This window comes from Oculina patagonica, chromosome 2, assembly GCF_052425735.1.
Source record: "Oculina patagonica isolate OP01 chromosome 2, crgOcupat, whole genome shotgun sequence".
In the NCBI taxonomy this organism is placed as follows: domain Eukaryota; kingdom Metazoa; phylum Cnidaria; class Anthozoa; order Scleractinia; family Oculinidae; genus Oculina; species Oculina patagonica.
In genome coordinates this window covers 11,467,729-11,591,146 of record NC_135759.1, presented here as the reverse complement: position 1 = coordinate 11,591,146, position 123,418 = coordinate 11,467,729, and the positions used below count along the sequence as shown (strand labels likewise).

Below are 123,418 nucleotides of genomic sequence, written 5' to 3'. Positions count from 1 at the left end.
TAAGGTTTGCTACTAGTAAGGTGCTCGGGGAGATTAGAAGTAACTCCCTGAGCAGAAGGAGAAGGAAATCTGTCTCGCAGGGTAAGTTGAGAACCTCATTAAGACCTCGTCTGCTAGTTGAAAATTGCGTTTTGCTAGTTTCTAAGTCTAAGTTGTTTGCTTTCGCTTTTGTAAAAGACGAATCATTTGCAGTCTCATCAGTATCTCCTCGAGAAGTCATAAATGGAAAAAATTACATTAACTATTATTACGCTAGGATTCGCCAGATCTATTCGCTGAAAAACAGCTCGAATGCAATTTAGTTATTCTACAAACTTGCTTCATAAATGCCGAAAAACCATGACGATTATTTTACTTCCAAACTATTGGAACGGCTTAGAAAAATATGGTTTAAGATAAATAATTCATCTGACTATAAAATCTATCCTTTTTTCCAAACTGAATAGAGCGCGTTTGCCAATTTTTTATGCGTTCATTGACACCGCACAACTCATAGGTTAGACGAGTCTAAGTTTATTAAGGACATTTCAACTGTTTGAATTCCTTAGTTCATCAAAGAGCTCAATCATCCTGCAATAGAACTTTGCCTAGCAGTTGGCCGTTCAAACCAAAAGCGTTTGGCCAAAACTGTTCTATTTGAAATCAACCGCAAAAACCAGCTGCGGTTAAAGTGACAGGTCACAACAGAAAACAACCAGAGTGTTCATGAATTTTGTTTAACAATTGGTAAATTTAAATAACAAAAATAACTTGACTGGCATGGTAAAAGGAGAAAAACCAATAACAAAAATTTAATTCGGGAGACGATGTCAATCATTTCCAACAGATATTTCAGAAGAAGTAAACACAGAACGGCAGTGGACAGATTTCTCTCTATAATTTGGATACCCCATTTTAGGCCCTAAATGATTGATAGCACAGACTAAGGAGTAATCTAGCTATGCAGACTTTTACTGTTGTTGAAAACCTTTCGCCTTCGCCCCCAAATCTGGCCACCTTGTTACTCAAACTTAAAATGGGGAATTTGAAGTTATTTTCTGGACTGATGTTTTACATATTTCTATTTTGCTCATACATGCCGAGTTTCCAGGCAATTTAAATTTAAATAAACCAGTTAAGTCAATAGTATTTACGATAAAAAATCTTCTTAGCGCTGATCTTCTCAAAACCCTCGCACAACAAACTTGAACACTACCTTTGCACTTTACTTCAGTAGTGGAAACTTGGCTGCAATTCAAAAGGTGTAATCATCTACAAGAGGTAACGAGTTCATTGCTTTTTGTTTAACTTCTCAGTTAGTTCAAATTTTACCAAAAACTCAGATAAGCTTACCTGACAGTAGTAATCCTGTTTGAACATACAAATAGCTCTTGTTCTGATGCGACTCGCCGAATCTATTTGCTGGAACCAGCTGCATTGATGATATTTTCCAATCATAAAGACATTGTCAAAACATTATCGCTTTTTAATTTGTAACTTGCAAATACGCCGGCACATTGCAAAAACGCCGATTTACATTACACGTTTTCTTTTTAAAATAGAAAACTGCCGGTTGTTTATTTATAATGGTCATTACGTACATAATCATTACCATTAAAGCTGTTCGCGTATTGAGGTGAAATATTTTAATTCATTAGTCCACGAGGTTTCAATTTTTCTCTTTTGATTCTCTTTTCGGCTCCATAACAATTAACTATTTATTTTGCTGGGACAAACATTTATTATTCCTCCATATGAAAACCGAAAATGTTCAACTTAATTAAAAAAGGAACATTGGATTATGTTTTCCAGAGTTTTTATTGAATTACAGGCTAATGGATATCGGCTGTTACCCCGACAAACCTGTTCAACAAAATCGTCAACAAGCAACTTGGGCTGTACTGGGTTTGGACAAGCTGTAAAGTCATTTTCAACTTTACGGTGCGTTCACTTTATGCGCAAAGGTGATATGAAACGAGCTCTTAGTGATAACGACGGTCATATTGCAGTCAAACGACCAACCAAGTGCTGATGATCTTACTTTGTCGGCCATACGGTCGATAAACACAACAGTAATCGTGTTTTAGTACGTAAAAAAAGGATATATCCAAAAATATACGATAAACAGGAACTGAAGTTACCATGAAGCTAACGCAATCTTGAGAAACTAATAATAATTCTTGTAACCAATTAGTATATTGATAATAAAACAAAGCATGGTGATACAAACACACCACGACTGGTAAATAAAATTTGTATTCGTATGGAGCAGTAGCTGTTAAAAAAATCATTTTCCTTTTTGCAAGGTGTTTGAAATGCCTAGGCACTGTTCAAACCTACTTGAACCAAATTTGACAAAATACTACAGTTTACTGACATGCCACTTTCAATAGCACTGACCTACTTACAATGAGAACGTTGAGTCTGTCAGTGTCATCAAAATAAGCTCACATCAGTTGACCAACCCTCGTTTATGTTTTTAATCTACAATATATGAAGCAAATATTAGTGCAATCTCTTGAAGTTTATATGCGTTACATTTTTCTTAAAACCAAGTAAATAATATACACCTTCTTCGCACGTATGCTATAGAGGACGTATGTAAATTCTACTCATAAGTCATTTCTATCAAACGTAATCGCTCTTCTCGAAAGCAGTTTATACCTTCTTTTGACTTCATTATTACAAATATCACAATAAATTGCCAAAAAGTCCGAATTAAATTCATGTAAAAAGACTTCTTGTTGCCGCTACAAACTGCCAGCCGTTTATTAGTTCCCAAAAACTTTATTGCTTATACTTTCATTACAAATTTCAATAACAATTGAATCCGGTTAGAATTGTTAAAAAATTATTTCAATTTAGTTCTTGTGCTAAACGGGTCAATAAATAGGAATAACAAATAAAATATTTGACATTACAGTTTGAGAAAACAGTAATTATTGCTTACCCTGCTTGTTATTTTAGAAAAAAAAACTTGAGATGTGAATATAATTATTAATTCATTTTAAAATAGGGCAAGAGAATAATAATAATAATACAGTCACTTTTAATTACAGTGGGGCAGCGATGTTCTCATGTTGTTCAGGCGCATCATGCATGTCATTAATCAGAAATTCTAAAATACGAAAGTTGTTGCTTAATTTTGAAATTCAAAAATGTCTCAATGTGCCATCATGAACAAGGAAAGTGTCTGGAATGACATACTACTGTGTAAAATACACCACAAAATTATATCAAGTTGGAATTCTGAGTGATTATGCTGTAAGATAATTTTCCCGCCAAGCTGATATCATACCCAAAGGCTGGTGAAATTATTTTTATACTATTATCTGTAGCGCGGTGACTTAATCTTGATACATCCGTGTTAGAACGACAGGTAAAAGAATTAAAGAAAAAGACGGGTGCTAGTAGCCGGCTTGCGATTGCAGAGAAAATGTAAATAAAAATTGACAAGTAGATAAGAACTTACCTACGATTTTCTTGGACGCCAGACGAAGCTGAAAAAACACATCTAAGAGGTTTTTGGATCAGTTATCCGCGCTAACGAATTTCTTCTTCTCTTGAGTTAATGTTCAGGCCGTTGACGTTTTCGGCGGGAGGTCCTTTTTTGTCAGAAACCCTTGAAATACAAAAAAGTGGATAATAATATATATTTGGATATCAAAGCGTATGTTCTTTTTTTATTTTGTAGTTTTATTTAACGTTTGATACCGTTTGCTTGAATTTTCCACTTAGAAATTTCCTGAAAAGGGTCGCTCATCAGGCCGTGAATAGCCGGTACTGAATTTCCCTTAGAAAAGGAAAACGACGCGTCGATTTCGTTCAGGGAACTCAAGCTGCCCGCTTTCTTTATTACTTTTTTTTTATTCAACGTCATCAGGACGTGACATTTCAATATAATTTCTTATTAATAAATACGAGAAGTTGACTTCCATTCTTTTAAAACCATGTTTTTGTTCCGAATTTCTATGAAAGCGCTAATGTCCTGTCAGATCATTGCGGATTCAACAAGGTGTCAGTGGCAAGCCACAAAAATACCTATGACGTCATGATCTACAATAAAATGAACATGGCGGGCGGTTGCGACGGACGCCATTAATTGTGATCCCTGCTTAGTTTTCCTTTGTATTTCTGTAAATATAGAAACTCGTTAAATTTCTAGGAACTGAAGAATGATTTTGAATTGGTGACATCGGGAAGGAAAAGATAATCGAAGCAGAAGTGGCCACAATCTGCCAAGGTAAGTTGATATGTCCGCGTGCTTGCCTGTTGTGGATTTGTTCAAATCGTGCTTTTGAATGATTTAGCGATAAATAAACTCCTTTTATATTAGAAGTGTTTTACTCAAACAACGCGATCTCTTTACGTGCTAGGTTTCCCACGCAGTTTTAGATAAAGATCGTCGCGTTGTAATAGGTGTATTAATGTCTTTTCCAGATAATTTTATTTGACTTGAATTGTGATTGGAATGGATTCCCAGCTTTAAATCAAAGAAAACAACTAAACCTATGTTTCATTTTCTTTCCTTTTAACGAATTACTGGTGAGGTACTAAGTCAACAATAATATTTTAAGTAAATTAAGCACAAGTAATTAAGCACTTGAAAGTTTTGTTTCCAAACAATGTTAGAAGTAAAACAGTGACTGACTGGTAGAAGCACAAAATGATTATTAAAGTTCTACGCATAGCAAAAAGCCGAATTGAATAATTGAAGTGTATACTGTATTTCCACATAATTTTTGTAGATTTCTGCAAGGTACAAAGCATGTACATGTAGAATGTGTTGATTGTCACTTAAAGTTGAAGCTACATTAATTCTGATCATTTGGTCAGATCATCTGCCTTCTCAAAAGTTTAATGAAGACCTTAGTGACTACTGTGCTTAATACGGATTTGGAAGTCCAAGCTTTTTTGCATCAGACATTCTTCTCATTTTAAGAATAAATGGGTAGAGATGAATGAGATGCTAGGGGTGCAGTGTGCAACAAATGCAGACTGCAGACTGGCATTCTGGTTAGCCCAGTTAGTGCTCATGTTAGCCTGAATAACGTTACCATTAGCCTGAATATTTTCAGTTACTGTTAGCTCTCAATAATTGTAATGGTACTAAACAAGTACCAGTCTGCAGTCTGCATTTGTTGAACACCCCTAGAGGTGACCCTGTAATGGACAAGTATTCTATCTTGGAGAGTAGTAACACCCCTAGTAATTTCATTACTTACTAAAACTGGATAAGGGATACATGTAGTCTTATGGGCCAATGAACACTGAACACTGACTTTTAATCAAATATTATTTAAACATCACCTCTTGCAATTATGTAGCTTGCAAGCAGGCTCTCTATCGGGGGCAACGTGAATATTGAACTCTACGAGCACCGAAGGCGCGAGTCGGCGAGCGAAGGGAGCCCGCGGCCAAAACTCTCCCACTGGGGGCTCGCTTCGCCCACGCACTCGCGCCTTTGGCACTCCCGGGATCGCGCCTTCGGCACTCAAGGAGTTCAATGATAATATATTTACGTTTCTCCCGAATAGAGAGCAATTATGTAAAACGGACACATCAGGTCATCCTCATTTACGTAAAACTGTAAATTTACCTTGTTCTCCTTTTCTTTCACGTTTAGAAGCCATCATGGCTGGTCAACAGGTCGAAATGCTCCAAAAACTGGAGAAGATGGGTAACCTTGAGTCAGTGGTTACAGAGCAAAAGATAAGGATTGAGAAACTGAGAACTACATATGAAACATTAAAGGCTGAACATCTCCAGCTACAAGATGTGAGTTAATGGATAGAGTTTATAAGGAGGATACTTGAAATGCACATGTTATTTTCCTTTTTTGTAATTATTTATAGCTGTTCTCAGATTTGTGCTTCTTTCATTATGCTATGTAAACACCTGAACTGACCTTCCAAGTGGGTAATTTTCTGATTATTGGAAGAAGAAACCACAAATATGTGACCTCACACGGGAAAACGTACACTAGCGCTTATTCGTTAAACGGGTGAAAACGGACGGATAGAAAACGCACAGTAAACGGTTTTTTTAAGCGTTAAACGGTGACATGAAGCATTACAAACGGTAAACGAAACGCTGCGAACGGAAAGCTTAAAGCGTTTAACGATGAGGTTAAACTTGCGAACGCATAACTCGAAGCGTTTAACGGTGAAGCAAAATTTGCGAACGAGTAGCTCGTAGCGTTTAACGGTGAAGCAAAATTTGCGAACGGCAGACAAAAACGTTTAAATAAACAGAAAAACTTAAACTATGAAGCTAATAGAACCACAACAACAACAAACTTCAAAATGAAATGGTGATGTTTAATAGGCCATAAAACTTATGGTATGTTTTATCAACTCCGAGCCCTTTAATACAAGCATTCGGGAAAATCACTCATTGTCGTAAAACTAAACTAAGAAATACTTACCCAACGGTAAGCTTCATCTGGACTCAGTGTGGGAAACTAAACAACTGAATGCAGACATGCATCTTCGTCTAAAAAAGTTTGCTAGCGGCAACAAGTCCAACTTTCTTATCCTTTCCAGAACAAATGCAGCTACATTTACATTTCCGTCTCTCAAATTATTAAATGTAAATGAGGAAACATGAACATCCTTCTAAAAAGAAGATTTATAACTGTAGAAGAAAGAAGTTAGAGAGAAATATACGGCCGCTTCCCTGACAAAACATGTCTCGAGCGAACGACTGTCACGCGGAATTTGTCGGCGTATATATAGTCATCCTTTGTACCGTCGAGAACATTCGAAGTCCCGCATGTCTTGAACGATTTTCTCACAATCTCTCCCATAATTTCTGCCCAAGACTATTTCTGCTGCCTCACCTTTTAATCTTTTGCAGAATCAACGCTTTCGTGACTCAATCAACGCTTTCAGTGAGCTGACTAGACTTTAGTTTTACTTGTTTTGGCGACGTCAGAAACTGACCAATCAGAAGCGATTGTTCCCACGACTCAGAGTAAACACACCCTGCGAGCAGAGCCCCTTCTTTTTCCACTGATATGCTTGAGAAGAAGGGGCTCTGCAAGAATCGTGTAAAATCTTTGTTGAGCATGCGCGAGGTTTACGCGATGTTTGCGCGTTTAGCTTGCGCAAGGACCACTTAATCTTAGCGTGCGCGCGCGGAATGGCGTGTCGGAGGCCGTGTCGGATCGTACACGACATTGTGAACAAAGTGTTTGTTTTACAAGTTCTTTTCTTCGAAAAGCGTCTGAGTTCCCTCAGTAAAAACAAGTCAAGCACCGCTTGAGGTCGTATTAGTGACTTTATGGTAGAGATGTGCTATTTAAACCGTGAAATTTCTTCTTGGTTTGCGAAAAAACGAGATCTTAAATGATCCACAAGCTAAAAACGGTAGCAGATGGCGAGAGCAATCGTCAGCTCTAGTGCTTTCGAGAGCGTACTGTGGGCTCCGTCTTGGCCATTAGTTTTTCCAAAAATTAATGCCCGCGCAGCAAAAACCGGTTTAATCCGGACTGACCAGCCCAAACTTTGGGGCTGCGGCGACTTCAAAGAAATGACACGATTCACGCAGAGCCTTTTTCTACTTCCCAAATCTCAACCGTAGGGAAGTTAAAAGAGGCTCTGCTCGCAGGGTGGAGTAAACATTGCAACACGATCTGCTGATAGAAATCGGCTGCGTGTAATTTTAGTTCAAAACCAGTTCAAAAACCGAAAATTTATAATACAGTTGTCTTCTAAAAAACACACAGGAGCGTTTGATCGGATTCAGGATACGTTTTTCGTTTTGATGACATTTTAAGCTCACCACAGTTCAAGTGGGTCGCTTGATTTGTTCGCTGGCGGCTTCATCCGGAATTCACCGATTCCGTATTGTGTTGTTCTGAACTTGAAGGTCTTGAAGATTTTTAGGTGTTTGAAAAAACGACTAGATTTTGATGATGATCGATTACCGCTTAATTCTACGGAAGAACGTGTGATTGTTTGAGATAGGATTCTGAACTCAGGTAAATATTTATTCGTAAGTATCGTTTTGACTACAATAATATTATGCTTCCAGCATGTAAACGCCGATCACATTAAATTCATATTCTATTTGTGATTTGTTGTTGTTTTCAATGAGAGAAATGCGATGTAATAAAGATTTGCTGCGCTTGGTTAAAGTTTGAACAGAATATTGGGTCTCGACTTGTACTTGTAGCCGAATATGTAGGGTATTTTTCGTTAGACTCTACAGGGTTTGATAGCCAAAAGTTTAGCGTAGTTTAGCGTCTGGGCCTATAGCCTAATAAATACGACAGTGCTTGCTGTTTTAATAGGTTTAAAGAGCGTTGCTAAAAATGTTTGAACGGAAATGACTTGCCGTTTAACGAAAAGGTCTTGCCGAGAAAACGGATGCTAAAATTTTCGAACGGTTGAAGTTTTCCGTTTAGCGGATAGAAAACTTTTCTGAACGGTTTCGTTAAATGCTCGAACGGTCTTACTTTACCGTTAAACTCTTTGGCATACGCTTAAAACGGTTTTCATGAAGCATTTAAACGGATAAAAAACGGAGAACGAACGGTTTGTTCCGTTTAACATTTGAGGCTTAGTGTACGTTTTCCCGTGTGAGGTCACATATAATAAAATTAACTAATGACTTAAAATCATGGAAATGGTTGAAGAAAGTACACTGACCACATATGGCTCCCAATTTACACAGTACATGTATCTAAAACAATCTTGTGGGAAGCGCTGTGGCCTAATGGTTAGCGCGCTCGACTCCGAGTCGAACTGCCCGAGTTCGAGCCCTGGCCACGGCATTGCGTTGTTTTCTTGGGCAAGACACTTTTTTCACAGTGCCTCTCCACCCAGGTGTATAAATGGGTACTGGCGAATTTTACTGCTTGGGGTAACCCTGAGATGGACTAGCATCCCATCCAGGGGGAGTAGCAATACTCCTAGCCGCTTAATGTTACAGAAACCAGGATAAGCTCCGGCTGTATAGGCCACTTGGCTTGGACACAGACTTTACTTTTACCTTAAACAACTTAGTTACATAATACTGTACTTTTTATTGTGAACTGCACAACTGATTGGTATAACAAGACTGTTTTAATCATTAATACTTGTAATTTTCTCAGCTCAATGAGAGAAAAGAGAGAGAACTTGAAGAAGCAAGAGAGGAGATAAAGAAAATTCAGGAACAAAGTCAAGAAGCCGTGCAAAGGATGAGGGCTGAAAGAGATGTCAAGATACGAGAATGTGAAGAGATCAGAGCACAGGTCAGTTAACTAACCCTCAGTGGTGAGAATTTTCCAAAGATCTTTGTAAGGGTCTTCAAGGATCTCCATTTACAATCCCCAAAGATCTCATGGCTGTTACACATTAAAATTATTGGTAACTGTATGGTTCTGGCAACAATCCTCAAAGATCTTGAAAATTAAAAATTAAAATTAATTTTAAGATCAGAGTGACTGTCTGGTAAAACCATCATCAAATCGTTGAGGATCTTGCTGGATCCTGGCAAAGATCTTTACAGCAGGTCCTGGTGCAAAGCCTTTCAAGATTATGAAAAAAGAGTTTGATTCACTTAGAAAAAAAAACTTAGAAAAAAACCTAGTTTTTTGCATACGTAATTTCTCGGAAATGGAGCAAAAACCAGCCAAAAAAAAATACATCACAATGTTTAACTTTTGTAACTAAACACACACACAAATTTTAGAGTTGTTTTAGACAGTTCACAGTCCCCTTTTTCTCTGTGAAGCTGGAGAGATTGATCGTTGAGTTATACGGGCCGCTCTACTTGGTTCCTGGATGCGAGTGAAAACTGGGGATAGTGCAAAATCCCTGTGGGCACACCGCATCACTCTCCCCAGTTTTCACTCGCATTCAGGAACCAAGATGGCGACCTGTCAAACTTAACGATCGATCTCTATGCATCAGACCTCTCAACCTCAAAGAACCGGAAATCTGGAGATCAAGGTCAGAAAATCGGGAGATTTCAGTAAAAACCGGGAGATTGATCAACTGACTGGCAAAAATGACCAAAAATCAAGAGAAAGTGTTTGTTTCCTGTTTTAGCAACACAAAAACTGACATTATTTTCACGGCTTGTTTCTTCCACATAATATTATGGTCATGGATTGTGTGTCTAGCGAACAGACTAATGAAATACCTTACTGAATCCTTGCAGCTTGTGTCTCTGTTTATCGTGAGGTTTTTGTGTCTCATCGTGAGATCGTGAGATTGAACTAGAAATCGTGAGTCTCACGGCAAAATCGTGAGACTTGAGAGGTCTGATGCATTCAAGAAAAAATAGGGGACTGTGAACTGTCTAGAGTTGTTTTGGCAATGTTGATATTTAGCAAAAATGACTTACAGTGTACATGTATGCCCTTTTCCCACCGAGACTGTCAAATGTACATGCATGGCCATGCATAATTTGGAATTGTACAATAATGTTCTGCATTTTCAGTATACACATATATTATTAAAAAGAAAATCCTAGTCAAACAAATTCCTACATGTAGCTCTTAAAAAACTAGTTGAAATTAATGATTAACTGATATCAAAAATAATTATAAACTGCAACATTATTTTCTTAGTGAATTGTTAACTGAGGGTTTAACAGGACTGTACATTTACATGTACATGTACAGTAGCTCCAGCCACGTGCACAGTTAAGTGTAGAAAGACTGTGCATGTAGCTGGGGCTACTGTATATATTTTTACAGTCCTGTTAAATCCTCAGTGAACAATTTAATAATAATTTTCAAAGAAGTACAGTTATACAAATCATGTGATTATATATATTTATATAAATATTCAAGTTGCCATAACAATGTTTTCAAACAGAAAATTTTTGTAGTCTCTAAAATGGTAGCTGATTGTGACTGCAGTGTAATTTCCTGTAAATTGTGCAGGTAGTAACTCCACAGAGAATGGAGCTGTTAAGGGTGAAGTTACGGGAAGAAGTTGAAGGACCCTACAAAGAGGTACATTATATGTTGTGGTTTAAATTTATCATTGGTTTAAAATTTTTCAAACCTGTTTGATTCTATTTTTTATTGTTTTATTCATATTCACTATCATAAACTGAAACAAAAGGAAATAAAAATCAAACTGGGGTCAATTCAATAAAACATTTACAACTGTAATTTACAAGTGTAGCTTTTTGCTTTTTATTTGTGTCTGTAGGTAAAGTGTATTGTGACTGTATACAGTTTGGATTATACCTGGATATGAACCATTCCATCATATTAAATAGCGATCAACTTTATTTTCTTAAATAAATAATAAAATAGGGTTTTCTGTTACATTTTTGTAGAGATATGAAGCAATGGAAACTGAAATTGATAAGTATAGAAGGTACGTTGTAAGATAAAACACTGTCTTCGCAGCTTTTATGCTGTGTTGTCTGGTCATTTTGTGTGGTCTTTAATATTCAATTATAGTACATTATTTTATTTATTGGATATCACACATTTTAAAAATTCCAAAGACAATTGTTTCTGTGTAAAAATAGCATACCTAGTTGGGCCATTGGTATAACATACACTGTACATGTACAGTGCCAGTCTAAAAAGAATTTGGTGTCTTAAGTCTCTCTTGCAGTACCATACACTTGTATTAATTTACTTAGAAAAATACGAATGATAAATTTTCATTGTTTACTACACATTCATTAAATTGGCATATATATAATTATGTTTACTCGCTGATATTCATTATTTATCATGTAGGAAATAACTTTTATAGCAGATATTATATTGTTAATTAAAATTGTTTTCCAACAGTGACTTCAACAAGCTGCGATATGACTATTCCTTCCTGAAGTCTGAATATGAACATGAACAGGTTAGCATGTTAATTCTTATAGCCCACTTATTCACTTAAGGGAATGTCAACATGTTACCCAGTCTCATGACTTGTAAAGTGTAGAACAAAAATTTATTTATTGTTTCTGATTATATGCAGGATTTTTTATTTATAAAATTATTTAATATTTAATTTTACAGGCTCAACACAAACAGATTATTGAAGAGCTGCAAGCCCACCATGACATGGAGGTATGGTACAGTTATTGATCTGATACTGTGGAAAAGTACAGCTGTCTTGAGTGCGTCTGTAATTGTTAGTGGATTTGTTTTTGCTGCTGTTGTTGTTGTTTTTGTTTGTTTGTTTCTTGAATGCATCTGTCCCAAAAACATTGTGGTTTATGAAGACAAAGTGTGTATCTAATTAATAATTATTAGTCACTTTCAACACACGTGCACCAAAATATTTCTACGAGTTCTGTACGAGTTTAGAAGACAACACGGCAGGCTTATCCCGGCTTATTGAATTCTACCAACATCCAATTAACTGTTTCAACCTTTGATTTCCTTTTTCTAAGAATTGTGGTGGATTCCATCAATTAGAAGATAGCTATTTTTCGTGTTTTTAATTTATTACTTCTTTGGTTTATTATGTTGGGTTGGGTGATGTTACATTGTATGTCTTACATTAGGTTGTCCAGCGGTTTTATTCTCGGGTAACCAGGCCTTAAATTGTCTAAAAAACTGGTTGCCGGAACGCACTTTTAGTCGTCTCGGATGACCAGACAACCACTAATTTCAAGCACTGCGTCAACCCCTTCTATGTCAAGCACCACCCCCCCCCCCCAGGAGCTAATACAGTTTCATTGGTAGTTTATAAAGACACATACAAATATGTTTATGATAAAATAATCATTGTGCAGTTTGAATTGTTTGTTACATACACTGTTAACTTTTATTCACTGCGTACATTTGAATGTACTTGGTTTGAAGATTACATCACTTAAGAAAGAGAGAGATTCGTTAGTACAAAGACTGCAACAAGAAGGACCTACAGATGTTCAAAGAACAAGAACCTTACAAAGAGAAAATGCTCAGGTGTGTTAATTTTATACATTGGACATGTTGCTGTAGCTTAATTTGCTAACTTTACATGCCAGTATTTCCAATAAGAAGTTACATAAGTTTCTTTGAGCTCCAAATACATGTTTTTACTAGATGTACATTAATATCATCCTTACTTGCTTCAACTGGTTATTGATTTTCTAATGTGGTACCACAGCTTCACATGAAGATCAAAGGGCTTTTGAGTGAACTGGACGAAATCAGAGCACAACGGGAAACAGCTGGTTTACAGTCTGACCATGTAAGTGTAACACAGCTTGTACATTGCATCTCCATACCATTCATCTAGTGTGAACATCAATCAATTTTGTGGAATACATGTACATTATTGTCTGATTTTAATTAGCATCAAGTGATACATTCAAACTTCTCTGTACAGAAACCTCTCTAATACGGCCACTTCTCCATTTTCCCAACAAAATTCTCATATATTTTTTTTAGAAAAAACCTCTATAATACGGACCTTCTCGAATATTGACAATGGACAGCAAATTTCAGCCCCAGGGAACAGAATGATATTTTGTGTTCATAATGCAGTTTCCTATTTGTGGTAACTACAAAATTAACAACGTAACACTTTATTCATCTTTGAAGTTTTCAGTTTTGTGCTCAGTGTTATTCTTTACCTGCAGCATTGCGTTGCAGAACATTTTGAGACTGTTAAGAAATGATTTTAGGCGGCTGTCAATGATGAAGTCAAAAGTGATGTAAAATGATCTAATATGGACACCTCTCTAATACAGACACTTTGCTCTGTCCCTTTGGTGCCCATTATTAGAGAGGTTCAATTGTATTCTGCACAGTTTTGCATGATAATGTTCTTGTTAAATGAATGTACAGTTGAATCCCGATAACTCCAAACTTCAAGGGAAATCAGGAAAAGGTTCAAGATAAGGAGGTCAAGTTATCGAGGGTAAAATTTGTAAAAAAACGACAAGTAGGGGAATTGGAAGAGGTTTGAGTTAGTGACTTACTCCTTACTCATCCTCATCGGGCCCATGAGGACTCTTGAGGCTAAGTTACTAAGGGTTTGAGTTTTCGAGTGGCAGTTAGTTCAGTCTGTGGTTAGTTCAGTAATATTGTGAACCGGTATATCAATATTTCTTGTTGTTCATTTGTGTTCAGTAAGTGTTATGTTCAGGTTTCTACATAAGTTCCATCCTTGAATTCAGAGAATTTGTTCAGTGAGTTTATATAAGAATTATAAAATATGTAAATGATTATTTTGTTTATCATTTTTTTTTTCATTGGTATTCTAGGTATCCAGACTGCAAGCAAGACAGCTGACAGAAATGACTGCAAAGTGTAAATCTCTTGAGGTACAAATCATTCTGTTCATCTGATCATGACCAGCAAGATTAACATGTCCAACAAATGTAATGTACATGTGTTTTCTATTAATTTGCAGACTGAGCGAGATTCATTAAAGCTACAGTGTCAAACCTTACAGGCAGAATTTGAGAAGAACAATGAAACACAGGTCAGTTAGTTTTTGATTTCAGTTAATTAATTATTTTTTTAATTTCAACAAGTTAGTTTTTTAACTACATTGGAGTTGATTTTATTAACCTAAAAAACTAAGTTTTTAGGAGTGGAAAATTAAAATTAAGGCACCTCCCCTAAAATTAAGCTTACCAGTGCTGTCTACCCAGAATCTCATTCGGTCTTATATATCCTTCATACATGTAGTGATGCTTTTCACAGGGTCAACATTTCTTCAATTTGGTGTATAAACATGTAACCAAAATATTTAATAAGGACAGCTTTATAATTGTGATGTTATGTGTCTATGAATGTGTATCTGATTGTTTTGGTAATTTTAGGATGAGATGACAACAGAAATAAATAGACTGGAAAAAGAGGCTATGTCACAGAAAAGGTCGGATGTAGTTTTGTTACATTGTGACAACTTCTTGCACATAACACTTCGTAATTATTATACCACAGTAAAAATCAAACAACTCAAGCTTTAATGTGGAAAGAAAAGAAAAAGATATGTACATGTAGCATGTTTGTGCTCCAAAATGTACTTCAGTTTGTATATATCAGTGCTTATTATAGTTTATATTTCCTGATTCTCATGTAGCCAAATGGAAGAAATGTCACACAAACACAAAGTTGAACTGAGCAATTTAAAAATGAGGTTTGTGAATTTGTTATAAAATAATATATATGTATTTTTACTGTTACAGTTAATTAGCTTGAAGAATGCATGCACTAAAAGCCACATTGCTTTAACTAACTCTATAGAAACAACAAGTTGGTTGCTCAAGGAAAGAGAATTTACAATGTGATTAACAAATGTGTCATTTTCCTTTTTTTCCTATCGCAGTATTTTCTAAAATAAGTAGAAAACTATTTCTATCAAGTTATAGAAACACTGGACTGAGTGTCATCAGTCTCCAGCAACTTCACTGCATGTTCAGTGTGCACCAGGTGCAGCAGCAATACATAGTTGTTAAAGCTCTTATTAATCTTGGCAAGCAGAAAGCTAAGGTCCTTGTCATTATGGACCAGTTGGCGATTGTAATTTAAACAATGATATTACTGTCTAATACATGTAACATTACTTTTTCTTGATAATTTGCCCAATGCAAGTTTGCACTTATATTATTTAGGTCAGGAGATATAGTACATACATGTATAGTTATATGGTAAATGCTTTTATTATCACTAACACTTACTGCATTTCGTTTCTTAGCTTGATGAAGAACAAAGGAGACTTGGAAAGAGAGCGTGATGAACTGAAAGCGGAAATTGACAATAATAATAATAAAGTACAAGTTTTGGAAAGAACAATAGAACATCTCAAGAAAACAATTGATGAAAAGGTGATTAAAAATAGCATTTTACTCCAGCCTGACTTAAACTTTGGAAAAGCATAAAGACAAAATATAGGAACAACGTGCTTGGGTTTTTGGAACCAAACTCAGGCACATCGGTTTATTTTCTTCCTGTTCTTGAACATATTATATTTCACAGGTGTTGATTTGTACCTACCAATTTGCCATCCTTGGCTTGCATGTACATTTTGGTACGGAAGATCAAAATCCTGGACTCTGAATCATTTCTTTAAAGAGCTAACAAGAGGCACTGTACTGTAATAAGCATGTTTTTCTTCCAGCATTTAGACACAAAAGGTGTATTTCTTGATTCTAAAGTGTTAAATTGCTTGGAAAAAGATCTGCCAGAGTACAATATACCACTGATTCTGACAAGTCGAGATAATTTATTTTCAAGATCCCTGCAGATATTGTTCACCTGAATACAATGTAGTTGTAGCGTTGAAAATGTGTTCTGCTGTGTAACTATGTGCTGTTTCACCAGGAACATGAACTGAGTAAACGAGTACAGTCAGCAAGGGAAGCAGAATGGGAGAAAATCACTCAGCTGGAGCAAGCGAAACTTCAGGTCAGTTAAAGAAATAATGGCTTAACAGCCTTGAAAGAAAGAGGAAATACGAGCTCAGAAACCAGTTCATAGTACATGTATGGCAGCCTCTGGTGAAATGCCAAGTTTTGTAATATTAACTGAACCAGTGCTGCAAATATTTTTTTTTCACTTGAAAGGACATAATTATGTCCTACTAAGACACCATCATGGCCGGATAAAACAAAATTTTGGTCGGACATTACTAAAAACAAAAGGTTTAATTTTATTCATGATTGCCGTAAAATGATTTACGGTCAAAAAATTGTCCGGACATCATGTCCGACCACACTTGGGATTTTGTCGGGCATGAACAAATTTTGGTCGGCCAATGTCCGATGACCGACTGTTATTTGCAGCCCTGCTGAACGATAAAGAAATAAAACCACTGTTCAAAGCTTAGAGAAGGAGAAACGCTACAGTATGTAGACATGGACGTGTGTATATCACTCTTTTTTTTTCTTGTTATCCTTTAGCTTGAGGCTAGTGTGGGACACATGGAAAGGTATGGATATTACTTTTTACTTACTGAAAACCAAAAAAAGCAAGAACATTCACAGGGAAATGGAAGCATATTTGCAAATTGAAAGCTTTCATTGTTAGCAACTTGCCTTGTCTATTCAATTCTTATTACTAACCGTAATCTGTGTTGTTATTCGTTTAAATAATGTTTTGAAAAAGTGCTTAATTGTTCTTGGTTTTCAAGAACTATTAAGCACTTTTTCTACACATTATTTAGATACATGAACTGAAAGCCAAAGTGCTACACAGCAACACTTTATTTATCTGTGTTTTAATGCAGAGCAAAAGTGGATGCCGACGCTGCACATCGTGTTCAGATTGAGAAGCTTGAAGACCAGCTCAGATCAGCTGCAGAGTCCAAGGTTTCTATACATACACCTTATTCGATGGTTTAACACATGATATGTGCTGATATTTTGCGAGTTGCGTAGCAATGAGCAAAATGTTTGCTCTTATTTAATAATATTATACGTTAAACCATCGAATAAGGGATTAATTATTCCACTATTTTGGCCTCAAAGTTTGGGTACATATTCAGTAAGTTTGTCAGTCCGTATTTTTTGCCCTGTTCTACAGTGTGATAACGTGGCATAATTTGCGCCAAAAACATAGCAGGGATCGGCAAATTTGCGCACCCCTATTAACCCCCCTCACAAAGTGTTAGGATTTCAGGTAGTATAGATTCGTGATTTTATTTCACTGTTTATTGTACAGTCATTGTTAAGACTTAAAAGATATAAAAACACTTTAGACAGTGTTCAACCTGATTTATGCATAGTATTTTCTACTCTCTCCTTAGTGTTTGGAAATCTGATGAAACACTGTTTCTTGTGTTTGATATACAACATGTGCATGTTTTTTTTTTTTTGCACAAAATTAATTACTTACAGTAGCACCACATGTATTACATCGCAATAACAGAAACGTTAAACTTAATTTGATGCCAGAATAAATACATGGTTTTGAATTCTTATTGTTTTGATGGTCATAAATTACTGTTTTCTTTCAAACAGAACTTAGCAGAAAAGGAGTGCAATCAATTGAGGACACAGCTTCAAGAAACACGAAACATAGCAGATGAACTTGACAAGGTTTGTGTCGCTGTCAATCACAAAAGGCACTGAGTAGTATGAGTAGTAACTTAGTTTACATGTAATTACGCTGATAAACTATTAATAGTAAAGAAAAGCAGTCAGTTTACAAAAGGCATCGAGGTATTTGGTTTGTTGTAACATCACGAATTTTCCTGCCAGGTTTTATCGAAAATATGCTTTATTTTACTCTCTTCAGGAAAAATCTCGAACACAAGAGTTGAGACAAAAACAGCAGCAACTACAAAACCAGTGTCAAAGGTGAGGTTTGTAATTAATGTAATAGTATGTGGAACAAATTGTTCTTTATTGTGCAGGAAGTGTAGTAATCAGTACATTCGAATCAAGAGCTGCACGTTGTCCTTGTGATGTGTTCTAGGGCAAAACATTACCATTCACAGCAGGTGTACACTAATCACTAGCAAATTCCTGTTATTGTAGTTTTCAGTGGTTTGATATACAAACGAGTCATTCTGCATTGTGTTAACTGATGTGTTGACCGTTTACCTCGTTTGCATGCCTTCTCAACAAAATAATATATCATTGCATGCGCAAATGTAACAACAACCAATGTTAAAGGAGCTACGTCACGGACAACACATCTTGAAAAATCTGGCAAGTTTTTGCCAGTTTTTTTCAAGTTTGTCGATCGTAATCCGTTTAAATCTCCGCCAGTCGAAACCATCCTTGTTTATTTCTGCGTTTTTATTACTCCGTTGTTGTTTTTTTTATGTTAGACAACTATTATTTTGAGGTTTCCTTCAATTTGAAAGTAATCAGAAAAATGACTTGAAATATCGTGACATTGCTCCTTTAAGATTATCTGATTGAGTGCTTGATCATAAGGTGGGTTGGGATAGCAAAAGCCCAGGCAAAAGCGAAACCATTATGTGCATCGCTTGGACTGTCTACATTCTTTTGATTTTATAAGAATCTAGTTTATAAGAATATCGAGGCTGAAATTTGCGAATTTTTAAGAATATTTTAAGAATAAACCCGAGGCTGAGATTTTGAAAAGAATATAGAAAAAAAAATATAGTTTTTAGTTGAAACAAAATCAGGTATTTTCATTTGCGTCACTTTATCTCTATGATGAATGCGCTGTTTAAAGCCAAACGGCCAGGCTGCAACGAAAAGCAATGGTACATGTGCACAATGTAACACGATACAGATCTGGACACCAAGTACTTGTAATTGATTACCCAATACTTGCTAAAACGGAAATGTCAAACGGTATTTTCTAAGAATGTTCATAAGAATATTTTCAGCCTAAAATCGGCAGAAAAATAAGAATATTCAGCCCGGGTCGGAAAAACTGTATTCTTATAAAAAAAAAAAAAAGAGTGTAGTACTTGAGCACCCTTTTTGAACTTATCATTACACTGGAAGAAATTTTTGGACTTGTACAAGTAGAAAATTAATGTGTAAGTAGATAAGTAATGCTTTTAAGTTTTTCTCCTTCCAGTCTCTTGAGCAACGAACAGCAGCTACTGGCGGCAAATGAAAGACTTAAAACATCGCTGGAGTTACTCAATGATGAACTAAGTAAGACAAATATTTATAGTTTTTAAGTTGGCTACAATGATCTTGTGTTGCACTTATTAATTGTATGTATGTTGTGGTTCAATTTTTCTATTGGTAGAATCTGTTTTTTTTCCTTTGTTCTGGTGTATGGTAATATATGAAAATGAATATAAAATAAAGGATGGAACGGACTTCCCGAGAACATACGCTGCCTAGCTGGCACCAAAGATTTTATACGCAACATTCGAAATTTAACGTTTTAAATTGTAAGTTTTTATTTTTTTAGGACTTTTTATAGCGATATTAATCAATCAAGGGTGTTTTAATTTTTTATATTTTTAATCATGTTAATTATATTATCTATAGTAGCTAGCATTTTTATATTGTATATATTTTAATTAATTTAGATTTTAGTTTTTAATTTCGTGAAATAACTGTAAACTAGCCGTAAAGCTAAGATTATTTCACGTTAATAAAGTATCTATCTATCTATCTATCTATCTATCTATCTATCTATCTATCTATCTATCTATCTATCTATCTATCTATCTATCTATCTATCTATCTATCTATCTATCTATCTATCTATCTATCTATCTATCTATCTATCTATCTATCTATCTATCTATCTATCTATCTATCTATCTATCTATCTATCTATCTATCTATCTATCTATCTATCTATCTATCTATCTATCTATCTATCTATCTATCTATCTATCTTCTTCTATAAAGGAAAATACTAGATTGTACCAAGATAAAATTGAACCACGACATATACACGTACTGTTTTCCTTTCTTCCATTCATTGATTCAACCTCTACTCATTAACTTAATGCAAAATGTATACAAGTACTCCTTGCTGACACGGACTATCATATCACTATAAGTAACATTGTTGTGTGTAGCATTAATTGTAGTGTGGGTGTTTCTTTGTTTGCATAAGGTGTTGCAAGATCAGATCTGCAGAGACAGCAAGAAGAAAGTCGTAGCAGTCTAGAACAGAACAGGTAATCATATACGTTATAAATAAATATTTATTGAGACTCTTCAAGATAGATCACTTATGAAACTACAATTAACTGTTTTTTTTTCTTGACTAGCAGTGGTTTTGTCAACAGAAGGCAGGCGTATTTCGTGGTCGTTAGTTAGTGTTTTGGAATTGGTTATGGTGTTACGCTCGCAAGCAATAATCCCGGGAAAGTAGCAACTCCCCAAAAGTGTCATAAAATGTAGTAACGATCTCCAGTTTATAGATGTATTAGTTAAGAAAATTCCGTAAATGTGCGCCCCACATGTGGAGGGCAAAAACTTTTCTTTTTGTTAGAATGGTGCGTCTCGTAAAACACATTAATTTTTTAGTTTTAGTGTTTTAATGTTTGTCATGGCTACATTAACGTGGTTGAACCATTAAACGGTACGTGATAGGGTATGATATGTGTGCGAGATTGTTCGGCATCGTTATGGTTGTTTTTATGGCACGGTGCCGGGTGAAAAGCTGTTCCGTGCGATACGTGTAAGTAGCAACCTCCAAAAGTACAGTATCAATAATAGAAATTAGCTGTTAAAAAAAACTGAAAGTAATAACCCTTACTTTTGAAAATGTAATCTTGTTTGCTTTTTTGTGTCCAGGCATCAGTGGAGGGAAGAAAAGAATGGTTCGGAAAAACAAATATCTAACTTGGAGAAAAAGTTCAAAGGAAATGAAGAAAATTCAAGAAAACGTGAAAAGGAATATAAAAAGGTGTGGACGCGGAAAATGTCTTGTCTATAATCACGCGGTTTTTGCTGTTTGTTTGTGGTTTGCTGTCGTACTATTTTTTGATTATGTTATGATGTCACGCTTGCTGGTGTTCACTAATATAAACACGGGATTCACAGGTGAACAAGAAGTGATTTCTAGGTCACAGTAGATGAACAAATACATGTCTCGAACAAAATCAACACATGTTCCATGTTTATGACACCTATCGTACCCTGGTTATTTTACTGTTAACGGTATTCAATATATTGCTGAATGCGATTCCCTGAATTCGCTGTTTTCACCGTTCCCATAATACATCTTGTTTACCCCCCAAAATTTTTGCATAAGCATTGTTTTCAATTTCTCTTGGGATTTACAGTGACGTGCAATCGTCCCCAGAGAAATTGAAAACAATGCTTATGCAAAAATTTTGGGGGTTATTTAAATAAAACAAGATGTATTATGGGATCGTGAAAAAAGCGAATAACATCCTAAGACAGCTTCAGTGTAGTTGAATCTGTTTTCTGAACACAAGTTGCGTTTTCACAGAAATCCAAGAAACACAAAGAAGAAATAAGTCAACTTCAGGACAAGTTGCAAGTTATGGAAGCAAAAGAAGAACAACTGAAACTTGAAAGAGATTCGGTCAAGTAAGTGCTTGAACAAAAGATATAATTATTATGTAAATCGTGACGGTATACTTTTCTTCGTTAGAGAACTTGGCAAGTATTAGCGTCTTTCAAAAATTGTCAACGATTGCAGTTCAAATGCAAGTGCATTGCGTAATCCGTGTTTATCGTTGATTAAAAGTAGTTGACAAATGATGTGTTGTTTTTCTTGTTTTTTGTTTGTTTGTACAACTGATAAACAATCTCGAAAATGCTATATTGTCGTACTACTAAGTACACGTTACTTATCACACTAGCTTTAAAAGGTTGAATTTGCTAATTACTTCAACCCATCGGTCGTATACCCCTATTAATAAAAGATCGAAAAAGAGCTTTGTTTGTGTAACTTTGTAAATTACGCGATTAAATGGATCACTAAATATTGCTTGCAGGAAACATTTGGAGCTTGAAAATGAGAAGATAAAGAGGCAGTTTGAGAAGGTAAGCCAATGAAGTTTTTCAAGTTTTTTGGCTAAGGCTGGACCCGGAGAGATTATGTTAAAATACAAAATCATCACGTTTGGGGTAATGTGTTGCAACTTCGTTTCATTATCTTTCCGTTATAACCACACACTTCAGCTGGTTTGTTTTGCTTTCATTGTTTACCAATCACTTGGAGAGCATTTGCCAAGGGAATGCTTCTTTTTCAACGTGTTTCACAAGTTTTCTCGATAGCAACTGATCACCATAAGGCTGTAACGAACCAAAGGCTGCATGCATGAGATTGGTAAAAGGATTCTACTTCTCGCTCTTGCTTCCTGTTGACTTTAACAAGCCTAATGAATAGAAACTCAACTAAAGGGTAACTTCTAGAATGCAGTACAGTGGCAAAACTAAATTCAAGAAATGTTTTGTTTTTAAATAATAATAAAAAAACTCGTTTGTGTTTTATGGATCTAATTTTTTTACAATTTAACCCATTGTTTTCTTTGTAATCATTATTTTTTCTCTACTGATGAAGACTGGTTTCGTGTTCAAAAAAATCAATGCCAAAGATGGTTCAGATGTATAGTCTTTAATGTGGAATGTAGAATGGCCACTAAAATGAATAAGTGCCAAATAATGTTTTTAAGTCCTATTTATTATATCGATTTTTCCAATGTTTTATATTGTTTGGAGATACTACTGTTGTAGTAGCACTGAAGAATCCGAAGTGAAATAAAGTTTGTGTGGATATATATGAAGGTCGGGTTCAAAATTTCCCACGATCAGCCCTGTCATTTTTTTTATGGAGTCCCCTTCGGTCGGCCCCCTCCCTCCCCCCCAGGTACCTAGCCTGCCTGCTTATGTCTAATTTGTCTCTATGCAGCGTACCACGAGCTACTAAACACACGGCTCTTTTCTTTTTCTACAGTTCAGGAAAAGACAGAATCGTTTCAAGAGTGTTCTAGACAGCAGCCAGGGCATTGGGTTGGCGTTTATTCCTACTTCTAGCTCACCTGTGCCATTTAACGTCTCTTCAGATCAGGTAAACCTTACGTGTCATAGGCTTACACGCCCAGAGGTTCTGGTGTTAAGCTGAATTTCCTTGTGATGTCCTTCTGTTCAGTTTTGTCATTTATTGCGTCAAGGGATTGGCAATGGTCCCTTTTGTAACTAGCTCGTCCGTAAAAAAAATTACCTCTGCCCAAACGTGCCCTTCAAAAATGAATAAACAATAGTATAACTTGTTTAAAGAAAACACTGTACAGTTAAACATATCCTTGTAATTGTACCATTGCAAACACACCTGAGGAAAAATTCAACCGGATTTGAACCTATGATCTCGGCGATACCGGTGCAGTGCTTTACTAACTGAGCTGTGAAGTTCCACATTGAGTTGCGTGTTCATGTGTCTTGTGCTGTATATGAAAAAAATCATATACAAAAAGTGCCACTTCATTTTTTATTTCTTTTAGGATCGACAACAACGTGATATAATAACAGTACGGGAACGGCTTGAAGAGCTCGAGGAAAACCAGAAACATATCAGCGACTTATTGACGAACTCAGAGAGACCTACAGGAGACCTGAGCATTAGCTAGCATCCCGCCACAACACCATATGAAATGGCTCGTGTTGAGGACTTTAAAAAAGACCTGACGCAATAATAAAATACCTTATTTATTCCTTGCTTCCCAAAGGAGAATTTTTAGTTAAAGCTTAGAATGTGTTATTAATACATTCAGTGCTTCAGCTATTTTCAAGAATGTATAACCTTTTTACCAAAGTGTGTATGATAAAATTTTATAAAGTGTTTTAAATTGTTAAGTTGATTAACGCCAAGAGTATTAAATGTGTGATTTTGTACATACAAAATTCAGTTACAAATCAAACTTTTGTTTACATGTTAATTTTAGATCCGTGATTCAGGATGTCTCACATTTGTTGGCGAACTCTACCAAACAGGGTGTACAACACCTCTGCCTACATAATTTTCTACTAAGAACCTTGCTAAACACTTCTGTGATGATTGTGCTTCACGGAGTTTTCAACATTTCATAGCATCGGAAACTACCTTTTTCAACTTCTTCTTGAAAAACGTCATAATTAAGACGATACTTTTCTTTTATTGGTTTTAGCGGTGTCGCTAACACTACGGTTTCTATCCCAGCAACCTTCACAAGAGGGGTGCACTCGTGACATGGAGTTTTCGTGACAAAAATGATTCCCCCCGTGACATCTGTAGTGATACGCGAAAGAAGTGCATTTTGTTCCGCGTGAACGAAGAATGGATATTTTTTGTCTCTTTCTTGATCGGAAGCATGATGAAAATCTTCTCCGATTACTTTTGAAGGAAAATCATTCCACCCAACCGCCATTACTTCATTGTTTTTCATAATAACACACCCCACACCAGTTTTGGGCTCAACAGTCCGCTGTACAGTCATCATTGCCAACCCAAGCATATGCTTGGCAATCTGTTCTTCATAGAGATTATTTTCAGGATCAAAAATCCCAACTGTTTTCTCTCGAGAGCTGATACCGGCTTTCTCTCTGCGAGTGGACAACTTAAACTTCAAATGTTCTAAAGAGAGGTAAATTTGTGTAAACCATTGCACAAGGTTTTGAAAATCGTTGTACGTTTGTTCGATGGATTCGCCAGTCATACGCCTCGCGCTCTCCTCATTCCAAAATCTTCTAAAAATCATTTGACTGAACTCTCGAATATCATTCGATGATATCCCTTTTGCTCCCAACTCTTCTTCTGACGTTGTCACTAAATCCATCTTTATTTGAGGGAAGAAAATGTTTTGAGTAATTTTACCAGCATCAAACAAGACCCCAACTCGCTCTTCTTCTTTCCTTGTAATGTGATATTCCGGCTCAACTGGCGGAAAAGACACCGTAGTTATACCGGCCTGTACCAAAAGCTTAGCACAGTACGTACATGGCTTCCGTGACAAAAATGCCCTGCAACCCTTGGCTCTGTCGTGATGTGTCACAAGCAAGCGAGCTAATGCATGCACACCGTCGTGACTGCGGTCAACTGCGAGAACACGGCCGTTTTCTTGCACAAGAGCGCATCCAACTTTCTTGTAGAGCTCCTTATCTGCTGAAGTTACGCTGTCGTTCACTGATGCACAATGTTCCACAGTATGTTCTGGAAACATTTCCATCCACATTGCAAAACTTAAATAAAGTGATTCAGCATTGATTGCTGTATTTACACGTGTTGTTGACTGGTTCGACATCACGTGTTTCTCAGACATTCAAACGATATCAGAACCAAAATTCCACGGTAATTGACTGGGCCTCGTGCCTTTTTGCAAAGCCTTCACTCAGTGAACCGTGCGCTTTACTCCTAATTCACTGCGATCCGACCTTCATAGAGCCGCCATCTTGGCCAAGGCGAGGTGAAACAGCCGAACCTCGTCCCCAGGGCCATCTCCGCTTTCATGATGGCGGGTGCGGAGAAGACCAGCGCACGGAGAAGACCAGCAGGACGGGTGAAGCCTGGGAGATGAAACGCGCGGTCTGCGCTTTGTGTAGCCTGCGTGGCAGACGTAAAAAAGGGAGGGGACCTCCGAGTCCCTTTTCTTCTCTCTGAGGGATAATAATATTACTTCCATCCCTTGCTAGGATTAGTATACTAGAAACAGGGTAATGGGCTCCCGACTGAAAACCCTTATTGTAAAAAAGGGCCAGAGGGAACTTGGCGAGAATTAGGCAAACTTAACTCTAACGTAACCCTAACCTTAAACCTAACCTAACGTTAACCCTAAACTAACCCTAACTAAAAACCCTGTCATGCACTTTTTTTACATCTACATTCATCTACATTTTATTAAGTCGGTAAAAAGTCCATTCAGATATCACACCAACAACATCTTAACATAATTACAGTGATTAAAAATAGGTAAGATACAATATACTGATACATATATAATAAATGAAAAATTCTAAAATAGGAAAGTTAAATTGATAACTATGGGTAAACAACTAAATAAATAAAAATAAATGAGCAAACACGCCGCACGTACTTTCTAATCGCTACCTAGGCAATCGCGCAGTCCAGACTGGAAACACGCAAGAGAGTCAGACTCAACAATCGCCGCAGGGAGTGCGTTCCACTCTCTTATGGTCCTCGGAAAATACGAGTAAAAATACGCGTTTTTCGTCGCTCTGTATTGCGTATATTTGAAATTATGGCTGCCGCGAGTTTTGGATTCGTTATGTCTACTAAGATAGGAGTCAACATCTATATCTATCAGGTCGTGACTCATTTTTTATAGTAATGTAAGTCGGAAAGATTTTCTCCGTTGTTCCAATGTTTGCCAGCCCAACTCCTGGATCATATCAGTTACACTGGCGGTTGGGTGGTAGTCGTTTGTGCAAAACTGCGCCGCTTTCCTCTGTACTCTTTCGAGGGAGTTTATGTCCTTTTGGAGATAAGGATCCCAGGCCGCGCAAGCGTATTCGAGCTTTGGGCGAACAATAGCTGTGTATGCAGTTTCTTTCACATTCTTGGGGCAATTCCAGAGGTTTCTTAAATTGTTAATCAGTAGCCATGGCTTCCGTTGTAAATATATTTTTTATTCGGTTCCCTCTTTTCACAGCAAAAAGATCACAGCACTTCTGTACTAGTGGCAACTGGTTTTATTCACTGGGTTTCACTCCACTTTACAGTGCTGGATATACAACTGCCAACTCTACACTCTGCATACTCAAACATGCTCACACTGTCTTCATAGTGACCAGACTGGAGCCATCAATCAGCTGTCAAACTGTCAAATTAGAATTTTGAATTTTATGCTTACGTAAGGATTTGAACAGTTCGTTAAATAGAAGTACGCCGGCACGCTCGATACATTATATGCATATCCTCGGCGGTCCCCCCCGGTCCCCCCTGGATGTTTAGCATATATCCCTTTGACAGAACAACAGCGTCGAAATCGTTTTCTTTTGCGATTTTCACTGACATTTGGTCAAACAAAACAACGTGAGCAATATAAGAGTTGCAGAGATCAGTTGTACCGAATAAAATCAAACTTAAACTAACAAGAATGTACACGATAAACTAAAACTAAAGAATTATTGTACACATTTTTAAACAAAAACTCTACAAGGAAGTCGAAGTAGAAAGGGCGTGTTACTCAAACTGGCTCTAGCTCAACCCCATTCCATACTAATATTTCAACTTTTTAAGTTTTTAAAAGTTTGAACGTCTTACTAACGCTCTCTATAAAAACCAAATTCTAAAGAAGTACTTGAAATAAAGTGTTTAATCCGTTTAATTAAAGTGTACAATAGCTACAAAATTCTTGGGATGTTTAGCTCGTGGGAACGGGAATGATAAGGTTCTAAGAAAAATTACTGATCACTGACATCAACTGGTATTGCTTCAAACATATCGTCTATGACAACTTAAACAATTTAAGGTAAAAGTAAGCAAGTCCAGGAAGGCAACAGGGCCTGACCAATCTTGGGTCAAGGGGGTCAAAACCATATTAGCCTTACACAAGCAAGGTCTGCCGAAACAGTCGTTCATTGTATCTGAGACTTGTTGCCAAGAAACAGATTGGCTTGGAAAAATATTCTTAAATGTCAGTTTTGTACAGCACAGTCATATCAGTAAATATTCATTTCCAGTTAGTACTAATCCTCGAACAAGTACGTCAGCGTACAATGCAAAAGATTTATATTAGCGTACTCACGGTAGCCTGAATATCAGTAATCCTTCTCTGGTGGCTTGCTTCCGAGAAGCAAGGAGCAGGCGACCAAAGAGGGACCTCTGAAATTCAGGCTAAACTCACGGTTCTTAATTTTGAGTGTTTGATGATATACGTCGCATTAATAAAAACATATCACGACAAGCTGAGATTTATTACGCAAGACTTTAGTTCCAAAACATCGAATTTTTATGGTTTAACATTATGAATGAATATTGCAGGATGATGGTTCTACGACATGATGGTCGTTTTACTGGCAGATGACTGTTTATGCATGTTTATGGTGATAAAACGATTTTGTGTCCAAGTTTTCAGCTAAAATAGCGATCCAAATAAATGAATATATAACCTTATGATAAATCATAACCTCTCTTGTGTCACTGCAGAAGGAAAGTCTCGAATTCAAGAATTGCTAGAGAGTCAAAAAAGTGAAATCCAGACTTTGAAACGTTCAATCTTCTTTTTGAAAGGCTGTTTTGAAATTCCGTTCTATCGTGATGCAATACAATAGAGTACATTAAGTTTACGTTCCTCGTGACTCCTCAAATGCTATATTGAATGACTTGACAATTATGTGTTTCTAAAAACCACCGAAAATTGTGTTTGATTACAAAATAAACCATAAACAACAAAGAACCTGAGCTAATTATTTAGTTCCACACTCGTAAGATAATGATATGCTTTTTCTTAGTTTACAAACAAAATTTGTATACAAACAAAACTACTTCCGAATGCAAAAGATTATCATGCCAATTTAAAGGTGCGGCGATCTCTAATCTATTTTTGTTTGAGTTAGTGCTAGTGGTAGATAGCCCCGGACTCGAGCCCGCGTTTTCTTGGACCAAGCTATGTATGACACTCCCAAGAGACACATGACGCCCACCATGGAAGATGCGAAGATCAAAGGACTACTCTTCTGATCTGCAACAGTAAAGTACATTTAAATACGATTACATTATTTAGACACCATTTTTCAGTATAAAAATAACTCGAGAACCATAGAAAGAAAGGAGATGTATTGGGATGTCGCATAGTCCTCCTTTTCTCTCTGTACTAGAATCTTTGGTAGCTGCGCAGCCCCCCCCCCCCCCCCCCCCCCCCCCCCCCACGAAGATGGACACCCTTTGGACCAAAGGACGTCTGCATAAAAGGCTAATTGCTAAGATGCCTAAACCGTAGTCGTCAGAGCAGAATCGTAATATTTTTGTGGCTAGGTAGACACCCTTTCGCGAATGATACCATACGCCCTCTTCCACTTTTCAGTTCCGACAACGCAATTTTGCGCGCTGTATAAGTTGTTTTTGTTTAGGACTAGGTTTTTTGACGCAGTATCTCAGTTAGAATGTACAAGACGAAATCGGAATATGCAGAAAAATTGAGCTCATCGCTGCGTTTAAGACCCTGCAACAGCTTACCTTTGATATCCAGGCTGTGTAATTCTTCAGCAATCTCCTGAAGATTTGTTTCTTTATTATCTTCCTCCTTTCGCATGAATGGTCCCTGAGCCAAATTGTACTCCTCGTCATTTGCCTCTTGAGTATACAGCGACCTCTTACGTCGGTCAGCCAGACAGCCCTGCGCGCAGCGTGAGTTAGGATCCGTTGCGTTACATATCTTGACCTTACAGTGCATGTACACAAACTGATGATCACCAAGGAACTTGAACGCTTCCAGGCTAAACCGCTGAGTTCTTCTGTCAGCTGCTGGAATGAACTTCACGGTGTCATCTGTCGCACATCTGTAAAGGATAAAAAACGTAGTTGGTAATTGTGCTACACTGATTGCTTTGTGTCTAGGAAGCCAACCTAAATAAAGATGGGGCGGGGAAAGACAGATTCAACAAGTGCTCTTGCAGGAATATTGTAAACTGTGCCTGGAAATTTAGATATATGTAGACGTTGTCCGTAAGGCACAGACGGTATTGCTCATATAAGAGTTCCATATTACCATCCCCTGTATAGCTAATTTCTATTAACACTGAAAAACAAAAACAAATGTTTTATACCCATCTTCGATGAATGTGTATTTCAATCCAGCTTTATTGGGATCAGGGTCAGGTGTAGCAAAACACTCTTCTGCCAAAATCTTCAGCCTGCTATCTTCTGTATCCACGCTGACTTCTACGAACAGTATTTTCCTCAGAGGCACGTATACTGGGAAATCTTTCTTTTTGTAGTCGCCAATGAACTGGTTATTTGGGAAAATCTTCATTTCCAGTACAAATTCACCATATCCTTTCTTGGAGAAAATGATCTTCTTGCTTTTGACTTCGAGACCAACAGCGGACACGACTCCCATGTTTGAATAGTAACAGCTGAAGGGAATTTCTACTTCGCGCACTCGTGTGATTATCTGATGATGTTCCACGGGAATTTCCTCCACCTTGTTCATGTAGCAGACGAAATCCTTGGTGTGCCTGCTTGTTGTGTGGCATTCCGTCAGTCTTGTGTGGAGAATGAAGTGAGTTGAGGTTTCTGTGGCTCCACAGTTTACATCAGTAAGGCGAAGATGTTCTCTGTCCAGGCCGTGAAGAAGATTTTTTGGAATGCTGATGTTCATTTCGTCCTTACCACACGTGACTTTAACGCCTAGTAAAATTATAATGCCATGTTTGAGTAAATCTCATGATGCGTCTCAGTAGCAATGAAATCAAAATAATACAGAAGTTAAAGATAAAATGTAAGCCGCATTGACCGTCTATTTAAAAGGTCCCAGTTTTCCCGGTAGATACGATTTCGTCCTTTATCATTTATTCGCTAGTGTCATGAGTGGCCTTAAAGGTGCTGACACACGAAAGGACTTGTCGCAAGGACAAATCACAACATGTACATACACAACAAAATTTAAGGACGTTTTGCAGCAATACGTCCCATTGTGGCCATGTAACATTGCCACTTTTTGTATCTTTTAATCATGTGTCCCCAAATAATTATAAGTAAGGCAATCTTCCCTAGCTATGTGGTTTTGACACTCTTATTAAGTTTTTAATTCATTTCATTCATTCCTTCAACATGTTACTGCTTCCTTTTTTTTGCCGTGTGTGTGTGTACGTTGATTTGTCCCTGTTGCATTACTATGTACCTTAAGAGATACTTTTCTGTACGAGCGACAATAAATGTTTCTGATTGGTTACTTACATTGCCACGATTTTTAAAGGCATTAAAAATATATATAACTTATTTAACTTGTTTAAGTCCAGAAATCCTTTCTTTAACCTGATGAGACTGAGTAACAACCTAACTTAAATACATTTACGAATACGTGCACATGCATTGCTACTGAGATACAGTTCATTAGTTCACAGTTTGCACACTCAATCAAATATGACCGGTAAATATGCGACATAACTTAACATTATTGTACTAAAATGTTTTTTTCTTACCGGAAACTGGTGGGGTTATAATACCTGCATGAAAAACGAAAATACAAATAAATAAACAAACTTAATAAACTACTACCCACCCACCACCACCACTACACCAATCCCCCCCACCGACAGTAAAAAGACATACTTCGCTATATTACTGATAAAAGGATGCAGATGGACTAAAGTGTCGGAGACTAAAGTGGTAAAATATATTCTCATAGAGAGATCTTTATGCTTTTAGGTATTTTCAGTTCCCAACCTCAAATGTGAAACGAAAATCAAACATAATGTCAGGTCCTAGCAAACAGAGTCGCAAATCGACGCAAGATTTGAGGTGTGTGCCTCACAAAATAAACGTAATAGGTAGTTTCCCGTTGTTGTTTTGCAGAGCACGGATAAAAAGTCTAGATCTATTAAGATCTTGCATTGTAAGACGTTAAACGCACGTGCAGAGTCATTGCTCTGCTCAGGAAGTGTTTTGTTGACAATTTCTTGCTCGTCTTCACTGTTTGCGTTAACTCCTGTTACAAAGCGTTTTTGTCCTATTTTTAACAGCTACAGAATCTAGTGTCACGTACTAGGCTTGGTCGTTCCCGTTACTTCTGTTGACACTGAAAGAAATATTTAAAAATATCGAACGTTAGCTTAAGAAAGTCAATGACAAGGATGCCAGAAACACTGACAACTAATTCGCATTTTATAATCTCGATAAAATGTCTTTTGCATTTAATGTTCAACTTGTCTTGTTTTGTTAGCTTTTCTGTAGAAGAAGATTTTAAAAACATTGAAGAAACAAAAGTTAATTGAATATCACTTTCGCCGTTTTCCTGAAAGAGTTGGCAACCGATGTGTTTCCAGTGAAATTTCTCGTCCCATTTTTTCGACGTTTTTGCTTGTTTACAAGCAAAAATGGTAGAATAGGGGTTAGTAGACAAAATTTGGAACCACATATTTGTAAACTCTCAAGGGACTTTTTTAATTTCTCAAGGGACTGTTTTAATTTCTCAAGGGATTACTTTCCGCTGTGGGTGATCACTTGCGATTTCGTGGAAAAAACGTGACTTGTCACATTTACAAACGTTATATAACAATTTTAAAAGTGACATGTCAGCTTTCTTATCTCAACACACGTGTGTCTGAAAGGCGATCTATAAAAAGCGTCGCACAAACAATGGATTGCGTAACTAAAACACGAATAAATAATCACTAGCACTAATCGTTTAAAAATTACAAACGTCAAAAATAAACCATACCAAAAAACTCGCTCTTTTCAAAGATATTATTGAAGTTAAAACAAATGCAAGAGATGGGGGCTTCTTTTAGCTTTTAGAGACCTCGCGTTGAGCCGTTGACAGCAATGTTGCATGAATCGGCTTTACAACACGCGCTCGTATCTACGCAGTTCGAGTGGAATTTCAGTCAATGACAGCAAAATTCTTTCGTATTTCATCTTCAAATATAATCGAAAGCATTCACTGTATATATGGCTTTTGTTTAATCCTGGGTCTTGATATCCGACCCTCGCAGAGCCTAGACAAAACGCAGCTTGAGTGTAACGATTTGTTTACGCAATGTTTTCTCCGACAGTAGTCGGAAATATCCGTATTTTTTTTCGTGCTTTTTCATGGAGCAATCGTAACGATACGGCCTTGAACACATTGAACGGCGGTCTACCTATAACAATTCAAATATAGCGTTGCAAAAACAAAGCGTGGAACGCATATTTTGCTGTTTCATTTGCTAATTTCGCTGCCGTAATCGACTGCCTCGAAAGGTCCTTGCAGTTTTAAAGTAGAGAATTGTCAGATCTCGCTGAAATTTGCACTGTTTATTTGTGTAATGTTAAGGAATATGTGTATAAATACCCGGCGCGAACGAGCCATTTTTGACAAAATTATATGGCTGCATTTCCTCCGCGAAGATAGGAAATTGTTAAATTAAACTACAAAGAAACTGTAATGATAAGTTCGAAGAACAATGCACAGGATAAACCTTCGACTCATACTTCATGCAAAAACGTCGATATCTCGAAGAGACTTTGATTTATTAATTGTGCTGAAACATTACATCGGCTTTTTACTTTTGTTTCGCATTTCATGATCTCGATTAAATGTCTTCTGCATAAAAGATTTGAACTTGCCTTTTGTTGATGGTGTTACTGTAGGTGTAGGTCCTAAAAACATAATAAACAAAAATTAGTTAAAAAAGAGAGTTCAAAACCGGCACTTTTTAAGTATTTTATAGCTTACTTACCTTTGCCATTGCCACAGTAGCGATAGCTGCAGCCTCCCCACGGGTCTCGCTTCAGATAATAAAGGAAGAACTCGCCGCAGTAACGAACTTTTATTTGAGTCCTCCAATGGCAACAGTCGTTTTTCCAGTGAAAGCACACTGTTCTGTTGACCTCACCTTCCTTCTCATCTTGAGGGTGAGAGCCATTCAGCCAGCCTGGAGCATTTGTACCACAGCGTCTGACAGGAACACATTTATTAGCCATCAATGTACCTGCTTTACCAGTGAATCGATACCAGGCTTCTTCTTCATTTAAGTCTGTTCGGTCACACTCTCCAGGTCCCTTGGTTAGATATCCCGCCGCGCGGTCAGGCTCGGATAGTTTGATGTAGTCACCAGACAAACAGGGATTGTCTGCGAGGAAAAAGCAACATTGCAATTTACTCATTCGTGTTTCTTATTTCACACACAGAAATATCTTCAGTTCGCGCTTACAATCATGGTTTTACTCATCAATGGTGCACGAAAATATATTGTTATCTTTCCCTTTAATAAATATTTTTGCATAAAGGACAAAATGATTTTTTCCCGACGTTTAAGACATTGAATGAAAATTTCTTTAGGGTGAAAAGATCAGGTAAGCAAAGACAATTCTTTCGTGTAAATAATTTGTTGAAAAAGTGCTTAATTGTTCTTGACAAACAGAGAGACGTTTCGGGAAAACCCCTTCATCAGTCAGTTTTTTAGACTGATGAAGGGGTTTTCTCGAAACGTCTCTCTGTTTGTCAAGAACAATTAAGCACTTTTTCAACAAATTATTTACACAAAAGTTTAAGCCAAAGTGCTACACAGCAACACTTTATTTATCTTTTAAAAGATAATTCTTTGCCTTTTTTGTGTAAGCTTCGCCAATGTAGAATTTAAGCCGGTTATTTTCAAGCAACGATCATAATATATATATATTATTTTCCAATGGGATGTTTCTGTTATTAATGATCATCATCATCATCATCATCATCATTATCATCATCATCATCATAACAATACGGTGTTATGACATGAATAGTGTGAGCCTAATGATTGTTACAGTACAGAAATAAATCCGATATTATTCAACTGAGTTTACAAATACTCGTGTTTAGACTCTAAAAGATCATATCTATTTCAGAAATAGAAAGCCGCGTTCCGATATTACTTACTTCGTTCCTCTTCACTTTTGCGTTTGCAGACTTGGTACTTGGAACCTAGACAGACAAGTCACGTGATATGAACATATTATATCATAAAATTATTATTGATAAGTAAGAATTTAGTCGTGTCACTTTCACAGTTATATTTTTAAAGGCCATTACAGTATCTCGTTGCTATGTTACGCTGTTGCGACGCATGAGCAATTTTACTTTCCTTTAAACATTGTTAAATATTACGAAAAACATTCCCTTATTATGTTAATACCTTTAAGTAAACATCCGGCAAAAAATAATTTTCAAGTTTTATTGTGACTTCGTGTTCCATTTTTGACCGCACCATACTCGCTGACAGTCAATGCTATAAGGCTTGTCTGCAAGTAAATATTAAATATCAAAACAAATTTCATTACGTCACTATTGCTGACTGCTCACCAGTTTGATTGATAGTACCATTGCCACAATACCGCAGATTGATCATGGGCGGCATCTTAAACTTGTACACAAAGAAACCTCGACAGTTCTTGACTTGAATATCCGTTTTGTAGTAACAGCACTTGTGATGCCAATGAAAGCAAACCGATCGATTAGCTACCCCCTCAGCTGCCTTGGGGTGACCTCCATACAGCCATCCAGGAGCCTGGGCACCACACCGCATGGTATCAACACAGTCGGTTGGCATGGCAGTGCCTGCAGAGCCATTGAAGCGATACCACGTGTTGTATATCACTTTATCCCGTGATGTTAGGTCACATTTACCGATCCCTTTTGTTACAAATCCTGCAGCTCGATCAGTATTGTTTAATACTTTGTAAATGCGCTTGTCACACGGATCAGGAGCTGAAAAAGCTAGTAAGAGAAAAACAACAAGTAACAGGTCATTCCCGGTCACTGGAAATGCATCTAAACGAGCAAAGTTGTGTTACTGAGTGAAGAATATCTCTTGACTATATCAATATTTTCCTTATTTGGCTAACTAGTCTGACAAAGACAAGCCAATGCACCTGACGTTATGGCACTAGTCTACGAACAGGCTCACGTTTGGAATTTTGCCTGCTCGTAGGCTAATGTAGTACCTGTTATTTATAATCTTATCATTTTTTTTTTATTTTCTACTTCTAGTTATTCTTTTTATTTATCTTAACTCTATTTAATTGTTGTTAACAAATTGTAGTCACACGACCTTGTGCTTACGCAGTCACTAGTGTCCGTCCCAAGCAAAGAACCGTTCACTCATTATATGCCGTAAGTCTTTAACAAAAGTTGCTTTATGGTAAAGTACAGGCGATGTTTTAAACGTCTTGCTGTTATCCTGTCAGTGTCACTATTACTGTAACTGTTTTTAAAGAACTTTGATTTTTCCACTCGTTTTTGAATCAGTCAAGTTCTAATGCAACGCTCCATTATCTTGGCAAATGCACACAGTTCAACTGAGCCCAGAAAGCAAAATATTTAAATGCCCATTTGTTATAGTAAGAACCTGAGTTTTATCACTTTTTGTATGCCCTAATTTTACTAGAAGGATGGATACCAAATAATATATCAATACAAAATGGGACATTCACAGCCTTTTGGAAAACATTGGACACAATTCTTGCAATATCTCTATGAGTTATTTCTTTAGCAACTGTTTATTTTTTCGTGTTAATGGCTGTCTACTGTCTTTGTTGTCTCAGTTCTACGCATCATTAACATAATGAAATGAACATTGTCAACTAGTAAATATAATTGAAAATTGGGAAGCTTTCAAAAAAGTTATAAAATTGTAGAGCAGTTTTCAATTGAGTGTCGTAAAACCAAAACCAAATTAATTACTCTGGCCAATCACAAAGGACACAGACAATCCAGTGAACCAATCAAAACTCGAAGCAAATACATGTAGCTGGCACGAAGCGCGAGGAAAACGTGCGCGAGCTAGTCACGATTGGTTTTGGTTTTACTCTTGATTGGCTGAGAAAGTGGCGCGAGATTTTTAAGCCAATCAATAAGCGTAGTAATGCAAAACCAAAGCAAACGCAATTTACTTTCGACACTCAAGTGAAAACCGCTCTATACATTTTCGTGGTTTCAATGATGTATAAACAACCTGTTTTAAAGTCCCTTAGACTCGCAATGCTTTCGATAGATTGGGTTATTTATGCTAAACACGTTTAGAATAGAGGCGCCTTATCTCTTGCAATGTAAACGAACGTGCTTAAAAAGTACAAAAATTGTTAAGGAGCTATCCTAAAAGTTCGCTTAAGCCATTATAATTTCATTGCTATGCTCTTTGACTTCATTTAAGTGTATCTGTATAGAAATAATGTGTGCAATGTGTGTAATGTGCGCAATGCCTCGGTGAAAATTCTTAACGGTGAAGTAGTTTTTAAGGGGGAAAAATAATATTTTGTTATCAGTTTCAATAAAACGATACGATATTACAAACAAGTGCTCTTTACACTGACGAAGGACCAATTTAAACCAGGAAAGTGAAAATATTTCCTACACATAAAGCATTTTAAATCGGTTATCTCGCCAACATTTGTTTTTACTCTTCGCTATTGATAAAAAAAAACAAAACAAAATGATTTTGGCCTTTAAGGGTTATTGGTTTCATCTACTTTTCTAAATTTTTTGTTAGATTCATGGACAAAATTTGTAGGAAAATGATTTTTTGTCCCGAAGTACAGTGGACCACTTTTAACTGAAGAGACTGTATCTACAAGTTCACTGTGTGTACGTATTTGTGCCTTCTCGATCCTTCTGAAAGCGGAAAAAGTGTTATAAAAAACATGCATACATTATGTAACTTGGCCGCTGTGACTTTGTTCGGTACTTAATAAACGTTATTAACAAATCTGCTACAAAATACACATGCAAACGTTTAGTTTGATTCTGGGCTCGATTTTAAACAATATTTATTCAATTGTAAAGCGTACTACTCGTTACAGACATTTTTCGCACCGACGAACGATCCTTTTTTATTAAACGTTAACGTTTAAAAAACTTTAAACGATTCACACTGCACGTAAGGGACTGTTTACAGTATACTTTATACCCATAAAAGGCCCAATTTTGACGCAAAAATACTGCATACAAAAATTAAAATCCCCCTGTATACCGTATACCTAAAAACCCTGGCTGACCCTTAAAAAGGCCTTTCAAAATACCTTAAAATATATTCCTTAAACGTATATTGCTTGTTCAACTATCAGCTACAGTGAAACTGCAAAAACGAAGGAGCTGGGAAATTGTTTTGGCTTCTGCTCCAATACTTTGGCAGCCGGGGCTGAAGAATATCGCTTGTTGTAAAAGGGTTCTTTATATCGGGGTTCCACTGGTCAGCCAAATGATTCTTTAAATAGATACATGACCTAATATGGAGACGATAAAGAGGCTGGTTTGTAGGTCTAGCCTTCACGCGCGGTACGCAAGCTCTCTTTACAGGCTATTGTCGGTCAGAATTCTTACCTTCATTTCCCAGAACAGACAAAGTACTGCAGCTGAAAGCCAAAATGCTGCAAACTACGAGAACAGAGGATCTCATCGCTCCAACGCAATATTTCTTCCTCCCGGAGTAAGCAGATAGACAATTAAATCGGCTGGTCTAATGTTCAATTCAAAAGCAATTGAGCAACACGGAAAAAATGTTTGTCTTTTGTTCTGGCTTTTCCGCTTTCGTCTGTGTCTTCAAACAAACAAACAAGTTTCTTAAAAGTATGGCTGACCCTGCTGGGTAATAAGAATACCTTTTCTCTATCACTATTTGTTTAGGCTAGAAGAGCTCTTTTTTTAAAAAAAATAAAAACAAATTTTAACCATTCATACACCGTGCAGTTAACCTCAGTTCTGTTCATCTATTGTCACACTCGAGCCGGAAGACAGCATGACACAAACGTGCGTGTCATTTTCTTAGCATTCTCGTGCATCCGTTTTGTCCCTTCCAGTTACCCAGTTAGTATTCAAAATATGTATATTTATGTAAACTTAGACTGCAGAACATCTAGAAAGCTAGAAAGAAGAACTCAACAATGCACTCAGGCAGAGAAAAAAACTGGCACTGTTAAAATTCTAACAAAGTTATTCAGAATGCTTATAGACGCATTCGTGTATACCATATTGTGGCGAATGTGGAAAACAGAGAAAACTACAGCATTACATCACCGAGTAGAAGGCTAACGAATAAGTGAAGTACTTCAGCTCACGTATTTGAACAAAACAATGGGATGTGGACAGGGACAGGACGCTCGCTCTTATAGTGGGAATATTCTTTAGCCCGGGGCATTTCAAAATAGACAATATGAATCTAAAACAGTCTTGTCGTCAATTGGTATGGTAGATTAGAAGTTTGCTTTTGAGAAGATCGGTGGCGCGTTGTCTTTTTGGGCACTTCCATTACCTATATTCTACGGTTGCGGGGGCTGAAGAAAGGGAAACACTGAGCTTTGAAAATGATGAAAATAATATGCCAGAATCAGTCCAGCACAAGTAATAACACAGACGGAGAAACTAGCAAGAAAACTCACTGGACTGCTGACTTGCATGTTTCTAAGTACGTACAAATAAAATAAGCACAATTTTAAAAATTGTAGGGTACAATCATCTGCTATCCTTACAAATAGACTGACAGTGCATAGTCGGAAAAAAATGTCAAAAACAAAGTCCGGACCTGAAGGCGTTTTACGGCAAAACATATACAATATACTACTTCCTTAATGAGCTCAGTCTTGAATTCTTTTTTTTTTGTACGATAACATTGCCTGACGAACGCTCACTTCATAACGGGTTCACCATTTGACCGGTCTATTTCATGTTACAAACTATTGAATTAAAACTATTCCAGCGCGCCATGTTACATAGTTTAGATCCTTTTAGGTTTTGCAACAACGTTACGTTAAAATATGCCTCGCTGCTCAAGGTCTTCGTTAAAAATCGTCATGTATAACATCGCTTTGATACAGCAAAGCAAACTTTTAAAACAAACTGTGTCTCAAAACTTAAAATGACAATTGTTAACACTTTCAGTGCCAAAACATCTTTTTTGGCCAGTTCGAAAAGGTCGCGAAAAATGGAAGTAATTGTCTTAGTATATTCAAAACATTTCGATTCGGGAACCTCGAAAAGGCAAAGCAGAAACAGCATTTCTGCTCCTGTTTTAGCAGTTTCCGTGCTAAACTCTAAAGACGTGTTAAAGTTCACACTGCGGTTCACCTGTGTACGCCTTCCGAAAGCGGAAAAAATGAATTTCGTTGTAAAAACATGAATTCAGTATGTTGCTTTGTTGGTATCTTTTGTTTGGTAACTTTGTTTGTTACATACCATACTGCTACAAATGCATTTGTTAATCTTTGGTTCAGTTCTGGACATCTAATACATAGTTTTCGAACAATATTTCATTCAGTTTAAATAAAGCTTTCTGCTCGCAAAAGCCATTCGCGCCACTGATTAAGGATCCGACTTTAACGTTTTAAAATTGTTAAAATAACTCACGCTGCACATGAGGGATCGTTCAATCGTCAGTAAAAGTTTAATTCTCGTTTTCGGTTTCCTTAAACTTATATTGCTTGTTGATAAACTAAGACAATTCCGTTATAACAGTGATACTTTAAATAGATACGTGACTACTGATCTAATGAGCACACTGTACACTGTCATCTCGCCCGTCTGTCATAATTAGAACGCAGACTTGATACTTACCTTCACTGCCCAGGACAGATAAAGTACTGCAGCTGAAAGCTAAAACGCTGCAAACTACGAGAACAGAGGATCTCATCGCTCCAACGCAATATTTCTTCCTCCCGGAGTAAACTGATAGACAATTAAATCTGCTGATCTTATTGTCTATTTAAAAGCAATTAGGCTAACGCGGAAAAATGTTTGTCTTTTGTTTTAGGTTTTCCGCCTTCGGGTCAAAATTGACGTCCAAACGTGTTTTAGGTTTTTCCGCTTACTGTTTGTTTCCAAATGAACAAGGGCTGTATTCACGAAAGTATTCTTAACAGCCTCCTAAGATAAATTACAGGAGTTAATTGGTATTCCAAAATACCTCCTAAGTTGAGACGTGTCTTAAGGTTTGCTTCTAAACTTCGGACGACCAACGTTTTTAAGATAAGTGTCTGAAGTAGTATTCATGAAAACCTGCTATCTTTAGACATACTTTAATTGTTCTACTAAACATAGGGGGTCAAGATTGACGTCCTTACGTTCTAGAACCAGTCTTAACTCCATAGTGACAGCGAGCTAATTTAGACTGTAGTAGCGATTTGCTGCAAGAATTTTCTCGCTGTTGTTACATGCTTCCAATTAGCAAATTTACTGTTTGAAGGTTGACTATTGCTTTTCATCTTTTTTTAAAAAAAATTTCTTTTTCGTGTCAAGCAAAATTTATTCATTTTTAAATGCAGTATCGGTGTCTCAAAAATTGCTTCTAGGCTGCTTTTCTTATTATCTTCTTGATCGTCCCAATCTTCCTAGTGAAATCAAAAAGCATTTTGAAGCGACCTGCATGATCAGGACGATTGTTCCAAAAGGTGCGACTGCACAGTTTGGGCCTGGACCCGATATAATTATTTTGGTGGGAGTCGTGAAAAAAAAATGGCGAACTATCGTCGTCTCGGGCGTCTCAATCACCTGAGAGTGGTTACCATTAAATCGCTTGCTATTGTTCACAATCGTCCAGATAGAATCTCAAGCGACCGTTATGTATTAAAGTGATACCATCGTCCATTTCAGTCGTCAGGGTCGTCTCAATCGTCTAGTGATTCCATTTCGCTTGAACTTATTTTGGATTCAGGCGATTGGAATAATTATATGGAAATCAGGGTTTTTAAACAGCAGGCCTTATCCATGATAACGTCATATGCTCAAAATTCACCACCAAGCCTCGTTTAGGCGAATTATTCTCAACCCTCTGCCACCTTCATGCAGTTTTCACGTTGGTATTCTTTTCATATTTGCTGCTTTGGGAATTCGTTCATGATAACATTTACAAGTTTGTACTTGGAAAGCGAGGCTTGGTGGTGAAACTAGCCAGTCTGGCGTAAACATGAATAAGGGCTATTGATTGCCTCTTAGACCTCGCAACAATGACAGGCGCCTTCTTTCCACAGGAAAAAATGCAGTGTTTATTATTTTTCATGATTTTTCTTATCAGATTATTTTTTTATACGCAATGGCGGTGGTTTTCTTCATTTACAGTTTAATAGAACTGTCCCAGGTGATATGGAATAATCATTACTTTACAAATGTACGTAATTATCGCTCTTTACAATAAAATCTGCAGGTTCAGTTATGGCAACACAGTTTTAGTAAATCCTTTGACATTAATACTTGGAAACTAGAATAGTTAAAATTCTGTCAAGAAATGTGTAGGAGAAACAGCTTTTCAGCTAACGACCTAATAGCTATTTTTTACTTTACCCTGTAACTAAACAACAACTAGCGTTAATCAAGGCATGTTAAACATCGCCCAAACATAATAACGCCGCTAGTCTTTATCAACGCTACTTGTTTCTAAAACGCTGCGTGTGATTGAAACTAGCCGCAGAAAGAAATTAAATCGCACCTGACCAGAAATGACGAAAATGAATTTTTTTATAAACGCCGATAGTAAACGGAAACTAATCAACAGTATTTATACATCAATTTACGAGTATGATAACAATGAATAAAACAAAATCTTCACTCAATTATGGGTTAAATAGCAAGTAATTAAAAAACATTTTACGTGTTGAACAGCACGCAAAATGATTCTACTGAGTAAATATATATTTGGAACCAACACCAGAACACCATCCTCTGAAGGATACTTGCAAGTCTTGCCCAGAAGCCCGATATGAGAATTTAAAAAAAAGAAAAGAAAAAGCGAAAAATTAAGACTTCTCACACTCATATATTTAATTATTCATATATTATGATTTGTGAAAGTGGAGATAAACAATAAAAAGTGATTTACCAAAAGAAAACCCGGGTTTACCAAGCGTTCAAGAGGGTTAAATGGTACTTAATCTTCGTCAAACTATCAAACAGCCACCAACACTTTCTAGTGCGGGCTCAAGACGCATTAAGAAGCAACATGAATTGCGTACACAGTAAGGATGGGCAACAACATTAGTGCGACCGCCTAAACCAAGAACTATAAATGTGAAAAATATAAAGTTGTGGAAAACCATTCCGTATTTTATTTCTTTTTCGTCCTTGTTTTTATTACTGGGTTTGCAAGTAATGGAAGTACAATTTGAAACTGCAGTTCTTATTTGAAGAATGACACGTACACTTTATGGCACATGTACATATTATGTAACGACCTCATCCCACTTCATTTAAAACCTGTAAGAAAGGTTGGTGAATGGAAACCTGTAATTTTCTGTTGCTTAATAGTCACTTGTTATTCATAATAAGCGGAGATTGCGCTAGCGGATGTTTCTTGCCACGTAAGAGGTACCCTTTCTATTACTCATCCCTTGACACCTTCTGACGTATTGTTAAAAAGAAGAACATTAAAGTCGCTGGCCTGATTCTAATTTGTTCATTTCTCCCGGACGTTTCCTCGAATCAGGTCAGTATTTCTATGTTAATATAACGATCCATACATCGATTTTTAATAGCGACATAAGCATTGATAAGTAAGTACATGTAAGTTACTTTATCAAGTGTCAAATCTTCTAGCACTAATACGAACAGTAAGCACAGTAGCTACACAGGCATTAGCGCAAGCACAAGCATAAGCAAACTTACTTGCCCTCGCTATCAATTGCCGCGACAAGAGCTGTAGTTATTTCCTCCTGCGTTTATCGCTTCTATGCGTTTTATAATGCGCCCTCATTTAAAAAAAAAAAAACAGCTATAGTGGCTGAGAGTCGTTGGTCAAATACAAATATGATTAGCTATGAAGTACTTTTCTCAGGCGTTGAATTAAATTTTGCCACTAGCTTTTATTTAGATGAAAACAGGTTTTTATAAATTTTAAATTGAGATCAAAAGCGATGTAAATCTACTTGAACGCTTGCTACATAGAAAATTAATTTTATTAACACTTCAAGTTATCAGTCATAAAATGGCCTATAATTCTTCTTAATAAAATTGTACTGACAACAACAACACGTTAGCTGGTCGGTGTTTACAACATAAAAGGAGACCTCCATTACCGAGTTGACTATTAAATTCCAAAAAAACAGGTTTGAGAACGCAAACCAAGTCAATAGAGAAACGTGTGGAAATTACATTTGGAAATTATTTTGATAAAAGGCTTGTAAATATCAGCTACACCTGCATTGGTACAAGCAAACGTTCAAATCGCTTGACAAAACCAAAATTAGTCATCTTATTCTTGACGTGTTTATATGGTTATATTAATAAATTTTATATTGAATAAAAACTACTCAACAAATAAATCGGTTGCTGAGTGCCTCTATTATTAAACTGCAAATTCGTCACTGTCCTAGATTAAAGGTATTAACAACACTTTGTCAAGGTATTTGTGTTCAAATACTCAGTCGATTAGTTACGTAAGATCAGGAACACATGCTGGTGTCACTAATAGATGCGGTGAATTAAAAGAGAATTCGAATAATGGTAAGCGGCAAGTTCATTAACGCTTTTGCTATTTTATGAATAGGTCATTAAGAGAAGTATTCTGCCGCCAGTCCAATAAAATAATAATAATAAAAAAAAACAGGAAATAATGGCAAGTTCTCCTTCATGCAGCCAAACACTGAGGACCGCATGAACCTGACTTGGCCTCTAGTTTGTATCACTCACGGAAACTTAACTATAGTCATTACACTTCATTACCGTATTTACTCGAATAAGCGCCGCCCCCGAATAAGCGCCGCCCTCGAATAAGCGCCGCATTTGTGACAAAAAAGTTAATAAGCGCCGCCCCCGAATAAGCGCCGCATTCCCGATGCGGCGCTTATTCCAGGAATTCCGTTTAACTAAAATCAGTCTAAAAACAGCTCTACAAAGCAAGTCTAAAACAAACTTGGGACATTTCTTTTTTATCAAAAGCGATGTTTTGCCGCTCAAAGTGATTGTTTTACCGCTCGCCCATTTGTTCTTCTATCGAACATTCTTACAACACGTAGTTCTGTAAATGTTGTGAAGGCTGCAAACTTTGCCAGGACAGCTAGCGCCACTTCTTTCTTCAGCAAGAGACGAATACTGACAATCAAAAGACGCTATTTTCAATTACTGTAAAAGGTTACATTCTTTGTGGCGCCCAAATTTTAATTAAGCGCCGCCCTCAAATAAGCGCCGCCCTCGAATAAGCGCCGCACTTGAGGGGCGAAAAATTTAATAAGCGCCGCGGCGCTTATTCGAGTAAATACGGTATACAAGTATAAGAACTCCATATAACATAAGATATAATTAGATTACATAGATAAGGCAAACCAATCACTGGAGAAGGATGTTATTATTACGTTATGGTTTTTACCGCCTCTCTTGTCTCTCACTTCCCTCTATGTGAAAACAAACATTACCGGATTTTACCCGCCACGGAAAAGTAATATCCTGTTTTTTCCGTTTACTTGACTATATTACCTGAAAAGTTCAGTAAACAACAAACATTTCCTTTACTGGCCAGAACAGAATTCATCTTTTTCGTCGAAGGAGGTCAGTACTTTTTAAGCTCAATAGCGATTCCTAAGGTCGAAAGTTCTTTAGTTTTATTCGACATTTCTATCCTGTTTTTTGATGGTTCCTATTAGATAAAGGAACAGCCCTTTTATTCAACTATACTTTTTATTTCCTCGCGAGAAAACGTAAATAATGTAAACGTCTGACAGGTTAAAGGTTAAAATGCGGGCTATACTCTGTAGTAAGGCTAAAAGGTCACAATTATACAATTATCCTGGAATTATACAGAGCAAAACCTCTGGTGATATCACATTCAACAAAGCGAAACTGAGCGATCTTGAGTAACGTGGATTTTGAACGTCTTTTTAGTTATCTACGTATTGTCACTACCAAGTTATCGTTAGCTGGTTTTGCCGAAAGAACCTTTTTATATTAAAGGAACATCATTATGGTGATTTTGCCGGGTTTTTTTTAAACCATAGATAACATTATTTTCTTCAATCGTACACGGAATGCGCCCAGACAACCAAGATGAGAAGATTAAGTACTGGTTGAAGTCAGGGCAATTTTAAGTATTTTTAAGTGATTTTTCCAACATACAAAGGCAGGGTTTGAAAAGTCTGCCAGACGTTTTCAATTTAATATCAAGCTTCGTACATACGCAACTCATTAATAGCCTCAATGTACTAGTATAGTAATTTTTACCAAAACTAAACCATTATTTTGAAGGTTTCCATTGATGTAAATGCGTTCTTTGGCTTTTGACGTTTCGGAGTCATGCTCATGTGCCAAGCCAATTAAATTTCATTATCGGCCCAAACCTCGATAAAAAACGATTTTCTTGTTTTTCAAGAAACGAAAGGGATTCTGGCGCGAACAATAACATCAGGTTTCTTGTCTATCTACTAATTTATGAGCAACACATGAAAGAAATTGGCATTTTAACTTCTGTAATGCTCAGAGTTCAATATTTACTGACTGCCACTTTCAGAAAACTGGACAGAATTGCCAACAGGGATTAGTTTCCGTCCGTCCACTGAATTACAAATCTAAAACCAAACTCAGGAAATAATAGCTGACGCTATAAACATGCAATAATACAATAGAGCTTCCATGTTGATTAAGCCATGTGGAACTCTACGGAAAGCAATGAACGGTATTTACTGACAGATCAGCCAAGACACTGCAGGCTTTTACAACCGTATTCGCAAAAGGGATATAACTCGCTTAATGGACAACGGCTGTAAGGGATGCATCCTATGCTGCACATAGTGCCTCTCAAGTCAAGTCATTATTATTATTATTTTTTTTTTTCTTTTTTCTTTTTTTTTAACAATTAAGATTTTAAACATTTTTCTATATCATAGATTATAATAACATTTTTACATGACTTATATATATTTTTATTGTATTTATATTTAGTATTAGTGTAGCTTTTAGTTTTTAGCAGTGTCCCCTAATTAGTATGGTATTATTTTCCAGGTTATAAGGTTTTGACACTTAAATAAAGTTTCTTATCTTATCTTATCTTATTTACAATTCAACTTAAAATGTTAAAATGAATATTGTGTCTAACCGAATCCATTCCATTCAACGTTATTTAAGGCCAGCTTTTGAAGACAGATAATATTCTTACAATTATATCAGATACCATGATCTTCTCAAAACATCTACCACGAGCTGAATAACAAAACAACACTCGATTTCTAAATTGTTCATGTTGTTTTACTTAAAGGCCTGAGAAAAAACCGAAACCGAGACAGTGGAAAAACGTGTGCTAATCACATTGCTATTTTAAATGGTTCATCGAATTCACTTTTTGCGTCGATGGGAAACAAACATAAGCAGATGTTTTGCACTGCCGGAAAATAGTTTTGCGCTTTTCTCTTGTAAATATTCTAATCTGGAATCATCAGGAGAAAAACAAACGTTTTCGGTAGTCACTGATTAGAAGCGCGAAACAGTGCATCATCTTCTTGACGCTCGCCGAACCAGGTAAATGTGTTTAACATTTCAAAAGTGATCGTACTAAGATCAATAATAATTTTTTTTTATCCAGTTTTAATTTTGTTTTATCAAGTCTGTCAATTTTTCCGCAAGTTACAGGGTAAACGAAAATCTTTTTTACTCAACTATAACTTTCGTTTTTATGTTCCCGTTGAAAAATATGGTGAACATTTGACCAAAAAATTCAATAAATGCTCACTTAAATTTGTATTGCACCTAGTTGAGAACTGGAAAATCTATTATAGAGGTTGAAGGTCGCGAATTTTGTACAATTATTTAGACCATAAATATTTCCAAAGGATGGCTTAAATCATCAAATATAAAGAGCACTGACAAGTCAGAAAACGAACAAAATGGCACTCTCCTTACTTCTCTGTGAAAAATTCAGTGGCGGAATAATGCCTGTAAACATACAAAAATGTAGGCTAGGTAAAGTCGGCGTTGAGCCAAGTGGCCCATACAGCCGGAGCTTTAAGCTACGAGTAAATACAGAAAAGACGACATAAAATGTATGGGAACATTAGAAAACCGTCTCAATTTCGTTCAGCAAGTTCATTATTATCACAAATTTAGGTTTACTATAGTCGGAAAAGCTTGTTTCAGGGCCGTAGCTAGTATGAGGTGAACAGAGACACTTGTCTCGGTAAAATAGTATTTATTCCATGCATGCGGAAAAAGACGAGTTCCGCACAGTCTTAAAAATTATTATTCGATTTTTTTAAGGACTGTAATCTATTTATCTTCTCTGCAATCTTCAAACTATATTTGGAAGTTCCAAAGGAACATTTCTTTATTGAGTTGAGAAACACATTCAGCGGTTATTAATATTTTATATTTACTCCAGGAAATCCCCAGTCAAAAGCGCTAAGAAATAGTTTACAAGGTTTCGCCATGATCGGTTCCAGTGAAAGATAACAGCATTTTGAAAATATTGAAAAATTAAAGAATGTGGAAAAAGTCTACGCGAATGGCCGATGTGAATGTTTTCCATGATCAAATTTGGGAAAAATTCTTTTATCGGAAGTGAAACGGCGAAACGGCGCGAAACAAGTCGACGTCAATGCTCACTTATAAAATCACGTCTACACAAAGATTGCTAAGAACCCCTTCTTGTTTGACTGCTTCGTTTCGATTTCGTTGTACAACCACTTACACCCGCGGACATGTAAAAGCACTAAGAAAGAGTTTAGAGGGTTTGAAACAAACATGGCGTGAGAAACAAACGTTTAAAATAGCTTTCTAGAATTGGGAGCCATAAAAGCGCTGTATTCCCAGGATAGAATCTAAATTTCTTTATCTTCCTCGTCGAAGCAGGTGAGCATTATTTTTTACACTCCAGAAGCTATCCCAAGATTCCTAACAATTTCGTTTTCCTACCATTAAGTATCTTTTAGTTGATGCCATATTTTTCTTGTGGACGCTTATTAGCAAAACTGTCATTAACTCAAACGTAGCTTTTTTTTTACTTTTTTGTCAGATCAGAAAACTAAAATTTGTATTTATCCAAATATGAATCGCATAATTTGTATGGATTTAAGCAACAAACAGGTCATAATTGTAAAATTATACTTGGCAAGAGCTATAGTTATGTATTTTCATTTTAGAAACGAGAAAATCCTTTTAATACAACGGCTCGTAAAATTTAATAACTGCACGAATAGATAATTAACTGCCAGGGAAATATGCTAAGCTATGGGTAAACTGCTGGCGAAGTCCGTCATTTTTATTTTGGTTAATGTCGGTTTTAATTAAATTCGCACCAATTGAGTTTCATTGCTATGTGTGCTACTGAAAGTTTGATGTTTTCACAGCAGTTTTTTATGTTTTTTCTTTTATTTATTTTGTAATCTTAACTCTATTCAATACAACATAATTAGCAACGGATAATCCATTTCCCTCTAACAGGTGTAAAAATATAAAACGAAAACAACTCCAAAGAGCATCTTGTTTAGCTCAACATTGACCGTAAACGTATTTCCTGTGACTGACTCTCAATTTGTTTTTTTTATTCCACTTTCCTTAATGACGTCTGGAAGAAATACAAGGGCATGAATGTCATTTCAAGCAGCTACATGTTCTGATTTATAAATGCCTGAGTCGACTTGTTAACAACGCCTATTGGAAAGTGTAGAAGTTTTTGTACATGTGAAAAATATCGAGATAACACTTACATGATGAGAGCACATAGGAACAAATTTGCTCCACCTCGCTGTCGAATATTGATAAAGACAACGATATAAGAAAGACAACCTTAATCTTGAAATTATGCATTTGAGAATTCTCTAAAAATGCAAATTTGAAATAAATTTCAAGATCACGAGTAGAATTAGGGTCGTAGCCAGGCTTTCGGCATAGACGAGGCAAAATTTGCGATCGTCGAAAAAACGAAAAACTAGAGGGGTCTGAGAAAGGCACCCCAGAAATGTTTGAAATCTAAAAGCTCTGAGACGCTATTTACAGCATTTTCATAACATATTTCTTTTGAAAAATCAATCTCGTTCAAATGTGGATTATTTTCCTAACAAAAATCACTTTGCTTTTAATTTTGGGTTTTAAATCTAGACGAGGCTAGTGCCTCGTCTTGCCTCTTGCTAGTTACGGTCCTGAGAATTAATCCTTGCTTGCTCGATTACGCCTTAATTGCATGATTGCGAAAACTACGAACACGCTCCGTAAAGTACAATATATATATATATATATATATATATATATATATATATATATAAAAAATTGATTATAAATTTGCCTGCTATCAGTAAATCATTAGGAAGCAAACATTTGTAAATTGGTCAATCATGTAATTAGTCTGAAAATTAAAAAAAGCTTTGTTCATTGAGTAGATAAGCACATGCATGTCTTGAACACATTACGTCGTAATTTGCATATTATTAGTCCTTCCAGGAAATCCCCGCTCGAAAGTGCTAATGTGGAGTTCAGAGATTTTTCCACATTCGTTTTCAATGAGAGTTTAAAACAATTAGGAAAGAAAAAGAACAACTGGAGAATCAGCAGTAAACGCGCGCGAACGATCAATGTGAACGTTTGAATAATTATCGAATGCCCAGATATTATTATGATAAGCTAATTTATTGTTTCTTCAAATTTGAAGAGGATCAAACAGTCTCCTTACCTTGAGCTGTATTTTTTCAAAGCTGCTTCTATCAGCAGGAAATAGATTCCGAGAAAAGTCGACGTCAACACTTACTTATAAAATCGCTTGTGCGCAGAAATTGCTAAGAAAGTAATTCATCTGTTTTACTTTTTCCTTTCGATTTTCTTATAAAATCATTTACATGCTACGAAACAAGCGGCAGCGATTCAAGATCGATAAAAATTCCTCTTTCCTACCAATAAGTATCTTTTCGTTGCTTGTGGACACTAATTAGCAAAACAGTCATTACTAATTAATGTTTTACGTTCAAATTTACATTTTGTCCAAATATGAATCACATACTTAGTATTGATTTGAGTATCAAAATTGTAATAATTAGGAAATTGTATTTAGCAAGAACTATAACTATCTCAGTGGAAACGATAAAATCTTTGTAATTCTACAGCTCGTAAAAATAAACTGCACGATGGATAATTAACTGCCAGAGTAAAAAGCTTAGCTTTCGGCAAATTGCTGGCGCGATGTCCGTCTTTTGTTAAGCTAATGTTTAAAAAATCGCATTTAACTTCAGTGTTTCACCAAATGAGTTTCATTCTCTTCTGTGTGCTACTGACAATTTTGATGTTTTTCACTGCAATTTTTCTTGTTTTTTGCTATTTATTTTTGATAACCTTAACTGAGATCAAAGCAACATAATAAGAAACAGATTATCCATTTCCCTCACCAAACAGGTGAAAAAAACATAAACCGAAAGTGAATCCGAAGAATATTTCGTTTGGTTCGCTATTCACTGAATATTGAAATTATCCGGGGGAAATATTTGTAAGATTTAGATTTTTTAATCAACTTCAAACGCGAGAAAAAAAATTAAATGTTATACCCCTAAAACATGATCATCTTTAACACACACTTTGACACATTATGCCTTAGTTTTTTTCGGCTTCAAATGGAATCAGTTTAACGGATTTAAAAAAAAAATAGGTAACAGTAGACATCACAAGGTCGTTATTTAATCGTTCGGCGCTTGTAGGCCTTTGAAACGCCAAAATGAGATGAGGTCGCTCAACCAAATGAAATAAACTAAATGACGGCATTTTAGAAACAAAGTATTAAGGTAATCTTCAGAACTGTGTTGGTATCAGAGTATCTTTTAATCCATCTGTAAAGCTTGAGATAGATGTTGGGACAGAACAGGAGATCAATTTTTAATGTTAAAATTTAAATTCAATTGAAGCGAAACTGTTGCAAATTGCGATTGAACCGTTTCTGGTTGTCGCCGGAAGGTTTTTAATGAAAGTGAGTGTATAGATAGGCGTGCAATCAGGCGCAATTTACTGGCGATTGTAGAGGTGGCCGTTTAATATAAAAAGGTGACAGTCCGACTGTAAGCCACGCCTCTGTTAATGCATATGTCAGTATGAACATGACAATACAAACATTGTGTCCCAGTTAATCAAACAAGCTTAGACCAATCTAAAGTGCCATATAGTCTACTTGAATGTTGCCGATTTGCAGCATGGAATCCTAGTTTCAATAGCCTGCGAACGCAGACGGATTAAGCCTTTTGTTCCCGCCGCGAAACAATTTAAAGCAAAAATTCGTCTGCTTTTGCAGGTAATAGCTTCGTAAGTTAAAAAGCGCTTTCAGAAAAATAACAGGGCGCAAAGACTGAGACGAAAAATTATACTGCAAGTAATACAAGAAAGAATAAAATTAGAGTGACAACTAAGAAGAGAGAGAGAAAACAGGTACTGTGCACTTTGCGGCCAGATCTTAATATAATGGAAGGTTTGTCGGTCCTAAAACATATAACGACATATTTTTGGCCATTTGCGCGATTAGCTTACCTTGTCCAAAAATGCTATTATTGAAAATAAAAATTAAAAGGCCTGATGGCAGGTTATTCAATTGAGTATCAGACTCAACCGTTAGCAAATGTTTCACATACAACTCGGAGATGATCAGTTAGTTTGCGTCTCGAGATACAGTGCAAAATGCAGTTGGTTAATTGTTTCTCGACAAGTTCGCAAACATCAACGGCAGAAATTCGCTGTTATCCGCAAAAACCGTGACAATGATTCTGTCCAAAACAACGCGCAATGATTTTCCATCGAGGTATCCGTATATCCCGCCTCTTAAACAAAAAATTCAAATTTTACATTTTACACCATTTGAAAGGCCACTGGGGATTTTCTTTTGGAAAAACAAAAGAATAAAAAGCTTTTTTCTTTCTAGAACTATTGGGGGAAATGTATAGTTTTCTATTTTGATCAACGAATGATAATTTGCAACGTCGATCACTCGCCAACATCAAGGCCGGCACGAAGTGGCTTTGATCCGTGATAACAACGATTATGTGCATACAGACGCGTAGTTTTCCAGCATTAGCAATATTCACACATAAAACTTTACATCATCTCAAAGGTCGTCTAAACTTTTATCTTTCAAAGAAACTTAGGAATAGGAAGCCTTTTATTGTCTCGAACTCTGAAAAAAATGAAGTTTCTACCTTTAATTGACGACAGTTTTCCAAGTGTTACCGACACGAAATCGTTTTCATATATTCATTCTATCCGAACGTTTTGAATTTTGTTTTACTCTATACGAAATTTTGTTGAATTGCATTCTGACAAGGAAGAAAAATTCAGGTTTTGCAATTTTCTCGTTTACAGAGACAATCCTGTGAAAGCAGGTTTATTTTTCTCGCTTTTTGTTTTGCGCCGTTGAAAAACAGCTGCTCAAACTATTGTAGTATTGTATTATCGTTTGGGGGAACTGCAACAAACCTCGCCTTGCTGCTATACTGTGAAAACTTCAAAATTGCACTGCACGAATCTTGATCTTCCCTTCGAATGACGCCGATGCTGATGATCTCTTTAATAGACTTGGCTGGCACACAGCTACTGTGGTCTATACATTAAATCACTGAATAGCCTTACATTTCAAAATCTGTAAGAGCAAACTAGCATTTCCATTACCCCGCACCAATTTTGAAAAAAAACCCAGCTTCAAAAATTCGAGTGGTGTAGCTCTTTGGAACAGGCTATCTGTCAAGCTAAGCATTAGCTGGCTGCAGTTGTTTCTTTAAGAACACTTCTTTGAGAAAGTGAATCAAACTTGGAAATGAAATATTGAAACACCCCTTCATTTTTGGTGTGGAGGTAGGTTACCTTGGGGGATGAACAAAAATAAGCATATTTTGATTGATAGATCTATTGTTGCCATGGCAACCGCAGTTGGTCACGCAAGCCTCAGGTTCAGGTTTTGAGTCAAGAAATCACCCTCAAAATATAAAAATATAAGAGTCTAGTTCTCTAATAAGTGTAAACCAAATCAAATGAAATCCCAGCACAAAGTAGAGTCATTCTTCTAGTTTATAAAAATTATCGTAAAATTATTTTGCGATTTATGAACAAGGAAAAAACTGTCACTTTATCATAGTGTCTGTCGGCCATTTTGACAAGTGGGAAAATCAAGCACGACCAATTTCGCAATTTCTTGCAAAGTGCTCAATTTCTTGAAACCAAATTAGCAGCAGAATTAAAACGGTTATTGTAGTTTCTAAATATCATAAAATATTTCTGGGGAAAGTTATATTTTCGCCGTGGGCGTTCTATACATACAGGGCAAATTACAAAAAGTTGCAAGATTGGCCATTTTGATGGCCGCACTATTTGGCCTAAAATGGCGTAATAAAGATGAAGTCAACATTAAAATATTTTCTTTTACCTGGTATTTTACTTAAATGTGATTAATACGGTTTTGGGCTCGCGAATTTGGTGAAATCTAAATTAATACAAAAGCCTACCTGGCAAGTTTTGGCAATTTCTTCAGGACGACTTGTCTCGAATTGTCGCGTGGGTTTCGCCTCCGCTCCCTCCATGTTCTTGACCAAATTGAGCACAGAAACTAGTAGAAAGGCCAAATCTAATAGTTTGGCACATCAACATCCATTTGTCTGCGTTCCAGACCACAAGTTATGTTGCATTAATCCGCATGCCTCGATAAACAACAGCTGGCCGCCATGCAAAAACACATCCGTGATGAATGTTTGTGATTTCTGCCGTCGATTACCAAAACTGTTAAGCACAGTCCACCGAAAAAGCTAAATAAATCACTGTACTTAGTAAATGTATTATCTGAGAACAACAAAGAGTGATACTTTTGGCTGAAATCGAGCAGTGCGAGCTCGATTGCTGAAATGTTGTCTAAACGAACACACCGGAACTAAAGGAGACGCGACTGCTGACCGGATGTAACGCAATACAAATGGTTTTGCGCCGGATGTAAGTGTGTTTAGGATATCTCGTGGTTCTTTTGGCTATGGGATTTTGTCTGTCGATCTGGTATTAGAGGTGGATGGTTTTACAGCGACAAAATAACAACGAAGATATAATTTCCAGATACAATCGTACCACAGAAGTTGAACCTTTATTTTACTGACGATGAGTGTCATGACTGTTATCTGCATTTCAGACGCAGCTGCACAAGAATAAACACAGTGGTGCATACATCGGTCAGAAACTAGCATATTTCGTAACGACGTCCTTGTCCTCGTTAAAGGCTACGCCGTTTTTGTTATTAGCTGAATCTTAAACAACAACAACAGTTAAAAAACCTCGTCTTTTCTGGGTCGTCTCCAAAATACTGTGCAGGATTATTTTTATACTGATAAACTTGTTACAGACTGGAAAAGGCGTCGCATTCTTTTAACCAAAAATACTCTTTGTCAGTCAATTCATCTTTCGAGTTTGGAGACTCTTCAAACATGCAAGGCTCATCAATACTAGTCCCTCTTCAAATGTTTGTGTCAACTTGAGCACAGGGCAAGAAGTTAGGGGGGAGGGTGGTCATGGCACTAGCCCTCAAATAATAAAAATCAGACCACAGCACAAAATCGAAGCAAGAGGGAGTAAATAATTTAATTTGAAATTGTAGCTTGACCAGAAACTTTACTTAGGTCCAATACAGTCACAAGGCTACACTTACTTCAACTAAGGTGATCCAGTGTGGTAGGAGTGCTTGTCACGTGACTAGCCCAGGCCCAAACTGCAACCCTGAGCCTAAATCTAACCCTAACCCCAACAACTCAACCCTAACCCTAAACCATAAACCACAAACCTGCAACCCAAATCCAGGTACTATTATGGGTTAAGCATAACCCTAGCTCTCACTCCGTAGTGTGGTAAGTCTTGGTCACGTGACCCCTATTGTTCTCTTTAAACTACGACTGCCCCTTATAGCTGCAATACCAGAAGTTGTTAAGGTAATTACTTTAACTACACTATGATGTTACCAGAGGTCAGATAAGACTCGTTGATTACTATACTCTATTGCCTGAAAGCTACATCCTTCACAGCGACACGTATCTATAGTGCTCCGCGGTGGGGGAATGATTAAACTAAATGCTAGAATATTCACTATGTTCTATGCAAATTACATGGCCATGTGGATACGAAACTGGAAAGTGCGTCGACGTACGGCTCTTTCTTTCGGCCCCCAGACACGCCCTGAACGCCGTACTTACGGCATATGCTTTTCAGATTTGGCAGTGTAAGCTTTGCACAGAGTTGATCTTTGTTCATGGAACACAAGGCCATTTTTTTGTAGGTTAAACAGCTTTCCACTTCGGACACAGCTTGCTCGTCTACTTCCATTGCTGCTAACGAAGCAGATATTTCTTCAGCAACCTGATGAATAATCTCTGCTCTTTCTTCATTCTCTAGCTCTGCCTCTCTCTTTCGGCCATGTTTACTGTTTCGACTTGACCTGTTTATTTACCTCACTCTCCAATATGCAAATTTTCTTTTCAGAACAAGTTGATAAATATACTTCCCGTCAGATACTCCCCCATCAAAGAGAAAAAAGGGAAAAGCACCAAATACGTGTAACAATTAATTAAAAAAAATCGACGTAGAGAATAAAAATATTTTTTAGAAGCAGAGGTGGCTCGACAAGTTTACTGCTTTTTTACTAATTGGCAGGCGGTGATTAAATATTCCAACTTCGTTATTTCTGATGTGTACCCTTGCGCCCAGATTATGCACCAGTCATTTGAAACCCCCGCCTCCCCCCCCTCTGGCATGAGCGGGGCATTCACTTTTTTGGCAAGTGAAAGCAAGTGAAGTCCCCGGCCCCTGGGAGAAAAGTGAATGGTGAACTCCCCCGCCCCTTTATATGATCCACACAAATGGTAATTCATGTAGAAAACTTGTTATAGCCAAGCACAACAAGGGATGACAGTAAGGGATGATAAAAACGTTGGTAGCCGTGCAATGAACACATTATATTTCATAGCAGCTAGGAATACATTTGCAAAGGATCCCCGATGGACAAGGAAGAAGACCACTATTTGAAATTTCCAACTCAACTTTATATGGAAATGCAGGATGATATTACAATATGCTCTGTGTTTTTTGAACAGCTGGCTCTCTGTTAATGGATCTCTAAAACTAGAAACTTCTTATTACCGGTACATTGTATTCTAACTCCGGCAACTTAAACTATCATAAATTAATGTCTCCAGCGTCTTTAATGCGCTATTATTGTCAAACTAACATTTAACGTAAAAGGAATTTTCTCAAATCTTGCGGACAGTTTTTAGTTGTATTTCACTCAGTATTGGTAATTTATTCATCTTGAGCAAGTGGACATAAATAATGTATGCGAAATTACCATGTGGCGCAAAAATGCAAACCGCTGACCATGGAGTGAGTGCCCCGCTTTATCCCCTGGTCTGGGATGCAAAGACCGTGATTTCTGGCGCATCCCCCGCATAGTGGGAGACCAAAATGGAGTGAATCTGAGGTGAAAGCCCCGCTTTTGCCCCGCTCATGCCCGAGGGGGGGGGGGGGGTCGGGGATTTCAAATGACTGGTGCATTAGTGACAGATCGGAACATGCACTAAATTATATCACTTATGTCGAACAACAAATGAACAAGTAAAAACAAATCCAGAAACAATTTAAAGGTTGTGCAACATTTAAGTGTATTTAAAAGGTTACGGTTAAAGTCATCAAACCAAACAAAACAGAAAACCAAAAGTTACATTTTGAAAGTATATCCGGTCAGCAGTCTTGCTACTCTCATTTCCGGTGTACAATTCCTTGTCAACACCAAGTCCTTCGCTTCACTATCAACGCGTACCTTTCGATTTTAGCAAAGCATGTTCGACTGGATTATTCCCAGGCACGTATTTACCGAGTACTGTTACCACGAAGCGTTTATTTAACTCTCTGGATGGACAGTATAATGCATTTTGGTACTCGGCCAGCGATATAAACCAGGGAAGTGTGAAATGGCGAACTCTTGTTTATCAAGCATGCCGATTATAATGTATCATCAGTTGTGGTCCAAAAGCAGGGAAAATGGATTTTAATGTGGCAAACTGTTAGATTTGGCTTTTTGCTGGTAGCTGTGCCTAATTTGGTCAAGAAAATGGAGGAAGCGGAGGCGAAACACTCGCGACAAGTCGTCCTGAAGAAATTTCCAAAACTTGCTAGGTAGGCTTTTGTGTTAATTTAGTTTTCACCAAATTCGCGAGCCCAAAACCGTATTAGTCATATTTAAGTAAAATACCAGGTGAAAGAAAATATTTTAAAGCTGACTTCATCTTTATTACGCCATTTTAGGCGAAATTGTGCGGCCCTCAAAATGGCCAATCTTACAACTCAGTTGTAATTTGTCTTGTATGTATTGAACGCCCATGGCAAAAATACAACTTTCCCCAAAAATATTTTATGATATTTAGAAACTGCAATAACCGTTTTAATTCTGCTGTTAATTTGGTTTCAAGAAATTGAGCACTTTGTGAGAAATTGCGAAATTGGTCGTGCTTGGTTTTCCCACTTGTCAAAATGGCCGACAGACACTATGATAAAGTGACAGTTTTGTCCTTGTTCATAAATCGCAAAATAATTTCACGATAATTTTTATAAACTAGAAGAATGACTCTACTTTGTGCTGGGATTTCATTTGATTTGGTTCACACTTATTAGAGAACTAGACTCGTATATTTTTATATTTTGAGAGTGAAATTCTAGTTCAAAACATGAACCTGAGGCTTGCGTGACTAAGTGCGGTTACCATGGCAACAATAGATCTGTCAATCAAAATATGCTCGTTTTTGTTCATCCCCGAAGGTAACCTACCTCCACACAAAAAATGAAGGGGTGTTTCAATATTTCATTTCCAAGTTTGATTCACTTTCTCAAATAAGTGTTCTTAACGATTCCTTCTAATGTAGTTTATATTACCTAGGATTTATGTAAGCAGGCAAATTTTGTTTAATTTTTGCGTATTTCAAGAGTAAACGTTATGAAATTCGAAACAGAACCCTCATTAAGGGAAATTTTTGGCTCTATTTACCTACATACTCCAAATGAGCATGCATCATAACTTACAGTTAACGCTACAATATAATGAAACTTTTGTTGAGTTTTATTCAATCTTTCTTTTTTATTAGAAGAACAAGGGTCCAAAGAGGAATAATGTATTTGGGAGAGTAGTCTCTAGTTCTTAAAATGTAATATTTTCTCAAAATAGTCTTTCGCTTTCATCAATTTCACCTTCCAGCTCGCAATTGCACACGCAATAGCGTGACAGAGGCGGCCTGAATGTCCTTTTTAATTGACAGCTGGATTCAGCTGCCTTAAGCCCTCCGACAGCTTAGCGGTGATCGGAGATAGAAAGGTTTCCCTCCACAACGCCCCCCCCCCCCCCGCCCCAAGGCTGGGCTAACCAGCAATTGCACGGGGAGAAACTATATTGGTCATTTTGAATTGTTGGTCATTTTACAGTCAGTCGGGTGTGTTTTGTTAAATCAACACAGATGTATTTTCTAAATGAATTACATATTAGGAAGATTCATTCATTTGAAGTAAACTAGGCCTTACCAAAGTTATATCAGGTCTCTTAACGGACCTCAGTCGTCAACTTTAGCGAAAGGCTCTTTGCTAGTGTGTAACTAATGAGATTTTTTTTGTTCCAGTTTTCAGAATGATACTAAAATATTTTGCGGTTATAATACCGCTCCTTTTATTGGCACGTGCATCGTCGAGTAAAATTCCACTTGTTATCGGAGGAGTGTTCGACATCGACACCAAGCCAGGAGAGGAGAATTCTGCGAGTATGATCCCCATTGTGCGCATGGCAATTGAACATGTTAATTCATGCCCCAAAACATTGGCAAACTACGAGCTACAAATGGAAATAAAAGATGTCAAGGTAAGCCGAAAAGCTTTGAAATTGTTCATTTGAGAGCACTGAAATGAACTACCATGACCTTCTTAGGGAGGTACGATGGCCTAAAAGTTAGCGCGCTGGACTCCAGATAGATCCTTGGGTACCGGAAAATGAAATGCTGGAAGTAACCCTGCGATGGACTAGTGTCCCATCCATGGGGGAGTACAAATACTCCTAGACTCTTCATGCTGTTGATGGGCCACTAGGCTCGAACACAGACTCAACCTTAACTTCTGTGAACAGTTACTGTCAAGCACCAACTACCTGTCATGTTCTTCGAGTACGGCTAGCCGTGTAGTTCTTAACTAAACCACAATATTCTCCTTAAAATGTCTATTTCTAAACGTCCATATATATGGTTAAAAAACAGCTAGGATTCGACAACTTATGTCAACTTATGTCAATTTTCAAGTTTTTCGAGAGTAAAGCTTGAGAAAAACTGCGACATAAAAGGACGTTCGTTTAAAGGCAAATAGAGGCCATTGTATTTATTATCCTTCAAATGTTTTCACACTAAGCCTCATCTATGTTTGTGGTCAAGATATTAAACGTAAAAATTATTTTCTTGGCGCTCGAAAATCCTGTTATCCTGTTTAAAACAAAGTTCTGGTTTTTTACACATGAAAGATCATCGCAAATATGTACGTGTAAAAACAGTTTCAAAAAAGAGAGCCTAAGAAAAATTCAAGCCTGAACGTGTTTCAAATCCATGATCTCTGCGATACCGGTGCAATGCTCTTACCAGCTGAGCAATCAACTGAGCTATCAGCCAACTGGGAGCTGGTCTTTTTGTGAGTTCATTATATACCCGTAGAAGATGAAGATGTTAAAGTAAATTTATAATTAAGTTTTCATATAACGCGCGCTCTGATTGGCTGAAACAGTGTACTTTATCAGAGTCCAGATGTACGGAGGAAATGTCACGCCATCGACCCAATATGGCCGACCACTATTCCCGAACGACTTTCTCGGGTTTTGTCTTGACCCTGACATCTTCTTTGACCTGTAAACGAGAATGAAAACGAGATTTTAGCGTCAGTTAAATTAAAACGTCCTGTTCCTAACAGCACAAATTGCACGGCGATAGAAAGTGAAATTTCGGTACAAGTTACGGAAAAAACACCGAGCCGGAAAGTAAGCTTAACAACAAAACAACCAACCAAAGATTTGTAAACAACTCAAGGCCGAAATTGAAGACATTATAACGAAAGCAGAAACGAAAAACACGAAAGATAGTACAAAATGGGCTATCTGAGTTTTTGAATATGAGTTTCACATTATTGAAGTACGGAATTTTAGATAAAACACGCACAGCTACATTTTCGTGTAAAAAAACAAACAAAACAAACAAACAGCAATTCTAAAAACAGAAAACTAAATTAGCTAGCGAATACACACACAACTCAGACTTATCACATACTGAATAATTTTTTCTGGCGTTTTCAAAACAGCTTGGTGCCGTGAAAGAAAAATTGCCAAAAGCCTTCACAAAATGACCAACAAAGAAGCTAGACAACAACCTCGGTAAATTCTACGCCGAAGCTCGAACAAAAGACGGTGAACTTTACTCGAGGTCATCGCTTTTAATTTGCAAAAAGGGTTGAATTTCAAGCTTCAAACAAGCTGCTGCAAAGTTAGAATAAATTGAACAAGCGCGAAAACAAAGAAAACATCGAACACAAGTTTACCTGTCATTCCAGAAGCAGACGTCCAGAAATTAAAAACCTCCAATGCAATTCAGGAAGACAATCCTGTTCCTATATCCTTTCCAGTGCGATAGGTGGAAGGCCACAGCAATCACAGCAGCCGACTCTAATTTTTCCCTTGAATCCGATGGTTGTAAATGATTCGCGAAACACGCCGCACGGCCACATTTTGTGAAGTACCAGCCACAAGCTTTGAGCAGTTTGTTTTTCTAGTTGTCAAGTTAACAACGTGCAAGTTTTCATGGGCCAGAATTCAGGCGGTTTTCACTGAACAGTCTACTTTTCTATCCTGTGTTGTACTAAAAGTCCTAAGAACTTCAAGGACTCGTGTTAAAATTCGGATTCCACTTGACGTTTTCAGCTTGTGGATTTCTGAACTTTGATGGTTTTAAACTTGATTGTTTGACAGCTGTTGACAGATGATGTCTTATTCAACCAATCAAATTCTTTTAACCATTCTAACGAGTTTTGTGATTGGCTAATTGTTGCGTACTTTATCAGAGTACAGATGTACGCTGACGCCACTTCTATTCGCTTGAAAAAAGTTTGTTTTGAAAATAACTGCGCGAATTCGTGGGGAAATTAATGAATTTCTTAATTATAAAACAAATAAAGAAGCCTCGACTGTGCTCTGTTCTGTTGTAAAGCACTTAGGAAGCGGCTAGAGCACTCAAGAAGTAGGGAGAAACACTCGCCTACGGCTCGCGTTTCACCCTACACTTCTTTCGTGCTCTAGCCGCTTCCTGCGTGCTTTACAACAGAACAGAGCACAGTCGAGGCTTCTTTATTTGTTAAATGTGAAAGGTCATATATTGAATGAACAGCTTCCAATCGATCGGGTCTTTTTTATGTATTTACTGGGTGCAAATGAAGACACATTATTTCGTGATTCATTGGCGCATTTCAGTACAGTGTTGTTTCTTATCTTTTACTTCTTTTGTTTTACGCCATCTGTGGCCTTAACTTGCAGAAGATACCCGGTGATTTCACTTTTAACTATTTCTGCTAAATATGAGTAGTTATGGTTTGAAAATCTTGCGCATTTCTTAAGACAATCACTGCATCTTCTCTCTTTATCAAACCCAGTGTGATGATGCGGATGCTATCTACGCCTTCACTGAATTCATTCGGGAGAAGAAAAAGAAGATCATGATTTTAGGACCCGGATGTTCCAAATCAGCAGAACCGTTTGCAAAAGCAGCTCCATTCTACAACTTGGTGCAAGTAAGTTAAAATATTTTAATTCCTATATTATTCTTTGTTGTTGCTAGACTTGCTAGGTAAATTCAGTAAAGTTGCTAATTTAATTTCCGCATTTTTCTACATACTTTAATCAGCTTTACGTACCTGCCAACTTAATTAATACCTATCAATAGCTATATAGTTCTAAAGATCTCTAAAATGATTCTAAAAACGCGGCAGTTATGGTCTACATCCTGCCACTATCTGTATTTGTTCTCGGTAGTCTTCTTAACAAGTTTTATGTTTATTTGGCATGTTTTTTTATTGTATAAAAGGGGTCTGGCCAGTCTAACGCCCGCTTTTCGCTCAACCATCAAAGCATAATCAGCTGATAAAAACCTGCGTTTTTTCTATAACAGTCACTAATGAAATGTTTCATATTTGCCAAGAATACTATGTTAAAACATATAGTTTGGTTTCACGTCAATTTGAAGTTATCAGTTTGCAGGATGCTTGATGGCTGCAAAACCACAATTTTTGGATTTCGTGCCCAAAACGTTTAAAATGTGACAGGCACCATTTTTTTACTGCTTCTTGTAACTAAAATTTCTTAATAAGTTATTCAGGAATCTAAAACAATGTCACACTGAACACTGTTGTAACTTACCATTATTTTAAAAAATATATTACAAGGTGGCCATGGCATCTGCAAACCCAGCCCTATCATGTTGGAAGTTTTTCCCTACCTTTATTCGCACCATTCCCCCAGAGCATTTCCAAAACAAAGGCAGAGTAGCAATCGTCAAACATTTCAAGTGGAGAAGAGTGGCCGTTCTGCGAGAGGATATGGACACATTTGAGGGGCTTTCCAACGATTTGGTGTCCCGGCTAAAGAAAGCAGGAATAACGGTCAGCAGTTACCAGACCTTCTCAAACGATGCCGAGTTACAGATCGAAGAATTGCAGGTTTGAAGCAAATAAGATGTTCTCTTATTTAAATTATACAAAATGCCACTGTTTGATTCGCTTGGATACCAAATTAATGATTTGGTTATCTTGAATTATCTCGCTAAATAAATGTATAAAACTGAGATTGACAAACTCGTATCAAGCCGATGTTCTTGTATAAGGTGAAAAAAGTGATTGAAGGAGTAATAATTAGACGTTTTTTTAATTTTTGTAACAAACGAGGTCAGGCTCAATTATAAAATACAGTTGAACCTTTCTGACAACAACCTATCTTAAAGCCCAGACACACGGTACAACTGCACGTGCGTATTATATTGAGACACAACCACACGCTACAACATTGCTTACGCCAAAGCTCTCCGGTTCACATTCTGGAATACAATTGACCAAGCCATCGCTGTGGTGTTGCTTGCTCTTCTTGTCAGTGAAAACGGACGACTAAGCGATAAGGATGATTGAAAGTTGCGATACACCATTGTACCTTTTGCTGTAGATGGTGCTCACACGAAAAAAGTATTACGCACAGAGTTACAGAAGTAGAACAAGATTCTACTTCCATACGATACGCTTTGGTCATAGCACAAAATATTATGCGCAATTGCTATATACAAGTAAAAACTCTCTCATAAGCGATCACCACCGTTAAATCACTTTTCGCTTAACTAGATGGTCGCGAAAATACGTCAGTTTTTCTGTCTAATCAATTATGTCAGTAAAGTATAGATAATAAGCTTGGAATAATGATTACAATAATTCAAGAAAAACTAAATAAGAAGCGTTAGCAGTAGCTCTTGTTTACTGCTCCTGTTGTTGTTGTTTTTGTGTATTTAACTTTAAGGAGATTCTCAACGCTTTTTTTGGTCTTATTTATTAACAGCGACAAGATATAAGAATTATCTTCGGCATTTTTTCTGAGCAAACTGCGAGAAAAGTTCTCTGCACGGTAAGTTTGTGGCTGTTCGAAAAATTTCAGATTATGTAAAACCACCGGTTTAGCATGTAAGTGTAGAGATGGAATAAAACGTATACAATCAAAACGTTTGTGTAAAACAAAAGTCTTTCAAACAAATGGCAATTCGAAAGGATCTGTTGTACTATAAATATGAACTAACCTCCAATCAATGATAACAATTCCTTTGTTAAAGAACGCTGCAACAAAGTTAACATAACCTGATTAAAAGAATGTAACAATTGCTCCAGCAAACTTTATTCTAGTTTAATTTTATTCTTTATTTTGTGGGTTACTTATGTCAGAAATATAACTGATCACATCCATTTGCTGAGCTTTTAACAGACGACACTGATAGAGCTTGTTAAGTTCTCCAGCCATTACATCTAAATAAGCAAATACAAACTAACTTAAAAAAATTAATTTGTTATTGATTGTCCACTTCTAAAAAAAGATGAAAAACGCAACAATTACATATATGTACATTTCTAGGCACATAGGAAGGGATTTTACGGTCCGAAAGTCGTCTGGATTCTAATGGCGGGCGGATACAGAGAACATTGGTGGACTTATAATGATGTCAATTGCACCGCAAAACAACTTTGTAAGACGCTTGGTAACTATCTGAGCACTGAGGCTTTGATGATTGGCAAAGACAATGAGCGTACGGTGGCCAGGAAGGTTAGAAAGATCTTTGGGTTTTTGGCTTTCAGTTTGATGTTAATTTGACGAAAATCCGATTAACCAAACAGGTATCATTACAACTTCCAAAAAGTGAATGAATGTCTACTCAGAGAAATTAGTGCCAATGTACAGTAAACACTTTGTTCTATGTTGAACCTGACTACCTTAATAATCCACATTTACGGTATTTTCCAGACCGTTCAGGAGCTTAGCGAGAAGTACAAAACAGAGCTGGCCAAGTCACCCTACAACAACAAAGAACCCAGTCGCCACGCCGCGTTTGCTTATGACGCAGTTTGGACCATAGCTCTTACTCTGAACCAGTCCATCTCAGTCCTCAAGCAACAGAATGAAACAAGGAATATGTCATTGGAAGACTTCGACTACACTAACGTTGCCATGAGAAACACATTTATGAAAATTGCCAAGGGAATTTCTTTTCAGGGAATGTCCGTAAGTGAAGTAATACATATCACTTTTTTCACATATTTGTCATGATTTGTTGTAAAGGGCCGGAAAAGAATCGTTACCGATTTTATTTCACGCAGAAAAGGAAAGTAAAAAAACTTAAAGCCAGCTGTTATCTGTTAATTACTCTACATGGCGTGCAGTGCACACTGCACTTGACGGTCTGCACTCTGAAGAGTTATTTGGATCCCCGTGAGTATAAAAGGGGGTTTAGAATACCTTTTAAAAAATTGAGAAACGAGATCCGGCCGAGATAAATTTAAGTAAAAAGGGAGTATTGAGACTGAAAGTGCCTAAGTGATACATCGGGCTATTTTATGATGTAAATTCCCGTAATTTAAAGAATCACGAAGATAATTAATAATATATGAATGATAATTAAGAATATATGTAAAGAAATAAACAGATAGCAATATAATTTCGACAGGTTTGTTTACTTTTGTTTGCTGCTTAAAGCTGGTATTAAATGACAATAATTGGCGCCGAAATGCTAACAAGCAAAAAATTTTACACCATATTTAATCTTCAGGGTTTGGTGCAGTTTTATAAGAACTCTGACAGACTAAGTTTGCTTAACATTGATCAGCGTCAAGGTATGTACCGTAATTCTTTTAGAAGCATTTTTAAAGTTGTACAAAAACGAAAGTGAATTTCATCAAATAGAAAAACACATTACAAAAAAAAGCCAGTCGGTCTTTAAGATACCTTTTTAAAAACCGTAAAATTCTGAAAATACTCCTCCCCTCACTTAGAAAAAATAACACCCGAAATCCCAGATTGAAAAATTCTTCAGAAAATAAGCCCTCCCGATTATAAGCTCATGGCCCTGTAATTATTTAGTAATAGCTCTAAAAAAATCAATGAAACTTTTCCGATTATAAGCCCCAATTGTAAAGCTTATTTTGCAGTTTTCATTGTTAGAGAAGGCTCAGAGACCTATTATATAATGTTCTTCTTACCTATGAAGATGACTACTATTTCCCCGGAGTACCCCCACCAATCTTGGCCGCTTTAGTGGTACGGAAACATCGATAGAAGATGAAATGGAAGCACGTGGCACGAGTGCTTCTAAATTCCAATTCGATCTAGAAACAGTGGACGAAAAGCCACACCGTGGATGTGCCGCTGTTAATTCACATTTTTTGTCAATTTTCACCATCATCTGTACGGAATGTCCTTCCTCCCCCGACACCACACCTAGACCTCAAAACTATAAACAGAGTAATACATAAATAGATTTCCATTTTTGATTGTAATCTTCCAAGTTTAAAATACAAGTTCTTTAAGTTTAAAATATTTTACTTTGCAGCTGGTGAAATGAAACGGATAGGAACATACGACATGAAACGAAAAATTATCATCACTGAGAAAGGACAAACAGCACAGTGGGAAGGTATCTAATGATTTTTGAAGAAACATTTTAATTTCTTAAAAAACGACTGGCTCCAAAAAGATCTCCAATACAACTGTCTTCTAACATAGCTAAAAGTTGTAGAACGGACTAGGCTCTATGCACGTTATTTGATGTGAAACACAAAATGAATTCTTCTCTTAGGAATTGAAATTCTATAAGTGATTTATGTTTATTTTATTTGTTGATTATTAATACGTTGTTGCTTTGATAGATCGGACACGAGAACCGTGGATGCTTATTTCTTTTCATTTTTATTCAAGTTTTTTTCAATCTTTTTAGCAAGTAGCCAATCACAACCATGATTCAAACCGACGGTCACGACTCTTTGTCAACATTTCCTCGCCCTTTTTTAGAAACAACAAACCCGGGTCATTTTCCGCTTTCTTTTTTCCGTGGTTAAACAGCAGAATAGCCAAACAGATTACAGTATTTGCATAAGTATACCAGTAGAATTCCACTTAAATTATATAGAGTGTGTATCTTAACTGTCACATCTGTAATTGAGACTCTGACCTTATCATAACCCCAAATCGAAGCACAAATTCGACCTAGTCCAGGTTTTAAACTAGAGCAGAAATGGCATGCCGGGCTCGACCTTTACAAAAGATCCGGTTACCAATGATGGCACCGACCATCAAAATAGCATCGACTGTTCGTGAAAGGTCTCGTTGCAGAAGTTAACCTGACAGATAAGCACGGCAATCGCAGTAAGTACGCAAACTTTTCTTGAAGGTAACATTCCGCGCTTGATAAAAACGGCCCGATAATATAAATAATTTAAGTCGCGATTGCAAATTTGTCTTGTGAATACACGGTCCAAAGCTCGCTTTTAAAAATGGCTTTGTGCACAAAAAAATATTCATAAAAATGCTACATTTGCTTAAGAAGGCCAAATTTTGAAATTGTTACAGCTTGTAAATAAACTGCCTGCCGCTGAACTAGACATGTCTCGCACGTTAAATCACCGCGATGATTGGTCGCTTATGAGACAAGAACATTGAGAAGCTTGAGAAGCTTAAAATCGGGCGCTTTGCCTTGAAAGGCAGAGTTCAGTACAGCAGAAACCACGAAGCAGTTACTTAAGTAGCACTCAGTCCGACTGTGTTTGTGTAAGTCACAGGGCTTGCATGAGCTGTATTAGTGTGCATAATATAATATCTAGAACGTTGTCGAGATTGCATTATTACTTAATGACATGATGGTTTCAATTTATAAATGTATCTCACACAATACAAATAAACGATTGAAGTAGACGACTAGACAATGTAAAGTTTTAAGACTTAGCAAAGTGCAGTGTATTGGTAATACTGTAAGGTGTGGTTTCACCTGTAGGTCGTGTGCTTTTCGGTATTTTCCAGGCATTGCACTTTGATGGGACAGTACTACAACTGTTTACCGGGGAACTACTATTGTCAAGAAAATGATCACAACTTGTTGATGAATGATTGAACATTTGTTTCATACCATTACTGTAATAGCAATTGATGAAGGCTTTTAGTCCTGAACCAAAGTATAAGGACTGGGAAATACTGAAACCCATTATCAGCCACCTTAAACGGAAATATCTTGTTGGTGTTTCAAGGAATCCAAGGAAACTTCACTCATCCCATGTATCTATGTATTGCGGTATTTTGTAATTTTTTGAGTGATTTTTGGGGATGTTTGGCAGGTGATAGTTTTTTTAAAAGAATTAGTAAAATTTAGACAACTAAGAAATATTGAAAATTTAATGTGAATTTAACATTGGAATTTGAAGTTAGAAATTGGCAGACGGACACCAAACAGTCCCGTGACATCCTGGAGTGTTTTTGCATGGGGGTCAACTGTGTGATGATGTTTCCATTTTTTCTTCAATCCCCACTGATAAAGAACTGTTGTTGGTGTTATCACATGTCAAGCCTTTAACAAGGTATGAAAGAACACAAGGATTTAAATTATTCTGGTGCTCAATTTTTGCGTAACTAAAATTAATGTTACTCAAATTCCTGATGGATTCTGTCTTAAACTGTTACGAGCTTAGTATTTCCAAATTATTGCATGTCAATGTAAGGCAAGACAAGACATGCCTTGGTTCTTATGTAATTCTCTTAAAAACACATAAGATATTGACTATAATTTTGTCTGTGCTATGGCAATTCACAGTGGGGTGGTCTTGATGTGTCTTTAACTTGTGGACTGGACTGGACTAGTAAAACGCGGACTAGTAAAACGCGGACTTGTAAAACGCCTCTAGACACTTCGAATTCCTTGGCCACAATCATCTTACGGCTCTCTTCAATACATAATGTCTCAAAAAAACAGTAACCTCAGAAAGAAGTCAGAAGCAAATAAGGTCGAAAGACCGAATTTGAACATATAACGGCAAATGTTCTAATGTCACGAACGTAGGAGTCGTGTAGGCCCGTCACCTTTATTTACCACATACTGCCCCCAAATTAAAACAGTACCCTCAGAAAGAAGTCAGAAGCAAATAAGGCCGAAAGACCGAATTTAAACATTTAACGGCAAATATTCTAATGTCACGAACGTAGGAGTCGTGTAGGCCCGTCACCTTTATTTACCATTGACTGTTGATTTCTGGACGGGCCCCGTTCTACGTCGTGCGAGCAATACAAACGACTGCACTCAACAGACGTCAAGTAGTGGAAAGAAAGAAACATATGCACACAACTCATAGCATCAATCCCGTTGTTTTAGTAGGGGTTTGCAGAACGAACATGTGCTATACTGTAAAAACATCTCCACGCTAAAACAGACCATAGAGTGCTCAAAAAAGCTAGAAATATGCCGTTGAAGAAACACACAAGAGCTTCAAACACAAATTGTTTCGCTCGCTAAACCGTTTAGTTTTATCCGATTTACAAGCGCTTGTTTTACAAGTCCGCGTTCTACAAGTCCGTGCTTAACAAGCCCTCGGTTTACAAGTCCGCGTTTTACAAGTCCGCGTTTTACTAGTCCTCGTTTTACAAGTCCGCGTTTTACTAGTCCGCGTTTTACTAGTCCTCCTTTTACAAGTCCGCGTTTTACCTGAGTCCGCGTTTTACTAGTCCGCGTTTTACAAGTCCGCGTTTTACTAGTCCGCGTTATACTAGTCCGCGTTTTACAAGTCCGCGTTTTACTAGTCCGCGTTTTACTAGTCCAGTCCAGTCCTCGAAATACAGTATGCCAAAACTCCCCGCCCTCTAAAGATAAGTCCTTGACGGTTCTTGTCGTTTTTCGGTGCCTATTCATCTTCGGCATCTTTCTCATCCACCTCTCGTTCTGTCCTGTGTCTGTTACACACGAAAGAAAAGCTGATTCTCAAAAAATCTGCCACAAAAGGAAATTGACAAAAACAATATGAAAACCATATATCGAAAGTTTCTTATTCTAAAATTTTATCATATGTCTTAATTCAGAGCTACAAAGAAGTTCCTCCTTTTGAGTTATTGATACTGTTCTTACAGTACCTCTTTCCACTAGCGAAATTTTACAAAATTCCTTCGCGGCGAAAAGGTAGCGCGAATCCAGAACAGACTCCAATCGAGAGTGGGTTAATTCTAGATTACTATTAATTAACTATTACAACATTTATTTTTAAAATAGTTTCCCAAGCCGACTAAGCTATTAAACTAAACGTCGAGTGTATCTTTCAGTAAACAAAACATGCCGTTATGACGCCGGAAATCCAGCTCACGCATACTTTACCCCGTGACTCACGCAAACCTCCGACTTACGTGCTACTACAGTCATTCCTTTCTAAACATTTTTTTTTTTTGACCACCACCGTACCTTTCTACCCAAAAAACTCATGAAACCGCCCGGTTTTAACCTGTTTTAACCTTTCAAAAATTAGAGCGTTCGAAACTAAATAAGATCCGTAATCACAAACAACATACAACCGTTTACCAGCACTCTTTAAAACTCCTGAAACCCTTCAAAATCAGGCAAAATAAATCTTTGAAATAACCTTTATCAATGTTTCTTATTTTTTATTCAGTTCTATAAAATGCCTTTCATACACTACTGTCAAACAAAAATTTCAATTTCCTCAAAGTTTCAAGACAAAAGAATAACAAATATTTCGTGCACAATGTAATTTGATTAAGCCAATATTATCACGTCTAAAAATACTTCAAGCAATTCAGTGAAAACCCGTTTTTTTTTATCGTATCAACGAAAACCACTTTCGAATAATCAATACATGAAAATAACAATAAGATCAAAAGGAAGAAAGGAACCTTTCTAATTATTTGAAGACTTTCAAAGCCGTGATATTATGCATCCAATCCGCGATAAAATTTAATTACAACAAAATCCAAGTTCTCATTTTGAATTCCATTTTTTTCAGTTGATAACTTTATCCAACTTGTGAAAAATTCCATTCAAGTTCCTATTAATACTGTACATTCCCAATGTTTTGCTCAGGTCTTCAGAAGCGTCTTACTAACCAAATCTAAAATAATTCCAAAACATGCTGTACAAACATTCTACTCTTTGTGACAAACGACTTGACGACCAATTGTTCAGAAATGAAAATCGACACAGTTCTTGCTAAATAAAAAAAAGTTTTACGGCGGAGTCAGGCTCAAAAAATATACCGCAAGATCACACCCCCATTCATAGTCAGAAACCAGCAAACCATCTAGTTTGCTAAAAAAAACACTGCGTGACATCAATGACGTTACCTTTTTCATTTACAAAAATAACTTTAACTTGTCAAAGTAAGTGCAATTTCACAATGGTGAATATCAGTACAGTATGGGGCCCAGTTCTCGGCCACTTTGTGTTTAACGCGTTTTTTCACACTCCAGTTGAATCAAAAGAAAAAGGTATTTCCTTCAAACTATAGACTGATTCATGTGCTTTAAGTATCTTGAGTTTGATCGTTCAATTCGATATAGAAAGCTCACACGTCGAGTTTACGCGGAGGTAGGTGAATTTGCATTCCCGAAAAAGTTGTTTGTTTACGGCTCCAAATTCATGGATGTAGTTAAATTCGTATTTTATCCAAAAGCCCCCACCATACGAGCTAATTTTTGGCATGTGAAACGTAGAATAATTCAGCTTTCTGCTTTAGTTAACTTTTCGTTGAACCGTTGTATTTTTTGGTCTTAATTTACTTCGAAATTTTTTCTTGCGACGTTTGCGTATTTGCCAGTTCTCGGCCACCCTGCTCGCTATCACAGCTTAGCGCTTGGTTTTTAATATAATTTCATCTGCTGCTGCCAGAATGAAAGAAATAAATGTTTTAAAAATAAAGTTCAATCTTATCTCTAAGTTTTGAGCTGACTCTTGTCTTGTCTATTATTTCTACAACACCTAAATCTTTCAAGACCTTTTCACTGCAAAATAAACCATCTAAATGCACGGGTCACACAATGCGGTTTTGCCAGAAACTGCACATAGGCAACTAGGCGCGTTAAAATCCTTCTTTTCTAAAGTAAAACAAAGCATCATAAAAATAATTTGGGATCGATATAGTATAAATAGGTTTACAGAGTGATTTTATGACTGTGAAAATTAATTGAGCATTTTTTTACAGATAATTACGCACAAGCTTTTTAGTGGCCGAGAACTGGGCCAAGGTGGCCGAGAACTGGGCCCACAAATGGAGCTTTTATTTTTATTATTGCTCGGGCAAATTAATTTTTGACCGGTCGATAGCTTTACACCAAAAAGCTGAATAATGTAGCTAGCTCTGGGAGAAATTTCAAGTTCCTGCGGTTCTTCTGAGGTAAGAAATACAAGTTTACGTCAAAAGTGGCCGAGAACTGGGCCCCATACTGTACTTTTCCCCGTAAGCTTTTTTCTCTGTCCTTCCGCCGAAGCAAAAAAACACAACCTGATTACACATTAACCCAAAAGTCGACCAAGTGTGCCTGCAACGATTTCCTGTCAAAACTAAAATGAAAACCATTGCGGTATGCGTCACCCGTAGCGGTTTTGTAGCAACCCCGAGCTATCCCCGTCTTTTTGGCCGCGCCAGGAGACTACGCTCTAGGACGACCAAAGGGTAAACCTTAAATCGGCCACGCCCGATTAAAAAGGGGAGGGCGGATGTTGAAGAAAACGGGGTCGTTGTTTCGAATCATGGTTGTGATTGCAGGGCCGTACCTAGCGGGGGGACAGGGGGGGCAGTTGCCCCGCAAGGAAAACTGAAAAAACTAAAAAAACTAAAGAAAACAAAGAAAACCTAGACTAAAACATAGGCACGCTAAGCGTGCAGGAGTTATTTTTTCAATTTATGGGGTGGCTTGGGGTGAAACTGGGTGATTGTCCTGTTGGGATGGTTTATGCCATAGGTTGAGCTATTTGTGTATGGCGGCCCACGAAGTCACTTTTTGCACAAAATTTGCTTGCAAACAAAATAACTTTTACATGCATTTTGATCAGAACTGTTTTACTCAATATGTAAATTTTCATCATTTAATTGAAAAACAAAAACTAATTCAATTATCAAAATGTCACAAAATGGCACGTTCTTATTCTGTTTAAGCGGTTATGGGCTGCGGTCACATCTACGACGTAACTAAAGTTTAACTATAGTTAGTCTCAAGTTACGTGACGTCATACCTAACTATAGTTAGTGCTTTCTGTCGTCTTTGCGGTCACACCAATGCAGTTAACTATAGTTAGTTCTGATTAGGTTGTGAATAATTTGGTATTTAAATTAGTTCATGACAGCCCTTGTTGTTTATTTGTGTTCAGTTGTTCCTCTATTTTTTTCTATTTTTGCACGGCATTTCGGCGTTGAAGAAAATAAAATGAAGTAAGGATGCTAGAAACCGAAGAATTCAAGCTTTATTTTTGCTAACATTGATGATATGTAATTTCTTGGCATGTTGTTTTTCTTGTTTTCCTTCCCTTGACGCTTTGTTTTGCATATTTATGTTCATCTCGCACGTGCGAAAAGAATTGTCGCATTCTGATTGGCTTTTCGTTTGTAAACTTAAGACTAACTCATGAACCTTGCTTGGGTATAACTATAGTTAGTGTGTATTGTTTTGGATCAGCGAGGCGTAAATTTTCTAACTATAGTTAGGGCGAACAGAGAAGCGGTCACATTAAAAATATAGCTAACTATAGTTAACGCCGTCCTAACTATAGTTAGTAGTCTAGATGTGATCGCAGCCATTTTGTTGCTAGCTTTGTTGCAACCGTAACGTGTTACTTCTGTTTGTTACGGAATACTTTTGGCTATTTGCCAAACACTGAAACATGATATTGATGTTTTTCTCACTTTTGTAACATGAGACCTCTGTTTTTTAAAAACGAACGTAACACGATACCCTTGTTTTTCTCGAAAAAGCCACGATTCCATTTAGACATTGAACGAAAAGTACTATAATAAACGAAGTAATAAACGCATCAAATCAAAAACCACTTTCTTCGGGAAAGTTCTTTAAAGCGCAGTGCACCTGGAGTATTTGTTTTCTGTCAGAACTGTTCGACAAAGATTTTCGTTCATTCGCAACCTAAATTCTATTCAACAAACAAGAACTAATTGAGTTATCGAATTGTCACGGAATGGCACGCTCTTATTCTGTTTTTACTCTCGATCGTAGTTGCTTTTAACAGCAAAGTTAATACTTGTACCGGTTCATTAAATGTTTGAACGAGATGTTTTACAGTTGATTTCAGTTTACTTTGGCCGCCCGCTTTGCGAAGTTTGTTGGGAAATTGGAAACTTTGTTATGAAGTTGCCAATTACGTTGCGAGTTTGCGAATCAAATTGCGAACTTCGATAAGTTCCCAACTTCGGCCCGACTGAACTTTCGAAGTTTTAGTTGTTGAGGAGAAACAAGACATGTTGCTCGAAAGTCATGGCGATTTCTGAACTCGAAGATTTTAGAGCTTGTCAAGGAAAGTTGAAGTGGCTTGAAGTGCAAGACAACGTTTCGCATCAGCGATCACGCAAGTGATTTGGCGATAAATAAATTTTATGCAGGTAGAAATTTGGTCAAATTTTAACTTTTTTGTATGAAAACACATATTTAACGATTTCTGTGAGGCATAATCTTCACTGTCTTCAATTTCAAGTCTTCTGCGTTTGTAAACCGGATGAAACTGGATGGTTTATTGATTTTAATCGAAGCCGACGCGACGCGACAGACTAATTTGTTCGAAACAAAATTTTTACGGCTCGCTGAACATAAAAGTTTTTTATTTTTATGACATTTGTTTCCAACAGTTTAGCGTAGCAAAGCCCTTTTTGATAACATAATTATAGAAGGTTTTATTAATTTCGGGCCGAAGTTGGGAACTTTGTATCGAAGCTCACAATTTGATTCAAAAACTCGCAACCTATTTGGCAACTTCATAACAAACTTTCCAATTTCCCAACGAACTTCGCAAAGCGGATGGCAAAAGTAATGACCACATTATTCTTCAAATCTGCTTTGTGCAAATGGAAAGCTAGCCTCTCCAAACGTACGCTCGAATAAGACGAATAACAAGTTAGTGTTGGGCCTTTTGCTCACGGCGTGTGCGTTGTAAGCAGGCGGGCGTTACGAAAAACGTTTTTAATCCGGGGTTAAATCACAACTCACCGATTCCGCCTCCTTCTAATCTAAAAACTTCGAACGAAATTGCTGACTACGTCAGATTGCTTCCCCTTTATAAACTGCAATTTTATTGGTTCTGATAGTACCTGAAATCTGATTGGTGTGACAAACACACATACTTCCCTGACCCACTGATTACAAGGACACGACGACTAAAGAGCTATTTTTGAAAAAATAACTCAAAAAACCATATAATAAAAATCTGCAATATCACAGCGACAAACCAAAGGTTTTTTTAATATATTTTAGTTTTTTCATCCACTTTGTTTATTGTTGACCGCTTTGGCCGTCGGGATCAGTTTGCCGTCTATACGGCCCTGGATTGACTAAACATTAAAAAAAAAAACAAAGCAAAAGAAAAGCAACAGTCATACAGTTTACGGTTCGAGTGTCCGCTCTGTTACAAGAAAAATACGCACAAATTGTCTCCAAAACCTTTCCTTTTACTCAAAAACGAATAAGTGATCGACCCATAGAGGAATTGCAAAGTGCTGATAATGTTCACAGGTGTTTAAAACCTAGCGCTTCGAATGATTCATCAAAGAGCTCGATATAGTTTTCACATTAGAATTTCAGATAACACAGTTAAAAAGAATGTCAATCGCTTGTAAACCATGTTATTAATAATACACTCGTTTTACTATTTGTTAGAGAAGAAAGTTCCAGCTTGTACGATCAAGCAAGTCCGTATTCCACGGTATCTCTCCAAAGGTGTGGTATTTACCATGGACTCATTTTGTGCCCTGGGCATTCTATTAGCTATTGGTCTCTTCGTTTTCAACTTTAAATATCGAAACGTCAGGTAATGATTATTCCTTCGAATTACTTCTATTATAACACTTTAAATCATAGCTTCAGTATTGAAAGTCATATTGCACCGGACGACCACAACGGTGGTTGAAAATATAAGTAAACAAACCAGATGGCAAATAAACCGTATGCAAGGATACCAATGTAAAATAAAGCTAGAAGGGTAGATACGTGTTGAAGGTATAGTGTAGTAATGTAAGCAGAATGTAAGGAAGTGTGGCAATGAAAGTTGTGCAAATATCGTAAGTAGAGTGCAGTGAATGAAAGGCTATCATACTACAAAGAATGATATCAGTAGGCTGGTGTAAAAATACGAAAAGATGAGCTGTTTCTGGCTTATTGCTACGCTTTACACTAAGGGGGGTCATCGGGAACTCTAATTCTATTGCTTAACTTTCTTCATAGGTATATCCGGATGTCCAGCCCGAATTTGAACAACATCATCATTCTTGGCTGCGTTCTAATTTACGTTTCTGGAATCTTGCTTGGTATTGACAGCGAAGTCGCTTCAGGAAACGCCCACGAGAGTGTGTGCCAGGTAGGATATCATGATAAACAAACTTACTAACTGTATACAGTTATCACGAGCACGTGACAAAGAAAAAACTTAGAGTCCCTATGGACTAAGTGCATGGCCATGCTGGTCACGTGACTCATGCAGCTCAGTGGTTAAATGACTAATCCTATGCAGTGGTGTGCGGAAGGTCACGGATTCGACTCCCATCAACGACTTAAAAGCTCTTCTCTTTCCCATGTTCATAAAAAAACCGAATAAATACACCTTATTCGATGGTTTAAAATAAAATACGCGCGGATATTTTGCCAGTTGTGTAGTATTTTTCCGAGCCCCTTAGGGGCGAGAAAAAATACGTGCAATTAGCAAAATGTTCGCTCGTATTATATTTAAACCATCGAATAAGGGATTTATTATTCCACTAATTTTTCCACTTTGTTTGGGCCAGTATTCCGTAAGTTTGTCCGCCCGTATTTTTGCCCTGTTCTACTGTGTAATAACGTGGCATATTTTGCGCGTTCTTTTGCCCTAATATGGTAAAATGTCACAATAGTGGAATTATAAAAAGTTCTTTACACTTAAGCATGTCCAAGCTTATAACATTTACCTTCTATTTATTAACTACGTTTGGACCAGTTTGCCATAGGTCAAATTGCTCGCAAAAGTTTGTGTTTCACGGTTAAGTGTTCCTTAATTTTTGAGAATAGATTCGAAGAATAAAAAGCGGAAACATAATCGGTCTGTCACAGTTTCCCATGGCCGCGCCATCAACAGAACCACTGTGTTTACAATCTTTTGATGCATTAAGCACCATTTCTTGAAAATTTTGGTCTAAAAGACATGGTTGTCAATTTTCAAAATTCCAGATGTTTTGAATATCCCGGACTTGGAGTGATTTTTTTCGAAAAAACGAAAATTTAATTCAGGAAATGCCGCGACGTTTACTAGCCTGGATGGCAACGGTGGCGTAGCCTAGAAACCAAGCCTTGACATGGGTAATAAATATTGAAAATACCTGCGCAGTGTACGGACTTAATGTGTAAATGAAAAGAATGGTAAATATTACGCTGTTGTCATAATTATTTTCCCGACATTTCGGCAGTGCTGCCTTCTTCAGGGTACAAAGCTAATAGTTTATAGTTTTGTACCCTAAAGAAGGCAGCATTGCAAAAACATCGGGAAAATAAATATGAAAAGAGCGTATCATTCGCCAAATTTTTAATTTTCACATTTAACGTCTAGCGCGGAGAATATATCGTCATAAGCCGAGTTTCCTGACCAGTCAGAATGCCTCATTCTTATATTCACCTCTGGAAAATGCACATCCTCGGAGACCCAGGAGCAGTTAGTCGGGGCGACGGGAATTTCGCGCGAAACTAACTGCCCCTGGATTTCCGAGGGGAAGTTACAGTAAATATATATCTTTCTTTCTTGTTTTGCCCACAACGAGTCCCCAACGGCGAAGAATAGTTTCGCAAATATTTGCCGTCAGTTACGTCCCTTATAGATAACTAATACATAAAAAATAAACTGGCGAGGAAACGAACACAACGCACCCGAGGGGGATTTCCAGTATGTTGCAACCACATGCTTCTGTTCATGATTTCGTTTTATGCCCAATCTATTTAGGCCAGTGCCTGGATGGCATCATTTGGATTCACCATGGCTTTTGGCGCTTTGTTCTCTAAGACCTGGAGAGTCCATCGTATTTTTATGAACAAAACTAAGAAGACGGTGAGTGTGAATGAGCTATGGTAGAAGAAAAAAATCAAAATACCCAGTCCTTAATCATGACCGAGCGACCACCGGTACACCACCCCCAATACTGTTCGAACGTTACGACATCTGCCAATATTGATTAATGACTGCAGGCGAAGCGTTGACAAGGGTCCTTCCTGTTCCTCCCTTCTGTAGGCTCGCTACGTGTTAAACTGACCAACCTAACTTATTCCAAACCAAAACTTACTGTTACTTACAAGTTATCAGACACTTTTAACACAGTCTCTAGAACTTGGGAAATGGGCCGGGGTGACCGAATGGTTTGTGCGTCCAACTCCAGATAGGGAAATGTTCTTCTCCAAGGGAAGAAGCACTGCTGCTACTTACTTCATAACAAAAGACGACTGCTATTTTCTTTGGAAACATGACATTTGTCGTTTTCCTTTCAGGTAATTCAAGATTATCAGTTGATTCTTGTTGTCTTCCTCCTCCTGGTAATCGATTCGTGCATCCTCTTCACTTGGCAAATCATGGATCCTATTTACACCTCTGTTAAAACCTTTCCTAAAATGGTAAGTGCTTTGTTGAGGCCATTTTTTGAGGAGTCTTTCCCAATTCCATCTTGCACGTAAACGTAGGTAACCTGGTTTGCCTTCTAAAATATTTTTATTCGGTTCATAAGAAGTTAAACTTAGTTATACTCACAGTGTGGCAAGAAACGCTTTCCACAAAGCTTCGCTAGTAACAAAATTGTACACAAGTTTAATTTGACTTACAATTTTTGTTCGCCTTTTTGATTAATTAATTGAGAGCATACCATCAATTTCGAAAAAGGTAGCACGGAATTGTTGATCATGCCGACAAGCTACTTAACATGGCCTGACAGGCTACTTAGCATGGCCTTTCAGCCATAGCCGTTGAAAATAAAAATTGTTTCTCTCGCCATTTATGTATGTATAATTCTCGTGTTATACTTGTAAAGCAATTATTCGAATATGAATCTCGCAAGGAAGTTTCATTTCTGCGTCATAAGAAAAACATCTTAACCTTGATTATACTGGATCTCCAATAAAAGCATCCGTCTATAAAAGTTATTTTTCTCTCTAGAAATTATAAATTCATTCATTTTTAGAAGTTATATATTATTTAGGGATATTTACTAAATCTTTCTATTTAGACTCACCACTCAGTCAAAAAATGTATTACTTTCTTGTTTAAATAAACAATAAACATAAATGCGAACATGTTTCAGGTTGACCAAAAAGCCGACATTGCTGTTTACCCGTACCAGACCTTCTGCACTTCAAACTACGAGACCCTGTGGACAAGCCTGTTATATGGTTACAAAGGTTTCCTTCTGTTGTTTTGCACCTACCTGGCATGGGAGACTCGCAAAGTCCACATTCCAGCCCTGAATGATTCCAAACAGATTGGCTTTGCAGTGTACAACGTGTTCATTCCTTGCGTCATTATAATCCCGATGCTAAACCTGCTGAAGACGCACACTGATGCAGTGTACATTCTGAGTGCTGTGCTGTGCATCTTCTGCACCACAATCACTCAGTGCCTCATCTTTGTTCCCAAGGTAATTAGTGCTCATTGTGAATTGTCCTTGTTTATTGCCACGCATGCCACTCGTTTCATGTTAGGCTTGAGAATGAGTGTTCTAGCTGTCATATTAGCGATCGACTCCCAGAAAGAAGTGGACTGCATTCTTCTAACACGTACAACGAGTACGTAACATAGTCAGGCGACACGAAATGTAAAGTGAAGCATACATCTGATCTACAAGGTGTTTGTTATTTCACTTGACGCTCTCTCACCTCCCCTCCCCTCCCCTCCCCTAACTTTTCGAACATTTGCACGAGATCTACTTTACAAGTTTGTTTCGCTTATCTGGGTATATAAATGTTGTTCAAGATAACACTTTACTGAATAGTCCACAATACAATTCACGATGAAAAGCACCTTCAAAAACAAAAACTTAAAACGGAATATAATGTGAAGGTTAGGAGGCTACAAGTAAAATTTGTGCAATCTTGGGTAAAAACATTTAACTTCCATGCTCCACCATACCTGAACAATATGGAAATACATACTGCTTTACAATGTTAAATTAATCACAAAATGTTTCTCAGAAGCAAATTGCAACCCACAAGGACAGTGAACACTACGAGCTAACAATTACCAAGCAAACGTTCAATATCTTAAAATATGACTTACTTGACTTAAACCTTTAAGTTCCTGTGGAACATAGGTCGTCCACCAGAGATCTCCGTCTTCCCCTGTCCTAGGCCACTTTTTCCAGTTGGTTCCAACTCATCCCAGTCTGTTGTACTTCAGCCTCAGTTGATCTTCTCCATGTTGTTTTAGGCCTTCCTCGGTTCCTTTTACCCTGAGGTGTCCATCGAAGGGCATGCCTGCTGACATTGGCAGATGGCTTTCTCAGCGTATGGCCTAGCCAGCGCCATTTCCTTTTCCTGAATTGCAGGTGGAGAGGTTGTTGTTGTGCTCTCTTCCATAGATCTTCATTTCTTACTTTGCCTTGCCATCGAACTCGGAGGATATGCCGGAGACAACGGTTGACGAAGGTCTGTATCTTGTTGTTGGAGGCTTTGGTGACACGCCAGGTTTCGCAGGCATACAGGAGAACACTCTTCGCATTGGTATTGAAGATTCGTAGCTTGGTCTTCACTGAGATTGCACGTGATCTCCATATTGGTCTTAGGATATGAAATGCAGTTGTGGCCTTCCCGATTCTTGCTACGATGTCCTGGTCTGTTCCACCCTCACTAGAGACAATGCTGCCAAGATAGGTGAACTTTTCGATGTCTTGGATTTCGTCTCCTCCGATGTCAAAGTTGGTATTGTTTCTCTGGTTTACTCTCAAGCTCTTCGTCTTTTGGATGTTAATCTTTAAGCCAATCGTCGCAGCTGTTTCTCTCATGCTTTCGAACTTCTGTGTCATGTTGTTATGCCGTTGGGACAATAGTGCCACGTCATCTGCAAAATCGATGTCTTCAAGGTGACCATTGGATTCCTCTTGCTTGATCTTTTGTTGTTTCCTTCATGATCCAGTCCATGACTAACAGAAATAAAAAGGGAGATAGTAGACATCCTTGTCGTACACCAGACAGTACTGTGAACGGTTCTGTTTGTGTTTCCTGGATAACTTGGCATGTTGATGGTTCATAGGCCAGTCTGATCATTCGGATGATCTTCTCCGGGATTCCATAGTGCTGGAGCAATTTCCAGATGGTCGTCCTATCTACACTATCGATTGCCTTTTCGTAGTCAATGAAAACTACATACAGTGACGTGTTCCACTCGAGGGATTGCTCAAGTATCATCCGGAGCGAAGCAATCTGATCTGTGCACGAGCGCTCCTGACGGAAGCCGGCTTGTTCATCGCGGAGTATTGCCTCCACCTCTTCCTTCATCCTCTCTAAGAGCACTCTACTAAACACTTTCCCAGGAATTGATAATAACGTAAAGCCTCTCCAGTTTGCACACTCTTTCAGGTTCCCTTTCTTAGGTATTTTCACCAGATGACCACATTTCCAATCTTTAGGCATTTGCTCTGTATTTCAGATCTTCTCAAACAGCTTGTGTAGGGAATCCACAGATGACTTCATATCCATTTTTAGTGCTTCTGGGGGTATGCCGTCCGGGCCCGGGGCTTTGTCATTCTTCAACTTTTGTAATGCTTTCCTGATTTCGCTTTTTGAAGGTGGCTCTGTCTTGATGTTCAAGAGTTAATTGGCGGGTGGGATATTAGGTGTGATAGGTGGTAGTGGCCTATTTAGTAGTTCTACAAAGTACTCTCTCTATCTGTTTAGTTGGTCATTCTCAAATGTCAAAAGCTTTCCATCCTTGCTGTGCACCTGGTGGTGGGAGATGCTTCGCTTCCCGGAGAGTTTCCTGGTGATACTATAAACCTCCTTCATGTCCCCTTTACCTGCAGCATCTTCTGCTGCTTGTGCTGTCTATGAAGTCTCGCTTGTCCCTTCTTGCACTTTTCTTAACTGCGTTGTTGACCTCTGTATACTCGGCTTGCCTCTGCGCCTTTTCAGCTCTGGTTTTAGCGTGTTAAGTGCCGCTTTCTTTTCCCTTACGTCACAAGCCTTCTTCCAAACCGCCTTTGATTCCTCCAAGATCTCCTCAGCTGACTCAGCTTCCTCGCTTAGGGTGCTCAGTGCCTGAAATCTATTTGAGAGTTCGACTTTGAACTTATCTCTGGTAGTTGCATCCTTCAAGAGTGTGGTGTTATATCAATGGCTTGGTTTAGGTGTTAACTTAAAAAACCTCTTGAGTTTCAGGCGAGCGACCACCAGGTGGTGGTCTGATGCAGCATCAGCACCCCTTCTCGCACGCGTGTCTTGCAGTGATTTTCTGAACCTTTTTCAGATAGTAATGTGGTCAATTTGGTTCTCTGTGTGATGGTCTGGGGAAATCCAAGTGGCTTTATGAATCCGCTTGTGACGGAAAAGGCTACATCCAATCACGATGTTGTTAAATGAACAGAAATCCGCAAAAAGTTCACCGTTTTCGTTTGTCTGGCCCAGCCCTTTTCTACCCTTCTCTACCGACGTTGTCACTTCCAATCTTTGCATTGAAATCTCCCATGACGATGAGAATGTCTCTCTTGGTTCTTTGCTCGAGGGTCGCTTGTAGTTGTTCATAAAAGTCGGTTTTGAGGTCACCATCTGCATCGTTTGTGGGTGCATAACACTGTACAATCTGCACATTCCTTGTTCTACTGCGGAATCTTGCTATGACGATTCTTGATGACACTGGCGTCCATTCGATGAAAGATCCTGCTGCTTCAGCAGACAGCATCAGTCCCATTCCTTCCGTATGAGGTGAGTTGTCCTCCTCATGACCGGAATACAGAAGAGTTTCTCCTGTGCTCAGGCGAATTCGAACAGACTGCGTCCATCTTGTTTCGCACAGACCAAGCACTGCGATGTTATATCGTCTCATCTCTGCGGAAACTTGCGCTGTCTTCCCAGTCTCGAACATGGTCCGAATGTTCCATGTTCCAATGTTAGTTATTGCCCTGGTTAAGAGAAAATTATGCACTGTAGCTTCCATTGGGCTTTCACTACCGTGTGTCATACGCAGTCTCTGTGGGCTGCCTTCCTCTCCCAGAACATGAGTTGATGAATTTACTCTCGTTGACGTTTCTGTAGCGGGTTACAGTTTTTACGAGGTGGGGTTGCTGGCCCCACGCCCAACCCTCCTCCTTTACCCGGGCTTGGGACTGGCAGGGAACTGGTTGTGAGCCAGTTCCCAGGCGGAGTTAATCTTAAAATATAATCAACGTAAAATACCTCAAAATATTGAGTTTTAAAAACAGTCAGCCAGTTGAAGATGTCAAAAGGAAGAGGTTTTATCGCTTTTTATAGAAAGCACTGTATACTGAATGCGTTTTATTTTTCCGTCTGTTTGTAGATTTTGGTGATGAAACGTACATCAGGCGAGCCGACCGATTATGAGAAGGGCTCGATGTCTACCACCACCTCCCACGGCAGCAAAGTTGCTCCAAGTACTGACACTCCTACTGAGAAAGAAAAGCCACAGCAAAGTGCTGGATAAGGCTTGTGTTTCCCGGTCAGTATACACACGGGGGCAAAAAGCCGCTTTCACTAAGACAAATATTGTGTTACTGAAGATACTAGAATTGTTGCGCCCTGTAATTTAATCATGTTTGGAGCAGGATTTTCTCGAAAACTATACCCAACAAACGTTATGTTTTAATTTATTTAAGTATAATTTCAAAGATGAATATAAAAATCGGGGCATGCTGATTGGTCGAGAAACTCGGCTTGTGACGCTGTAATCACCCCACGGGAGGCGATTATAGCAATCGAAGGGTTGGTCACTAAGACAGGCCACCTTTTTCATCCAGGCAAGTAAACATGGCGGACAGTTTTTGAATGAAATTTAGTTTATTTGAAAAAATTATGTCCAAGTTTAGAACTTTTAAAACATTGCTATTATTGAACATTGACTACCAAGGATTAGAATGATATTTCCAAGAAGATTGTAAATCGTACGGGGCCATGAGAAACTCAGTGATCGATCGATCGATCTATTTATCTAATTTGTTCGATCCAAAATAGATCTCAATATAAAGGGTGTGACTTCAATGCCATCTATATATAAGTCCCCCTAGTTGAAAAAGTATTTGGCATATAGTGGAAATATTTAAAAGTAGAGTGTTTCTCTCGAGGAACTATCGGCTGACAGTTGCCCCGCGGAAATTTGATGTTCTTAAAACAAATATTCGCTTCTCGGGCTAATATGCTAGTTTTAAAAACGTCAAATTTGCAAAGAGCAACTATCAGACCGATAGTTCCGAGACAAAAACACTCATTTCTTTTTTATTCTTTTTATTGTTTACCGCGCGCCCATTCAAAACGAGCATCTTGAATGAGATTTTTTTAGTTTTTATGATAAAAGACTTCACTGAAATCCGAAATGTAACTAACGAAACAAAACCAGACAAGAAACCCACTTCGTGCAGTGAATTAAGTGTAATACTCCATAATTTTCGAGCTTTTTTAAAAGTTCGCGGACACCGTACCTCACCGATTTCGCTGAAATTTGGCATGCAGTCTTGTTTTAGGGTCCTAACTACCAAATGGATATTAAAAAGTTTCAATTCTTTTTATTTTGGAAAATATCGAGAAGGCCGATTTGAAGCGTCCGTGACGGCCCGCCAACATGGCGGATCGAAGGTGTTCTTGTTAGTTCGACACTGAACCTGCCGTCACAGTTTCTCGATCATACTTGGCATAGTTATAAAGAACTATCTTTCTTCTTTCTATATATCAAAATAGATTTGGCAAATGTTGAGTTTGGATGATCAACGGCTAAGAAGTTCGAAGGTATGTTAACGATGTTTTGAACAGTCTCAAATTTACTACAAAATGAAAGGCTTATAACTCCACTGTTATCTCGATTTAGAACAAGCATTTACCATGAACAAAGCTCATTGGTGAATTGATTCCATTAATAAAAAAATTGGGGAAATGTAACCGTTAAGAATAAAAAATTATGGAACCTCTAGTAAATTGGCCATTTCAGCGCCAATTCAGCGGATCAGCTCATTTAACAGCAAATAATCGGGAGACACATGAAAGGGTTACAGTCGTTTATAATAAGCAGTTTTCAGGTATTCTTTGCTTATCTTAAACAAATACATAATCTTTGCCAAAGATATGGCGATTTTTGAGCGTACGATCGTTTCTCCAAATTTTTATGTCGGCAACTTTATTTTATTTGTTGTCGAGATTATACGCTGTTGTTATTCAAGTATTCGTTTCACAAGAACTTCTGTTGCTCGCATTTCCCAAATCACTGTGGTTAAGAAATTGCCCATTCCGTAACAGGGTCATTCTTACTTTTTCTTTAAAAATTACTAGGAAAGCAAGAATGCCATAGAACGGTTTTATACTTGTGAAAATACCTGTCAGACATAACTTCAACTGTTTGTGTTATCTGGCTGTTTTCACAAATATGCAAATTTAGGAGTTCTTAAAGACATTTAAAGTGCCTATCTTTAACTATTTCACGCTTAAAGATTCCTCTAAATCTTTTCGCCTACCTTTAGGACAAACGAAGTTTTGTGTCTCCAAGCAGAATGCTCGTTATCAGCAATGAAAGTCGAAGAGATACAGAAGCTCGAGTAAAATTCTAACTGCTGTGAAATGAACATCGTTTGAGCTTGACGTGTATTTATAGATTGCTCATTTAATAGATTGCGCTCGAGCTCCGTTAATTAAGTTTATTCATTTGGCGATCAGATAAAAATCAATGAATGATCAGAGTTATTAAAGTCCATTTCTAAGCACGAGAGACACGGAAGTTTGTTTCATAAGCATTTATGCATAGAAATACCGGTTTATTTTTGAGCGGGAAATCTGCATTTATAATAGTTGGGAGTTTGGGGTGTTTTTTTGGTGTTGTTTTTTTTGAGGGGGCTCGGGGGGGGGGGGAGGGGGGAGGGGGGTGTGGAAGTGGTGCCTTCGTATCCTCTTTTGTTCTTTTACACAGTGGCCTGAATTTGGAACAGTTCGGGGAATTGATTATCAATTACTCTTCGTTATGCCATGTCACCCCTTAATGTGGGAGCGCCGTGCCTCAATTTACGATAAAAAAATTTATGGCCGCCCGGTCCATTTATGTAGTTCTCCGCCAGGTCTCTCAATAGGCAGGTTACGAGCCTAGTGGCCCATCCAGCCGCAACGTGAAGCGACAACGAGTATTTTTTACTCCACCCGGATGGGATGCTATTCCATCGCAGGGTTACCTCCCTTCCCGAAAAGCTAAAGATTGACTGGTAATCATTTTTTAACCTGGGTAAGGAAAGGGACTCTGGGAGTTGAGAGGCTTTCCAAAGAACTTAACGCATTGTCCCCCAAAAGCTCTATCCAGGACTGTTTGGTCCAGAGTCCAGCGCAGTGACCATTGTTAGGCCATCACGCTCTCCAACCGTGTAAGAAAGTGCAAAAATCTGCTTGTATAAGCCCTGGGGTTGTACAGTTTGGTACGAAATGTGGGCTTTTAAATGTGGTAGGTCTTATATCCGTGGTTGGGGTGCGGTGGCTTAAAGCGAAATTAAAAAAACTTCTTGTTTTCTGAAAAACGTTTTTATAAACTGATTTGAATTACATTAATGAATTAAAGGGACAGTGTCACCAAGATTTAATAAAATTTAAAACTCTCAAGACGGTAACCTGGTAGGAAAAAAGTCAACAAGTCAACTTTGACAGTTGACTTGGAAGAAATATATGGGCCTTGAATTGGGAGGGCTTATGAGAGAAAAGGATAAAAAGGGGAATTTCACAGAATCTGCTCAACAGCGTACTCTCGAACAGCTTTCATTTATCTGCCCACTGTCTTTTCTCTCTCCAGGTTTTAGTAAGGCCAGACCGCTATGAGTGGATTTACAATTCATATTAACACTTTTTTGAGATTTTTAAATCCCGGTTCGAGCTTTGGGGGGATATTGCGTTGAGTTCTTCGGAAAGCCTCTGTACTATCATACCGTATCTACTCGAATAAGCGCTGCCCCCGAATAAGCGCCGCCCTCGAATAAGCGCCGCCCCCGGCGCCGCAGTCCCGATGCGGCGCTTATTCAAGGAAATCTGCATGTTTAACTAGAAACAGAACTACAAAGCAACTCTTAAACAAACTTGGACATTTCTTTCCATCAAAAGCGACGTTCTGCAGTTCAAAGTGCTTGTTTTACCGCTCAGTTTTTCTATTGAACATTCTTCAGTACATACAGCAAGAGAGACTTTTGGCAATCAGGGGACCCTATTTTAATAAATGTAAAGGATTAGATTCTTTGTGGCGTCAAACTTTTTAATAAGCGCCGCCCTCGAATAAGCGCCGCACTGGAGGCGTGAAAAATTTAATAAGCGCCGCGGCGCTTATTCGAGTAATTACGGTAGTCCCTTTCTTCACCTAGCTAGGTCGGCGATAAGGACATACGTGATGTAAGTCATGACGCATCACGAGAGGTGTCCTTATGGAGCTCGAGAGGTTCGACTTTAATAAAAAAAAGTCCGAGATAACAAAAACAGCCAAGTTCTCACCTGCTTTTTTTTGTAAAAATCTGGACGAAAAACATTTGTATCTTTTAACTTTCCCCAAAAAAGAATTGATGCGAAATTCATTTCAAATCAATGAGGAAAACGTGTTAGCTTCACTGTCATGTTGTTCTTGCCGCGAGTAAGCCACGCCTTCTTCGAACACGATAATTACTGATGACACAAACGTAAAGTCATGTTCATTTCAAAATAAGCTCGCATTATGCTTATTAACAGATGAGCTCTTTTGTTCAACATTCAGACCACTGTGTCAGAGATCTAAAGAGGATTCGGAGGCACCACTTCCACCCCCTCCCCCCGCCGTCCTACAACAACACCAAAAAAAAAACAAAACTCCCAGGTATTATAAATGCAGATTTACCGCTAGAAGCCGAGTATTTTTTAACCGCGTCAGTCAATAATAAACCGGTATTTCTATGCATAAATGCTTCTGAAACAAACTTCCGTGTCTCTCGTGCTTAGAAATGGACTTTAATAACTCTGATCCTTCATTGATTTTTATCTGATCGCCAAATGAATAAACTTAATTAACACATTTAAAAGCCCACATTTTGTACCAAACTGTACAACCCCAGGGCTTATACAAGCAGATTTTTGCACTTTCTTTCACGGTTGGGGAGCGTGATGGCCTAATAATTGTCACTGCGCTGGACTCTGGACCAAACAGTCCTGGATAGAGCTTTTGGGGGACAATGCGTTAAGTTCTTTGGAAAGCCTCTCAACTCCCAGAGTCCCTTTCCTTACCCAGGTTAAAAAATGATTGCCAGTCAATCTTTAGCTTTTCGAGAAGGGAGGTAACCCTGCGATGGAATAGCATCCCATCCGGGTGGAGTAAAAAATACTCGTTGTCGCTTCACGTTGCGGAAACCGGTATGAGCTCCGGCCGGATGGGCCACTAGGCTCGTAACCTGCCTATTGAGAGACCTGGCGGAGAACTACATAAATGGACCGGGCGGCCATAAATTTTTTATCGTGAATTGAGGCGCGGCGCTCCCACATTAAGGGGTGACATGGCATAACGAAGAGTAATTGATAATCCATTCCCCGAACGGTTCCAAATTCAGGCCACTGTGTAAAAGAACAAAAGAGGATACCAAGGCACCACTTCCACACCCCCCTCCCCTCCCCCCCCCCGAGCCCCTCAAAAAAAAAAAAAAACAACACCAAAAAACACCCCAAACTCCCAGCTATTATAAATGCAGATTTACCTCTCAAAAATAAACCGGTATTTTTATGCATAAATGCTTCTGAAACAAACTTCCGTGTCTCTCGTGCTTAGAAATGGACTTTAATAACTCTGATCATTCATTGATTTTATCTGATCGCCAAATGAATAAACTTAATTAACGGAGCTCGAGCGCAATCTATAAATACACGTCAAGCTCAAACGATGTTCATTTCACAGCAGTTAGAATTGTAATGTAATGTTTAATAGACACTCATTTACTCGAGACACTCATAGACACTCATTTACTCGAGCTTCTGTATCTCTTCGACTTTCATTGCTGATAACGAGCATTCTGCCTGGAGACACAAAACTTCGTTTGGCCAAAAGGTAGGCGAAAAGATTTAGAGGAATCTTTAAGCGTGAAATAGTTAAAGATAGGCACTTTAAAAATTCCTAAATTTGCATATTTGTGAAAACAGCCAGATAACACAAACAGTTGAAGTTATGTCTGACAGGTATTTTCACTAGTATAAAACCGTTCTATGGCATTCTTGCTTTCCTAGTAATTTTTAAAGAAAAAGTAAGAATGACCCTGTTACGGAATGGGCAATTTCTTAAACAGTGATTTGGGAAATGCGAGCAACAGAAGTTCTTGTGAAACGAATACTTGAATAACAACAGCGTATAATTTCGACAACAAATAAAATAAAGTTGCCGACATAAAAATTTGGAGAAACGATCGTACGCTCAAAAATCGCCATATCTTTGGCAAAGATCACGTATCTGTTTAAGATAAGCAAAGAATACCTGAAAACTGCTTATTATAAACGACTGTAACCCTTTCATGTTTCTCCCAATTATTTGCTGTTAAATGAGCAATCTATAAATACACGTCAAGCTCAAACGATGTTCATTTCACAGCAGTTAGAATTTTACTCGAGCTTCTGTATCTCTTCGACTTTCATTGCTGATAACGAGCATTCTGCTTGGAGACACAAAACTTCGTTTGTCCTAAAGGTAGGCGAAAAGATTTAGAGGAATCTTTAAGCGTGAAATAGTTAAAGATAGGCACTTTAAGAATTCCTAAATTTGCATATTTGTGAAAACAGCCAGATAACACAAACAGTTGAATTTTTGTCTGACAGGTATTTTTACTAGTATAAAACCGTTCTATGACATTCATGCTTTCCTAGTAATTTTTAAAGAAAAAGTAAGAATGACCCTGTTACGGAATGGGCAATTTCTTAACCACAGTGATTTGGGAAATGCGAGCAACAGAAGTTCTTGTGAAACGAATATTGAATAACAACAGCGTATAATCTCGACAACAAATAAAATAAAGTTGCCGACATAAAAATTTGGAGAAACGATCGTACGCTCAAAAATCGCCATATCTTTGGCAAAGATCATGTATTTGTTTCAGATAAGCAAAGAATACATGGAAACTGCTTATTATAAACGACTGTAACCCTTTCATGTTTCTCCCGATTATTTGCTGTTAAATGAGCTGATCCGCTGAAATGGCGCTGAAATGGCCAATTTACTAGAGGTTCCATAATTTTTTTTATTCTTAACGGTTACATTTCCCCAATTTTTTTATTAATGGAATCAATTCACCAATGAACAAGCTTTGTTCATGGTAAATGGCTACTTCTAAATCGAGATAACAGTGGAGTTATTAGCCTTTCATTTTGTAGTAAATTTGAGACTGTTCAAAACATCGTTAACATACCTTCGAACTTCTTGGCCGTTGATCATCCAAACTCAACATTTGCCAAATCTATTTTGATATATAGAAAGAAGAAAGATAGTTCTTTATAACTATGCCAAGTATGATCGAGAAACTGTGACGGCAGGTTCAGTGTCGAACTAACATGCCATCCGCCATGTTGGCGAGCCGTCACGGACGCTTCAAATCGGCCTTCTCGATATTTTCCAAAATAAAAAGAATTGAAACTTTTTAATATCCATTTGGTAGTTAGGACCCTAAAACAAGACTGCATGCCAAATTTCAGCGAAATCGGTGAGGTACGGTGTCCGACCAAAGTTCGAATCTTATAGAATATGACAATTAAGTTGTTTTTTTTCTGTCTGAAGGCCCGCTTGCTTACAAAAATTTTTCGCCGACGAGTACTTTGTGCTGATGTGTTTCCCGGATGAACAGTATCGCCCACGTGATCAATTAAAACCAATCAGAATCGGAAAAAATTTAATGGTGAAAAGTAACTTCCAATGATGTTGAATTCTGTTGGAAATTGTCTGACCACGGCAACACCAATTGCACAGCCTTTAATGCGCATGAAAATAAACATACGGGGATAATAGTTTTTCAAGAAAGGTTTCACGCTAGACCTCGTTTTGAAGCAGAAGCTTTTGGAGAAAAAGAAAAGGCCTTTAACTACCTTTATCCGGTTTTCAGTACTTGGGTGCTATATGAGACTACTGTAAACCAACCATATTATTTCTCTTAGTTGAGTTGCGCAAGACTTGTACGAACTACAACTAATGATACTTACACTAGTAATAGTTCTCACTATAAAGCTGCCCCCGCCTTTTTATAATTTGTTTTTTGTCGCCTTTAATTATTAATGCCGATGGACTGCACAATTAGGCTTCTTTTTTACTGTGTCATGCGGAATTTCTTGTTGTGTGACACCGTTGCGTCCTAAAAATATTCACAAGTTCAAGTCGAATTATATTACCTAGCGCGCGGAAATAACACCTAGCGGAAATAACACATAACACATTATTCGTGATGACAACACACAAGCTTATTCCCGGGCTTATAACATTCAAAATAAACTTACAATAATTTCCAGGCCAAAAAGCCTAAAAAATTCCACGAGTAACAAAATATGGCACATTCAAAGATTCGAGAAAACAACCCACTCTTTGGATCAAATAATCTGACAGTTTGTTAGCGATACGAATTACGTTGTACCTTGTACTACATGACAAAGTTCACGCGTTTGTTTATTACTCGTTGTAACTTGTAAGATGTATACGATACAACAAACCTCCGAAAGCAAACCTTACAAATGTAACGCTTGGAACATAGGTAGCCGGCACGTAGCCAAGAACACGAAACCAATTGCTCGAAATCTTTCGACGTATTACTAACATTTGCTTCAAATATCACTTAACACAACCAAAGCAGAGAAACCGCTCGAACAAATCTGTGAACACGCGTAGGCCAAAACCGGAAAACAAAACGCTGCTAGCAGATGGCGAAGCTCGAAACGCGAAGGTGACCAAACGCGACCTCGTGGTTGCAAGTACCCGACACCACCGTGCGCGCTTGCTAAAATATTACCCGTCACGACCGTGCGCGCCTAGTTTTGTCAAATCGAGAACGCTTCGCCCATTACAAACACATTTCTTACTTTTTCAACAAATATTCTTTGTCCTTGTATGTATACACGCGGGGAGTCCTAGGGTGCCTCCTCGGGTTTTGGCCTCTGGGCCAAAACCCTGCGGGGGCAATAATAAAAAAGTTTTTTTGCCTTATTATACAATATTAATCACTTTTTTCCGTTTTGCAGAAACCAAGTCGGCACAACTTGATGTCAGTTAATCTGAAGAATCGTGCTTTTCTCTAACTATATAACTATATAACGTAGCCACTCTTTAGTAAAGTGGAACGTGTATCAATAGTGTTGTCTTTTCTTGCTTTTATCCATTAAGAATGTAATCCTGAAGAAAATAAAGACAGGCTAGAAAAAGCAAGTTGCCTGAAGGACATTCAATTAAATAAGTGAGAAATATATGGAATTACAGCTTTCTCAGGGGAGAGTCGTGAAGGGTATTATGGGAACTGGGATTTGCCTTTTTTGTACTGTGAAACTGGCCTTCCTGCACTGGGACTGGGATTTACAATTTTAGGGATATTTTATTTTAGGGATTTAGGGATAAACAATTTTGAAAATGGGAATGGGATTTCTCTTCTTTGGCTGTCTCCGACTCTATTATTTGACACAACTGTGCATGCAAATGAAATACAGAAATAAAATTCTGTATTAGTAGGCCTCCGTAGATATAAACAATCAGTATTTTCGACTCCGCGCCGCATGCTACGCAACCAAGTTTTAGTTACGAGGCTTCCCACGGTGGCATAGTTCTGTCCGTTTCCTGCTGACCGGTTTGTTCTCGATGGAATGTCACATAGGGTATGCTTGAACGTCGGCAGGAGAGATTAAAATGTCATCCGATGTGGGAAATGTTTCACGTACTATTGTCACAAAGTATTTTTTCAGCAACCAATACAGTAATACACACAGAAAATTGAAATTTCAGTCTTAGAGAATTATAAAAGGTAACTATACAGAAAATTCTGAAGATTCTGTTACGAAGGGGGGGGGGGGGGGGAGTTTGTGGAGCATGTAGTGGAACTGTTTCATGTGGACTACCATGAGTACATCCAAACGGCATCAATCATTCCCTTTAATTCATTGTGCGAATCAGTTTGCAAAAAAATAACAGGAATGGAATTTCAGGTTTGTTAACAAGGATCTGGACCACAATTACGCTGGCAATTAAGATTTCGACGCACATTTGGATGGGATTTGGTAATTTCCCCCATTGCCCACTTCCATTACTTCAACCACTTTTGCTCTTGAACACATGTATAGAGAAAGGATACATGACATTGAAATGAACGGTGACTGTTATAACAACGGCTTGGAAAATATCAGGAACATTGTCATTTTTAACAGAAAAAAATAAAAAAAAAAGAGTTAAAAAAAGAGTTATCCAAACACACCATGCACACTTTGAAAACGAGTGGCAGCCTGGGCCTAGAGTGCCGGCGCGAGCGATTGTGGGATTATTTAGGGGGGGGGGGGGGGGGGGGCAAAGGAGAATGGTGGATTGGAACGATAAATTCGATGGTGATTTCAGGATTAATTACAAAACCAGGTGTTCTTTTCGTCGAAGCTTTGTTGTTGTGGCGCAATGTTACAATATTGATGAGGAGTTTGTTCCAGCTACATGGAAATTCAATTAAAAATTTCCTTAAGCAAGCTGCCATGATTTGAACGCAAAAATACAAATATTTCGTTAATTTTTCTTGAATTATTTTACCATTTTTCGAAGCGAAATCGCCAGAACATCGCTACATTTTTGGACTTTGAAGAAAATGGAAAGTTAGAAGAACAACGGAATGACTTAAACAAAGCACTAAGGCCCTCTATTGTTTTGGCCATTGTTTTCAAAAAACAAAGAACTGTATACATAATAAATGTAAAGGGGTGTGCGGAAATCTTGCCATCTTATTTTCTTCGTGTGGGCTGTAGTTTTCTACACATTTCTGGCTTTTTAAGGACCATTCTGTGCGTTGTGGTTTCTTAGTGCATTTCTGCCACAAACTAGTAGTTTTCACTTTATAACACTTGCTTTTATCGCTTTCTTTTGTTATATTATTTTCAAAAAGGAGAAGCTACGAGCCAAGCGGCCCACACTGCCGGAGCTTATCCCGGTTTCCGTAGCATTAAGCGGTTAGGAATATTTCTACTCCCCCCTGAATGGGATGCTAGTCCATTGCAGGGTCCCCCCAGCATTATTTCGCCGGTACCCATTTATACACTTGGGTGGAGAGAGGCACTATGAGAGTAAAGTGTCTTGCCCAAGAACACAACACAAGTGACCCCGGCCGGGGCTCGAACACAGACCGCTCATTCCGGAGTCCGGCACTCTAACCATTAGGCCACCGCGCCTCCCTGTATTATTTTCAGTTCGCTTGTATTACTGTTAGTTTGTACATTTTGGATTATTCTTTGAGGGTCGTTGAGGAATCTAGCGGCCAGGGTGAGCTTATTTTGTTATTTAATCGCTCCATTTATTTAGATGAATTCGGGTTCTATTTTGATTTAATTTGAATTTATGTTCAGTCTTCATGACTTCACAAGGCTTTGCCGTGTAACGTTTGTTTTAGTCTGTTTTTGGATTCAGTGTAGCCTCCAAGTCTCCTGTTTCCTAGTCTAGCACAACGTGTGCTTGTTGCAAACTTTGTATTTATTTTCGATTTTATAATTTGTAACAAGGAGTTCTTAGCTCAGGGTAGGGAGGTGATTGACGTGACGTCCTGCATCAGCATTTCAGCTTCCCAGGGACTGGAAATCCCCTATGTTGGCTATGTGGAACTCCAGTTAACTGCTTTTTCCAATAACTTTCAGGGATTGGTATTCTTAATAGTTAAGGATCCAGTGTCCACCCCAATTCAAGCTCGCAAGAAGAGGGTACCAGGTGTTCTTGGGTTCAAAGTTCTAAGGGGCATGCGTAAATGCTTAGTGCCAAAGTATGGAGAAAACTATGCAGAGTTAATTTTGTCTAACCTAATTGTGGGTAGTGAACTTGCACTTCTTCAAGCATTACAGATATATAGGCCATAAGTTTTGAGCCAAGAAGCTGTGGTGGACACCGTTATAGGCCAAGGACATGTGCGCCTGGCAGGGTCAGGCCCAACCATGATCCCAGCACGCGCTATAGAGTGTTGGAGGGGTCCGTCAAACCAGCGGCAAGTCTCCCATATAATGCCCTGGTAAAGAGAGTTGAAGAAAACTTACCAGAACTACCCAGCGGAGTGAGTGGTCACTGTTAGTAGTAAGGTAAAGATACCCATTCTGGTGGCTACTTTTAGCACAATGCAGAATAATGCAGTTGATGCTGTTCTAAACAGGATGGACATAGGCAACCTGATAGGTCCCCAGCGTGACAGCCTGCAACAAGTTATTGGGAGGGACCAGTCTTCTTTTAGCAAGGGTGAGGATGATCTGGAATTCTGTGTCCTGGTGGAGCACAAAGTAGTTACAACAGATGAGAGGCCAATAAAGAACCAGCACCGGCGAGTACCCCCACATCAGTGGCAAGAAGTGAGAGAATATATCCAGAAATGACTGGAGCAAGGCATAACTAGGATGTCTTCCAGCCCTTATGCATCCTCAATCTTTAAAGAAAGACGGAAAGCTGCGGCTGTGTGTGGGCTATGGCCTCCTGAATTCTAAGGCACACAAGGATGCATTCCAATTACCTCGCATTGATGAAGCTTTTGATGTCCTCAAGGGAGCTGAGTATTTCTTAGCCTTGACCTTGCCTATGGTTTCAACCCGTTACTCATAAGGGAGTCTGGCATTAAAAAGACTGCTTTCAGACCCGGAACCAGAGGGCTGTAGGAATACACAAGGATGCCTTTCGGACTGTGTAATTCACCAGGCACGTTCATGCCGCTTATGGACAAGGCATTTGGAGACCTTAACATCCAGATCCTGCTAGTTTACCTTGACAATATCCTGGTGTTTGGAAGCACGTTCGGGGAGACACTGTCCAGACTGAAAACTGTGCTGTTCCTCTTGTCAACCCTCAACCTAAAGGTGAAACCTGAAAACTGTCAGCTTTTCCCTAAGAAAGTCCCCTACCTAGGATATTATCAAAGATTCTTGAAAGGATATGCTGAGGTTGCTGGCCCCCTTAAGCGCCTACTCTAGGGGCAGGGAGGTAAAAAGACAGGGAACAAAGTGGTCACAGCAAAGAATCCCAAGGATGATGGAAGTGCCAGGAACAAATGTGAACATCGTGTGAAATGGCATTTGTCAAACTGAAGGAGATGCTCACAGATGCGCCGGTGTTGCGATTCCCAGTCTTCTCCTGTGGGTTTATTTTGGAAACTGATGCCAGTTTTAGAAACCTTCGAACAACAAGAACGGGCTAGTTCTGTTGGGGTATGCAAGCAGAGCACTGAAGCCATTTGAGCGCAATATGCAGAACTATTCTTATTATTCTCAAACTACCTTAACTATTTACAAACCACAGTAAAACTGGCTGCGGAACTTTCGCAGTTCACGGTCACTATGAAGTACCGCTCTGGAAGAAGTAACCAGAATGTAGATGCCCTTAGCAGGAAGGCTTCCCATGGCGAGGAACCCCTGGTGGCTAGATTGGAGGAGACGACCGGCGCCTCATACCATGTGCTAGGTAATGGAGTAGGCACCCTTGTTCCTAATTGTGTCGGGAAATACGCTGAAGAGGCAATGGCAGGACCCCTGCTATAGTAGTCTTGTGTGAGGTTACCAAGTATGGCACCCTAGGCTATGTCGACATGCTTGTCTATATCAAGTGGGGATATGGCTACCATGCAGAGGTTACTAAGGTACTACTGGTAACGGAAATACCCCCTACTTTTCATTAGCTAATGAAGGAACCAAAGCCTGCACGCAGACTGCAAAGGGAGTGGAAGTGTGTCAAACAGAAGCATGGTGTCTTGAATCGTGTTTTTCAAGTGAACGGTCAAGAGATAAGACAGCTTATACTATCTGGCTCCCTGAAGGATAAGGTGCTGAGGTCGGTTCATGATGATCTAGGCCATCAAGCTGTTGAGAAGACCACAGTGCTAACTCAGGGTAGGTGTTACTGGCCCGGGATGGTGAGAGATATTGCTGAGTACTGTGCGAAGTGTGAACAGTGTACTCTGGCCAAAGCAGGGAAAGAGCTTCATTCAACCGTGAGCTTTTTGACAGCTAGCAAGCCGTTTGAGATTTTAGCCATTGATTTCACTGTGTTGAAGAGAAGAAGCAGCGGCATAGAGAACGTTCTAGTCCTTACTGATGTTTTCATAAAGTTTACCCAGGCTATTCCAACAAAGGATCAGTAGGCAACAACTGTGGCACCTGTACTGGTGAAAGAATGGATTGTGAGGTTTGGGGTACCCAAGACGATCCATAGCGATCAAGGGCGGAATTTTGATGGTGAAGTGATTTAGAAACTGCGCAAGATCTATGACATCATCAAGAGTCGTACCGGCCTTATCATCCTGAGGAAAATGGCCTTTGTGACAATTGTACTCCTCATTCAACCACCGGTTACTCGCCCTACTACTTATTCTTTGGCAGGGAGTCGACACTCCCAGTGGACCACATGATGGGATCAGTGAGTTAAGTCGAGGGGGGAATTACAGAGTGGATCACTGAGCATCAGGAATGTCTAGAGAAGGCTTTTAGGCTTGCCTCGGTGAGGACGGGGAAGAAGGCTGCGACGCCAACCTAGAAATAACCTCAAAGTGACTAATACAAGTGTGTTGGTGCCAGGGTGTACCTTAGGAATGGTGTCAAAGGGCGTAAAAAGATGCCGGATGCATGGTGTGGGATGCAACTATGCATAAAGTCATAAAATGACTTCACGACACCTGAAACACTATATTGCGGTACCACTCGCAGCATCGCCAGGCGAGGGAGAGTATAGAGAGACTGTCCAAAGAAATGACATCTTGCATGCGACACAACTTACTGATGACATGGGATTGGGAAACTCCCCAGTTGTAAGACATTTTTTTTATTTTTTTTATTATTATTTTATTTTTTATTTTTTTATTTTTTATTAATAATACACAACAAAACTTACAGAACAGTACTTACGTAGATTTACGGGATAATGCTTACAGTATATTATTTACATTACTTTCAATAGACTACAATATATTATTACATCACTTACAAACATTTAATTACAGCAGTTTGACATAACATTGTCTTTTCCTTATATGTACTTACTAATCATAGTCGCCACATACAATTCTAAAAGCTATAACAGATGTTTAAACGGTTATTTATGTTTACACTATATTTATAATTTTAAGATTTACAAAATAAAGGCCCATGTTAGCTGAAAATTTTCTAATGATTTTTTTGCAATTGCGATCTCCCTAAGTATTTGCAATTTGTCTTTTACCCGTAGTAGAAAGCTTTGGAAACAAAGTTCATCTTGTAGACCATTTGTGCAGAAAATGTAATATTTCGCTAGTAGAATAAGGTAATTTAGAGGCTGCCAGTGCGATGTCTTTTCAAAAAAGCCGTACAATATTTTACTTTGATCTAAGCGTATCGTTTCGTGCGTTTTCTCGTACCACCAGCTATGAAAAGTTTTCCAAAAGGAGGTCGTTTTGATGCAGGTAACTAATAAATGGTTCAAGAGGACAGGTATCGTTTTCTGAGATACCGTCACGATATAAACTCATTTGGGTAGGTAGTATGTTGTGTATAATTTTAAATTGAAACATTATGATTTTAATTTCTTTTGTAATCTTAAAAGGTAGTAAGTAAACTTTCTGAACATTGTTTTCAGTAAAGCCGCGACGCAGAATTTTACTTTGTGAGGTTGGTGGTTTGAAGAGGCTTGTCAAGATAGCAGAATAAATTGAACTTGTGGACAGGGCTGTGTTACCGTTTGTTGAGTTACTCTTGATTTGGAAGCGCTGTTTTATTTTATTTTTCCATGCGTTAGGAATGGCGTCGATGAGACCGTAGAAGGTAGTAAACGGCACATTCAGGTTATATTTGGTTTTAAATTCTGCGAGATCGTAGAAATTACCTTGTTCGTCCAATAGATGATGCACGTGAACAATGTTTTGAGTGAACCAATTATTATAAAAAACTGGCTTCTTGTCAATTAAAATGTTGCGGTTGTTCCATAGAATTTCATGTCTAAGGTCTGTTTCTTTAGAATCTAATGTTTTAAAATACTGCCAGTATTCTAGTATTGACCGATAAAAGTCCGGGAGGTTATTGAGCTTCAGCATTTTAGTTTCGTAATTACATTTTGTTAAAAAAGCAAGGTTGCCATTAAGTCGTGAGAAGTAGCCTGGAATAATTTTCCATGCGGCCGAAGATTGAGTTTGAATTCTGTTAATCCAGGCGATCTTTAATGCTTTGTCCATAATTGAAAAATCACACATTTTAAGTCCGCCGTCTTTTTTCTCACCTATGATCGTGGTTCTTTTGATTTTGGGAGGTTTACCGCCCCAAATGAAGTTGAACGTAATCTTATTAATTTGCTTTATGAAGTGATCCGGAATGTGTAAAACTGAAGCATTGAAAATCAGTTTGGAAAGGCCTAGCGTTTTAACGATATTGATTTTCCCGTATGGTGTTAGTTTTCTCTTCTGCCAAGTGAGAAGAGGTTTCTCTAAGTCACGAACTTTGGCACCGAAGTTAAGATCGTCCGCATGTGCCTGATTGTGCGAGAAGAAGATACCGAGAGAAAGTATTGGCTCTTTTGGCTACCTGAAACCAAAGGGAGTGTCCTGGTTATTTTTCCATTGTCCTAGCCACATCGCCTCAGTTTTAGCTGTGTTTATTTCTAGCCCAGATTGTGCACTAAATTCTTTGAGAAAATCAAGAAGCTCGTGGACCGATTCTCTGTCACGGACAAAGACGGTGGTGTCATCAGCATATTGTGCCACTTTTATTTCATGATTGTCGACTTCGATCCCTTTAATGGAAGTTTTGTTTTTTAACGCTCTTGCAAATAGTTCGATTCCTAAGACAAATAGGATTCCCGATAAAGGGCATCCTTGACGAACGCCTCGTTGTAAAGGGAAGAAGGTAGAAGCATGGCCGTTGTTAACAACACAGCTGGAGACATCTTTATATACTATTTTAATCCAGCTCATAATATCAGGTCCGAAATTAAATAGTTCGAGGGCGGCGTTAAGGTACGTCCATTCGATCGTGTCAAAGGCTTTTTTGAAATCGAGGAAAATAGCAATTCCTTTTTCATTCATTTGGCTTGTAAAGTGTATTACATCTTGTATCAAGCGGATATTTTCGCCGATATACCGACCTTTCACATAACCGGTTTGATCAACATTTATAATATCAGGTAGCACTTTTTCAACTCTTTTTGCAATGGCTTTGGTGAGGATTTTGTAGTCTACGTTTAGGAGCGATATAGGCCGCAGGTTTTCTAGAATAGTTTTGTCCTTTAATTTTTTTGGAATGAGTGAAATGATCCCTCTTCTTTGCGTTATAGAAAGCGTCCCAGATTGGAAGGCGTGATTAAAGCTTTCTGTCATTTCTTTGTTGATTTCGGACCAGAAAAAGCGGTAGAATTCTGCTGGAAATCCATCTGTGCCCGGTGTTTTTCCAGGTTGGAAGTCCTTAAGTGCTTTAAAACATTCGTTCGCGGTAACATTACCTTCGCAGGCTGCCCTTTTTTCCTCAGATAAAGGAGAAATATTTTCTTGATTAAAGAAAACTGAATCCTTGAATATTTCTGAGTTTAAGTTTTTTGATTTGTAAAGCGATTCGTAGAAAAGTCTTTCCTTCTCTAAAATCTCGAATTGATTACTTGTAAATTTGTTTTCACCAATTTTTAATCTTGTTACTGTCTTATTATTATAATTTCGTTTTTCCAGGCCATAAAAGTAATTTGTGTTTCGTTCACCTTGCTCGTGCCATCTCGCCTTGCTCCTGAGAATCGCGCCTTTTGTTTTATATGCCATTATTTTTTTGAGGCGTGATTTTTCTACTTGAAGTTCGAGTATTATGCTTCTATTGTGTGGATGTTTCTCGGCTTGTGCCTGTAAGGTATTAATTTTTTTTGTAAAGCCTTTTCATTGCCTTTGGTTCTTTTTGCTTTTCGCTTAGAGTATTTCACCGTAAAGCCCCTTATTTCCATTTTAATCAGATCCCACTTTAGGCCAGAATTCGTTAAATCAGCGTATTTTGCTTTAAATGTGGGGATATTTTCTCGTAAGGCAGCAATATAAGATTCATCTTCAAGAAGCGCAGTATTGAACTTCCAAAAACCGGGACCTTTCTTTTGGGCTGAGATATCTGATTGAATGTGGATGGATATGGCTGAATGATCACTTTCAGGTGCAAGCAAGATGTCACATGTTTTTGTTAGGTTGCAGAGTTCTTCAGAAATTAGGAAATAGTCCAATCGACATTGTATTTTTAGAGATTTGTTTCGCCATGTAAAGCGGGAAAGTTCAGGATTTAGATTTCGCCAAATGTCACGTAAATTGTGCGACGCGCAGAGCGTTTCGATTTGTTTTATGACAGAAGCTTTTTTTGTGACCGGTTTGCCGCCCATTTTGTCTTTTGGAGAGAGCGCGCAATTGAAATCACCTGCAATTAGTATTTTTTCTTCAGCGAATTCTTGTAACAGTTGATTTAGTGTTGAAAAGAACTTTAATTGTTGTTGAACATCATTAGGAGCGTAAATGTTTACGAGAACAATAGATTGTTCATCAAATGATAGTTTTAGTATAATGAACCTGCCGTTTTTATCCGTAATACATTTTTCAATTTTACATTCCAGTGAAGGGTTTATCAGTATCATCACGCCTTTGCTGTGATTTGTGCCGTGACTAAAAAACACATTGCCGCCCCATTCATTTTGCCACTTCGATGTGCATAAATTTGTGCTATAGCATTCTTGCAGAAAAATAAAATGTTGTTTATGTCTGTGCAGCCATCGAAATATTAACCGGCGTTTAAAAGTTTTATTCAGACCTCTTACGTTTAAAGACAGGCATTTTAAATTTAAATCGTTAATTTCATTCATTTTTCCTTAATAAAGGATAGGAACAGAGAAATGATCTGCACATTTGGTCCAAGATGAAATATCGCAATCGCATTTTGCGTTGTTTTATGTCCCAACTAATGTAAAGCAAAGCAAGTGATTGTAGTAATTGATTTTGCAAAGCAAATGGGCGAAAAGAACATGAGTTACACATAAGTACATACGACCGAAACATAGACATAGACCGGGCCAAACAACGAAGGAAAAACATAAAAAACTTAACCTCTATGGTAGGGTTAGTTGTTCGCTGAAATGTAGCCGCGAAGGGCTCTATTTATGCGAAGAATGTATAAATAGCAAGACGATGTCCGTTTAAATTACGCTAGAGTTCTATTAAGCTACAGGTAATTCAAGCAACAAGAGCTATATTAAGCTTCAAGGGCAGAGAGTAAATCCTTAGGAATGTTTTGAGCGTTGTAATCTTTGTTGTTTATGTACAGGGTACGATTAATTACCTTTGCATCTTGACCGAGATCTCTCGCGGCGAACATAGCTTTGATAAGAACTTTTCGTTCTTCTTGGATTGCTTTTGCGTAGTCTTGAGTGATGTGCGCATCTTTGTATTTCTGGGAGTTTCTGAGTCGGTTTTTGACTGCCATCACTGCGTCTTTATCCTCTCTTACCACAAACCGTACGATAATGGGTCGCGGTCGTAATGGCGCGGTGTTGTTATGTGTTTGTCGTTTTCCCACACGGTGGACAGCATGAAAACGTAAGCCATCAGTGTCGATTTTTAACTCGTTTTGGATGATATCAAGAACAACCTCGGTGCAATCTTCTCTTGGTTCCTCCGGGATGTTTACAAACCTAAGGTTTTCCCTCCTTGTGTAGCTTTCTAAGGCAACAAGGTTTTCTTCTGCTGCGCGGAGATTTTTGGCGAGCAAAGAAGCTTCAGTTTGAGCGATGGCGAGCTGTGTTTCCAGTAGTTGTGTTTTCTGCGCTTGGTCGTCCAGCATTTTCTGGTGTGAGCTTTTAGAGTCCTTGTATGTTTTTGTCTCTTGTTGGATATCTTCGATGGTGGCCCATGCGACCTCGAGGGACTTTTCGACATCTTTCATCGCTTGTTTTACACCGTCGATTTCCTCCTTCATCTCACATCTCAAAGTTGATAATTGTGTGTGAAGGTTTGAAAAGTTGTCGTCCATTCTGCATTCAATTGAATTCAGTTTGTCCATGATCATTGTGAGAGACGTGGAGGATTCTGTATCTTTATCATCCATTATCTCTTCGCGGTTTCACTTCGGTGTTGGCGTTGAATTGGAACTCGAACTTGATGAGCGCTCTTGTCGTTTAGACATTTAAGTTGCAGCGTGAATTTTCCATAAAAGCTCATCAAGGGATTGTTGCGACATCGACTACTTCTATTTTAGGTCACAAAAAAGAACCCATCGGGCTTTTTCAGCGGTTAGGTCACAGAGCCGTGGAGAAACGTCCGGCGGCCATCTTGCAACCTCACACCTCTTCCCAGTAAGACATGACGGAATGGCGATTGGGGAGCACGGGATGGCGCAGTGGTGAGAGCGCTCGCCTCCCACCAATGTGGCACGGGTTCGATTCCGGCCCAGTACCATATGTGGGTTGAGTTTGTTGTTGGTTCTCGTCCTTCCTCCGAGGGTTTTTTCTCCGGGTTCTCCGGTTTTCCTCCCTCCACAAAAACCAACACTCAAAATTCCAATTCGACCTTGATGCACGTACACGTCTTAACGAGCTCCCGAGCTCTTCTGTGTCACGTGGGTAAATAAAATTACAATGACGGCAGTAGAGAGGATATCTGTAGCAGTGATGTACTGACAGAAGCGGGGACAAACAATGGAGTTGAAAAGAGAGGGATCGAAGAAGGGTCGAATCACAGGGAGAAAGATGATGATTTTTAACTTGTGGCCCCTGAAGATATCCCTTATGGCTCTGCTGATGTGCAACAGGTGCTACACGATGTCTTAGAACAGAGTCAGTCAGAAACCCCTGAGGAGGACAGTGCTAAGTCAGACCAGAAGTTCCAGATTTCAGCTGAGTTGGCAGCTGATGCTGTTGCTGGCCCCAAAGAGCCTGATACATTGCAGACCAGTACAGGTGGACACAAGGGAGCAGAGGTGATGCCAGTTAATGATGATACCAGGAGCAGCCCACCAGTAAGGAGATCTACTCGAGCAGGAGCTGGTCAGCATTCCAACCCTCACCACTAACCGAGGCCTGTGATGAGAGAAGGCATGGCTGTTACCGCAATAGATCCGCAAATACTGAGCTCCCAAGCACACTGCTTATGATGCAGTTATTAGATAAGAACGCTCAAGTATAGAGGCGTTTTGTTACTGTTCGTCACTTGATTAGTTTGGGAAGCATGTGAGGGTGCGTTCCTTATGCGCATGTGTGACCCTGGGGCTGAGAATGCCTGCGCATGCGCATGCAGAGTAAAAAAGCATGGCGTGTTGTTTTCGTGAAAGTCGTTCGTCAACTTTTGACTTTATTCATTTGTAAATGGCGGTAAGTTTTGCCATCGTTTCCTAACCTTTTAGCAATCTTTTAGTCAATCCTAATTTCTTCGTGTGGCTGTAGTTTTCTCGAGATTTCTGGATTTTTAAGGATCAACCGTTTCGGTTCCTCAGTGACCGTGCACTAGTGCCACCAACTAGTAGTTTGCATTTTATAACACTCGCTTTTATCGATGTCTTTCGTTTTATTCAGTTATTTTTCAGTTCGCTTGTATTTCTGTTAGTTTGTACATTTTGAATTATTCTTTTAGCGTCGTTAAGACATCTAGCGCCCAGGGTGAGCTTATTTTGATATTTAATCGCTCCATGATCCCAGGACGCACTATAAGAGTGTTGAAGGGGTCTGTCAAACTAGTGGCAAGCCTCCCATATAACGCCGTGGTTGAGAGAATTGAAGAAAAATTAGCAGAACTGCCCAGCGGCATGACTGTTGGTGCAGCAGTGGACACTGTTGGTAGTAAGGGAAAGATACCCATTCAGGTGGCTAATTTTAGCACAAAGGATGTCTACTTAAACCTAAGGACCCCAGTTGCTGCTTTGTCCACTTTTCAACTGAAGCCAACATTTGAGTTTGTTGCTGTGGAGTAGGGCCATGTGCATGTATGCGAAGCAGGGTCAAATGATGTGGTGAGGCATAATGATGCAGTTGATGCTATTCTAAACAGGATGGACATGGACAACCTGACAGGTCCCGAGCGTGACAGCCTGCAACAAGTAAGTGGGAGGTACCAGTCTTCTTTTAGCAAGGGTGAGGATGATCTGGGATTCTGTGTCCTGGTTGAGCAAAAAGTAGTTACAACAGATGGGAGGCCAATTAAGATCCCGCATCGGCGAGTACCCCCCACATCAGTGCAAGAAGTGAGAGATTACATTCATAAATCACTGGAGCAAGGCATAACTAGGGAGTCTTCCAGACCTTATGCATCCCCAATCTTTAAAGAAAGATGGCAAGCTGCGGCTGTGTGTGGACTATGGCCTCCTGAAGACACATAAGGATTTATTCCCATTACCTCGCATTGATGAAGCTTCTGAGTATTTTTGTAGCCTTGAACTTGCCCATGGTTTCAACCAGTTACCCATGAGGGAGTTTGGCATTGAAAAGACACAAGGATGCCTTGCGGACTGTGTAATGCACCAGGCGCGTTTGTAACAAGTAGAACGAGAGGGACTGGGCCCAGCCCAAAGTGACATATTATTATGGGATCAAAAACCCCACGTGTGTTGGAAAAAAACCTAGCGAGGATCGATGAGAAAACGTTTTGTTATTGTAGTTTTGAAGTAGTTCCTGAGCTAATAGAGTAGAGTGTAACATTTGGTGACCCCGACGTGACAAAGAAACCATCGAAATGTCGAAAGTCGTCGAAGAGATTCAGATAGAGGTGAGAACAGCAATTTGTCAGCTTAGCGAAGCGAGTCTTCGAGAAATATGTGCGGGGCTACACATCGAAGTAAAAGAGACGGATACGGGACGTCTGGCGTTAATACAAATCCTAACGAAGTATTTAGGACGCCGAGGAACTTGGAACTGAGGCATTAACGAATCTCAGAGAAGCAATTAAAGAGAAGAAACCGGCAACAAGGGACGTGAAGAGTGAAGAAGAGAGTGGTGTGAAAACCGAACAGGAGGATCAGAAGTCTGCCATCAAGTCAAGTACAAACACAGTTACGCCTAAAGAAACCACAGCGACCCCACCGTTCAGGAAGGAATTTAAAATATCGGGACAGGTTGGAGATTCACGTCAGAAAGACCGCTTGAGCTTTACCAGTTTAGCTCACCAAATAAACGCTGGATTAAAACGGGGCTATAAAGAAGAAGAGATTGTCGAAGCCGTTATTCGAGCCATCAATCCAGGCCTTAGATTGAGGAGCTACTTGGAAGGTAGGCCCGATTTAGAACTTGCCAGATTACGTAAAATACTTCGGTCACATTATCAAGAAAGGGGGGCTACGGAAATGTATCAACTGCTCAGTTCGGCAGTACAGGAAGCTGGGGAGACCCCTCAGGACTTTCTTGTTCGCCTCCTTGATCTAAAGCAGAAGGTACTATTTGCATCTCAAGAAGCAGGATCTGATTTGAAGTATGACCCAAAGCTGGTACAGTGCATGTTTCTGCATTCATTATTAACTGGGTTACGGAATGGTAGCATTAAAATGGAGATAAAACCCTGCTTGCAAAACACCCAAGTAGAAGATGAAGAACTTTTTGAGAAATTGAATACAGCAGTTAGTAATGAAGCAGAAAGAATGCAGAAGCTTGGTCCCCGTCATGACCAGCCCACAAATCGAACCCCCACACAGCTTGTAGCTCAATTGGCCACCCATGATGACAGCCATGCCTCAGTTGAAGGTAAAACCCCAGAAAAGCCACCAAAAGTTAACCTTCTTACTGAAGTTAGAGAGTTGAAAGCTGAACTGGCTGCTATCCGGGAGGGTATGGAACAACAAAGCCGCGCTAGCCCCAACCCGCAGTACAACCCTGTAGAGCAAGGGAGGGTTCGCCCTAGAGGATGCTGGAATTGTGAGAGACAAGGAAGGGGCTTTCGTTGCAACCATTGTTTCAACTGTGGTGATGCTGGCCACTTCAGTTACCAATGCCAAAGGTCAAGCCGAAGGGGCTATAACTCAGCAAACCCCCAGGGAAACAGACCAGGGTTGCCCCCACGGGACAAGGAGCAACCCGCCAGATTCATGAGCCTCCCAACAATGCATGAACTGTGGAAAGAGGGAGAATTGGGCCCATCAATACTTGCGATGCTCACAATGCCATACTAGCCACTAGTGTTCAAAAGTTTGTCAGAGGGAACATTGGGAGAAACATAAGAAACTATGTCAAGCCATCAGTGAAGTTGAACTGAGGGAAAGGGGGCCTAAGGCAGGTGTTGAAACACTGAAAACCTCGTTCCCTTCACACCTAACCCCAAGACAACGTTCTAAACTCACCAAACTAGTGGGAAGAAAATGTGTAGTTTCCTGCTTGGTCCAAGGGAGAAAAGTGGATGTCCTGTGGGATACTGGAGCTCAAGTTTGTGTTGTCTCAAAGTATTGGAAAGAGATTAATTTACCAGATGAGCCAGTAAGAGATATAAGTGAGTTACTGGGGGAAGATGAATTAAATCTCCAGGCCGTGAATGGTACGAAAATTGCATATGATGGGTGGATTGAGGTAGAGTTCCAGTTGGCTGGGGAGGATGGGTACTCGGAGCCATTGACAGTACCCATACTAATAGGAAATGAAGATAATCAGGAGTATCCCATCATTGGTTTTAACGTCATTGAAGAGGTCATTAAGAGGAGCAGTGGCCCCAACAAAACCAGCCTATTGGCCGGAATAGTGAATGACTCGTTCCCATCTGTGAAAGAGGGCGAAGCGAGAGCGCTGGTTAATTTCATCCAAAGTATGGATGACGAGGCTGACACTAGCATGCTCAGAGTTGGCAGACAAGACATACGTGTCCCACCAGGAGAGACTGTGAGAGTCAAATGTCAAGTACACTTTGGACTATTGGAAGAAGATTTGCCTGTTGTGTTTGAGCCCAAAGAAGAAGGGGCGTGGCCTGAGGGGCTAGAAGTTAAAGGCTGTCTTCACCGAATTCCCCCGGGTCGTCGAGCCGAATGTATGTTCCAGTATGCAACAACACTGAGCGAGAGATGACCTTACTTAGGCGGACAGAACTTGGCACTAGACAGTTAGTGCAATCCGTCACGCCACTGCCAGTCGAAGCTGAACAGAAACAAGAGGAAGAGGAAGGTGAAACTCGGAGTGAGGCAACCAGTTATGAGTGGGGACCAAGTCAGCCTGAACAAGGTGAAGCACAGTGGACTCCCCAAGTTGTCAAGTGAGCAACAGGTGATTGTCAAGGAAATGTTGAGGGAAGAGTCCGAGGCATTCGCTACAGATGATGGTGATATTGGATGTGCCGAACACTTGAAATTAGAAATCAACCTGAGAGATGACGCCCCAGTACAAAAAACATACAATTCAATTCCAAAGCCCTTGTACGAAGATGTAAAGTCACACTTGCAGGATATGTTCAATCGTGGCTGGATAAGCGACTCAAAGTCACCCTACTCTTCCCCAGTGGTGTGTGTGAGAAAAAAAGATGGCAGTCTGAGACTGTGTCGACTATAGGCAGTTAAACAGCAAAACTGAGGATGACCGCCAGCCCATCCCTCGCATCCAAGACATCCTGAATAGTCTCAGTGGGAACACTTACTTCTCAGTGTTAGACCAAGGAAAGGCATTTCACCAGGGATTTGTAGCAGACAAACACCGACATCTTACGGCGTTCATCACCCCTTGGGGTTTATACCAGTGGAACCGCATTCCTTTTGGCCTTAAAAATGCACCGGCGGCTTACCAGAGGTACATGGAGAAATGCCTGGAGGGTCTTCGTGATGAAATATGTATTCCATATCTTGATGATGTCCTAGTGTACAGTAGAACATTTTCCGAGCATGTGGACAATGTGCGAAAGGTACTTAGACGTTTGCAGGAGTATGGTATCAAGCTAAAGCCAAAGAAATGTGAGTTGTTTAAGCCCCGTGTTCGTTACTTAGGCAGAATAGTCTCAGCGGATGGCTACACGATGGACTCAGCGGACGTTGCAGCGGGAGCAGCCCTTAAGGAAACTAAACCACGAACTGTTGGCGAATTGCGCAAACTTCTGGGCTTCATTAGCTATTACCGCCAATATATTCGCGACTTCTCCAGATTAGCCAAACCCCTGTATGACCTACTCTCAGTCAGAGAATGCAGTGAACAGCACAGAAAGAGCACCCCAAGTGGAAGTTGCCGACATCGAAAGGACAATTGTCGTCAAATCACAAAATTCTGTGGAATGAAAGACACCAAGAGCGACTAAGCTTCCTAATTGAACTTTTAATGCAGCCAGGGGTAATGGCCTACCCTGACTTTGAACGGCCATTTGTACTGCACACGGATGCCTCAAGTGAAGGGCTTGGGGCGGTACTCTACCAAGAACAAGAGGGAAAGGTGAGAGTTGTTGGCTATGGCTCAAGGACATTGACGCCCGCGGAAAGGAACTATCACTTGCACTCAGGAAAATTAGAATTCTTGGCCCTAAAGTGGGCAATTACTGACAAATTCAGGGACTACTTATTCTATGCCCCATCCTTCGTCGTTTTCACAGACAATAACCCGTTAACGTATGTGATGTCATCAGCAAAGTTGAATGCCACGGGGCATCGGTGGGTAGCCGAGTTAGCAGACTATAACTTTACAATCAAGTACCGACCGGGCAAGACTAATGTTGATGCGGATGTTCTGTCAAGCATTCCATTGGACATAGACAAATATATGAAAGATTGTACAGAGGAAATACCCAAAGATGTCCTTGCAGCAACCGTGGAAGCAGTTAGGGAACAGGCAAAAGGCACAATCCCATGGGTTATGGCAATTGCCGCAGACGTGACAACTCCTGAACCCACGTTAAAGGACCTTAACCTGAAACCTGAAACCATTCAGCCCTAGTGAACTCAAAGAGGCGCAGCAATCAGGATAGTGCTATACGCCGCGTGCTTTACTACAAGACACATGGGATCAAACCGGGTGGTGGCCAACTGAAGAATGAACCCCATGGAGTTGCCAAGCTTATGAGAGAATGGAAGAAACTGGAAGTTGACGAACATGGTATCCTGCGTCAAAGAACAAGCTCTAAGATACAATTAGTCCTGCCACACATCTTCATCCCAGTGGTACTTAAAGAACTGCACACAGAGATGGGACACCTTGGGGTGGAGAGAGTCGCAGAACTAGCAAGGTCCCGCTTCTACTGGCCACATATATACCGTGACATAGAACATTTTGTGACACAACGTTGCAGATGTATCAAACAGAAGAAACCAAACACAGTCACGAAAGCACCTATGATGCATCTGATGACATCAGCACCATTTGAAGTGGTTTCCATTGATTTCCTGCATCTAGACAAGAGCAAAGGTGGATATGAATATGTACTACTGATTGTTGACAACTTTACCAAATATGCCCAAGCCTATGCAACGCGTAATAAGACAGCCCGCACTGCTGCTGAGAAGATCTACAATGAGTTTATCCCGAGATTCGGTTTCCCAGCACGAATACACCATGACCAAGGTGGCGAGTTTGAAAATAAATTGTTCCACAACCTCGAACGTCTAAGTGGAGTTGCTAGCTCGCGAACCACTCCATACCACCTTCAGGGAAACGGTCAGGTAGAACGCATGAACCGCACCTTACTCTCGATGCTAAGGACCCTCCCGGAGGAAAAGAAATCGAACTGGAAAGATTCTTTAAACAAGCTCATACATGCGTACAACTGTACAAGACATGAGACCACTGGGTTCTCGCCATCTCACTTGATGTTTGGCCGTTCCCCACGATTACCGGTTGATTTGCTGTTTGACCTGGGCAAAGACCCGCGACAGGCTGATTACCAGGATTATGTAAAGACGTGGCAAGCAGATATGAGATGGGCATATGACCTAGCATCTAGGAAGACCCAGAACTCGTCAGCCAGAAGTAAAGTGTATTACGACAAGAAGGCTTCCGCTGCAGTCCTACTTCCCGGCGACCGCGTACTTGTTAGAAACCTTTGAGAAAGGGGGGAACCTGGAAAGCTCCGTTCACACTGGGAACAGCAAATTTATGTAGTTGAGGAACGCATATCGGATAGTCCAGTCTATCGAGTAAAGCCCGAACATGGCCGTGGGAAACAACGAGTGTTACACCGTAACTTGCTACTCCCTTGTGATGCTTTACCACTGCCTAAACCAACGAGAACCTCATCCAAGACCACCCAACCAAGATCCAGAGTATTACCCCAGCCTGAAGATACTGGAGAGAGTTCCGATGATGAGTATGAGATGGACACACCGTCCTGTCCAGTCACCCATGAAACAGCCTTTCCGGCGGAAGTAGACACTGCACCTATGGACCCACAGGACCACTGTGATAATGAAGTTTGTGCCGATATGTCAGATGCCAGGGACCAACCTGACCCACATGTGAATACTGATGGCTCATCAGTGCCAAATTCATTCGGTCTAGATGTGACCGATATAGCCCCTCAGGAAAGTGACAATTCAGATTCAGAGGAACACCTAGAGGGAGCTACGCGACCTAGAAGGGAGACACGACGCCCTCAGATTCTGACCTACAGCCAGATGGGGGTGCCTGAGTACCAACGCTTAAACCCAGTAGTGAACGCAATTCAATGCCCTCAGGTGATACTTCCCTACCAAGTCATAGGCAACTGGCTTGTACCTCACTACACCCCACACATCCCATTTGTTCCACAGCTGCAGTTTATGCCACAGCCCATATGGACAAACCAGTACTGAACACTCTTGTAGCCACAACTGATTGCTTCGAGAATTAACCATGGTCAAGCAGACCTGTGGCACGCCTTCTGTGACCAAAATCATGAGTGAACTTTGTGTTGGATATTACTTCTAGTTACAAACTGTTTAAAGACAAAACCTGCAGATCATGGAACTGCTGCAATAAGTATTCAGTTTGAGACATGATGAGAACTGACGCTCCCCCTAACTATTTCTCTGTTTTTGGTTTTGTATTTACTGTAATAATGTCGGGACGACATGTCTGTTGGAGGGGGAGTGTGTAACAAGTAGAACGAGAGGGACTGGGCCCAGCCCAAAGTGACATATTATTATGGGATCGAAAACCCCACGTGTGTTGGAAAAAAAACCTAGCGAGGATCGATGAGAAAACGTTTTGTTATTGTAGTTTTGAAGAAGTTCCTGAGCTAATAGAGTAGAGTGTAACACGTTCATGCCGCTAATGGACAAGGCATTTGGAGACCCTGCTAGTGTAGCTTGACGATATCCTGGTGTTTGGTAGCTCGTTCTGGGACACTGTCCAGACTGGAAACTGTGCTGTTCCGCCTTGAATTTATTTTCGATTTTATAATTTGTAACAGGTTCTGTTTGTATATTAAAAGAGGACAAAAACTGTATCACACAAATTTAAGTTTTCTTTTTGTCATCCATAGCATTGCCTTGGGCTTCTCTTCCAGAAAATAATAAAGAAGGCTATTCCAAGTATCTTTACGAAGATCCAAATTATGAGAGGACAAAAGTTTTTAATGAAATACTCCCACAGATATACAAGCATGCCCAACCCCTTTTATTAGGAAAATTTTCTAAATACCGTTGAAAAGAAAGGGAAGAAAGGTATCAGACAAAAAACAGTTGCTTCACGGGGTACATCATGATCTTTCTGGGTGTTTTTTTTTTCTGAAGCAAATAATGCATCGTGCTTTATTTTTTTTTAGTGCGAGTGAAGTTAAGGCACAATAGATATTGTGAATAGAGGTTTAAACAAAGTGGAAGAAATAAGATCAAAGCTAGAGAAAAACGAAGCCGAATTGAAATGCAACAGTGACACACACTTTAATAGCACAAATAAACTCCACCCCTTGGCCACTGAACAATTTGATTATAGTAAAGCTACATTAAAAGAGGCGGGTCAATTAATACAAGAAGTGAATAAATAAGTTGAAAAGCTTTCAACAGTCAAGAAGAGACTAAACCAAGTCTTTCAAGGGATACCTAAGAAAAACTAGAAAGTCCAGAAAAGTGAAGGAAAATAGAAGGAAGGCTGAAAGAATAAAGGAAGGGCATCTATTCAACAGTGTAAAAGAATTGAAGTCGGAGATCATCAAGCGGAATTCACAGGGAAAGCTGATCAGTGCATTACAAAGGAAATGTTACTGTAGAGGGAATGAGAAAAGTTAAAGAAGTTAAGACACAAGGCTGCATTGACCAACCTATTTCATGGTGAAAATTGGCACATGGATGCAAGGAAGTGCATAGAAGGTAACAGAGTGAGCTTTTGAAAGTGGAATTGAGAAAGTGGAGGAGGCAGACGACGAGGACCATCAGTTTTGAGGAAGAAAAAGGACATTTCAAGCTTGATCAGACTAAAAAACACTTTTATGTTAGCTTGTATTTTGTATGTTTGTTCTCGCTGATTTTGAAAGTGATTGGTTGATAACTATTTATAAAGGTTGAACTCGTTTGAGTGGTTTCTATTTTCATTTGGGTTGGGGGGGGGGGGGGCTATCTATTTTTTACAATGCATGTAGAGGGTCATGACTTTACTTCGTTTTCTCGGAGGGGGTCAAAAACTTTTTTGTTTTGATTTTGTTGCCAGCCCAGCCCTGACATAAATAATGAATGGTCCCTAAAACTGACAATCACTTATGCGACATTATAAATACTGTCTTCGGTGTAACAGTTATATTCCATTTTATATCGATAAAGGCAAAGATGTCAGTGAAATGACAGTTATGGAATTAAAAGTGCTAGTTGTTCTTGTAAGTCTATTCCTTGCAACAACTCTGGCCTTTTGTTAGCAATGACAATGTTTCTCATTGTTATATAGGGGACACCATGTATAACCATTATTCTTTTAAGTTTCTGCACATATTCTTCATTATAATGGTAATTGTTACTAATGTGAAAATGATGTTCGATGCAATTGTTTCATCTTATTTATAAAAACAGTTGCAATAAAGTATATGAGCATTTCAATTAGTATTACGTATCAATGATACAGCATAGATGTACTGCGCAAAAAGCTTTTCAAACGGCACATTTCTTTTGTATTTAGCTTATAAATTATGTATTTGTAAGTTTTATAATTAAAGTTCAGTCAAAACAATTTGATATTCTTATAACAAGTGCTTTCCATAACAACTGCACATTGTATATTATTTAATTTATAGTAGTTATGAATCATTGTAATATACTTAAGTCCTAGCCCTCTATTTGTAGGACCACATATTGGGCATGCATTGTTCCGAACTGAAATTTTGTGTTAATTTTGTGCAAGGCGCGCTTTGTATTTACCGAGTGGGGACTAAGTCCTAGTTATGAGTTTATGACATGTTGAAAAACATACGTGTGGTCGAACACGTTGCTGTTACGTTTATGGAATAAATCGTTCAATTTCATGGTCCTTCGAGCCGGATATTGGATTTGGAGAAACAGTATCGACGATTGGTCGAGCAAAAGAAGTGTTGGATCCGTTTATTGCTGCGAAGAAGTTGGTTTTCGCATATCGGCGATTTGGCGCCAAAACACGTGTATTGCATCAGCTCCTTGATCGAATGGAACTTCTGTGAATGTGCAGAAACTGTGTTGTTGCGATTATTTGAGGTCAGTGAAATTTATGGTGTTTCAAAATGTCGAAAGAATTAGAAGCTATCAAGAAAAAGAGAAAATTCCTGAGAAAATCTGTCACAGACACGTTGAAGTTAATTGACGAAGCCTTGTCACAACAAGATAATAATGCACGAGTTCAAGTGTTGAAAGATAACGTCGCTAGTAAGTGGAATGACTTGCAGGAAGTGCAAGCCACGATGTGCACATGTTGGGAGGAGATCGATCAGAAGCGCAAATGACTACGGAGCGCGTGTAATTGAAAGCATGGCGAAAATGACAAGTTATTTGGCAAGTAAACATGTTCCCGAAGTGCAACTGTTAGGAAGCAATCCACCCGCATCCCAGTCGTCCTCTCAAGTACAAGTTAAGCTACCCAAGATCAATCTACCAACCTTTGACGGAAATGTTTTAATCTGGCAACCCTATTTTCAGTCGATAAAAGTTTCGGTAGTTGACAATCCGTCGTTGGCAGATGTCCAAAAATTAGAGTATTTGATGAGATCGCTAAAGGGTTCGGCTGCTGAAGCGGTGAAAGGTTTTGCAGTGGTACAAGCGAATTACAAGCCAGTTTTGGAAATCCTGAAGGAAAGATTCGGGCATGCAAGGTTAATACTTGATGCGCATGTAAGATCCTTGATACATTTGCCACGTTTGACCTCTGATGATGCAACCTCCATGCGTAAATTCTACGATGAAGTGATAGTTCACGTTCGCTCTGTTGAGTCCATGGGTGAAAAGTTTAATTCTGAAAAGTTGGCTCCAGTTCTTGTGTCTCTAATAGTTGACAAGCTGCCAAAAGAAGTTGTGGAAAAATGGGAATTAGAGCTTAATGAGGAGAAAACTAAACAGGACTGTGTGGAAGTGAAAACACTGTTTGCTTTCTTGGAACAATTGATAAGAGCTAAAGAGTCTTCACAGCCTCCTTCTCTTGATTCGAAAGCTTCGTCAAAGGAGAATCCTGGAAATCGTGAAGGTCGTTTCAAGTTTTACCGGTCCACAAAATGCTCCACATAATCCCCACTAATGCTTTGCATTATGTGGGGCAACGCAAGAAAGCAAGTGTGTCATTGATAATGAACGTTTATTCGTTTGTCTCACGATAGAATCGCTTTGAGATGTTGATCGCGACGTTTCGACTGCAATACTGCTAGTCTTCATCAGGCGATGAGGTCGATTGTTTACGCGTCGCTATTTATTCACGTTGGTTCGCTGTGATTGGAAACGTCGCGATCAACATCTCAGAGCGATTCTATCGTGAGACAAACGAATAAACGTTCATTTATCTATCTTACACCACGATGAACAATATTCACATCTTTAATGACAAGTGTGTCATTTGCTACAAAAACCATGGTTTGAAGTCATGTGTCAAAATTCTGTCATCCGTGAAAGAAAGATTCAGAAAAGCAACGTCTAAAGGCCTGTGTTTCTGATGCCTTGAATCTGGTCATAGAGCTGAAGTGTGCCAGAAACCTCCATGCAAGCATTGCAAAGGCAGACATCACAGTCTCCTGCATCAGGATTCAGCTCGTCCTCCCTTGGACGAAGTCAAAGTGGAATCACCCCCTGAATTACCACCCTCGTCGTCAGGTCCTCCTGTGTCGTCCCCAGTTGTGGCGAATTCTGTTGCAGTGAGCTCAGGTGGAAAGGTGATTCTGCAGACCGTGCCAGCTATTTTGTGTGCATCAAATGGTTGTTCAAAAGTTGTGAGATGTTTCTTTGATCCTGGTTCTCAAACATCGTTTGTTCGGCAGAGTGTAATTGATGAGCTTGGTCTTGATGGAAAGAGTGTTAAAATTGCTGTTTCTGGATTTGGTGGAGAGGCCACCAAGAGCACTTTGCGGAAGAGAATTGCGTTAACTGTGGCACCTATTGACAAATCAGGACAGCCTCAATGTATTGAGGCACTTACTACACCAGTAATATGCCGGCCAGCTGAAGCTGTGGATATTCATCCATCAAGATGGTCTCACCTTCGAAACAAAGTATTTCCTGAAGAATTCCCTAGAGAGGAACAGGAGATTGATGTGCTTATTGGCTTGAATTTCTATTATTCCTTTGTGACAAGAGACATTGTAAGAGGGGGTTCCAGTGAGCTAGTTGCAGTTCGCACAACTTTGGGTTGGGTCTTCTGTGGACCAACAGGTGGTCATGACCAAGAATGCACTGTGTCTATGAATGTTCAAATTAGTGTTGAGGAACAATTGAATGAAACACTTCAAAAGTTCTGGGATTTGGAGTCCATTGGTGTTAGACCTGCTGAAAGTTCAATTTTTACTACTCATGCTGAAGATGTGGTCTTGAAAAAGTTTAAAGAGACACTAACGTACAACGATGGTCGCTATGAAGTATCCTTACCATGGAAGGAAGATCGTGTTTCATTGAAATATAATTACCGGCAAGCGGAAAGAAGGTTGTACAATCTAGAAAAGAAGCTGCTTCATGAGCCAATGAAAGCTGTGTCATACAGAGAAGCGATTAACAAGTATGTTGAGAATGGTGTTGCTGAAGAAGTACCTTGTGATGAAATTACACCGACAGATGGGCGTCCTGTGTTCTATCTCCCTCATCACGCGATCATCAGGGAAGACAAGCAGACAACCAAGACAAGAGTCGTTTTTGATGCATTAGCGAAAGATAGTAATGGTGTCTCTCTGAACAGCTGCTTAGAGCCAGGCCCAGCATTACAACTGGATTTGGCCAGAATTCTTCTCCGTTTTCGAAAGAATGTTGTTGGTATCATGGGTGACATAGAGAAGATGTTCTTGCAGATTCGGTTAAAAGAAGAAGACAGAGATTCACACCGGTATCTGTGGAGAGATTTGGACCCCCAGGCCACGCCTAAGATTTACAGAATGACCAGGGTCACATTTGGAGTTGTTTCAAGTACGTTTCTTGCCATTGGCACTATTCAAGAGCATGTGAAAAGTTGTAAAGAAACATTCCCTGTTGCATCAAGTTAAATCTTCAGGAACACTTACGTTGATGACTTTGCTTCAGGGAGAGACAATGTTCAGGAAACACTGAAATTACAGCAAAGTGCTACTGAGCTTATGCAGAAAGCTGCTTTTAGTTTGACAAAATGGTCAAGCAATTCATCTGAGCTTATGAAGGCCATGCCAGAGAGGGACAGAGCAGCAGGTAGTCTTGTCAGCCTGGAAAGTGGTCTAGCAGCAGAACATCCAATCACGAAAGCATTAGGATTAAAGTGGAATACATGCACTGACAACCTTGTCTTTGCAATTGATGTGGACATTGTTAAGTCTAGATCAAAGACAGTGTACACTAAAAGAATGGTGGCGTCCTTAGCAGCAAAGATATTTGATCCGATTGGTTTAATCGCACCCTTTTTAGTGAGGTCAAAATTAATTCTTCAAAGCTTGTGGACCAAGGGTGTTGGATGGGATGAGGAAATTCCCATGGAAGTCTCATTGAAATGGAATCAGTGGGTTCTAGAGCTTTCTGAACTTGAACACCTTCAAATTCCTAGATGTTACACTGATTTGCTATTAAGTCAGAACCCTAAAGTGGAGCTGCACGCATTTGGTGATGCGTCAGAAGTTGCTTATGCCTCTGCAGTTTATCTGAGAGTTGTTGGTGAAGATGGAAAGGTATCTACCAGTCTTGTAATGTCCAAGACCCGAGTGGCTCCTGTAAGAAAGATTACCCTTCCGCGCTTAGAGTTGATGGCTGCAGTAATTACTGCTAGACTTTGTACCTATGTCAAAGGTGCAATCGATTGTCCCATTAGCCGCATTGTTTGTTGGACAGACAATTCTTCAACGTTACACTGGATCAGAGGAGCAGCCTCACAGTGGAAACCATTTGTTGCTAATCGCGTTATTGAAATTCAGTCGTTGTTGGATCCCAGTGTTTGGAGGTATTGTCCAGGACTGCAGAACCCAGCTGATCTACCTACCCGAGGTTTACCTGCAAGTCAGTTAAGAGAGAGTCATTTGTGGTGGAAAGGACCCTCTTGGTTGCAAGAGTCCGAAAAAGATTGGCCCGAGGATTTAAGGTCAAAACCTTCCAGTGAAATTGTTGACCCAGAGAAGAAGAGTAAAGCTAGTGTCAGTTGTGTTGTGCAACCCAAAGAGCCATTTATTGATTTCACAAGGTTCAGCAAGTATAGTCGCTTGCTAAGAACTGTTGCTTGGATCAGAAGATTCGTTAGCAACTCAAGAGTGAAAGAAGAGGAAAGAATTGACAGCCCTTTACCTGGTTTAGAGATACAACATGCAGAAGAATGGTTGATATCTCATGTACAAGAAGAAAGTTTTCCTGAAGAAATTGCGTCATGTAAACAGCATGGTCCAGTGAAGGACAGTAACCTGGCCAATTTAAACCCATTATGTGTCCGACTAGTCGTTTTCTTCGTGTTGGAGGAAGAATTCATAAGTCACTGTTACCAGAAGAGGAGAAGCATCCTATTATCTTGCCTTCTAATCATCCTGTTGTTAGGTTGTTGATTGATGATTTTCACCGCCGTGAACTCCATGCTGGAGTTGAACACACTTTGTCAGTTTTGCGGCAGAGATTTTGGTTGATCAAAGGACGATCGACTGTCCGTCAAACACTAAGGAACTGTGTTATTTGTCGCCATTACTAAACAAAGCCCTTTGGTCAGCGGATGGCACCACTTCCCGAAGACAGAATTAAGCCTGCACCACCGTTCACTAATGTGGGTCTAGACTTTGCTGGTCCTTTGTATTTGACAGACATTGGTGAAAAAGTCTATATCTGTTTATTTACATGTGCAGTTACCCGTGCAGTACACTTAGAGTTGGTATCTGATATGACAACTGAGCGATTTCTCCTTGCTCTGAGCCGCATGATTCATAGAAGAGGAATGTGCAGCATTATTTGGTCAGATAATGCAAAAACGTTCAAGGCTGCTAACAAGGAGTTACAGCGATGTTGGAGAGTATTGGAATCAGACCAGACCCAAACTGCTTTGTCTGAAAAGAAGATTCAATGGAAGTTCATTGTGGAAAAAGCCCCATGGTGGGGTGGGTTTTATGAGCGGCTTGTCAAGAGTGTCAAAACGCCACTGAAGAAACTATTTGCCAAAGCAATGTTAGACGCTGAGCAGTTAACTACTATTTTAACTGAAATTGAAGCACAGCTGAACAGTCGTCCTCTTACTCACCTTGGTGCAGACCCTGATGACTACAGTGTGATTACCCCTGCACAGATTCTGATTGGCAGAAGTCTTCAAGCGTGTCCGACTAAAGACACTAGTGTTTCAGAACAGACGTCAAGAGCCCTCACAAAACGTTTTCAGTATCATCAGAGGCTTGTAAATGCATTTTGGAAGCGTTGGCATGCAGATTATCTGAAATCCCTCACACCTCTCAAGAAGTGGTATAAGATTGGTCGTGAAATCCGCAATGGTGACTTGGTCCTAGTGAGTGAGGATCATGTAGCTCGGGGTCAGTGGTCACGTGCACGAGTGGAGGACACCCACACAGGCCGCGATGGTCTTATCCGGTCCGTTACCCTGCGTACCTCATCTGGAAGTCTTACCCGTCGTCCAGTGCAGCGGTTACACCTGTTTGAAACCTGTGATGCTGACTTGGCTGCTGAACTTAATTGAACTTTAAGAGACCTAATTGAACATTTGAGTTGAACTTTATTGAACTTTGCTGACAGTTACATGTAGTGATGCAATCCCTGCATCGGGCGGGAGGATGTTCCGAACTGAAATTTTGTGTTAATTTTGTGCAAGGCACGTTTTGTATTTACCGAGTGGGGACTGAGTCCTAGTTATGAGTTTATGACTTGTTGAAAAACATACGTGTGGTCGAACACGTTGCGTTTACGTTTATGGAATAAATCGTTCAATTTCATGCATCAATTCTAGTGACGAGGATTCGAAAATGTCATTGGTGGGTAATGTTGGAGAATGCGTGGAAGGGAAAGAAGACATTTGAAATTACATTGAGCAGGTCGAGATGTATTTTGCAACAAAATTCGTCGAGAAGGATTAGGTTTTAACATTCCTGTTGTTGAACAGAGCAGATGCTTATAAAGTTCTTCGCAATATGCTGGCCCCGGACCTGCTGATAGAAATTTTAACCGCTCATTATTTTTTTCTCGGCGCGTGAGCGGGCAAGATGAACCGAATCCTGCAATCTGATTGGTTCCGGGAGCGAGCGGAATTTTCCAAACTTGACCGCGGTCAACGGAACGGGTTGCAGTTCCGCGCGAAATCAGTTTGCAGCGCGAGACGAACGAACACATAAAAGTTTTGCTCTCCAAATTCGAAATAGCTGTTCACCGACCGTTGTAAACTTAAAAGGACTGAAAAACAGTGGAATGAAAGGCCTCAAAGTTCTTCAAAAGGCGAGTATTTCTTTCTTTTCCAACAAAATCGAGTTGTAGTTTATTGTTCGTAGTTTCCCGCTGTTTGTGCATTTTTCACTGGTTTTCACGCCATTGCGGTAAACTTCACCAGTTTTTAGACTTTATCTATGAGTTAAACTCCTTGTTTATCTGTCATGTTTTGCTGAAACAGAACACTATTTGCCATCATTCAAGGAAATGAGATTCTTTGATTAAAAACGGACAATTTAATTATAAAAAAAAAAAAAAAAAAAATAAAAAAAAAAAAAAAAAAAAAAAAAAAAAAAAAAAAAAAAAAAAAAAAAAAAAAAAATAAAAAAAAAAAAAATAAAAAAAAAAAAAAAAAAGAAATTTTGAAAATCGCGTTAATAAATATATCGTTAATTTCCTATAATAAGGTATCACAATATTGTGCCGTACGTAGACACTACGCATTTCATTCAGTTTGGCACTGTTTATCAGAATAAAATTCTGGTGGGAAAAGTGCAGAGATTATTAATTTGTTAAATATAAGTGTGCATAGCTTAAAATACTGCTTTCCAGTCAAAGAGTATTTTCAGAGAAATAGGCTTGACACCCTGCGAGCAAAGGTTCTTTCAAGACTTTTCAAAACATTTATCGAGAATCAGTTCGGGAAGCCGACTGAAATCGATTTAAATGTGTTAAGCTAAAGTTTTGTGGAATATTTATGCTATAAAAATGAATTCATTTGCTTTTCTTGATTCTCCTGCAGTGTAAATTAAATATGCTGAACCTTTTTTGAGTACGGTTCATTTTAAGTGAAGCTATTTTATTCGGAATTACTAGCAAACAGAATTCTTCACTCTTGCTTGTCGATCGAGTCGGAATTAAATTAAATCAAATTCGCGCGTATACAAACAAAGATTTTGCGACACATTATTTTTCGGTTTCTTTTCCAAACAAATTTAAGTAGAAAAAATAAAAACGTTATTTGCTGGCCTGGGTCGGTCCGTATTGGGAAAACTGCACCCTCTTGAGCACGGCAGTACGGTCTTTTCCAATACGGACCTCCCGGCCGGCAAATAACATATATTTATTCTCCGAAGCCAATTCTCAAAGCATAGTACTTTAAATTTCACCATCTTAATCAACTTGAAAGCAAATCGATCACTTGTCGATTGAGAGTTTTTCTTCACGAAGTCTTTGCATGATAAGCTAGTGTGAAAGAATGCCTAGATTCCGAAGAAATTGTTAGCAGAGAGAGACTAAACTTAAAAGGAAGGTTTTGAAATGGGGCGGTCCATGGAGAAGGGAAAAAAAGAAGATTTTTGTGATGCCTGTTCGCCCTTAGACGAATCTGTAAACAGTGAGCAAATTTAACAACGCGAAACCACCTGTAGCGTGGGGCCTGAGCGTTAATGACCCGCCCCGCTTGCGCCGTGGGTGTGTGTAAACGTGGGTGTGTGTTTCGGTGTTGTGTGACGATTTATTGGTGAGCTTGGCAGGAGCGCAGTGGTTCTCCCACCTTGATCTGATAAGAGGGTACTGGCAATAGGTGTTGACGTGGAAGACCGTGAGAAAACAGCCTTTACAACCCCGGATGGCCTTTTCCAGT

General features: G+C 38.8%; 6 protein-coding genes across 9 annotated transcripts; 4 read left to right on the top strand and 2 right to left on the bottom strand.

Annotated features, from left to right (window-relative positions):
• Window positions 1-4,030: 4,030 nt before the first annotated feature.
• Window positions 4,031-24,142, top strand: LOC144638924 (centrosomal protein of 83 kDa-like). The gene is made up of 26 exons (XM_078498209.1): window positions 4,031-4,222; window positions 5,606-5,757; window positions 9,080-9,220; window positions 10,862-10,933; window positions 11,266-11,306; window positions 11,735-11,795; window positions 11,957-12,007; window positions 12,749-12,853; window positions 13,038-13,121; window positions 14,140-14,199; window positions 14,289-14,360; window positions 14,704-14,759; window positions 14,967-15,023; window positions 15,582-15,711; window positions 16,208-16,291; window positions 16,786-16,814; window positions 17,112-17,193; window positions 17,845-17,922; window positions 18,122-18,183; window positions 19,388-19,467; window positions 20,393-20,456; window positions 21,079-21,190; window positions 21,740-21,840; window positions 22,251-22,299; window positions 23,213-23,326; window positions 23,757-24,142. The coding sequence occupies exons 2-26, from the start codon at window positions 5,614-5,616 to the stop codon at window positions 23,880-23,882; spliced, it is 2,055 nt and encodes a 684-aa protein (XP_078354335.1). The 5' UTR covers window positions 4,031-4,222; window positions 5,606-5,613; the 3' UTR covers window positions 23,883-24,142.
• Window positions 24,143-24,157: 15 nt separating this feature from the next.
• On the bottom strand, window positions 24,158-25,778 carry LOC144639333 (cytidine and dCMP deaminase domain-containing protein 1-like). Its single transcript, XM_078498657.1, has one exon. It carries the CDS (start codon window positions 25,548-25,550, stop codon window positions 24,318-24,320), a length of 1,233 nt encoding a protein of 410 aa, XP_078354783.1. The 5' UTR covers window positions 25,551-25,778; the 3' UTR covers window positions 24,158-24,317.
• Window positions 25,779-27,197: 1,419 nt separating this feature from the next.
• Window positions 27,198-55,107, bottom strand: LOC144638903 (pancreatic secretory granule membrane major glycoprotein GP2-like). 3 transcript variants are annotated; one of them, XM_078498203.1, is made up of 10 exons: window positions 54,281-55,107; window positions 35,232-35,645; window positions 34,809-34,853; window positions 33,631-34,023; window positions 33,518-33,550; window positions 31,956-31,988; window positions 31,393-31,416; window positions 30,016-30,598; window positions 29,426-29,748; window positions 27,198-28,931 (listed from the first exon to the last, which is right to left on the bottom strand). In XM_078498203.1, the coding sequence occupies exons 2-10, from the start codon at window positions 35,476-35,478 to the stop codon at window positions 28,783-28,785; spliced, it is 1,830 nt and encodes a 609-aa protein (XP_078354329.1). In that variant the 5' UTR covers window positions 35,479-35,645; window positions 54,281-55,107; the 3' UTR covers window positions 27,198-28,782. The 3 variants fall into 3 exon arrangements, with proteins under 3 accessions (XP_078354329.1, XP_078354323.1, XP_078354315.1); XM_078498197.1 differs by lacking the exon at window positions 54,281-55,107 and adding an exon at window positions 40,473-40,828; XM_078498189.1 differs by lacking the exon at window positions 54,281-55,107 and adding an exon at window positions 38,247-38,352.
• A 2,232-nt stretch (window positions 55,108-57,339) lies between these two features.
• LOC144638875 (gamma-aminobutyric acid type B receptor subunit 2-like) lies at window positions 57,340-93,174 on the top strand. Of its 2 annotated transcripts, XM_078498181.1 has the most exons (16): window positions 57,340-57,974; window positions 59,462-59,697; window positions 62,508-62,645; window positions 63,297-63,569; window positions 64,450-64,515; window positions 65,014-65,202; window positions 65,401-65,658; window positions 66,203-66,266; window positions 66,983-67,066; window positions 76,285-76,435; window positions 76,849-76,981; window positions 78,587-78,691; window positions 79,126-79,248; window positions 79,929-80,261; window positions 84,131-84,289; window positions 93,010-93,174. In XM_078498181.1, exons 2-15 carry the CDS (start codon window positions 59,470-59,472, stop codon window positions 84,272-84,274), a joined length of 2,289 nt encoding a protein of 762 aa, XP_078354307.1. In that variant the 5' UTR covers window positions 57,340-57,974; window positions 59,462-59,469; the 3' UTR covers window positions 84,275-84,289; window positions 93,010-93,174. The 2 variants fall into 2 exon arrangements, with proteins under 2 accessions (XP_078354307.1, XP_078354301.1); XM_078498175.1 differs by lacking the exon at window positions 57,340-57,974 and having other exon boundaries at window positions 59,357-59,697.
• Window positions 93,175-115,761: 22,587 nt separating this feature from the next.
• LOC144642154 (uncharacterized) lies at window positions 115,762-119,966 on the top strand. Its single transcript, XM_078501144.1, has 3 exons — window positions 115,762-116,480; window positions 116,951-118,383; window positions 118,498-119,966. Exons 1-3 carry the CDS (start codon window positions 115,762-115,764, stop codon window positions 119,964-119,966), a joined length of 3,621 nt encoding a protein of 1,206 aa, XP_078357270.1.
• Window positions 119,967-120,127: 161 nt separating this feature from the next.
• Window positions 120,128-121,093, top strand: LOC144642153 (uncharacterized). The gene has a single exon (XM_078501143.1). It carries the CDS (start codon window positions 120,128-120,130, stop codon window positions 121,091-121,093), a length of 966 nt encoding a protein of 321 aa, XP_078357269.1.
• The last annotated feature ends 2,325 nt before the right edge of the window (window positions 121,094-123,418 follow it).

What these genes read in the sequence shown, in the direction of transcription:
- LOC144638924 (XM_078498209.1), top strand. Translation starts at nt 5,614, where the DNA reads ATGGCTGGTCAACAGGTCGAAATGCTCCAAAAACTGGAGAAGATGGGT. An exon ending in GTGAAGAGATCAGAGCACAG is followed by an intron (nt 9,221 to 10,861) that starts GTCAGTTAACTA and finishes TAAATTGTGCAG; the next exon opens with GTAGTAACTCCACAGAGAAT. An exon ending in GTTACTCAATGATGAACTAA is followed by an intron (nt 19,468 to 20,392) that starts GTAAGACAAATA and finishes TGTTTGCATAAG; the next exon opens with GTGTTGCAAGATCAGATCTG.
- LOC144639333 (XM_078498657.1), bottom strand. Translation starts at nt 25,550, where the DNA reads ATGTCTGAGAAACACGTGATGTCGAACCAGTCAACAACACGTGTAAAT.
- LOC144638903 (XM_078498197.1), bottom strand. Translation starts at nt 40,548, where the DNA reads ATGAGATCCTCTGTTCTCGTAGTTTGCAGCGTTTTAGCTTTCAGCTGC. An exon ending in CTACTGTGGCAATGGCAAAG is followed by an intron (nt 33,551 to 33,630) that starts GTAAGTAAGCTA and finishes TTATGTTTTTAG; the next exon opens with GACCTACACCTACAGTAACA. An exon ending in TACACATTCATCGAAGATGG is followed by an intron (nt 29,749 to 30,015) that starts GTATAAAACATT and finishes TATCCTTTACAG; the next exon opens with ATGTGCGACAGATGACACCG.
- LOC144638875 (XM_078498181.1), top strand. Translation starts at nt 59,470, where the DNA reads ATGATACTAAAATATTTTGCGGTTATAATACCGCTCCTTTTATTGGCA. An exon ending in TTTAAATATCGAAACGTCAG is followed by an intron (nt 76,436 to 76,848) that starts GTAATGATTATT and finishes CTTTCTTCATAG; the next exon opens with GTATATCCGGATGTCCAGCC. An exon ending in TGAACAAAACTAAGAAGACG is followed by an intron (nt 78,692 to 79,125) that starts GTGAGTGTGAAT and finishes TTTTCCTTTCAG; the next exon opens with GTAATTCAAGATTATCAGTT.
- LOC144642154 (XM_078501144.1), top strand. Translation starts at nt 115,762, where the DNA reads ATGGCGAAAATGACAAGTTATTTGGCAAGTAAACATGTTCCCGAAGTG. An exon ending in AATCGTGAAGGTCGTTTCAA is followed by an intron (nt 116,481 to 116,950) that starts GTTTTACCGGTC and finishes ATCTGGTCATAG; the next exon opens with AGCTGAAGTGTGCCAGAAAC. An exon ending in CACATTTGGAGTTGTTTCAA is followed by an intron (nt 118,384 to 118,497) that starts GTACGTTTCTTG and finishes ACTTTGCTTCAG; the next exon opens with GGAGAGACAATGTTCAGGAA.
- LOC144642153 (XM_078501143.1), top strand. Translation starts at nt 120,128, where the DNA reads ATGGCACCACTTCCCGAAGACAGAATTAAGCCTGCACCACCGTTCACT.